This window comes from Bos mutus, chromosome 22 (genome assembly GCF_027580195.1).
Source record: "Bos mutus isolate GX-2022 chromosome 22, NWIPB_WYAK_1.1, whole genome shotgun sequence".
NCBI classification, from domain to species: domain Eukaryota; kingdom Metazoa; phylum Chordata; class Mammalia; order Artiodactyla; family Bovidae; genus Bos; species Bos mutus.
Genome location: NC_091638.1, coordinates 16901170 through 17040378, shown reverse-complemented (window position 1 = coordinate 17040378; position 139209 = coordinate 16901170). Strand labels below are relative to the sequence as shown.

Here is a 139209-nt window from a genome sequence, read left to right as displayed (position 1 = left end):
GCCAAGAGACAAGGCCACCAAATCCCCCTTCTCCCCAGGACCTGAGTTCTCCTTTGACTTGCTGCCTGAGACAAGGACTATTCAAGTGACCATTCCTCCAGGCCCAGAGGTCAGTGTGCGTCTTTGCCACCAGTGGGCACTGGAGTGTGAGGACCTGAGCCATCCCTTCGATGCCCAGGTATGCAGTGCCATCTGCCCATAAAGCCAAATCATACAGGGCCGGAACCAAAGGACCTACCTATTGTACAGATGAGGAAACTGAGGCCCAGAGAGGAATGGTAATTGTCCAAGACTTCTTACAAGTCTGAAGTGCCTATCATGAAGACTTTGAACTAGAGAGAGAAGGCAGGGGGCCGTGTCTCTTGGCAGGAGAGGAAGGGAAGAGGGGGTAGAGATCTGGGACAACCATGAATGCCTAGCAAGGTGAGGAATATGGCACTTAACCTCAGTGCAGTGACCCTCAGTGAGATTCAGGTTGCCTTTTCAGTTCCACCAAGAAGTTGTTTTCCCTGAGAAAGTAATAAATTGGTTACATCTGTCTTGATACCCTTCGATCTCTCTCTCTTTTGTCACTGCTCCTCAGAGAATGAGATGTCCCCTGTTCTCCCAGCCTGTGGCCTGACATCCCACCTCAACCTCCAGTTGTCATGGATACTCTTGTATACAGTTGGAGCCATTTGCAGGGACTGATGCTGTACCCAAGTCCCTCAGATCTCCACATTTAAAATGATGATGATGCCTCCCGACATCATCGTGATGCTAGCATTTAATGCATTGAGTTGGTGCTTCTAGCACCTAGCACCCTCCCCAGCATACAGTAGGGGCTCAATAAATGTATATTCCTTTCCCCAACTCCTCCCTCCCCCTATTCCATGTATTGAGACACTTAGAGCAGATGGCCAGACTACAGGACAGAGACCCCCCCTGAGAAGGAATTTGTCAGTGAAAGAAATAAGCCTCAGATAAGAGGAAAAGCAGGATGTATGGTGGGTAAGTTCCAGCTTCTTCCTGCCCTTGTCCAGGGTGCCTCTGCTCTTTCTCAGCCCCCTCTTCATCTCTCCCTTTGCTGAACTGTCCACAGAAAATTGTGCCTGGGAGCCACACTGTAGACCTGCCTTATGAATTCCTTCTGCCCTGTCTGTGCATCGAGGTAAGCAGAGGGAAAGGTGTGGATGGTCCATGCTCCACTCCTAGGCCACCCAGACAGCACAGTTGGTCAAGTGTATCTCCACTAAGTCCGGTTTTAAAAGGGCTGGTGTTAATGAGATGCTGGGGGAGACTGGTGCCAGCCTAACAATGAGCCTCACACTGGGTCAGGGGTGGAGGTGTCCTGCTGATCATGGGATATTCCTGGGGGTGATTCCAACCTCAGCCCCACCCAAACCCAGCTTGCTTTTGTTGAGACCCAGCCTCAGCCTACCCACAGAGCAGAATAGACAGCTGCCTTCACTGGGTGTCCTGAGCCATTAGGGTGAGGGCTCATGGCCACTGCAAGGTTGCATATGGCTCCAGAAGTGCCATTCCCACTAGCCCTACATGGCAGTCCTCCTCCTCTGCCTGTAGGGCTGAGGGGGCCTAGCATTAAGACTTCTTTTAAGGGACTTCCCTGGTGATCCAGTGGCTAAGACTTCACACTGTCAATGCAGGGGGGCCAGAGTTTGATCCATTGTCAGAGAACTAGATCCCACATGCTGCAACTGAAGATCTCACGTGCTGTAACTAAGACCCAGCACAGCCAAATAAATAAATATATTTTTGAAAAAAGGCTCCTCTGGGCTAGACAGAAAAGTCTGGGGGCCTTGTTACTGGGAAGGAGATGAAAGGGAAGGTACAGGCAGAGACATGTAATGAGCGCCTGCCAGAGGTACAACCACTGGATGTTGAGAGGAGAGGCCTGGAAGGGCACTTGGCAGCTTGGGAATTGCTGAGAATGGACACCTGGGAAGGCAGAAGTTGAGGAACATGGACCTCATGATTTGCCTCTTTCTGGGGCTAGGTTCTCCTCTCCCAGAGAAGAGGACTCAACCCCTCCCTCACTGATCTCGCTCCTATAGTCCGGAGTTCCTCCCCAAGCGCCTCCACCCTGGCCTGCACCCCACACGGCTGCCCCTCCTTGGTGCCCAGCCAGCTCAGGCAACTTGTGTCCAGGCAAAGTCAAGCCAAAATGAGTTTCAAGTCTGAGTGATGTCGGGAAAGCCAGTCCTCTGACCTCCATCCCTGTTCCCTTCTCCCACAGGCATCCTACCTGCAAGAGGACACCGTGAGGCGCAAAAAATGTCCCTTCCAGGGCCAGCCTGAAGCCTGTGAGTGCTGCTCATGTGACTCCTGTGCACGCACACCTTCTCTCTGTCTCTCTCCCACACACACGTACATACACACAAACGCACGCACATGCACACCCTCTACACTGGTATGGGAGGAAGTCCGCAGAAAGCATGAGGCACTTTCTCTGGAATTAGTGCAGAGGCAAGTCATGGACTACCGTGTCTGCTAAATCAGACTGTTGAACATTGTCCTAGGCACTATGGGAGGTTCAGAAATATCCACCCCAGGAGTCAGTGTACTAAGAGGGTGGATCAGAAGACTTGGGCTCATATCCCAGCTCTGCTACTCATTCTTCTCTGAGCCTCATCTGTGAAATAATGATACTTGCCCTGCTTCACTTTCCAACTCCTTATGAGACTGGAATTCAATATTATATGTGAAAGTGGTTGGTGACATCTATGCATATTGTTGAGCCCAAATTGCAGAGACAGGATGCTCAAACATGACAGATGAGTAGCACCAAGCAGCCTATGGTCCACAGCAGGATTGTAACTAAGGAATAGGCTATAGGGCATGACCTGTGGGGACAGAGAAGCCCATGATGGTTGTCTCAGGGGAGGGAGAAGCCCATGGTGGTTGAATAGAAAAGGTCTCCTAAAGGAAGTGACACCTGAGTTGGGCTCAGAAAAAGGGCAGGATTTAGAAAAAAGAGAACGGAGGATAAAGCATTCCTAATTCTGAGAGGAATGTAAGAAAAGATATGAAGATTTTGAGTTTGGGGAGCAGCAAGGAGTTGGCCAGAAGGGAGGCGCAAGAAGGAGAGGAGATAGCTAAATATAAAAGGTAGTAGGAGGGGCTGGAAGCGGCATGCTCCTTTATCACATAGGCAGACCATGGCTGTACCAAGCTCCTTCAGAAATATCATCTTCTGATGCCCTGGGGATCAGGATCAGTTTCAGGCCTCCTGGGCCTCACTCTCTGCCCCTGCTGCCTGCCCAGATGGCTCAGACTTCTGGGAGTCAATGAACTTCACTGACCACAGCCAGCACAATCAGATGGTCATGGCCGTGACACTCCGCTGCCCACTGAAGCTGGAGGCCTCCCTGTGCCAGAGGCGGGGCTGGCCGACCCTCTGCGAAGACCTCCCCAATGCCATGGCTCGAGAGTCAGAGGGGGTGAGTCAGGCCTTCCTAGGGCCTGGGCGAGCAGGGCTAGGGCCTGGGGCCCTGCTCTCAACTCTCTTCTCCCCCCACAGTGGTATGTCGTAGAGAAAGTGGACTTGCATCCCCAGCTCTGCTTCAAGGTACCAGTATGTACCTTGAAGTACAGGGGCTGGGAAGGGTGTGCATGGTGCCTGGAGCTTGCTGATTTGCCATTCTTGGATTTCTCAGTTTTCTTTTGGAAACAGCAGCCACGTTGAATGCCCCCACCGGACATTCGGTGAGCCAATAAGTGATCTTGGCTGGGACCCCTCTCTCACCATTTCACCCTCACACAACTGTGGTGAAGCCAAACTCTATCCCTGCCCTAGACTTCTCTGTCAACTGCAGCCCAGCTCCTATAACCTCCCACAAAAACATCATCTCTCACCTGACGCTCTCCCCCGTCCCCCCCTCCACAGCAGCTCCATCCTGGAATGTGAGCATGGATACCCAGGCCCAGCAGGTGGTCCTTCACTTCTCTTCAAGGACGCATGTCACCTTCAGTGCTGCCTGGAACCACCCAGGCTTGGGGCAGGACAGCGTGGTGCCCCCCGTGTACAGCGTCAGCCAGGTATGGCCTAGCCAGGGTTTGGCTCCCACTGGGACCTATTGATTAGAGCACATCAGGGAGAGGCAAGCAAATATCTGACTTACAGCATCTGCTGATTTAATGACTTGATAAGCCTGTATTCAGCTGCCTCTTCTGCCAGTCAGTGGAGTCTTCGATGGAGCAATTTCTAGGCCTTTCCATTTCTGAACCAACAAGGATAAACAGGCAAGAGGCTGGCCCTCTCACTCCCAGCTGCTCTCTGACCCACTCCAACTGCCACCACATTTTGTACTGATGCCCTCTCCTGAACCAGCTGTCCTCCACACACCCCTGCCTGCCTCCACAAGGCATCGGGCAGGAGTTCTCTGTCTCTGGGAGACAGAACCCCAGGAAGCTGAAGTGCTCTTTGCAGAATACTGTGAACCACTGACAGATTCAACTCTGTCATGTGAACTAAAAACAGCTAACTAGCAGACTCTCTTCTGTGTATCTGACATAAAAACCACCATCAAATATATCCGCAAAACCACAGCACCAAGCTGACTAAGCATGGCTCGCTCTTTTCAGTTCTTTCTTATTCACATGCAGCTTGTTTATTTGTTTTATAGTCTTTGAGGGCTCCCAAGCAGACAGATGGTAGTAAATGCTATAGATTTAAGACAAAATCATGTGGGATGACCTAAAATAGGGAGCTATATCCAAGGACTCCTTTATTGCTGTGAGCTGGGAACATCATTGAGTTTAACCATGGTTTGAGAGCCACAGTATCATACCCGCTCACAGCTGGCTGGAGAATGGGGGCTGAGGAAGGGCTGGGGCAGGGGGTGGAGGGTGTTTCCAAAGAATGGAGATTGATCCACCCTAACCAATGCCCAGAACACAGGGTGAAGCCACATCCTGCCTGTAGACGGAGGGCCGTCAGTTCAGCGTGCATTTATTCAGTGCCCGCTCTGTTCCCACTCTGTAATAGGCCCTGGGAGATATAAGAAAATCATGTAACACAGCCTCTGCCCATAAGAAGCCTATTGTGTAATAAATAAGCACTACTACCAAATGAATACACACTGCACTGTGTACTGTAAACGGCATCCACCTGCATATTCCCATCTGAGGCTTTCAGTAACCCAGTGAAATAAGGATTATTATCCATTATACACAGATGAAGAAACTGAGGCTCAAGGAGGAAGGTAGTCTAACTCGATGCAAAGATCTCACTGCTAGGAACAACAAAGGGAGTGTTAAGCCTGACTTTGCTAGCTGTGGTCTCCTGACTCTACAACTTACATTCTTTCCAGTGGACAAGCTGCCCCTCCAGGTTTGCAGGGCAGAGATTAACCTCCTGGTTTGTGAGCTATTAGAGGACAGAACCAATGTCTGTGCTCACCTTGTTTCCTCAGGGCTTGGTACAGAGTCAGTACTCAGAGTATGTTTGTTGATGAGTGCCTGATTAACATGTATCTGTGCCACAGTTCAGATCTGGGAGTGATCAGCAGGATCTGGGAATGAAGCCTAGGAAGGCTTCTTGTTGGGGTGGCACTTGGCCCTAAGCCTGGTAGGATTTGAGTGGGGGTGGCGTGGAGAAGGGAAGAACACCACCTGGGCAAAGGCTCAGGGGCTGCACAGAGCCAGATTTGCCTCTGTGGAGACAGTCATTCTGCTCTTCATTCCCACAGACTCAGGGCTCAACCCCAGTGACCCTAGACCTCATCGTTCCCTTCCTGAGGCCAGGAGGCTGTGTCCTGGTAAGGAATTCTGCCCTCACTCTGCATATACACCCCTGGCATCTACGCCACAGGTGGCACATGGGGCAAATCCAGTCAGTAAAAATGTTTGATTTGGCTAGCACAGTGTTCAAAATTGGAATTAGTTGTCACCATTTAACTAGTGGGAGATGTCATATTTTTAAAAGTTGATTTCCGGCGTTTCTTGAAAACTCAGAAAGCCTGGTGCTTTGTGTCCACATTCAGACGTGGTAATTGGTGTGGGAGCTCAGTGGTGTCTGATTACTTCAGTCAGGACTTGTGCCCCTCCAGCTCCTCTTGGGTGCCCTGGTCCGCTTTGGGTTTACTTTCTGAGTTTGCCAAAGCTGGCCCAGGCGCAAACCCTGTGCTACAAGAATGCCCTCTCCACGGTCCCCCTCTCCATCCTCCCACCTCATTCAGCTTCCCCTGGGAGGAGGGTTTACCTTGGCTCACAAGGGTGGGGGCTCTGTGCCCTCAGGTGTGGAGGTCAGATGTCCAGTTTGCCTGGAAGCGCCTCTTGTGTCCAGATGGTGAGTTCTTGGGAGGGGACGGGGAGTGAGAGGGAGGCTGGGCACTGAGGAGCTGGGCTTCGCCTCACTCTGCTTGACTCAGTCTCTCACAGACGCCTGGGGCTCTTGATCCTGGCACTGCTGGCCTTCACCACTCTACTGGGAGTTGTTTTGGTTCTCACGTGCCGGCGTCCACTGTCAGGTAAGCTTACTGGGAGGTAACTTGGGGACTTTTTTGGCTGCTAGGCCAGTTGCCCTCTCCTTGCTCCCCTGCCCAGGATGCCTTCCCAAAGAGCCTCCTCCCTGCTGTGCGCACCCGTCCTGTTACCAAGGCTTTTAGCCTTAGGCCCCCTAGTGGGCAGAGATGGTTAAAGCAGGACAAAGGTCCCTCTGCCGGTAGTTCTCTGCGGCGTCTCTAGGCAAGAGGCAAGTGGGGTGGCAATGCAGCTTGCGCTGCACCTGTCGCCCTGGCCCTTGCCTCTTCCAGGGCACCTTTATCTAAATTAGCCCAAAGGTGCCCTATAGACTAAAGCTGCCTTGGGTACCCAACCCTGGCGCAGATGAGGAACAGGGAAGGTGGAGGGGGTGAAGTTCAACCCTATCAGGTAGCCCTGAGGCCTGGGAGGAGAGGGCTGGGTTTTCCTTTAGCCCCCCACACTGCTCATCTGTTGCTCCTGCCCCCAGGCCCCGAACGAGCGCCGCCGGTGCTGCTGCTGCACGTGGCTGAGTCTGAGGCCCAGCGGCGCCTGGTGGGAGCACTTGCTGAACTGTTGCGAGCCGCGCTGGGCGGCGGGCGCGACGTGATCGTGGACCTTTGGGAGGGCACACGGGTGGCACGCGTGGGCCCCCTGCCGTGGCTCTGGGCGGCTCGGGCACGTGTGGCGCGGGAGCGAGGCACCGTGGTTCTTCTGTGGAGCAGTGCCGGCCCCAGCCCCACGGGCGGCCCGGATCCTCGCGCTGCGCCCCTGCGCGCCCTGCTTCGCGCCGCCCCGCGCCCGCTGCTGCTGCTGGTTTACTTTAGTCGTCTCTGTGCCAAGGGCGACATTCCCCCGCCCCTGCGCGCCCTGCCCCGCTACCGCCTGCTGCACGACCTGCCGCGCCTGCTGCGCGCCCTGGATGCTCGGGCTTCTACTGAAGCCACCACCCGGGGCCGCTTCGTCGCCCAGCCGCGCCTGAGGGGTCGCGTGGAACTGTGCCGCAGGCTGGAACTGGAGGCCGCCAAACTTGCCGACCAAGGCTGAACAGAGCTCAGCGCAGTCAGGATGTCTGTGACTGCAGGCCTAGGGGCACTGGCTGGAACCCCCTCACTCAGCGTCCCCGCCCACTCCCCACGTTCCCCCAGTGTCCAACCTCTTCCTCCTGCTCATGCTTCCTCAGAACCCTCAGGGAAAGTCTCTTTTTACAGAGAACGCCCTTGACCTCAGTCCTGTGGTGGGTGGGGATCATCACACTTCCTCTCTCCAAAAGTTCCAGAGAATAGTGCACGTAGGCTCCAGTCCACACCGGAGAGCTTAGGGCTTGGGGAGGCAGGAGAGATGGCAGTTCTGACTGGGAGGCGCCTCCAGACGAGTGCGGGCGGAGGGGGATCGGTGGAGAGGGCAGAACACCCCTTTGGGGCTAAGGATCCGCCTTTTTCAGAAGGAGGCCCTGCCCACAGATGGAGGGAGGGAGGGCTCTGGACCCAGGGTGGTGGGGGCAGAAGTGGGACAGTGGGGACTGAGAGAAAGATGAATAAAAGAAAACATGATGGGTAAGCTAAGAAACACAAGGCGCCTCTTCAGTGTGCCCAGGGTGCTGAGCTGGGGGAAGGGCCAGCATTACCCTACCCAGGGCTGGTTATACGTCATTCTGTGGGCCCAGATCCTCTGTGTCCACATCCACATCCACGTCTGTCACGTTCTCACAAGCAGTGCCTCTGAAAAGGCAAAGAGGGATCTGGAGATCTTGATCCTCACTGTGATTCTTCAGAGAGAATAAAGGAAAACGGGTGATGTGGGTCCGTGGTCACGCAGCTAGCCTGTGGCAACAGCACAATTAGGACCCTTTCTTCCTGCCTCTGGGGTCCTGGGTTCCTCCCCTCGACCCCACACTGCAGCATAAGCCAAGCAGTGATGAGAAGTCCACTTTCTAGTGCCTTTAGAGCTCCTGTCCCACAGTGAGGCCCAAGGAGAATGTGGGAAGGGACCTGGAGTCCCAGAGTCATATGGGAAGTGAAAATGCCCCAGGATTGCCCAGAACTCTCCTCCTTAGGGACTCCCAGAGTGAGTAAGAGCTCCCTTACTCACCCATTAGGCCACCACCCTCTTCAGGGGCCCCTCCCAGCCAGGTGTCAGCAGAGAAGGAGGAGGAGGAGGGGAAGAGGAGGAGGGACTGAGCCACCACCACTCCAGTCCAGGGCTGCTGGCTCCCAAGTCTGGTGTTGGTGGGAGGGACCGGGCGGGGCGGGAACAGACGGCTGCCTGCCGGGAGCCAAAACGAAAGCACTGTGGCTGGGACTGGCCTGGAGTCTAGACTCCCGGGAGAGGCGAGCGTGAGCAGGCCAGCGCTGGGACCCCAAGGCTGAGGAGCGATTCCAGCCTCTCCTGCCCCGAGGCCCGCGGCTGAGTGGGAGCAGAGGTGTGGTGTCTGCCCCCCCTCGGGGGGGGGGCAGGACAGGGCCTCAGGCCTGGGTGCTGCCTGGCACCTGGAAGATGCCTGTGCCCTGGTTCCTTCTGTCCTTGGCTCTGGGCCGGAACCCCGTGGTCCTCTCTCTGGAGAGGGTTGTGGGGCCTCAGGACACGGCTCGCTGCTCTCCGGTGAGTCTGGGGCCCCGGGCGGGCTGAGGAAGGCTCCGGGTTCGGTCTGGGGCCGTAGAGGCCCTAGCCTGGCTCCTGTCACTGCCATCCCTGTCAGAACCGCCCTGGCTGGTCTGTCGGGTGCTGATGGGGTAAGAGAAGAATGGGGAGGGGGCAAGAGCTAGATCTGAGTTCTTCTGGGAGGGACTTGAAAAAGGGAGAAAGAGTCGGCGGCCGAGGGAATGTTAGATCTGGAAGCATAAACTCTGACTTGTCTTTACCTCTCTCCCAGGGCCTGTCCTGCCATCTTTGGGGTGAGTAGCTCTACTTTTAGAGAGGAAAGATCTTCCTGGGTTGGCAGCAGGGAAGAGGGATGGGAGCTGTTCAGCCTAGGGAGAGCGCAAAGCTCCTTGGCCCTCTGGGGGTGTCAGGTGCAACCAGACTCTGGGTCTGAGCAGCTTCAGCACCTACCCCACCCTTCACATGCAGATGGTGACGTGCTCTGCCTGCCTGGGAGCCTCGTGTCCGCCCCAGGCCCCGTGCTGGTGCCCACACGCTTGCAGACAGAGCTGGTGCTGAGGTGCCACGAGGAGACTGACTGTGACCTCTGTGTGCGCGTGGCCATCCACTTGGCCGTGCAGGGTGAGCCTATCATCCTGTGACTGGGCATTGGGTGCACGTGAGTGTGTCTGATGTGGACACAAGGACAGGGTGGGAGGAGACTGTCAGGTAGCCCGGGGCATCCTCAGATTCTCCTGGAGACACTGGCCAGTGCACACCGCCCAAGTCAGCCTGGTCTCACTGCCCACCCCCAGGCCCCAGGCCTGGCCTCTGCTTCCAAGCACCGAGCTTCCTGGAAGGAAGCTAAACCCAGAGCTGAGGCTGGACCTGTGCCTTGCTCTTGGGCCCTTCCAGGGTACTGGGAAGATCCTGAAGATGAAGAGAAGTTTAGAAGAGCAGCTGACCCAGAGCTTGAGGAGCCTAGGAACGGTGAGAAGAAGCTGGTCGACCCAGCTGTCCCTGCCCAGAGCCTTGCCCTCCCTCCTGGACCTGACCGCCTCCCCGCCCTGTTGTTCACAGCCTCTCTCCAGGCCCACATCGTGCTCTCCTTCCAGGCCTACCCTACTGCCCACTGTGTCCTGCTGGAGGTGCAAGTGCCTGCTGCCCTCGTGCAGCCTGGTCAGTCTGTGGTATGCAAAATAATAATAACGCTAACCACTTCCTAAAGCTGAAATTCATGAAGTACTTTCATGTACATTATCTCTTTAAGTCCTAATCTCAGCAGGGCTGTGGGCAAGTCATTTCAGTCCTTTATGCTTCAGTTTGCTTGTCTGTAAAGTGGGAATAAGAGTAGCCCCACCTCGGGAATTCTCTGGCAGTCCAGTGGTTGGGACTTCCAGCTTTCACTGCTGAGGTTTGATCTCTGGTCAGGGATCTAATATCCCACAAGCCATGAGATGTGCCTCCCCCAACAAAAAAAAAAAAAAGAAGAAGAATAGTCCTATCTTATATGGCTGTTGTGAGAATTAAATGAGTTGATATATGTAAAATACCTGGTATAATGCCCAGCTCGGAAGAGCCTCAGAAAGTTTAATTTTTCTTTTGTAATCCCTTAACTGAGTGGGAGGGTGTTATCCCTTCACTGGCCCTGCTGCCACTCCTCCTGAGGGTGTGTATCTTAGAGTCCTTGAGGACATGTTCATGATGGAATTTGGGGGCATACAGTATAGTCATTGGTTGGGAATAGGGCAGAGGGTGAGTGGAGAGGGTCCATGGAGAGGATTCTGAGCCTTATACCACCAGCCTTCCGCCACCCTCTCCTCACAGGGCTCTGTAGTATTTGACTGTTTCGAGGCTGCCCTGGGGGCTGAGGTGCAAATCTGGTCCTACACTCAGCCCAGGTACCAGAAGGAACTCAATCTCACGCAGCAGCTCCCTGGTAAGTGACCCCAGAGCCTGAGGGGCCCCAAGTCTGGCCCCTTGTCTGTCTCCCCACTGGCAACTGCCCCTCTGCACTCACCCCCTTGCTTGTCCCAACTTCACTCAGTCACTCTCGCCCCCAGCCTCCCCAGGTGACATTGCTCCCCAGTGGGCACTGAAGTAGATATGGGTGATATTGAGGGGACAGGGAGTCTTCCCAGGGGTTGGTTTGCCCCCCTCCTTTCTTTGGCCCCTAACCCCACTGGAGGCTTTTCTGTGATCTCTCCCCAGACTGCAGGGGTCTGGAAGTCCAGGACAACATTCAGAGCTGCTGGGGTAGGAGCTAGGTCCAGTGAGGCTGGGAGGAGGGAGGGGCTTGTTCTGGAGTGGGAGGGGCCCTGGGAGTCAACTTCAGGCCTGGCTGCCACACCCCACAGACTCACAGAGCTCATTGATTCATTTATCACACATGATCTACAGTAGTTCCTACTCCGTGCCAGGCATTCAAAGGTGAATTCTCACTCCTTAGAACAAATATTTGTTCATACCAGAGACAGCCAGAGGCCCAAAGCATGGTCAGGATTATGGTGTAACCCCTGTCCCGCCCCAATATATCAAAATAAAAATAGCTTTAAACCATAAAATAAGGGCTAAGGATCTCAAGGTTCTGATGATGTTTTTCACATAAACTATTTGGACTTTTGTTTCATTCCTTTAAAAAAAATACTTTATTTATCATGGTGTACCATACATACAGAAAACTGTAAAGTGCACTAATTTTAATTCCAGTTCAATTAATTTTTACATATGTGTACACTTGTGTAACTACCAGCACATCAAGACAGAAACACTGTGGGCTTCTGAACTCTTATATTATTTCAACTTCATTTTCTGCTTAGTTTCTTAAACTTAAGCTTGATGCCTCTTTGGTAATTCATTTAAGACTGCTCAGCACCAGGGTTTTGATATACAGATACACATCACGGATTTCATGTCTTTATTCATTTAGTAGACCTTGATTCACTTAGTCATCAGATATTTATTGAGTAATTATTCTGCCCAAGGAATATCCCTAGGCACTGGAGATAAACCAATTAAAAAAAAAAATCCCTGCCCTCACAGAGCTAACATTCTAGCTGGGAGTCAGGGTCATAGTAGAGGTGACAGAGGACACTTCCACATATTTCACGTGGAAGTGTGAAATACACAGTAAGTTAGATGGTAATTAATACTATAGAGAAAATTCAGGGAAGAGGGATATGGAGGTTGGGAGTGGCAGTGGTCAGTCAGCATAAGACCCGAAAGAGGCGAAGGAGGAGCCATATGCGTATCTGAGGGGAGAGGGTTCCATATGGAGGGAAGCGCCAGTGCGAAGGGCCTGGGGCAGGAGCGTGCCTGGTATGTTTAAGTGTTAGTAAGGAGGACAGTGTCTGCAGCAGGTTAATTAAGGACATGAGTGCTAGGAAAGGAGATTGGAGAGGTCACAGCAGCCAGACGGGAAGTACTTGCAGGCACTGTAAGGACCCTGACTTTTACTGTGGGAGTGAGGTGGTGGGGGCGGGCATCAGAAGGTTCTGAGCAGAGGAGAATGCTTTTAGTGGTTACAGGGTACTTTCTGGCTGCAGAGGGAGAAGCAAGGAGAAGAGCCAGCTCCAGACCCCCTACTGGGGTCTACACGGGCTCCATCTTGGGATGCAGCCAAAGTTTGGTTCGTGATGGAGACACAGGCTCTGCCCTCCAGGGGCCCCCTAGTCTAAGGGGTTTGAAGGAAACTCCAAAGGGCAGTGGGTGGGTATTACCCAGGCTTGGGTGTGCGGAAGAGGTGAGGGAAGACTGTCTGTCTGCATCCCCCCGCAGCCCTGCCCTGGCTCAACGTGTCTGCAGATGGCGAGGACGTGCGCCTGGTGCTGGACGTCTCTGAGGAGCAGCGCTTCGGCCTCTCTCTGTACTGGAACCAGGTCCAGGGCCCTATAAAACCCTGGTGGCACAGTAACCTGGTGAGGCCTCCCCCTCCCCAAGTCCATTCTCACCATAGGCTGATGCCCATGCTAAAGTTGCAAGTGCCTTATCACAGGGGACCCTTGAAAAGGACACAGCCACCCACAGTCAAAGCAAGGATCATCGGTGGGGGAACAGCTACCCGCCTGGTGTCCTTAACTTTGGCCTGCAGCCTTTCTCCTACTCATCTTCTCCAGCTTCTCCCCTTCTACTTGTCCCACAGACTGGACCACAGACCATTACCTTGAACCACACGGACCTGGTCCCCTGCCTCTGTATTCAGGTAGGAGCAGAGTCCGGCCGGGGGCCCGGGGAAGGGGATCAGGGAATTGGTGAGAGGGTTGGTCCTCACCTGCCTGGTGGAATCTATGGCTCCTAGGGGCTGGCCCCCTTGACCTTTTCTGTCCTGTGTCTTCTCCTTGTGCATGCCCTGAACACTCTTCCTGCTCTTTGAAGGCTTCTGCCACTCCTCTAGTTCCCTCTCTGGGCTTCCCTGGAGAGTAGAGCCTGTGTTGTGAACTCAGACTCATTTGAATCCTGATTCTTGCCATTTCCTAGCTCTGTGACCTTGAGCAATTCACTTCACCTCTCTGAGCTTGTTTCCTATAAGTAAAATGAGAATAACAGTACCAGCCTAAGAGGGCTATTACAAGGAAGTGTGCCACTTCCAGCTTATATATGCTATAATAATACATTCTCCCTCTGATTGTACATTTAATTGGTCATCAGGTCCCATGTTTTACTTCTGACATTAACGTCTCTCATTCTCACTACCTAAAATGCCCTCACTTCTTTTTCATATACCCTAATCCTTCCAGTTCAAATGTTACTTCTTTCCCAAAGCTTTTGTTCAAACTCCAGGCCTCTCCTATCTCCTCCAAATCTTCTTGCATTTCTGTCTTTTCTGTTCATTATTTATTATTTCTTTTGTTATTTGAGCACCTGTCTCTTCTTGCACAAGACAAATCCTCAATAAATGGAGTGCTTGATTTATTAATTTGTATACATGTTTTATTCTTACTACAACTGCGAATCTGTGATTTCCCTGAAGGCAAGGAAATAATAACTATTCACATTTAGTAAGTTCCCTGGAGCTTTGCATAATGCTTGGCATCTAGTGGGTGCTAATCAAGTTTGTTAAGTTAATGAATGAATGAATGCGTGAAACTCTACTGCTTAGCACAGTGTTAGGACATGTAACAGACATTCATGAAATGTTTGCTGTCACATAAATGTTCTCATTGCCAAGCACAATGCCTACTACAAGTAGCTCTTAAAGGTTTGCTGAAGAAATTATTCTATTTCTCCTGTGCTTAGAACAAGGCTAAGCCAAGAATGGGTGCACTTAAAAGGTCTATTGGAAGAATAAATGGAGAATAGATGGATGTGTCCTTCACACTTAGCACAGTGCCTGGCAAGTAGTGTGTTCTCACAAAGTGATTGTGGATTTAATTGTCGAATGTCCCTATGCCTACCATAGTGCTAAGACACATGGTAGGTACTCATTAAAAATTTGTTGAGTGAAGATGTTGCCAGATGTTGGCATGGGGATTGCTGAAAGAATAAATGTGTGCAATTCTAGGACTTTGCAGAGAACAGGAAGACCATATGTTTGTAAAATACGTCCTCCCTCTATATTCAGTATCCTAGAGGGATTAGTTCCAGGACTTCTGTGGATACCGAAGTCTGTGATCCTCAAGTCCTTTATATGATATAAAATGGTGCAGTAGTTACATATAATTCACTCACATACTCCCATATACCTTAAATCATTTCCAGATTGTTTATAATACCTAATACAACCTAAATGTTATGTAAACAGTTTCCTGTAGACAAATTCAAGTTTTGCTTTTTGCAACTTTCTGGAATTTTCTCCCCAAATATTTCTGATCTGAGGATGAGGGACAGTGGATAAAGAGGGCCAAGGAGGGCTGACTGTTTGGGGCTGAATGAATGCACCCCCAGGGCTTTAAGCAGAGGGTTGGCTGGGTTGAACTGACCTGTGGAGCTCTCTTTCCTTTCTAGGTGTGGCCCCTGGAGCCCGACTCTGTCAGGACCAGCATCTGCCCCTTTAGGGAGGGTGAGTGAACAGGTCCTGCCAGGGCGGGAGCAGTGCGGGAGGGACCTGCTGGTGAGCAGTGCAGTGACCTGTCCTGTGCCTGCAGACCCCCGCGCACACCGAAACCTCTGGCGAGCTGCCCGATTGCAGCTGCTTCCCCCGCTGGGCTGGCGGCTAGACGCGCCATGCTCGCTGCCCGCCGAGGCCACTCTGTGCTGGCAGCCACTGGATGGGGGCCCCTGCCTGTCGCTGGTCCCGCCGCTGCCCCGAGAAAATGTTACTGTGAATGTAAGTGAAGTGGCAGGAGGTTCCTGGGGTTGGGGAAGGAAGGGGAGCCCAGGAGCCCACTTTCATGACCTCATGCATTACCCTCTTTCCACAGAAGGTTCTTGAGTTCCCCTTGCTGAAAGGCCACCCCAACGTCTGTGTCCAGGCAAGAAGGGGGCGCCAGAGAGCTGAGCTGGGGAAAGGACCTGCACGGACCCCCAGTCTTCTGGATCCACTTTATCCTTGGGTCCCTGGAGCAAAGTGGTTACCAACTTCCTCTTTAGGAGTTCCACTATTTACTTTAGCAGTGCATGGCATGCGAGCCTGGGCACTTCACCTGTCTGAATGTCAGTCTCCTCATGTATTTAATGGGGATGATAATAGTAACTACTTCACAGATGAAGATTAAATAAGTGCTTCACCTTGGTGACTGGCACAAACTAAATGTTCAGCAAACCTTAGCTGCTTTGATACTTGTTATAATTATCCCATTTCCCTACCTGGAGAAATGGGTTGCTTTACAACTTCAAAGGGTGGTTATAAAAATATTAATTCAAGATTTATTGAGCACCTACTATATGCCAAGCACTGTTTTAGGCTCTTGGGATAGCTGTGTCAGTGAATAAAACCAATAAATATTCCCACCTTTAGAGAGCTTATGTTCTAATGGAAAAAGACAGACAATAGACATAATGAGTAAATTACATAGTCTGTTAAAATTGTGTATAATTGCTATAGAAAAAGATGGGGAAGGATAAAGGAGGGTTGTAGTTGCAATTTCAAGAGGGGCAGTCAGATGAAGCTTCTTTGAAAAGGTGGTTAGATGAGAAGGGAGTATATAAAGTGCTATCAGAAATGAAAAGAGTAGGGACTTCCCTGGCAGTCCAGTGGTTCAGACTTTGCCTTCCAGTGGAGGGGGTGCAAGTTTGATCCCTGGTTGGGGAGCTAAGATTCCACATGCCTTCCAGCTGAAAAGCCAAAACATAAAACAGAAGCAATACGGTAACATTCAATAAAGACTTTTAAAATAGTCCACATCAAAAACAAACTTTATTTTTTTAAAGAAATGAAAAGAGCTAAGTTAGGCTGGGCTTCCCAGGTGGCTCAGTGGTAAAGAATCTGCCCACCAATGCAGGAGACATAGGTTTGATCTCTGGGTTAGGAACATCCCCTGGAGAAGGAAATAAACTCACTCCACTATTTTTGCCTGGGAAATCCTGTGGACAGAGGAGCCTGGTGGGCTACAGTCTATGGGATCACAAAAAGTTCAGACACAGTTTAGAGATTAAACAGGGAAGCAATTTAGGGCTGTCAGACCCTTTAGCACAGATAACCTCACGAGGCTGAGGCTGAGAAAGATGGAGTGATTCCTCATTAACCAGCCTTGAAGCTAGATCTGCCTAAGTTCAGGTCCAGAGTCCAGACCACCTCCTCCCCCAACCTGACAGGCCTCCCCCTTGTTGCTCCTTCCTTCTCTTCTGATTTTTCTGGCCTCAGCTTCTTTGTTCCTCATGTCTCTAACTCTGGCCTCTTTTGAGCAGGTGAGCACCTGGGAGAAGCTACAGCTGCAAGAGTGCTTGTGGGCTGGTGAGTGGAACCTCAGGGGAGGTTGGGGCAAGGCCACTGCAATGGGGTGAGCCCAGGAAGTGCCAGCCCCTGGGTGAAGGTCAGACATGGAGCAGGGTTGGGTTGGGTCTAACTCAGAGTGGGCTCTCACCCTTTCCAGACTCCCTGGGGCCTCGCAAGGATGACATGCTGCTGGTGGAGACACGAGGCCCCCAGGACAATGGTTCCCTCTGTGCCTTGGAACCCAGTGGCTGCACCCCACTGCTCAGCAGGGCATCCACGGTGAGGGATGGCGGGCCCTCCTCCCTGTCCCTTTCCAGCTCCATCTCACACCTGACCTCAAATTTTCACTCTCTTCACATTCCCCTCCTTCAAGCCAAGCCCTGTGCTGGTCTCTGGAAATGTGGGGGTGACTTAGACTTGGACCTTGTTCTCAATGGCCTCTCAGAAGTCTCCCAGCCTCCCTCCCCAACTATTCCACCCACCTGTAGCCTGGTGGGTCGCCTAGGTGTGGTGCCTCTAGGTGACAGCCCCCACTCCTTGGCTTGGCAGAGGGCAGCTCGCCTTGGAGAGCAGTTACTACAAGACGTGCAGTCGGGCCAGTGTCTACAGGTAAGTAGGTGGCAGGAGGGCCCTTCCCAATGCCAAAAGGCAAGGGGCTTCAAACCCTATCTTAAACTTTTTCTACCTCTTACTGTGTCTAGCAGGAAAGAGTGAGAACCCTTCTGGGGCAGGGTCCTCCTCACTGTCCTCTAGCACCCATCCATCCATGTGCTTATTTTCTGTCCAGCCCAGGGGAACCTAAGGGTTGAGCCACTGTCCCCAAGTTGCTCACTGCTGGGTAAGAAACCAGCAAACAGATAACCACTGGATTAAGACAGTCGATAACCAATGTGTTAAGCTTTGGGTTCCAGGGGACATTCAAGTAAGGGTCTCTTCCTGTGGGCCAGTTCTGGCACCAGAAGGAAGGCACAGTCCAGAAAACAGGCACAGCATGGGCAAAGCAGAGCAGCTTGTGGCAACCTGCTGTGTGTAGAGGGAAATATGCATGGTCAAGGCTGCAAATTTGGGACTGGAACTTGGTGAGTGTGGAACACCAAGCTGGGGCCCTGGATTTGCTTTTGTTTGTATCTTACAGCTCTGGGACAATGACCTGGGAGCACTCTGGGCCTGCCCCATGGACAAGTGTGAGTATTACAAGAACTGCCCTTAGGGAGCTGGAATCTTGACAGGGACCATTCCCAGGGAAGCACACACAATGAATGGCCTTGTCCTTCCCTGGCTAAGATCAACCAGAGGGTAATTCCTTCATTAATTCACAAACTAATCTGGTGATCCCAGTATCACCAGAGACAAAATCCTTGTCCTCATGCCAGTGTCCAAAGCCCTGAATGCTTACAGAGGGGAGCTGATCTAGGTCAGGCGAGTTCAGGGGAAAGGTTGGAAGTGAACTCTGAAGGCTGAGCTAGATGAAGGGGGTGGGTAAAGATGCATTTTTGTGAAGACCCTGGGTGATTTTTTGAGGAACTCCAAGGTGGCCACTGTGATTGTGTTTTGAGAGGTAGACCTCTGTCATGAGATGAGGACATGAGGGCCATTGTAGGGCCTTGGGAACCAATGTAACCAATTTGGATTTTATATTAAGAATAGCAGGAACTTTTTGAAAGGCTATAATCAAATTTGCATTTAAAAAGATCTTGGGCCGCCCTGTGGTAATGAAAGTGAAAGTGAAAGTCAGTCAGTTGTATCCAACTCTTTGGGACCCCATGGACTATATAGTCTATGGAATTCTGCAGCCAGAATACTGGAGTGGGTAGCCTTTCCCTTCTCCAGGGGATCTTCCCAACCCAGGATCAAACCCAGGTCTTCGCACTGCAGGTGAATTCTTTACCAGCTGAACCACAAGGGAAGCCCAAGACGACTGGAGTGGGTAGCCCATCCCTTCTCCAGTGGATCTTCCTGACCCAGGAATCGAACTGGGGTCTCCTGCATTGCAGGTGGATTCTTTACCAACTGAGCTATGTGGTAGAGTTAGAGGCAAAAAAGAAAGAGGTCAGAGACACCAGATAGAAGGCTGCTGCAGTCATCCAAGAGAGTGAGGTCAAGAGTCTAGCAACCCTAGCCTTGGAGTGGGGGCAATAATCTTAGCAGACATCTTAGCACTTACTATGTTCCCTCAGCATTATGTTCAGTGCTTTATGTGGATCAATACATACAGTCCTCACAAGAATCCTATGAAGTAGATACCACTGTTACCTCAGTTTTACAGAGGTGAAAACTGAGGCAGAAGGTGAAGTCACTTACCAAGGTCACCCATGTAGATTGATCTGTGTTCATACCCTGTACTCTGACCCTATGAGCTCTGACTTTGGGCAACTCTCTTCATTTCTCTGAGCCTCAGTTTTTCTCCTTCGTGAAGTGGGGGTCTCTTAACAAGCCCATCTTCTCCCTTAATTCTCCTAGACATCCACCAGCGCTGGGCCCTGGTCTGGCTGGCCTGCTTACTCTTGGCCGCTGTGCTTTTCCTTCTCCTTCTTCTCAAAATGAGCCGTGTGAAAGGTGAGCGCTTCCCAGCTCCCCATTCCCCAGGGGCAGGACTGGAAGTTGGCCAGGAGAAAGCGGGGACCGGGCTGACCGGCTGCCTCCGCTCCTCTCCCCTCGCAGGGTGGCTGAGGCTCTTGAAGGAGAACATCCGCGCGGGGGGTGAGTGTGAGCAAGAGCGGGGCGGGGGGCCGCCCCCAGCGGCCCTCGGGCCAGCTCACGTCTCCCTCCCGCTCTGTTCTCTCCCGCAGCGGCCGCCCGGAGCCGCGCGGCTCTGCTCCTCTACTCCGCCGACGACGCGAGCTTCGAGCGCCTGGTGGGCGCCCTGGCCTCGGCGCTGTGCCAGCTACCGCTGCGCGTGGCCGTGGACCTGTGGAGCCGTCGCGATCTGAGCGCGCAGGGAGCGCTGGCCTGGTTCCACGCGCAGCGGCGCCAGACCCTGCAGGAGGGCGGCGTGGTGGTCCTGCTCTTCTCGCCCGGGGCCGTGGCGCTGTGCCGCGAGTGGCTGCAGGATGCCACTTCGGCGCCCAGGGCGCACGACCCGCACGATGCCTTTGCCGCCTCGCTCAGCTGCGTGCTGCCGGACTTCTTGCAGGGCCGCGCGCCCGGCCGCTACATCGGGGCCTACTTTGACAAACTACTGCCCGCGGACGCCGTGCCCGCCCTGTTCCGCAGCGTGCCAGTCTTCTCTTTGCCCTCACAGCTGCCCGACTTTCTGGGGACTTTGCAGGGATCCGCCGCCCCCCGCCCTCGGCGGCTCGCGGAGAGAGCGGAGCAAGTGTCCCGGGCCCTGCAGCCCGCCCTGGATAGCTGTTTCCGGCCCCCGGGGGCCCCGGGGACAGGACGCGGGATGGGGCCTGAGGCAGGAGACAGAACTTGAATAAAGTCAGACCCTATTTTTCTACCCGTGTCTCCAGTGTGTCTCCTCAGCTACTGTCTTCCGAACTACCGCCAGTATCCGGTATCCCCGCGCCCCTTTAACTCCCGGACAGGTGCAGTCCGGAGACGTCTCTGGTTGGCTGGCATGGGGTGACGCAATGGCACATGGCCCACTGCCATTGGCTGTGGCGTGGGTTCCTCCCCTCCCGGCTGCGGAGTCGGCGGCGGGTGCACGTTTTACGCAGCCGCGGCGTTGGGAAGACAGCTGCTGGCGACCGCGGGCTGGGTGGGTTGTCCCTTCCTCCTCCGCGGCCTATGTGGATCTGGATCCTTCCTTGCCCGCTAGTGGGCCATGCCTTTGCCGTCTGAAGGCCCTGGACCTGACCTCTTCATATCCGGATCCGGGCTCCTCCCCCCGCCCCCACACGGGGGTTCCGGACTCCTCCCCCCAAGACCGTCCATCCGGAATCTTCTCCCGCAGTATTAGGAATCTAACCAGTTCTCCATAATCCCGCTGATTCAGCCTTTTAGAACCGTATTCCGACACTAAAACGATGGGCTGACTCCTACCTCCTTGCCGAGGATCCTGGCCATCTACCCCAGCAGCGACGAGGATAACTTATTACCATCCTGGAATTTTAGAATAGCTTCCTTTCCCTGTCTCCCCTCCCTCGGACTTAACCCAGTCTAGCCTTGTTTTCTTATACCACAGATCTGGGCCCCCAGACCCGCAGCACCACAAATCCCACCCTTTTCTTTCCCACTTGGCTTCCCTAGTGAACCCTCCCCATATCCTCTGTCTACAGGTCCCCAGCCTGGGAAAAGATGGCCCCAAGATCCTCAAGGGGCATAGCCCCAGCTATGCTCTGTGGTTTGAGCCTCTTCCTTGGCTTCCCAGGCCTGGTCTGGGTCCAAATTTCTGTGCCTCCCCAATCTTCTCCCCACACTGAGCCCCATCCGTGTCACACCTGCCGGGGACTGGTTGACAGCTTCAACAAGGTGGGTGCATCAGCAGTATAAGAGGGAGGGGCCAGCTACTGTAACACAGTGGTTGAGAGTTGGGAGCTCTGGGATACAAGCCTGTATGAACTCATGTCCCAGCTTGGTTACTTGCTATTTGAATAGACTTGGGCAGGTTGCCTCTCTGCCTCAGTTTCTTGGTTTGTGAAATACAAGTGCTAGGATGTGCCAGGCAATATTAATAATTTTCTCCATTTCCAGGGCCTGGAGAGAACCATCCGGGACAACTTTGGAGGTGGAAACACTGCTTGGGAGGAAGAGAAGTTGTCCAAATACAAAGACAGGTAAGAAAGAGGCTGGAGGGGTGAGTTTGTATACCTAACATTCCCAGTCTCTGCTATGCTGGTAGAGGCCTAGAGACACGTGGAGAGGACTTACTCAACCAATGTTGCTGAATATAGGATAGCACTAAACAAGCCAATCAGAATCCCTCCTTCAGGGAGCTTACATTCTAGTAGAGGAGACAGTGAATAGATAAGTTGTTATTGTCTAATCACTAAGTCACGTCTGACCCTTTTGCAAGCCCGTGGACAGTAGCCCGCCAGGCTCCTCTGCCCATGGGATTTCCCAGGCAAGAATACTGGAGCTGGTTGCCATTTCTTCTCCACGGGATCTTTCCGACTCAGGGATCAAATCCACATCTCCTGTATTAACAAGCAGATTCTTTACCACTGAGCCACCAGGGAAGCCCAAATAAATTAATAATGTCATATCAGGTGAAGAATGGTAAAGCAGGATGGACTGCAGATTGGTGGGAGACATGGCATTCAGCGTATGACATTTGAACAGAGACCTGAGGTGCAGAAGCAGACTGTGCAACAGTTCAGGAAAGGGTTTGGACGGAGCGGGACTGAGCTTGATGTATTTCAGAAGTGGTTGGATTTGGAGTAAACTGAAGGGAGAGTGGCAGAAGATGAAGGCACAGGGCCCGGAAAGTCACAAAAAGACATTTAGATTTTGTTCTGAGTATATCAGGAAGTCATTGGAAGTTTTGAAGCTGGGAAGTATAACTGTTTTATTTGTACCTACAAAAGGTCTCTCACATGGACACAGGAAAACCAGTTGGGAGGCTAGGTCATAGACTAGGCATGTTGGCAGTGGTGGATGTGGTGAGAAAGGGTCAGAGTCTGGGTTTATTTTGCAGATAGGATAGAACGTGATGATGGAATCATCATGAAGCGTGAGAGGTTTGGGGCCTGCGCAACTGGGTGAATAGTGGGACTTTTCTGAGATGAGATAAATGGGTCTAGGGGAGGCATGGAATCAGGTGTTCTCATTGAACATGTTGGGCTGAAACATCCATTAAATAGTCAAATAGAGTTAGATGTAGGAGTCAGGAGTTCAGGGGAGAAATAGGGCTGGAAACATGAATTTGATAGTCATCAACATATAGTCAGTGTATAAAGCCAGGGAACAAGATGAGATTATGTTGAGAGGAGAGGCTGAGTCCTAGACCCTTTAGCTTTTCAGAGTCCAATTGCGAAGAGGAATTGCCATGCTTGAAATTAGACCATGTTGTCAGTTGGGATCCTTTGTACCTTCGGGAAGGTCACTTCACCTTTGATCCTCTATTTCCTTATCTGTAAATTGGGAGTATTAATGTCAATCCAATTTTATATGATTGTGGTAAAGATTAAACTGTGATTAAACCACTAGAAAGAAAAGTTTTGGTACTCTGTAACATTGGTCATTTTCCTTTCCCTCAGTGGGCCTCATTTTCCTCATTTGGGAATGAAGGGATTGACCAAGGTAACCCTAAGGGCAATTCTAGCTCTATAATGGTTCCTGTTTTGTGGTTTTATTTTAAATCACCACCTCCCATATGCCAGGCACTGTGCAAGACCCTTTAAGCATAATATAATACATTTTTTGTATTGCATATATATTAAAATTTTTTTTATTGTTGTAAAATGGAATAACACAAAATTTACCATTAGATATACCAATGTATATTAAATATATATTTAGTATGTTCAGTGTTTTGCAACTATTACCATCATCTAGTTCCCAAACAATTTCATCCCCCAGAAGAGAAACTCCATCTCCATGGAGCATCATTCTCTCTTCCCCCAGCTGCTGGAAACCACTAATCTGCTATCTGTCTCCGAGGATTTGCTGATTCTGTTGGAATCATACAATATGGCCTTTTATGTCTGGCTTCTTGCACTCAGCATAATGTTTTCAGGGTTCATCCACTTTGTAGCAAGTATCAGTACTTTATTACTTTTTAAGGCTTAGTTATGTTCTGTTGCATTAATAGACCACATTTGTTTATCCATTTATCAGTTGATGGACATTTGGGTTGTTTCTACCTTTTGGCTACTGTGTATAGTATTGCTGTGAACCTTTGTGTACAAGTTTTTGTTTGAACACCTGTTTTGCATTCTTTTGGCGAAGTATCCAGGAGTGGAATTACTGAGTCATATGGTGATTCCATGTTTAACTTATGGAGAAACTGCCGAATGGTTTCCACAGTGGCTGCACCATTTTTCATTCCCACCTGCTATGTAGGAGGGTTCCAGTTTCTCCACATCCTTGCCAACACTTGTTATATGATATGTTTTTAACTACATCTACCGAGCAAGGCTATTATATTCTGTTGTGCAGATGCAGGGACTGAGCTGTCTTCCAGCAAACCTACAGGGGAGCCATTGTCCCCATTTTACAGATAAGAAAACACGTTCAGGAGAGGTTAAATGACCTGCCCAAGGTCACACCACTAGATTGGAACCCAGATCTGTCTGACTCCCAAAACTAGCACCCCTTGGCCTGTGGCCTTTGACATTGTCTGGCACCAGGTGGGGGAAGGGATTATAAGAGGGTAGTAGGTGGGCTGGAGTGTGTTCCTACCACCCGTCCCTGTCCTGTCAGTGAGACCCGCCTGGTAGAGGTGCTTGAGGGCGTGTGCAGCAAGTCGGATTTCGAGTGCCACCGCCTGCTGGAGCTGAGTGAGGAGCTGGTGGAGAGCTGGTGGTTTCACAAGTGAGTGAGAGGGGCCTTCCTGGGCGGGGCTCAGGCCAGGCCCGGCTGGTAATGCAGGGGGTGGCGAGCTAGCGGCTATGTCCTCCTTTGGCTCCTTCCTCCAAACCCAGGTGTGCCAAGGACTTCTGGGGAACCCAGGCTCCCACTCTGAGCTGCAGTCTGCAACTCTGCCAGTCAAGAAGAGGGCGGCCTTATGGGTCCTGTGCCCACAATGGCTGTATCACAGATGCTGTGGGAGGTTGGGGGAGGGGGGGTGGGCGGCGCCTCTGACTCTGTCTCAGCCCCCGCACTGTCCCCCTCCTCAGGCAGCAGGAAGCCCCTGACCTCTTCCAGTGGCTCTGCTCAGATTCCCTGAAGCTCTGCTGCCCCTCAGGCACCTTCGGGCCCTCCTGCCTTCGTGAGTTTTTCCAGGTCTTCTTGGGGGCTGGAAGGGAACTGCTGGGGCCAGGGGTCCAGTTGTGGCCCTGCCCCTGGCTGGCTCTGTGAGCTTGGGCTCCTCAGATTACTTCTCTGGACCTTGGTTCTCACCTACCTCACAGAGCTGGTTGGTGAGATGAGCAAATCAATGGGGAATGACTCTGAAAAGAGATACGGGACTAGACTGAGTCAGATGGGACCATGGTTTCTATCATGTATTTGAGAAATCTGCCCCCCCGTCCCCAGCCCCACCTTTCCCATGCCTGGACTAAGGGACTAAGGTATGACCTTCTTAGGGACAGGCAGGTGTTGCCTTGAAGCCCCTGCTGTCACCAGTTTTTTTTCCACGAAGTCTTGAGACAGGAGCTGAACTCACTCCCAGCCCCTTTTGAAAAATCTCTCTTGCAGTTGCACATATAAAGAGTTAGCAACAAAGATGGTCAATTCAGTCTTCCTAAAAGAAAAGATTTGTAAATAACCTAACCATTCCACAATGGAATGGTTAGATAAATTTCATAAAGTTTTATGACAGAATATTATGGCATTGTTAAAATGGTTTCTTCTCCAAAAATGTTTACTGACATGGGAGAAAATACTGTCTACATACAAAGTTGTTTTTATGACCCCACCTGGTTCGGTGTCTGCCCACAGCCTGTCCTGGGGGTGCGGAGCGGCCCTGCGGTGGCTATGGCCATTGTGAAGGGGAAGGGACTCGAGGGGGCAGCGGGCACTGTGACTGCCAAGCTGGCTACGGGGGTGAGGCCTGTGGCCAGTGCGGCCTCGGCTACTTTGAAGCGGAGCGCAACGCCAGCCATCTGGTATGTTCGGGTAGGTAGCCCAGAGGCGCGGGGCCGGGCAGGGGTGTGTGGGATACCTGCCTGCCCACCCTCATACTAACTCCGTTCCGCCCAGCTTGCTTTGGCCCCTGTGCACGCTGCTCAGGACCTGAGGAATCACATTGTCTACAGTGCAAGAAGGGCTGGGCCCTGCATCACCTTAAGTGTGTAGGTGAGTGGCATCCTGTCTGGGAGGGCAGGCAAGGTCTCGGGCTTGGTGACCGACCGACATACATATCTCTAGGCTCGACCAGTGCAGTCTGCATCTTCATAGAGAAATACCAACCTGCAAAAGCGGGAAAGTAACCAGGCACTTTCAGTACAGACCGATTGTTGTATAGCGGGAAATGTGTCTCATCCAGTTTGGTGGTGGGGAGTCAGGAAAGGCCTCTTGGAGGAGGTGTCACTTGGGTCTGGTCTTGAAGATTGGAGAAGGGTTAGCCAGGGGAATGAGGATAAACTTGGGGTCAGGAAACCTGTGTTCGAGACTTAGTTTGGTCCCTGTCTAGTCATTTAGATAGACGAGGGTAAAGGCTAAGCCGCTGTAACAGAAAGATCCCCAAAGACTGTGGCTTAGTGAATATAGAGGTTTATTTTCATGTCATATCAGTGTTGAAGCCGGTGATCCAGGCTAGCAGAAAAGCTCTGCTTATCACGGTCATTAGGACCTGGATTCCTTCTGTCATACTGTGCAGTCATGGGCATCTCTTTGTTTCACCATCTGGCACTGAGGAGGTGAGGTAGAGAAGAAGGGGCACAGAGGATCTAAGTCCATTGTTTTAAGCGAAAAGTGCAGCACGTCACTTTTGTCTGCATCCCGTTGGCCAAAACTCAGTCCCAAGGCCACAGTTAGCTGCAAAGTTGAAAACCAGTAGTCTCCAGTTGGCCAGGCGGAGTCCAGCTGCACCCCTGTATCTGTGGCGGCGGACAGCCTGCTGTCTCAGCCACACTCTTTGAGCCTGGGCAAGTCCTTTCCCAACAACCATGGCCTCAGCTTCCCTGTGAGTGAAATGGGGATTGAAGTCCCCACCCTGCCGGCCTCTTCGCAGACATTGATGAATGCGGCACGGAGCGAGCCAGCTGTGGAGCTGACCAGTTTTGTGTGAACACGGAGGGCTCCTACGAGTGCCGGGGTGAGTGTCTGCTCCTGTCTTCTGGGGACAGCTATGGGGAGGGTTGGGGGAGCTGCTCCACGCCTTTCCCCACAAACTGCCACCTTGCCAGGTGCCCCAACCCCTCCACCCTAGGTCCCTTCTGGAGCAGGGCTCCCCCAGGCCTACGGGCAGCTCTCCCTCATCTCTCTCCCTGCTCCAGACTGTGCCAAGGCCTGCCTGGGCTGCATGGGGGCGGGACCCGGCCGCTGTAAGAAGTGTAGCCCTGGCTACCAGCAGGTGGGCTCCAAGTGTCTCGGTGAGTGTCCTGCCACCCAGGAACGCCTCGCCCACCACGAATTGACAGGGGCTGGACTGTGGACGGGGTGTGGGAAGGAAGGGCGGAATGTTGTCTGAGCCAGGGCAGAGGGGTGTCAGGATGTGAGTGAGATGGGACCCTGGCGGTCAGGGCTCTGAGCCCTCCTTGCCCTCCCTCAAGATGTGGACGAGTGTGAGACGGCGGTGTGTCCGGGGGAGAACCAACAATGTGAGAACACCGAGGGCAGTTACCGCTGCATCTGTGCTGATGGCTACAAACAGATGGAGGGCATCTGTGTGAAGGAGCAGATCCCAGGTGAGCCCCAGGAACCTGGGGAGGGGAGTTCCCCAATACAGGGGGAGGGCCAGCAAGCCCCTTGTCTGGGCAGCTGCAGACCTTCCCTTCCCCACCCCTTACGAGGCTGCCCTGGCACAAGAACCCCACCTCCCAGGCTGGCTTTCGGTGGCCTCACCCTTCCCAGGGTAGAAAGGAAATCTGACTTGGTGTCAAATCATTCTGCCTTTCCAAGCCTCTTTCCCCATCTGTCCTTGCCCTGCTGCTGAGGGCTGTTGTAGGCTGTGGGTGTGATGAGACGAAGGACAATCACAATGATGGTGATAGTGACCACTTCCATGGTTTCAAACTGCATGTCACATGCTGTTCCAGGCATGTTGTACATATTGACTGATTTCACCCCTAAAATAGGATGTGATGGATCTTATTCTCATCTCCACTCTGCATAGTGGAAACAGGGACACAGATGAAACAGCTCGCCCAGGGCCCCATGGTAAGCAGGTGGCAGAGCTGGATGTCAAATCCAGGTGCTCTGACTCTGGAGCCGGGCTTGTACACATGCTCTGACATGACAGTCTCATGGCCTTGGGCAAACCTCTCGGCACCCCAGTTTTCCATTTAGTGAAACATGGATAATAACTGCCCATCTGGGAGTTGTTCTCAGCGGTGAATGACGCTGTGTGCTGGTGTGCCCAGCGGGCATGTTTGTGGCAGCGATGATCAGGTGTGTAGGAGGCTCCAGAAAGAGAAAATGGTGACAGATAGGCGCTTCTCTTGCTCAGAGTCAGCGGGCTTCTTCTCGGAGATGACGGAGGACGAGCTGGTGGTGCTGCAGCAGATGTTCTTCGGTGTCATCATCTGCGCACTGGCCACACTGGCCGCCAAGGGTGACTTGGTCTTTACCGCCATCTTCATTGGAGCTGTGGCAGCCATGACTGGCTATTGGTTGTCAGAGCGCAGTGACCGTGTGCTGGAGGGCTTCATCAAGGGCAGATAATCGCTGCCACACCTGCATCATCTCCTCCCGCCCAGGCTGCCCCTGAGGTCGGGACTCTCCCATCTGGACACTTGAGGCACTTGCTTTATTTTTGAGAGTGGGGTAAGCACCCACTCCGCACTTTATAGAGCAGCCCAGACACCAGGCCCCTGGAGTGAAAAAGTAGCCCCAAGGGTAGGTGCCTTGAGATCTTGACTTTGGGGCACTGGGCCAGCTTCACAATGTGTGAATTTTTTTTAAACAGTGTCTGCTCGTTGTGGCTGCTGGTGAGCTTTGGCCCTTGCCCAGGGTGAGGCTGGGGGAAGGTGTCCCTGCAGGGGTAGGCCCTTCACAGCCCCCTCCTGCCAGCTGCATGCTGCCAGTTCCTGTTCTGTACTCACCCCCTGCCCCTCAGCCACTGATTTATTTATTCATCTCAGGAAATAAAGAAAGGTCTTAGAAAATGGAGAATCTTGTCTTCCTACCTGTTCCCACCTGCTGTGGGTTGGCTTAAGCTACTGAGAGCCCTCCACCCTTGGGGAAGTTTCCTAAAGCCCTGGGAAACTGAGGGCTCTCTTGATGGGAGGAGTAGAGGGAATGCAAAGGAGAGCCTTGGCCCTGAAATATGTTAAGAGAAGGGGGATGGCGGAACCAAGCTTAGGAATGGAACTTTCTTAGTTCAGTACTGCCTATCATTTGCCAAAGGACCCTGACAAATGACTCTTCTCTAAAAAATGACTCTAATATAAAATGGGCATAATAATGCTTCCCATCCAGGCTTAATGTGAGAATTAAGGTGATATAAAGAGCTGAAAAGTGTACAGCAGATAGATAGTCCATGAAACATTGGTAGCCATTATTTTTAAAGCCTCCAAGAGGACTTCCCTGGTGGTTGAGTGGTTAAGAATCTGCCTGCCAGTGCAGGGGACACGGGCTCGATCCCTGGTCCAGGAAGATTCCATGTGCCAACGGGCAACTAAGCCCATTCGCCACAACTACGGAAGCCCTCATGACCTTGGGCCCATGCTCCACAACCAAAGTAGCCCTCCCTGGCCACTGGCCAAGACTAGAGAAAACCCACACACAGCAAGGAAGACCCGGTGCAGACCAAAAAAACCAGCCTCGGAGGGTTGAGTGCCCTTTGGAATTCCTCCCTTCCACAGTACACACAGGACTTGGAATCACTAGGTGGGTGGGTGAAGGGGGCCATCTCCTCTAAACAGGATCCTGGCAAGGGCAGAAGGAGGCATGAGCCAAGTCCTAAGGGTTTATTTCTTTGGCACAAAGAGGACAGTCTGGACAAGCAAGACTCATCTCCACCCTGGGGAATCTGGAGGGGATGTTTCGGGCACCTGCATCCTGTTCCCCATTCTCAAATCCGTGCATGTCCACCCTGTATTCCGTATAAGTCTCGGCCTTTGTGCAAAATACCCGCTGAAAAAAATAGAGATATTTTAAAAAACAAAAATCCTGGGCTGGGGGTGGGTTCATGTCTGGCTGTCTCCGGAGGTTGCATTCAGTTGGAGGCCCAGGAATACTCCTGGAATGTCTTTCAAATGCTCAAAGTCCCAGAAGGTCTGCGCTCGGGGCCCTGGTCCTGAGTTTCTGGACCCCTCAGAGCTCGATGGTGTCACTGGAGGCGCTGCGCGAGTCTCCAGTCTTGCAGCGAGGCTGGACCCCATTCTGGGGCTCCCCAGACCATGCGGGAGCCGGGGCAGGAGCTGGTGTAGACAGTAGCTGCACTGTGCTGGGCAGCTCATCCAGGGGCAGACTGTCCACCGACGACAGCCCGTGGCGCCACGGGTTCCAGCTAATCTTGAGCGAGCCCCGGGAGAAGCTGTCCACGGAGCTGCCGGAAGCCGCCGCGTCAGCTTCTTCCACCACGTGTGGCGGGACCGGGCCGCGCACGCGCACATCGCTGAGCGACCGGCAGCGGCCTCGGAGGAGCGAAGAGCCCAAGCCGTCGAGCTCGGCGTCGGGGTGGCTCCCCCGGCGCGACCGCAGCGCGCCCCCGGGCGGCGGGGAGGCCAGGCAGCGGAGGCCGCAGCGTCGGAAGACGCTGTCTTGGACCAAGTGCTCTCGGAAGAGCGCGGCATCGATGCTGCGGCTCAGGTTGATGGGTGATGGCGGCCGCAGGTCCAGCTCGCTTATTGACGGCGCCGGCCCCACGCTGCTGCGGGACAGTCCGGGGCCACCCTGGGGACCGCGGCTCAGCGACGTAGCCGAACCCCAGGCGCCGGAGCTGGGCGTGGCTGGAGGCCCACCCTCCGCTGGATTGCGGATAAGGCTCTTGCTGATGTCTAGGGTACCCGCGCTGACGCCACTGGGCCCCGCATAGCAGTTGTTGGGCCGCTCCGGCACCTCGCTCTTGCTAGAGGGCGTTGGGCACGCCAGGCGCAGCAGCTTAGCCCAGCAAGCGTGCTCTGTGGGCGGCCTGGGCCGCGCGGCGGCCAGAGCGGCCAGCGCCAGGGTGAGTGCCCATGTCAGCTCCAGCAGGCGCAGCCAGAAGTGCACGCCCCACCAAGCCCACGAGAAGCGGCCCACCCGGCCCGGGCCCGGGTACAGCCAGAGCGCCGCCGCCAGCTGCAAGCCGCTGGCCAGCAGCCCCAGCGCGCCGGCCACGGCCAGCAGCCTAGGGCCCGGGCTGGCATCCCAGCCTCTCGGCCCGTCCAACAGGCGGCGACGGCACAGACAGAGAGTGCCCAGAGCCACGGCTGCGCCCCAGGCGCACGATAAGCCCTGGGCCAGAAGGTTGAGCGCAGGCCTCACCGACAGCAGGTCTGTGGTGAGCAGCCCCAAGCCGTGCGTCAACGCCAGTGCTCCCAGGAGGAGTGGGTTCTGCAGCTGCTGTGGCAGCCCCGCGCCCAGGCCCAGCAAGGTCAGGGCTGCCAACGCGGTGAGTAGCAAGGGGAAGGGCAGGTTGTAGAGCACGAGGCCGGCGCGTAAACCCAGCCGTGCCTGCGAGCCATACGGGTCGGTGAGCATGTAGGCGGATCGCAGCCCCCCCGCTACCAGCACCAGCACCGCCGCTACCAGTGCCAGCCGGGGCCCAGCAGGGGCGGCTGCCAGCGAGGCCAGTGCCAACAACGCGGGCAATAGGAAGAGCACCCCCACCCCGTAAACGTGCAGCTCCCAGGAAAAGCTCAGCACCCGTCGCAGGGGACCCCAGCGCAGAGGGGGTGCCGTGGCGTTGGTAGGGGGGCTGGAGGCAGGGACTGATGCCATGGAGCTGGCTGAGGGCTCCGGAGGGGGTGGCTGGCCCAGGGCGCGCTGCGTGGTGACCCGAATGAGGCCCCGGCGAGACGTCGAGGGGGCCTGGACAGGGGGTGCTGGGGGATGGCTTTGGGGGCGCCCGGGCCACTCCTCGGCTTCATCTGCAATAATAACAATATTAAAATAGCCCTTTGAAAAGTGCTTTTGATTTCCCATCATGCTCCAGTGTGGTGAACAAGTTATATAACTTTGCCAAGCACATCTGTAAAATGGGGATGGTAACAGCAACCCCCTCCTTGGGTTGCGGTGAGGATTAAACGTTTAGCATAGTCCCCAACACCCACTAAGGGTTAAATGGATGTGTCCTGCCATTTTTATTGAGATATCAGCAGTTCTCGTTAGGGGCTGCATATTAGAATCACCTGGAGATCAACTCAATCAGAATTCCTCTTGCTGGAGCCTGTGCTTTGGAATTTTTTCAAAGCTCCTCCAGTGAATTGTGGGAGTTGGAGAATCTCTTGCACTAAATAAACCCATGTTAATTTAAGACTTTTCTAGTCCCCAGAGTGCAAATGACTTCTCCCAGAGTACCCAGTGAGTAGTAGTTTATTATCCTAAGTTGTTTGAAGTTGTTGGTCAGTTCCTTTAAGGAGGCATTCATCCCCATTCATTCCCCACCCCTCCCCTATATGCTTCACACAGGTTCTTTTATTCCAGAGTACCCGCTCTCGCCAACCCCCCAGCCATGCCCTCACCTGGCTTCAGGGATCCCACAGGGCTCTCTGTTCGGTTTGCAGTTGGGCCAAGGTCCAAGGGGCCAGGGATGAGGGACTTGGGGGTACCTGGGGCCTCCACTGCACCTCTCACCCGCTGAGGGGAGATGGGATCTGCTCCATTCATTGCTGCCAACTCTGAAATAAAAAAAGCAGTCATGGCTTTGCCTGACCCTCTAGCGTTCCCCCAAATCTAATCTTCCAGGAGAGAGGCATATCACCCTCATTTGCCAGAATGAGGTAAATGGGACCCAGAGGGAGCAGAGGTCACACAGAAACGGGGACATCCAGCTGCCCTGGAACACTGCCCCTCCCAGCCCTGATCAGCACCCTCACTTTGATACCCACCTGGCTTGGGCTGCCCATCAGAAGTCTCTGAGGCTGGGAGATCTGACGGCTGGGGTCCTGGTGAGCCCCTGACATCAGGGAGGTGAGCCTCTTTGGGGGAGGGACTTGAAAAACTGACTTCCCAGGCCTCCCCAGCTCCAGCCGTCTTGGGCAGCTCCACGGGCTGCTCCTCAGCAGGAGGAAGGCTTCTGGCCAGTGCCAGGTCTGGTTGGGACTCAGGCTCCTGAGAGGATGCCCCCTCAGCTGGTGACACTGAGCCAGTATCAGGGGCTGCTGGACCCTGCTGGGTGGAGAGGGGGCCTTGAGCTGCCTCCTGGAAGTCCTCCTCACCCCCACCCTGTTCTTCCATCCCCGGCCTCGCCACAATACCCGGGTGGGGCACAAGAGTTGGGGAAGGACCCTTGTGGTCCCCGGGAAATGTCTCCGAGACCCTGGTCTTGCCTTTGGCCAACAGACCCTCATCACTAGGCGGCAGCTGTCCCACTCGGCCTCCAGGTCCCCCCGATGTGGGAGGAACAGTGGCTAGCCCGAGGTGGAGTCTGGGAGTCGTGGGGAAGAAAGGAAGGTGGGGTGCCCCCACTGGATAGGGGACTGGTGCTTCTTGCTCCATAGGCTCCTGTGAGTCAGGAGGTCCTGTCCAGCCCTGAGAAATTGGCCCTCGAGCCATCTGGAGGTCGTCGGTCACCGGGAGTCCTCCTTTCTGAGCCCCGTGGGCCGCTTTAGGTCCATGCAGGGCTGGGCCAAGGGCGTCTTCAGGCCTCTCTGGCATCTCCTCAGCAGGGACCTGGGGGACACTGGCATTCCAGGGGCTCTCGTCTCGGGGGTTCTCCCAGAAGAAGTCGAAGGCCTGACGCTCCGTGTCAAGAGGGCCCTTGCCTTGGGCTCCAGGGGCCAAGTGTGGTTCTGAGTCCTCAAGGGGTCTGGGAAGGCCCCGGCCCAGGGCAGGGCTGGCCCCCAGGGACAGCAGGGGCAACAGCAGCAGGAGGCCATGCACACAGCCCCAGGGGCTGGGGGCCATGCTCCACGCTGATGCCTGGGCCTCGAGCCCTCCGCTTCCCGTCCTCACCGGATGAGCCTGAAAGAAGGAGAGGGGGATGGCGCATGAGGGGGGTCTCCGATGGCTACCCCCTGGGGGCTGGTGGGAAAGAAAGAAGCAGCTTCCTCTCTACCCGTTCCTTCCTGTTCAGCCTCTGCATGCTACCCAGAGTCCTTTTAACACTACCTCTCTGGTCATGCCACTTGCCATAATTCAGAACCTTCAGTGGTTCCGCATCACCCTCAGGAGAGAATATAAGGTCCTCTCCTGGCCTCCCAAGGCCACACCAGGCTGCTCACCTATCCCTCAGCACCCACAGAACTGCCTGACACTCCACGCCTTCGATACTGCTCTTCCCTCAGGCTGGAATGCCGTCTCCCTTCTCCTTGCTGAAATCCTTTATATATAAATATATTTTAAATCCTATTCTTGAAGGCCCAGCTCAAAAATTACAGAAGTGGAGAGGGAGAGGAATATGCCCCTGCCTTTGAAGAGGGACCTGGGTTTGAATCCCAGCTTCACTAGTTTCTGGGTGACTGACTTTTCCCCTCCGCATCATGGTTTTCCCATCCGTAAAACGGGTATAATAATAGTACCCAACTCCAAGGGCCTCTTATAAGACATAACAAAACACGTGATGGGCCAGGCCCATAAATGGAGCTGAATAAGCATTAGAGCCCTCTGGCTTTTCCTTTTGCCCAGAAAGCTTTCTTTCTCACCAACCCTCTAACCTTGTCAACAAATAATTGGAGCACGTACTGTGTGCCAAGCCTGGGGGATAAAGCAGTGAACAAGACTGGCAAGATCTCTGCCCTCATGGAGCTGGTGTTCTGGGTAAAAGACAGACAATGACTACTTTTAAATAAGATGGGCTATGGAGAACATAATACAGGGGTAAGAAACAGAAGAATGGGGGACGACTTTACACAGGCGTGCAAGAAAGGCCACTCAGGTGACATTTGAGCTAAATACAGAATGGGAAGAAGGAGTCATCCATTAGATGATATCCAGGAAAAGCATTTGCTGGAGGAAACAAAGTGCAAAGGCCCTTCGGCAGGCAGAAGGAGCACAGCAGACGCAGGAGAAAGGAGCAGAGGGAGATGAAATCAGGGAGGCAGGGCTTTCTCAAAAGCCACAAAAAGGCACCTGGATTTTTTTCTCAGTGTCCCACCCAGGAAGCCAAGGGAGATGACAAGCATAGAAGTTACAAGGGAGATCTGAGAAGTGTTTTAAAAGGGGGAGAGAGGCCGTTGCAGAAATCCAGGTAGGCTTTGACGGTGGCTTGTTTCAGCTTGAGTATTTCTTTCCCTGACACCTTCTCCACCCCTTCCGTCACACCGGTCACACAGCATAGTAATCTCCTGTCTCCCCCACCCGCCTGGGGCTTCTCAAGGGCTCTGTCTTTTATTTCTTGTCTCCAGTCACTGCATATGCCTCAACCAAGTATATTCCCTTACAGTTCCCCTTCCTGAGAGTCCCTAATGTAGGCGGGAGGCAGGAAGGGACCCCACAGCCAGCAGAGGGGGACAGCGGCTGTGAGAGCCAGTGCCTGGGTGAGTTTAAGGGCAGAGACCCTGTTCGATTTCTCTCTGGGGACCAGTTGTGCTCAAAGCTCCCAGGTTCCTAATCCTTGGTGGCTCGCAGACACCTTGAGAAGCTGAAGAAAATGCCAGGTGGCCTCCCCGGGGAAATGTCCAAGTTCACCAAAGCTTGTGGGTAATTTTAGGGGGAATCAAAGACTCCTTAAACCCATCCCCCAAACTGAGTTTAGGCTCCGCCTCGTTAGTTCATTTCTCAAACCTGGCCCAGGCTAGGTGCTGGGGACCCGAAGAGAAGGCTCAGTTCCAGTGTCCAGAGTGGGGTTGACCTGAGGTGGAAGAACTGGAAGGCCACGGACACAGGCGCTGGTGAATAACAGTTCTCCTTTGTCAAGCTCGTCCCCACTTAGGTTCCTGTGCTAAGCTTAGCTGAATGTCCTCGATTTCATCCACCTCTCCCGACACAAGCAGGTGTGGGTATATCCATTTCATAGGGGAAAAAAGCAAGGTTCAGAGAGGCTGAGCAACTCAGCCAAGGTCACACAGGCTGCCAATGGCTATAGTAGGGGCTGTGAAACCCGCACTGACTCAGTTTACACAGGGGGTCCGAGAAGATTTGCAGAGGAGGAGGCAGTAGAGTTGGGCCTTCAAGGATAAACATATGCCATCTGCTCACCACCCCCGATCCAAGAGATGTAGTCATCTCCGGATGAGCAGGGGGCTGCCCAGCCTTGGGTTCCAGCTGCTGAAGAGATTTTTTTTTAGTGGGGAGGGTGTTCTCCCTACCTCAGGGACTGGGGAGAGGCCGTCCTGGGGGGAGGGTGCGGGCCGCCGCAGGGCAGCCTCAGGAGCCGGTCCATCTCGGGTTACCTCTCCTTTTTCTCCATCTCCTCTCCTCTGGCTCCGCGCCTTCCCGCAGTGTCCTGGGTGGGGGTAGGCGCTAGTGCAGACCCTGCCGCTCGCACCTGAGAGCGGGGCTGCAGGCCATGCTCCCTGCCGGGGCCCCTCCACTGCCCCCTCCCTAGTCCACTCCTCACCTGGGCGCCAAGCTGGCAGCCCCCGCGTTCACCTTGCGCGCGTCCCTGAAGCTGCTCTCCACGCCGCATCCTCCGAGATGCTCAGACTTGGCTAACAGAGCCCGGCGCTGCCGATCGGGGAGCCCGCCCACAGGAGTGCCGTCCCAGCTTAACCCTTTCCCCTTAAGGGTGGATTCTTCTCCCAGTCCTAACCTCCCCTCTCTGAGAGAGTCTCAGGGCTAAGAAGGGAAGCGAGGTCACCTCGGAGGGATGTGAAAATCACTTCCGCAGCATCCCTGAAAACGGGGCAGTCTCTTTTTGCATACCTCCTGTGATGGGGAGCTCACTCCCTTTGTAGTCTAGATCGATATCCTTATAATACATACATACTTACTAGGGACCTCCTACAGGTAAATCCTACCTATGGCGTGATGTATATCCTTCAGCTTTTTGAAGGCACAGCCACATACACATTTTAAATAGAAATGAGATCATACTGTACATATTGTTCTGTAACTCGCCTTCTCCTTCACTTCCCAATATATCCTGGCATATTCAGCATGTACATTTCTACAGAGCCATCTCATTTCTTGTATTCAGCATGGAGAACTGCAGCATATGATCAGCCTGCCATTTTTACTTAGCCAGTTTGGGAAGTCGGACGTGTAGGTTGTTCCCAGCTATTTGTTAGCAAGAATATCAAGGCACCGGCACTCCCGTGCAGACATCTTTGTGCACATGCACTGGTGTGCCTATCAGATAATCTCTACCCGAGGCATGGGTAGGTCAGTGTCTCTGCGCATTTTCAGGTTGGTCTGTCAGAATGCTCCAGGCCCCTCTTTGGACAGTTCCTGATGTATTCAATGGCCACCATAAGGCTCAGTACATTAAGGAAAATCCATAGAAGGAATACATGTGGTCATTAAATATGATGTGGGATCTTTAATGGCATGGAGACATGTCGAGAGTAGACTTGTTTATTTATTTAAAGCACAGTCATTCGAGTTATAATATATGCTGAAATTGTCCCAATTCAAGCAACATAGAAACGTTCAAAGAATACAGGAACTGTCTTATCTTTGGTCTCTCCAGCTCTGCTCCCCGCCCCCCCCGAGATGTACCCATTGTTAACATCATACTTTTCTTTGCATCATATAAAAATATATATGTGCATGCATTTCTACAAAAATGGGATCATACTATGCGTATTGTTCCATAAGCTTGTTTTGTTTTAAGCAGATACATGTTGGAAACATTTTGAAGGCAACACATACTAGCTCGGCCCTTTCTTTTCATTAGCTGTACAGTTTTGCATGCTGTGGATGTTCTGTTAATTTGTCAGACAGCCCCAGTATTCCCCTACTGATGAGTAATCAGGTGATTAACAGCTTTTTTTTTCCCCTAGAAGCAATACTGCAATAAGCATCCTTACATACTAATATATATATTATTATATGCTGATACTCTCATTTCTCAGATAATTATTTGTATGATCCCATTTTTGTTAATATCCATCAATCAGTCCACCACCTATCCTATCCCTAAATATTAGAAGGTAAATAGTGATTGATGTTGTGTGTATGTGCTCCGTCATGTCCAACTCTTTGCAACCCCATAGACTGAGGCCCGCCAGGCTCCTCTGTCCGTGGGATTTCCCAGACAAGAACACTGGAGTGGGTTGCCATTTCTTTCTCCAGAGGATCTTCCCAACCCAGGAATTGAACCTGTATCTCCTGCATTGGCAGGCAGATTCTTTATCACTGTGCCAACTGGGTTACTAGGACACGACTGAGCGACTGAGCACTCATGCAGATAGTGGTTGATATAATTTTTATCTAATTTTGCTTTTCTGTTTACCAATGTTTTATACAACCATGTATTTCTTTTGTAATCAGAGGTAAGAATGATAATATCATTTTAAAAAGAAAGAAAGAAAATCCTTCCTAGGGTTGAGCTGAAGTATCTGCCAGTGTTTTCCTATCTTTAGCTCTCACAGAAAACCAACACTCAGCCCTTAGATGTGTCTGACATGCTGTAGTGTGAAGAGTGGTCAGTCTCTGCTGCTGCTGCTGCTGCTAAGTCGAGTCAGTCATGTCCGACTCTGTGCGACCCCATAGACGGCAGCCCACTAGGCTCCTCTGTCCCTGGGATTCTCCAGGCAAGAACACTGGAGTGGGGTGCCATTGCCTTCTCCGGTCAGTCTCTAGTAGCTGGTAAATGGCGGAGCCTGAATCTAGCTTTTCTGACTCTGGGGGAGAGTTCAGGCTTCTCCCATTTTACCATATCATCTGACCAGCTTTACTATTTTTTCTTGTGGGAACCCCTTCAGGATTGTAAAGTCATCTGTTATTTCTCTAGGATTTTCTTCTTCCAGGCCAAACCCTTCCAGTTCTCTAGCCTTCCCTTGAAAGACAAGGTTCTGAGATCTCACCATGGTGACATCTCTCCTCTGTTTGCTTCTTACCAGGTCAACAATATTCTCTTTAAAGAATGACTCTTGGAACTGAGAGAATAAAACTGAATGTTCACCTCCCCTTTCCTAGAGTCTACTCCTCTATTAATATGACCCCACCAATTAATATGCTGAAGTAATGTTTCTGGCAGCCACATCACTTTATTCTCAATATTGACCAGGTCTTCCCCACATCACTGTGTGCAGCTGGTTTCTTTTTTTCTTCTCTTGGACATATCCCATGGCATGTGGGATCTTAGCTGTCCACCCAGGGATGGAACCTGTGCCCCCTGCAGTAGAAGTGCACAGTCTTAACCACTGGACCACCAGGGAAATCCCTGCAGTTAATGTTTTGATCCTCACTAGAGGATTCCACATTTGTTTGTTGCTCATCTTATCTTGTTAGATCTAACCAGTTGTTCTGATTTTGTGGGAAATTATCTAGATCCTGATTCTATGTATAACAGCTAGTGGGCATTTTTTGGCTTTGTCCAAGATCTCTCTTCTGACAGTATGCTCATGTCCTTTGAGGGGCCTCTGTCTTTTCCCCTGGGGGCAGTCTTGGTGGGAAGGCAGTTCTAGGGGCCTATTACGGAAGCTGTGGGATCCAGGCCCCTCCTTTCAGTGCCTTATGGGAAAACTCACTGATGAGTCTCCTTTGGAAATGTCAAGATTCCCTCAGCCGGTTCAGGGCTGGCTTGATTCCTTTCCTCAGTTTCCTCCAAGGAGGGTATGGTTTGTGTGCTTGGACCCCAATTCATGCCTTTGCAGAGTCTCACTGGCTTGGCGGCGCCCAAATCCCCAGTTCCCTCAGAATCATCAGGCTGCTGCTCCCCGGCTGCCTCTCTGGAGCCCCAATCCCATTGTGTTTCCAAACCGTGGATTGGTAGGGGCTTTGAGATTGCAGACAAAAGCAAGGAGATTATGATCCCTTTGGCCAGAACCCACGATGAAAGCTGATCCAAAGGAAAGAGGAGACTGGCTAGGGGTGGAGGTGAATGTTAAGTGGGGAGCATGGGGTGCCATTCTGGCCCTAAAAGCTCCTGACCTCATCCTGGAGAGGCTGGGACAGCAAGGATGGGTGGGGGATGATTCCAAGCATAGCATACGGCGTATGGTCAGTAGCTGTTTATCAAGCTCTTAGTCTGCCAGGAGCTGTGCTACACATCTTACATGCATTATTCTTTCTAAGTCCCGACAACACCCTATATACTATTTGTTTTTCCAGTTAGGTTTTGTAAAAAATATGTGTTTATTTCTGGCTGTGCTGGGCCTCTGCTGCTGCACAGTCTTATTCTAGTTGCAGTGAGTGGGGGCGACTCTCGAGCTGTGACGCACAGGCTTCACAGTGCGGTGCCTTCTTTTGTTGCAGAGTGCAGGCTCCAGGGTGCATGAGCTTCAGCAGTTGCAGCACGTGGGCTCAGTAGTTGTGGCACAGGCTCTGTTGCCTCGCAGCACGTGGAATCTTCCCACATCAGGGATCAAACCTGTGTCCCTTGCATTGGCAGGTAAATTCTTAAGCCTGGACCACTAGGGAAGTCCCCATAACCCTGTATTATTATTTTTTTATTTTTAATTGGAGGACAATTTGCTTTATAATATTGTGTTGGTTTCTGCCATATCAACATGGATCAGTCATAGGCTTACAGATGTCCCCTCTCTTGAACCTGCCTCCCATCCCATCCCACCCCTCTAGGTTGTCACGGAGCACCGGTTTGAGCTCCCTGAGTCATACAGCGAGTTCCCACTGGTGATCTATTTTATATATGGTAATGTATGTGTTTCCATGCTACCCTCTCAATTTGTCCCAGCTTCCCATTCCCCCACTGTGCGCACAAGTCTGTTCTCTGCCAAATTATGCTTTCCATTTTACAGCCAACAGGCTCAGGCTCAGGGAGGTTATGTAACTTGTCCAAGGTCACACAGCAAGTAAAAAGCCAAACCATAAGAGCCAGTGATCTTAAGAGTGATGACACTATCCTGCCCCTCTAGAAGAATCGCAGAGAGAGGAGAGATGAAAACCACAGGCTTTCCCAGTGGCACTTACTGTGCTAGGAGTTTGAATCTGAAAATAGGCCTCCAGCGCTCGCTTCGGCAGCACATATACTAAAATTAAAAACAGGCCTCTGATGGGATCTCCAATGAAAGGAGAGCCAACCACCAGCTTTGGGAATTTTTGAGAGCTCCTAATCCAGAGTACCTTGGAAGCTCCCAAGGAAGGGGAGAGAGAATGAAAAGGCAAAGGTGAGTGACAGCCAGGATGAAATCTCCTGCTTGGACAGGACACTTGGCTGGCCTTTCTGTTCTGGCGAGTCACTATGGTGGGAAAGAGCAGAGAAACAAAAGGCAGCTTGGGAGTGGGGCTCGGGGAGACGGTGCTGTCTGGCAGACCTTGTCTGTTCTCAGCCACTGTCTTAGCTGTGAGGGCAGGAACAGTCACACTCCCACATTGAGCCTCAAGGGTTCCTGGAATCTTAATTCATTCTTTCTCAGATTTTAGCCTCCACGGATACCAGCTAAATGAACCCTAATTTTTTTTAATATATATTTTTTATTAGTAAGTCTGATGAACCAGTACACACTGTAAAAATCAACTGTCCTTTATTTTATTCCCTCTCACTCCCAATTCTTTTCAACTCTTTCTGGTAGTTCTGATTATTTCTTTTGTTTTTATATGTATTTTCTAATTGTCAGACTTATATTGCTAATTTTTTTTTTCAGCTTTAGGTTTTACCTCTTGACTACTACAAAGGAACGTGAAGATTTAGCTCTTATATTGCCTTCCACATTTTCCTGTGCCACTTTTGTTTATATCATCAATCTGCATTTACAATAGTCCAACCACGAAACAAATTATCCAAGCTGAATCAGGAGTGTGCTATGATTATAATTCCTTTGCTAGATGTTCTGCTTTTCCTGGGGTAAGTGTGGCTTGGGTTTTTATTTACTTAATTGTCTATGCATCTGTCACTGATTCCCCATAATCTTTCCTTGAAGAGAAAAACAATCTGAAGATTTGGTCTCCCATCCCAGGTGAGAATACTTTCAAAAAGGCTTACAGACTTCGATAACAAATACGTAGTGTCTTCAACAAACTAACAGCTTGGAAAAAGCAGGGGGAAGGGAAAATGTTATAAGAGACTTGAGTCATAGCAGTCAAATGCCACGTGCGGGGCCCTTGTTGGGATCCTCATCCAGACAAAGCAAGGACACGAAGGTGCTGGAAGATAACTGGGTAATTTGAACATTGATTGGGCCTTAGCATGGACTAAACAATAAACCTGTTTGGACTCGGTGAATAAGGGTATTATGGGTTATGTTTTATCATTTCCTCATCTGTTACAGCTACTTACTATTTATATGTGAGATGGTATAGTATCTGACATTTACTGTTGAAACACTCCAGGAAAAAAACAAATGGGCTTGGACGATACATGAAAGATTGACAAAATATTGATTATTATTATCAGTGAAGGGAGATGGGTATGTCCTTATACTATGCTCTCCACTCTTGTGTATGGTTGAAATTTTTCATAGTAAAAAGTTTAAAACAAAAAAATTCACAAAGAAATGGAAGAAAGGAAAAGATTGCACAGGGCTGGCTGTGCAATTGGTGAGCTGGTTGTAGAAATAAAACCTTTTACGTATTGAGCACTAGCCCGTTTTGTGTCTAGTACGTGTTTTGGGTCTAGTACACGGATATAGAACTCGGGTTTCTGAAGCCTGCTGACCTTCCCAGGCTCCTCCAGAGCCTGGGAGATGGGGATGGTGGGACCAGGGTGAGCACAGGGTCAGGAGGAGGGCTGCTAGGGCTGCTGTTAAAGCACAGGAGAGGCTCAGGGACATGCTGGCATGCCCGACACCCCTCTGCACCCAGCGTTCACAGATGTCTCTTCCATGCCCTCCTCATACATCCTGGATAGTATCCAAGAGCCCCTCGTAGCCGTGACCTTGAGAGATCTTGATGTCAACAGCCAGGGGCTTACCCTCACTTAATGGGATGTAATTCACCTATTTAAGGTGTTCTATTCAGTGGATTTTATTATAGTCACGGGGTTGTGTAACTATCACAAGTACAACATTTTATCATTATCTTTTATTACTGAAGTACGGTTGACGTACAATGTGGTATTAGTTTCAGGTGTGAAGCACAGTGATTCAGTTATATACACGATTACACATTTGGTTGATGGCTATTTGGGTTGTTTCCACTTCGTGGCGGTTATGAATAATGCTACTGTGTTTGTGTACAAGTTTTTGTGTGGACATATATGTACTCATTTCTCTTGGGCTATCGTCTAGGAGTGGAATTGCTAGATCATATGGAAACTTTGAGCTTTAGAGGAACTGCCAGACTGTTTTCCATAGTGGCTGCAGATCTGGGCTGGGAAAGGAATGGATGGGATAGAAGCGGAGAGTAACGGGGTGGTGAGTGGGGAGACTGAGGCCCAGAGAAAGAAAATGCCTTACATACAGCCACACTGAGGCAGAGCAGGAAAAGTGGGGCTAATCATCTTGACGGCCTCAACTCCACCCCAGCAGCAAATCCCTTCCTACCAGTCCCTCCCAAAGGTTCTTGAAGTAACATCAGGATGAAGTGCGTGTCTGAGGAGTGACTTAGAAGCTCTCTGCCATCTGGCCTTGCCTCTGCCTCATCGCATCATGTCTTTTTTGTGTATTTATTTGGCTGCACTGGGTCCTACTTGCAGCACATGGGATCTTTAGTTGAGGCGTGTACTGTGGCATGTGGGATCTAGTTCCCTGACCAGGGATTGAAACTGGGCCCCCCTGCATTGGGAGCACAGAGTCTTAGCCACTGGACCACCAGGGAATTCCCAGGAGTGCTTTTCACTGCACTTACGGAGCTGGTGTCTCCGTGAGAAGACAAAATGCCTGAGAATAGAAAAAAGCAGACTTGAGAAAGCAACCAAGTCTGGATGGTATCATTTGAGGCCCCGGCTCCAGCTACACTGGAGTAACTGACCACTGGGCATTTTAGTTTTTGAACCAATTTACATTAAGAAAAAAAAGAAAACTGCTTAACCCAGATTGAGTTCTGTCAGTTGCCACTGCAGTATTCCTCACACAGTAATCCCCCATGCCTCCCACATGTAGCCATGCCCACCAGGCTCCTCAGACCACACAGGGGAACCACACTGGCTTTTGCCTCTAAGCACAGGTTTACCTGCTGTCCTCCAATCCAAGTCATCATTATTTTTATGAGTTGCGTTTTGCCACTGACTGTCCATCTTTAGTCTTCCATGCAAGGTGCCTTTCATACCACCATTATCAGCAAGTGGACATTCCAGGTTGCCCTAAATGGTTTTGGGTGCTAAGACCAGGTTGATGGTAAAGCTGGAATGCTCACCTAGCAATCTGATCCAAATTAAACTCCAAGCAGACATAATAAGCAGTGTTCCCTGAACTTGTGTGCTGGTCCTGAAAAGACCTTGCCAAGACAAACTTGGCTTTTCCCTTTGACTTGCTGGTGCCAAGGACATACACATTTACCACCGTGATGGGTGAGAAGAGTCTCACACATTTTACCCACCCAGCTTCACTACAGGGAAAAGGACAGACTGTGTGGGTCAAGAGGCAGACCGAGGACACACAAAGAGGGTCCTACACTCAGTCCCCGCACTGTCTCCATTCCTGCCTGATTCGGGCCTTTCTGTATATCCCTTGCCACTCCCCACTTCGTCAGGAAGCAGTGAATTGTAGACATTTTCATCTGCGGGCCTTGGCTGGTTCTCTTCCCTCTGCTTGGGATGCTTTTCTACACTGCAGAACTCTTTCAAGACTCAGATCAAAGGTTAGCTCCCCTGGGAATCTTTGGTCCTTTAATATTTTAACAACTCTTTTAAATATTAGCATTTCTTAACCTTGGGTCAGTGTGTCACTATGAATAGGCTTTAAAGGGTCTATCTGTGCTCCTGGGGTCACCCTAGAGGTCTGTGCCCATGTCTGTTACTCTGGAGGCCAGGTCAGAGCATCCATCAGATTCTCAAAGAGGTACTGTGACCTAACGAATGATTAAGAACCACCAATTTCTCATGTGTCTCTCTTATGAGTTCCTGAGGACAGAAGTCCCATCTTTTCCATTTTAGACTCTCCAGCACTGGTCCACAATACATACTCATAACTGTTGGCAGAAGGCTGTGAGTGACCCACAGAGGTAATGTTTTTACAGGCAAAGACAAGAAAACAGAATAATTTGTAGAGTCGAGTTGTTTGTTCTTGATTACAACATTCAACGTGTAGATTACATTCACCTCTTGGTACCGAAAAGGCCCTCTGCCACCTTCCTGGGACAGTTAATCCAGAGAGAACTATTCCTGGGCAACCCCCTTACCTCTGTGTCCGCCAGCAATCACCCTCTCTCCCTTCTTACAACCATATGTAAGGTCTCTCTCATCCAGAATAACTTGGACATGGGGTCTTTTGTTCAGTGGAGTAGCCATGTATAGTACAGCTCTACTGATCTGACAATGGATTTAATATATTATGAATTCCAGATCAAGACCTCACATTATTTAACTGCTGAAGTCTTTGAGGATACCAAAGGCATTTGAGAATCTGGCAGTGTTGCAGGGTCACCAATTTTTACTTGATAGTATTAAAACAGAGAGAAGGTTTGCTAAGTCTGTCCTGGCCCTGGGTTATTTACTCTGAAAAAGAGCTTGAGTAAGGTTTTGACACATTTGCTTTTCATGTCATTTGCAGGCGCAAGATGAACAACACAGAGAGTTTCATTTTGTCTATCCATTGGTCTTAAATTTTCAACAATGAAAATGTATTATTTGTGAAAGGGAAGTTTACTAACAAAAAATTAAAGGTGAAATGCCAGGTGGATGGATTCCAAGAAAACAGGAGTTTACTGAGGTTTAAATGTCAGAATGACTGCACATAATAATTAGGTTTAATTAACGATGCTTTTTCCATAGACTGAATTTTCGCTGTTTTTTAATATTATCACTAACTTGAGTGTCCCCCCTTTCTCTTACTTTTATTACTAGAGTCACAAGAAGGAACATTTAAAATATTTAAAAAATAGCTGTTTCTGGGCAAGTCACCCAGCATACACTCCTCATGTTTCCTCTGGGTTCAAACATGAAGGGGAGCCTGCCTCAGACAAGAACAATCCTTGCTGCACCCCCGCCAGCTCATGCACCCCCTTTTCATTCCAAGAGGCTCCAGCTCAAATGAAAGTTATAAGGTTAAGCGCGACTCCGAGTTCCAGACACAGCTAGCCCCTGCTTGGTCTTCAAAAAATAGAGGTCTGTAATTCCTTTTTGAACATGCCTTCGAAATGGAGGTCTTTGGCCATGAGCTCCTCTTCGACATCATCCAGCGCCCATTGGTGATCCGTCAGTTCCAGAGCTTCCCACTCTGTCTGCAAAGGAAGAGAAACATGGGGGCAGGGAGGGAAGGGCTATTAAAGGAGCAGTGCTGATGTGCTCAGGCCTCGAGCGGGATAGAGCTCTGCACATGTGACCCTCACTCAGTCCTATGAGGGAGGTGCTGCAGTGCCCTCACCCACCCCCACCCCTAAGTTACAGACAGGAGACTAGGCTAAGAAAGAAACAATCTGTTCCGGTCCCTGGAGCTGGCAACTAACTACACTTCTCAAGTATTCTATTAATGTTGACTACTTTTGCCTTTAATTAGTAGGTCTTTAAAAAAATGCTCTACGAAACTTAATGTGCAATATAAATGTTAGCTCACAGGTATGGGTTTTAAAAAATAATAATTTGCACAATCCATCCCTTCAATGTGTGCAATTCAGTGGCTTTTAGTATTTTCATAAAGATGTGCAAGCATCATACTATGTAGTTCCAGAACACTTCTGTCATGGCAAACACACTCTACATCAAACAGCAGACACTCCCATTATCCCCTCCCCCAAGCCCTGGCAACGACTACTTCATTTTCTGAATCTTGTCATCTTTTCTGGATGCAGTATGTGGCCTTTTGTCACTGGTTTCTTTCATTTAACATTAAAAAAAAAAATTATTTTGTTGAAGTATACTTGATCTACAATGTTGTCTTGGTTTCTGCCATAATGCAAAGTGATTCGGTTATACATATACATTTAGTTTTTTTTCATCCTTTTCCATTAAGATTTATAACAGGGTATTGGTTATAGTTCCTTTCTCTTAGTATGTTTTTACGGTCCCTCTCTGTTGTGGCATGATTCAGCTCTTCATTCTTTTTTTTTTTTCTTCATTCTTTTTTATGGCTAATGTTCCACTGCATACATTCCATTGTCTAGACATTGCATTATCTGTTCATCAGATGATGGACATTTGGATTGTTTCTAGTTTTGACTATTATCAGTAGTTTTCTGAACATTCTTGTACTCAGTTTTTGTGGGAAAATATGTTTTCAGTTCTCTTGGGTGTTTAGCTGAGAGTAGAATTTCTGGGTCATATGGTAAGTGTGTTTAAGTTTTTGAGGAAAGACTAAGAACCGCGTTGCAAAGCAGCTGGACAATCACCAGCACGTACGAGGGTTCCAATGTCTCTACATCCTTGTCAACACTCGTTATTGTCCATCTTTTTTATTATAACCATATGAGTGAGTGTGAAGTGGTATCTCACTGAAGTTTTGATTTGCAAAACCCGCGATGACTAATGATGTTGGGCATCTTTTCATGTGCTTAGCTTATTGGGTATTTGTGTGTCTTCTTTGAAGAAATGAATATTAATATCCTTTGCCAACTTTTTACTGGATCATGTTTGTATTGTTGAGTTCTAAGAGTTCTTTATTCTGAATCCTGGACCCTTACCAGATATATGATTTTCAGACACTTTCTCCAATTCTATGGGTTGGCTTTTCACTTTGTTAATGGTGTCTTTTGAAGCACAGAAGTTTTCATTTTGACAAAGTTCCACTTATCTATTTTTCCTTTTGTTGCTTATACTTTTGATGTCATATCTAAGAAATCATTGCCTAATCTAAGGTCACAAATATTTACACCTATGTTTTCTTTTATGAGCTTTCTAGTTTTAGCTCTTGTATTTAGGTCTTTGACCCATTTAAAAACTTTTATTCAAAACATTTTTTATTGTGGTAAATATTAATATACATATGACACAAAATTTGGCATTTTTAACCACTGTTAAGTATACAATTTAGTGGCAGTTTTTAGGTTCACAATGTTGTGCAACCATCACCACTAACTTTTTCTAAATTTTTCATGCCCTGAAACAGAAACTCTGTACACAATAAACAGCAAAACTATTCTTTCCCTCAATGAACTGTTTTGGCACCTTTCTCAAAAATCATTTGATCTACATGTATGAGCTTCTATTTCTGAACTCTCAATTCTTTAAAAACAAAACAAAACTTTTTTTTATTTATTGGCTGCACTGAACAGCATATGGGATCTTAGTTCCCTGGTCACAGATCAAACCTGTGCCTCCTCCACTGGAAGCACACAGAGTCTTAACCACTGGACCGTCAGGGAAGTCCCTGCTGAATGCAATATCAGTTCTGTTCCACTGATCTGCATGTCTGTCCACACAGTCTTGATTACTATAGCTCAGAAGTAGGTTTTCAAATCAGGAAGTCTTGAGTCTTCCAACTCTGTTCTTATCCAACATTGTTTCGCCTGTTCTGAAGCCCTTTCACTTCCGTATTATCTTCTGGATCAGACTGCTAATTCGCACAAGAAAAGCTGGTGGGATTTTGAGTCTGTAGATCAACAGATGCCATCTTGATAACAGTAAGTCAAGACAATATGTACATGGATATATTTGCATTTATTTAGGGCTTCTTTAGTTTCTTTCAGCAATATTTTACAGTTTTCATGGTACAAATCTTGCTGTTTTGTTAAATTTATTCTTATCCTTTTCGATACTATTATAAATGGAATGATTTTCTTAATTTCTATTTTTCAGATTCTTTATTACCAGTGTGTAGAACTGTGACTGATTCCTGTAAACCCTGCTGAATGTATTACATGTAATAGCTTTTTTGTGGATTCCTTTTAGGATATTCTATATAAAAGACCACATTACTTGCAAACAAAGACAATTTTACTTCTAAAACTTTTTTTTTTTTTTAAATTTTGGCTGCACTGTGTCTTCACTGCGATCCATGGCCTCTCTAGTTGCAGCACGTGAGCTTGGCTGCCCTGTGGTATGTGGGATCCTAGTTCCCAAACCAGGGATTGAACCCAAGTCCCCTGCATTGGAAGGCAGATCCTTAACCACTGGACTGCCAGGGAAGTCCCTACTTCTTCCTTTCTAATCTAGATGCTTTTTCTTTCTTTTTCTCGCCTAACTGCCCTGGCTAGAACATCTAGAATAATGTTGAATAGAAGTGGTCATAGTGGACATCTTTTGTCTTGTTCTTACCCTTAGGGGCAAAGCTTCCAGAATAAGTATGCTAACTGTGGGTCCTTCATAAGTATCTTTCATCAAGATGAGCAAATTCCTCTCTATTTCTAGTTTTCATCATGAAAAATTTGTGAGATTTTGCTGTGTAAAATTATATTGGATTTTACAAATTCAAGAATCATTGTATGAAAGGCTCAAATAATTTAGATTTTATGGGGGGGCAAGCCACATGGCCTATGGGATCTTAGTTCCTCCACCGGGGATTGAACCTGGGTCCTCGGCAGTTAGAAGAGTGTGGAGTCCTAACCACTCGACTGCCAAGTATCCCAATTTGGATTTTACTGAATGAAATTTATATCAGGTCCAAAAAAGTTCAAAATATTCCAAATGTCTACCTCGTATCTCTGATTGGGGTGTTTTTATAACTTCATTTGCACTGTGGATTAAATTGGGTGAGCATTTAAAAACCACCAAAAGTACCAAGAATCTCTACCTTACTTATCAGATGATTCTGTCTCTGGAATAAGAGACATGTAAATGAAAATACATCTTTGCTAAACTTAAGATGATGGAACCATATATATAGCACACTCACTTAAGGGAATTCATCTTTAAAAGTAACTCTGGTAACACTTTTGAGCCTCAGTGAAGCTGGGAAGAGAAGTGAGTGTACCTTAAAAGCTTTGTTGGTGTCTGCGGGCATGGCCATGGCTGCGCCAGTCATCTGCTCCTGCATCATCCGTGATTGGTCAGCAGCTGCAGCATAAGACACACCCCAGTGAGTGCCAGGGCACAGCAGGCACCCAGGACCCTCAGGGAAGAATGGTTCTCACACAGCACTTACAGATGCTTGGCAGTGGGTTAGAGGACCATGGGACAGTTCACTGACTGGCCTTGTCACACACTTTGTGAAAGTCACTTTACTTCTTGCAAAAAATGGACGTGATAACAGCAGGAGAGAGAAGATTAACTAAAGGAAGCTCTATCCTTTATTTCAAATTTAAATAACACGAGCAATAGCTATGAGTTACTGAGCAACACCAACATGCCAGGTACTTCACTAAGTGCTCCATGTATCTACCTTATCTACTCCTCACAGCAAACCCAGAAGTCAGTTATTAAGGTCCCTATTTTACAGGTAGGCAAACAGAGCACTGGTGTGGTTAAGTAACTTGCCCAGGGTCCCAGCTATTTAAGTAAGAGAGCCAGGACTGGTACTGGTCTCTAGTCAATGGGCGAACTGATCAAACCAGCCTTCTCTCAGCTTCAGGCTTACATTGCTGGTGCTGGATCCCTCATAGGAGGGTATCAGACTCTGCATAACTAAATACTGTCCCTGTGATTAATGAGATCTTCAGTCTGACCTTGCGATGTTTAAGACTCTTTCAGAGTACCTCAGAAACTTAGGAATAAGTTTAGGGAATGAAGCACCATATTTCACTCTGTTCAATACAACTACATAATCACTCTGGCCCTGGTATGAATGACTCAGCTATTGAAGTAATTGCCTCTTACCATTATCTTGGCCCAAAATCAGAGAGTAGATGCTCCGAAGCCCAAAGACGTTGAGGAAATACCAGGATGCAGAACTCACCCTAGGAAGCAAAAGTGAAACAATGTAGGTAGCTATTTCAGAATACACTAGTTCACACACTTCTCCCACCCGAAGTTGTTCAGAGTATGTAAAGGAATCTCCTGGTGTCAGCCAATAGTCATCCAGAGCACAACCAAAGAAGAAATACATGTTATGAAGGCCATGTTACAAATATTAATAGTTATAGCTCTCTGCAGGCGAACAGCTGAGCCTTGTGGACAGACTTGGGTCAAACCTCGATTCTTCCACTCACTTCAGAGGGTTGCCATGAGGGTAAAATGAGTTAATATATGGAGGTTAACGGCTCCTTCTTTGGCATTCAGTAGCAGGAACTGAACTCACACCTGGTGGGCTTCATTTTATCAGGGTATACACATTTTGTTTAATTATCCTGCCTACATAGTGGGTTTTCAAACCATTTATTATTTGTAATCATGACAACACACACTTGTTATTGATGTATGTATATAATACACGCAAATAATACTGAAGTACGTAAGATAAATTGAAAGAGGCCGCCTGTCCTGAATCCCATTCTCTAAAGAAACCACAAGTGTTAACAGGCTTCATATTGAAGACTGTAGTGACTGGAAAAGCCATTTCAAGTTTTGAACTATATCCCAAAGCTCTCCTTAGGTTAGGTTTCCCACCTTGCCCCAGTGAAGTTAATATGCTTGCATATAATAAAAAACTAAAACGAGTGTCAGAAATGATACAGAGAGAAAGGACCCACGCTTCATTCCAATACTTGGGTCACACTTATCTGTACATAATCTTTCAGATTGGTAAGCTAGTTCATATGTGGTTCCAGGCTCCTTTGTCCACACGAGCATGTCAGAAACATACTTGTCCAGGTGCTGAGAAAAGATAAAATAGCTTTTCTCCACCCCATGAAGTTTGTGTTTGGCCCACAGGAGACTGGAAGGCCAAAGCTGAACAGTCATGCTACTTGTAGGAAGTATAGCTTTTCTCCTCTGGGGGAAGTGTGCACGGCCAAGACTCTCCCAGCGCCGGGTCTATCGTGTCCCTCCCAAACAAGCACAGACTGCTCCAATGGGGAGTCAGTCAAGATCAGTCAGGCAATGACCCCCAACGCCCATTCTCCTCCTCCTACTGTCTGGCTGTTTTATTTTATTCTAGTCTACTCCATTTTATTTTGGCTACGCTGGTCTTTGTTGTGGTGTGCAGGCTTCTCGAGTTATGGTGGGCTGGCCTAGTTGCCCTGCCGCAGGCGGGATCCTAGTTCCCTGACAAGGGACTGAACTCGTGACCCCTGCATCGGAAGGGGGACTCTTAACCACTGGACCACTACGGAAGTCCCTGTCTGGTTTCCATTAGATGCTAGTTTCTGGGAAGCCAGACAAAATAGTCTTGGAGAGACCACATGAAGAAGCACTACTGTGTTCCCAAGGCTGCAGCACTGTCCTAAGAGCTCTTCATATTTGGGGTTTTATTACTCTGATATAAAAAAGAGAACAGTAAATAAGACACAAGTGCTGGATTTGGACAGACTTGTGGTCAAATCTCAATGGCTCCACTTCATAGGGTTGCTACGAGAATAAAATAATATATGGAATGTATTTAGCACAGTGACTGATACCAGTGAAAAGAATTAATGTTGTTTTTGGAAGTAATGTATTTTGAAACAAATAATACCAACATCCACTTCCATAAGCTCCAGGGCTTTATTGTTAAAAAGTCTGCTTTGGCCAGAGTTCCTGCCTTTAACTTTTTTTGGGGTGGACACATCTACTTTTTTGAGCTCCTAAGACCCAAGATACTAGGGGAAAGAGCTTGATACATTCTCTCCTTTTGCAAGAAAACTCATGTAAAAGTTATCAAAATCTGTGGCATTCTGAGTGGAGTTTCAATGAGAAAAACTCCAAAAACCTATTCCAGTGAAGCAGGCAAACTGGAAATCCTGTTGTTTAACAGATCGCTGTTTTAGATTTTGGTTGGTGTTTTTACTCAATAGAAGAAAGTCCTTACCAGGAGGCATCTAATGTTAGTAGTTCAATTCCTTGCTGTAGCATAGGCTTAAAACGGAGGGTCAGTGGAAACGGGACCTTGGCTGCAGAAAAGAAAGAGAAAGTTCAGAATCACACCCAGCTTCCTCTGTAGAACGGTTTAGTAAGTGTGATACACATATTTCCCTGAGGAGGTGGGAACTCTGTACCATACAGTGCTTAGAAACTTATTTCCACAAACAGCCGTATGCCACTTCTGAAGGATTAACACTCAAAAGTCACTCTATTCTAGTTCTTTGAACAACACCAGCTTCTCTAGTGCTTAAGAAGTAAGGGCTCAAACTGAGCTGTGCCCCAAAATCTGGAAAAGAAACCAGCACTAGTCTGTTAAACCCAAAGTGGAATATATACACACAAAGAACTATATTACTGAGACACCAAGTTCATTTAAATCAAAGCGGCTCACGAACAAATCGACAACTGACCCCAACACCTCAAAAATGAAGTCAAGACAGAAACAGGCTTCCCGTCCTCCTACTCACTGGGACACAAAACTAGTTTTGGATACAAATTAGTAAGCCACTCGTTCAAGTCCCTTAGTGAAAAAGCTCCATGTCATGAATGTATGAACGCTTTGGGATAAGAGCCATGAAATTAGAGCATAATCAATTTTTTGTTCAAGAACTGTTAACAGTTTCCACTCGAGAACACAGGACCCGGGACAGTAGTATGTCAGCAGCACCTGGATTTCTGAGTAAGGTCATGGGAAAGGATCACAGATGAAGTAAACCTGAAGTCTTCTGAGTCTGTAACTTACTTGTGACAAAGCCTGAAAACGTCATGTTGATCCATCCACCAATAAGAATCATAGGCAGGACATTGGTGACATTGCCTTTCATCATATCTGTGAGCATGGTGGGATCTAAGACAGAAAAACAAGCAACCAATAGCTGTTACCACAGTTGGTAGGGATTTATTCCTTGCTTTCTGTAACTTTTTACTTTACTTGACAAAATTAATACAAGTAATACAAGTTCATTGTAAAAAATTCAAACGACATAGAAACATAGGATGTGGACAGCTCCTCTGCCTACTGTCTAAACACTTTTAACCGTTGTCTATTCTTCTATCTTTACATGTCAATACAAACATACATATATACTTATACATGTATATACACAATGGTTTCTTTCTGTATATATATACATGAAGGGATACTATGCTTACCATTCTGCTTCTTAATTTAAAAACTTAACATACTGTGATATATTATGTTTCCATATTGGTGTAACATGGCTCATTATTTTTAATGTCTGCATAGGCGTCCACTGTGGTCACACTCATCACTTCTGGTTAGATCTATAGATTGTTTATTGGCAAAAAGAAAAATGTTGTGAACAACTTCCTTGTACATAAATCTGCAAATTTGTGTAAGTGCTTCTGTGAGAGAAACTCTTAGAAGAATTTCTGGGCCAAGGGATTTGACCATTTAAAACTGACTTTCAACAACAGTAAGAGGACTTCATTTTCCATGACCCTGACAGTAGCAGTTTTGGTCAAGCTTTTCAATCTTTTCGAATTTAATGGGTTAAGAAGGACACCGTGTTTTAATTTGCATTCCACTGATTTTAGTGATGTCAAGTATCTTTCCATATATTTTATTGGTCTTTTGTTTCTTGTAGGTTTGCTAAAAGACTTATTATTGAAATCAATTCCAGTACCTTCTGTCTGGGTTTATGATACTGGTTATCTAACCTAAAGAAATAGGTACTGAAAGAAATGGATAAGTAAAACCAAATACTACGTTATTTTTGTTTTACTATAAAGATGCTGTGTTCTTCACATGACTGGGATCAGAGGAAGTAAGAACTCTGTTAGAGGAAAAACTGTAGGGGGAGAGCAAGCAATCATGTCTGACAAAGAAATGAATCACCGAGGGAAGCATTTAGGCAGAATCTGGGAGTCATCTGCCAGCAGCAGGATTGCACTGGGTGGGACCTGGGACTGGAATGCTTTCCAGCTGTGCCCCTCAGAGCCCTGGGTCCTGAGGAACAGCAAAGGGGAGACACCTGGGGACAGGGGCCCTATTCCCCGTCCCCTTAGCCGAGAGGTCTTGCTTTTAATTCCACTTTATACAGTGGAGTTCCCAAGGTATAAGATTTATTTGAAAAAGAGAATCCCCCCTTTTGTAGATCCCTGTATCCGATGATCCCTAAGTTCCCTCAGATTACTGTCTTATACTATTTAAATTTCAAATAAAAGGACATCCTCCCTGCTCATCCCACCATCATGTTAAAAATCTTCCTTAAAGATGAGAGAGGGGAATATACATACCAGTCACAGGAGAAGGCGGCACAACCTTCCTTTTAGTTTTTTTGAAAAATCCATCCTCTGGGTTGTTGAAGTAATATTTTCGTGTCAGGAAAGACTAGTAGAAAAAAGAACTTTTTAAGTCTTAAAACTGTGACATAGAACATTGTCAAATTATTCCCCCGAGGTTTAGTCAGAAGGCCCTTGGAATATGCTATTACACTCAGAGCTGGCAGCCTACTTGGCAGCCGTCCTGACACTTTAGCTGAGTCACATTTGAAAACAATTTCTCAAGAAGAGCAAGGTCACAATGACAGCAAACACTACTAGGCCACAGCTTAATTACTGACTTGCCTGCCTTCAGCTTTCCCCGAAGAGTCCCCTTATAAAACATTCAGCTATCTACTGTCCTCAACAGTGAATCGTGGAGCTTGTAATAAAAGATAAATGAGTACCTGTTTGGGAATGTATTTTCCATTTTCCCTGAGGACTCTGCTTCGAATTAGGACTTGACTGAAGGGAAAAAAAACAAAACAAAAAAACAAAACCAAGACAATGAGATTTTTAAAAGTGAAACTCTAGAAGAAAATGAGAGAATAAAGTAGAAAACCTATTTAAACACAAGAGAAGGCCTATTTGGCAATAGCTCTGTGTGGAAACTTTTCAAAATACAAGTCTCCTTAAAACCAACAGGACATACTTAACCCAACACTCAGCTTTCCACAAGAAGTTTTCAGGAGTGACTCTTTCCAAACAAAGATTTCTGAGGAAGGCACATTTGGGACATGACGCTTTTTCTTACTTTATAATGAGCTAAGAAGGAACTTTTCTCTGCGTAAAAAGAGTAGCAGTTGGATGCTACTCAAAAGACCTGGGGGCAGAAGGGAGGAAGGGCAAGGATAAAAGAAGGAAGTTTAAAAACAAAGCAAAACCAAAGAAATGATTACAGGGCTTGACAGGGTTGTTACCTGACAGACAAATACAAATTCTACTCAGGGTGCAGATGTTGGTAAGCTCTCAGTAGATACTTACTGAATTCATAAATGAAATTATCTGGTGATATTTGAACATAGTTGATTCTTACAGATAACAAAGTGTACCAAGCGGGCAGTGTTAGAACAAACATCAAACAGAAGAGATCAAAACGCTAATTTTTCTAGGTTGTTTTAATGAGGGGAGGAAAAAACCTCCTTAATGGAAATCCTTCTTAAAAAGTGAGACAAAACAAAATGCTATAGACACAAGCCTGAAGAGTTGAGAGGTGATATGTTCCATTCCCTGGGAGCTAGACTAAAGCTATTCATAATGTGGCCTATGTCGCAATGCTGGTCTGTGGTGAGGTAAGAACAGACACTGAGACTAAAGGTTTAGAAACTTTTATAGCAATCTGACATTGTCCAAACATCCAAATATGTGATCAAAAATTTTTTATCAAAGCACCAGCCTGTGACAGACTGAACATTCAAAAACCCAAACCGGTCCTTTACCCCAGACAGTTTAAGTAGCACTGGGTCTAGAATAATGAGTAAAAATTTAAGCTCTGGAGTTGGACAGATGGGTTCAAATATTGGCTCTGCCACTTGTTAACTATGTGATTCTGGGTGAGTGCCTTAAATTTCCTACACCTCCATTCATATTGTACACAATAACAGGCTTATTCTCGTTGAACGAATACTTCTCGAGCTTCTGGGTGCCATGTTAGGTGACATGAACAACAGCGATCAAAAAGCAAGAATCTATCTTGGACTTCCCTGGAAGTCTGGTGGTTAAGAATCTGCTCTTCTACTGCAGGAGGCATGGGCTGGATCCCTACTCAGGGATCCTGCATGCTGCGGCCAAAAAAAAAAAAAAAAAAAAGGCAAATATCTCAAGGAGGTTAAAGTCTAGTAGGGAAGAAAAACAATAATCAAATAACCACAGGAATAAATGTCAAATCCATCTGTTACATACCAGGAAAGAGAGATGGATAATCTGAGTGTGTTAACAGGGGGATGTGACTGAGTCTAAGTCAAGGTCTTGGAGAAAGCTTTCCTGAGGGGCTATGATTAAGCTGAAATCTTAAAGACGGGTAGAGACAACCTTGGCAAAGAGCTGGAGCATGGGCAAAAGCCCTGAGGCAGGAGTAAGCACTGTTGTCTCTGAGGACCAGGAAAACGCCATATGGGTGGAAGAAAGAGGACTACAGAAACATGGTGAGACAAGGCTTGAGAGCTTGGCAAGAGCTGGACTATGTAAGAGAGTCTCAGTGCTATTTTTTAAAAAAATTGTGGTAAAAAATATTAACATAAAATTTACCATCTTAACCACATTTAAGCACACAGTTCAGTAGTGTTAAGCATATTCACACTGTTGTGAAACAGATCTCCGGAACTTTTTCATCCTGCAAACCTGAACTCTATTCCTATTGCACAATAACTTCCCTATTCCCCATCTCCCAGCCCCTAGTAACCGCCATTCTACTTGGTGTTCCTGTGAATTTGACTATTTTAGATACTTCATATAAGTAGAATCATACAGATATTACCTTTTTGTATCTGGTCTCTTTTGTTTAGCCTCATGTTCTTAAGGTTCATCTGTGTTGTAACCATGTGACATGATTCCTTTCTTTTTAAGGGTTCCACTGTATTGTAATCTTTATCTTAAAAGCAAAAGGTTGGGGAAAAGGAAACCCTTGTTGGTGGGACTGTAAATTGGTACAAATTTATGAAAAACAATATGGAGGTGCTTCAGAAAAATAAAAATAGAATCACATTATATATACATATATATAATATATATATATATGTAACCCTGTGTTCATTGGAGTATTAGTCACAATAGCCCATATATAGAAACAACCCCGAGGACTTCCCTGGTGGTCCAGCGGTTAAGAATCTGCCTGCCAATGCAGGGGACATGGGTTCGATCCCTGGTCCAGGAAGATTCCACATGCCATGGGGAACTAAGCCTTTGCACCACAACTACCGAAACCCATGAGCTCTAGAGCCTAAGTGCTGCAATTCCTGAAGCCTGAATGCTCTGGAGCCTGTGCCCTGCAACAAGAGAAGCCACAGCAAGAAGCCCATGCATCACAACTAAATAGCAGCCCTTACTCTCTGCACACAGAGAAAGTCTGCACACAGCAAAGAACACCCAGCACAACCCCAAATAAACAATAATTTTAAAAAGTCCTGAAAGGATAAAGACAACATGATATATGGGTGGACACACACACCGGAATATTAATTCAGCCACGAAAAAGAAGGAAATCCATTCACTTGCAACGACATGGACAAACCATGAATACACTATACAATGAGGCAGACCCAAAAGGACTGTGTGATTCCACTTACTGAAGTACCTAAAGTAGAATGGTGCATCTCAGGAACTGGGAGAGACGGAAATGAGTTCAATAGGCTCAGAGTTTCTGCTGGGGTCAGGAAAATACTGTGGAAGTGTACAGTGGTGGCAGGTGCACAACAAGGTGGATGTACCTCACGGCACTGAACTGTATAGTTACAAACAGTCCAAGTGGGGCTTCCCTGGCGTCTCAGTGGTAAAGAGCCTGCTGCCGACGCAGGAGACATGGGTTCAGTCTGGTTAGGGAAGATCCCACATGCTGCAGAGCAACTCAACCTGTGTGCCATGACTACTGGCCCACTTAGAGCCCGTCTTCCGCAACGAGAGAGGCTAACGCAATGAGAGGCCTGCGGACCGCCAGCAGAGAGTAGCTCCTGTTCTCTGCAACTAGAGAAAAGCCTGTGCAATAATGAAGACCCAGCACAGCCCAAATAAATAAAATTAAACTTTAAAAAAAGAAAAAAAGAAAGTGGAAAGTTTTATATGTATTTTACCACAGTTTTTTAAAGAGCAAAAAGCAAATACTAAAGGATTTTAAGCTAATTCTTCACATATGTCATTTAAGGTGATTACCACTGTACTTAGCATACCCTGAGCACTAAAATAATAGTATTTCCTATCTTCCCTTTACATGTTTTATCACTTGGACTAAAACTCCCTGAGAGTAGGGTCTTGTCATATTTTGTACCCCCTAGCATACAGCACAGTGCAGGGCACATGGTAAGTCGTCAAAAAAACCTTGTTCACTATAGAGAATTCAGGACTTCCACAGGCTTAACAGAAATTCAGATAGATCTCTATTTATACTGCTGAGCAATTTTGCAGATGTGGGGTTGAGAATCATGTGAGGCATTTAAACCCTGAAATAAGGCCAACTTAAATTATCCTATAAATTTTAAATACTCAGTTTCTCTTAAGGTCTGCAAATTCTACAAGAATTTTTGAATTTTGCATTTTTTTCCCACTAGTATCTAAAAATAAGTCCCTGCTCAACTAAGCACAACAACACAACAACTGGCAATAAAGCTAAAGTTTATCTTCTGCCGTCGTAATTTGCAAGTGAAAAACATTTTCTTAAAATAAAACTCTAGTTTTCCAAGTCAGTATTTTTCAAACTGGAGTTTCACATTCTTAAAGATCTATTTGTTTTTACTTTCCGAAAAGTCACTATTCTACAAGCTTGAGAGTCACTTTTTACATACGTTCTATTCCCAAATATGGTCTAATGTTTTTTCATTTATATATTTCTCCATTTTGGTTTAACACATTTTAGAAAAATTTTAGTAACCTCTGAGGCAGCAAAACCTTAATTATGAAACCAAATGTCCCATTTGTGATCATTCAGGGTTATGGAAACTTATACCGTATCTAGAGGAATGTTTTACAGACATCATCTAAAATTTAGTTCCCACTCCTGCTCTATGAGGCATGTCCTGTTATCATCCCCATTTCGCAGATGAACAAGTGAAACACAGGGGTAACTCAGCCAAGGAAACTCAGCTAGTGGGGGCCTGATTAAGCCGGGCAAACTGACATAACCCCTGTGCTTTCTTGCCCAAGGTCACGAGAGTGAGATTGCCGGAGAGGGGAGAGCGCTGACCTGTCGGAGACTTGTTCCTGGGTGAGCTTCTTGTCGCTCTGCAGCAGGATGGACACGTAGTGGCGGATCATGCCCACGAAGAAGGTGATGATAACGATGGGCAGGACCACCCAGAGACGGATGTTGGAGTCAAGCAACAGCTCCGGCCCCGCCATCTTCACAGAGTGGGCTCCCGGCCGAGTGTAACCGGGTTTCTTTTCGTCGGGGCACCGGGTCCTAGTTGAGGCCGCCTCTGGGCCTTCTCACCGTCCTCAGCCAGGCGAGACCCGGACCCTACGGCGGCGTTGTCCCTTGAGTCCTGCCCCAAGCCGGGCGGCCGGGCCGCCCACTTCCGGCGCGGACGTTTTACGTCATGGCGAGGGCGCGCTGCAGTGGCGTCAGTGTGGCGTCCGTGTGGCGTCCTACCGGCGGGAAAGTCGAAGAGGCGGGCCGGCGACGCCTTCTCCGCCGGTGACTGGAGCAGCGGTCGTCGTCTCTCGAGGCCTCGTGAACTTACGGCCTGGTTTCTCGGTCCCAACAGAGCCTGGCCTTTCCCTCTGAGCCTCCGTGCCCTCAACCTCAGCTTCTTCAGCTATCTAGTCGCGGGATAATACCTCCAGGTACCTTCCTGCGTCGTTAAAAAGACGAAATGAGGAGAGACTTGACCCCCATCCCCGCCCCCCGCCCCTCCCCGGAGGACCTAGTCCACACAGCCCTCCGGGTTTCCCCGGGTTTGAGGCTGCTGGACTGGTTAGCAGGTGTTAAGGGCGTGTTCCCTGAAGTCCAGAGGCCATGACTTGCCTTAGTTTTTCCTTCTGTAGAATGGTTGAGAATGCTTATAAATGTAAACGAGGCAAAGTATATAAAAAAAATGCTTAGCATGACGCTTGGTAAGTAGTAAATGGTAAGTATTGTTGGAAGCCACTATTATGGGTAGTAGTTAAGAAGCAGGTACATCCTGGAGCCGGATTGCTAAATTGGAATCTCAGCTCTGCCACTGAATCTGAGAATAATGGGGGGTGGGTGGGTGGGTGCGTGTGCGTGTGCGTGTGTGTAGGCGCTCTTGTGCGCCCGTACACTCAGTGCGTCAGTCATGCCCCAGTCTGCAACTGCGTAGACTGTGGGCCGCCGGGCTCCTCTGTTCATGGAATTTTCCAGGCAGAAATACTGGAGTGGATTGCCATTTCCTACTGCAGGGGATCTTCCCGATCCAGGGATTGAACTCAGGTGTCTTTAGAGTAATGGTACCTACCTCAAAAAGTTTTGTGAGAAATTAAGGAAGTATTAGATATAAAAGACTTAGTAGTTTTTGTTAGATATTAATATTTACCTTCCTGCCAGCTATTCTCATTTAGCGAATATTCTCAGAAATTTTTTTCTTTAATGCTAGGTACCATGCTGGGCCCTAGGGATACCTGAGATAAACAACACTGGATTCCTGCTCTCAAGGAGCCCCTCAGTCTAGTGTGTTCTAAGGTTTCTTACATATACTCTGGAGCAGGAAAGCTGGAGGAGTAATCTCCTTTGGGGATAGGAGTCCAGTTTTCAAGGAAGAAGACATTTGATTGAGACTTTAAGGAGATGGAGTAATTTCCAGGCAGATAACAGCATTTCAGTTGGAGCAGGAATCATTTTTGGTTCACAAATGTAACCCCAACACCTAGCCCAGTCCTCAACACTGGAGTTTTGGATTAATGAGTTAAAGGAATAGTAGATTGGGGCTAAATGGTGAAGGATCTTCAATGTCAGAGAACTATGGGTTTTATTCTTCAGCAAGAGAAAAGTGATCTGGCTAAAGAGGCAACTAGGTAAACAAGTCGTGAAAGTAAGCAAGTATTGACCAGAAAGAGGAGTTGAAATTTTCTCAAGATCTGGCTTTAGATAGCATTTTGTGAAGTCTTTGGTTTTGGATAGAGCATTAATTGTTTTCTTTGAGCTAATATTTTTAACTTCTCAGAATTTATCTAGCTTCTACAGAGTAACTTATGTTCTCTGATTTGTTCTGCAAAGTAATTTAACTGAAGAAGACTGGTCAGAATGATTTCCAAAAGAAAACTATCAGTGTCAGAGAATAAAGAGAGCCTGACAGAAGATGCCTCTGGTAAGTGTCTAATCATTTGTTGCTTTATTTTTTGTAGCAAATGTGTGAGGCACTAAAAGGGATATAAAGTTCCTCCTTTCAAGTGTTGGGAGTCATCAAGTCTTAATAGATAGGACACACACAGTCCAGTGTCAAGAGATTTGGAATTTCTACCTCTAATTGCATGTATGACTTTGGGCACGCCTATAGTCTGTGAGCTTCAGTCTCCACATAAGTGGAATCTACAGACGTAAGAACTTAATCTATCGTACGTCCTTCAGGTGCTGGGACACAAAGATAACTACATAGTCCGTGCTTAGTCGTCAGTCGTGTCCAACTGTTTGCAGCCCCATGGACTGCAACCCACCAGGCTCCTCTGTCCTTGGGGATTCTCCAGGCAAGAATACTGGAATGAGTTGTTATGCCCTCCAGGGGGTCTTCCCAACTCAAGGATTGAACCCAGGTCTCCCGCATTGCAGGCGGATTCTGTACCAACTGAGCCACCAGGAAAGCCCCAAACAGTTGTTGTGTTAGTCACTCAGTTGTGTCCGATTCATCGGGACCCTCATGGACTGTAGCCCACCAGGCTCCTCTGTCTATGGAGTTCTCCAGGCAAGAATACTGGAGTGTGTAGCCATTCCGTTCTCCAGGGGATCTTCCTGACCCAGGGATTAAACCTGGGTCTCCTGTGTTGCAGGCAGCTTCTTTACCATCTGAGCCACCAGGGAAGCCCCTAACCCTTTAAAAATCTTATGGTCATCTTTCCTCCCTTAAAAAAATTTATGATCTCAATAAATGCTGTGATGGTGATACAGAAAGGAATAGCATCATATCAAAGCAAACACGCCAGAGGCAAAGAAAGAGGACAGACTCTGTCTATAATGAGAATGCAACTGACAGAAGCCCTGAGTATTCCTATGAGAAGTGGTTGACAGTCTTTTGTTTATTATATTCATCTACTCTATTAAGGCAATTCTAACATTGCTTCATTAAGGGAGAAGAGTAGATAATCGTACTGAACCTCAGGTACCTTTTTGTTTATGTTTGCTTATTTTTTTTAATTACTTCTCATGGATTGAAAGCCTTGGGGTGAAATCAGTCTGGACTTTGTACTCAAAGATAAGACGTAGGCGAATCTGTCACATTCTTCCACTTCTGCATCCTTCTCATTGGTTCTCAAGCTTCGGTGGGAGTAAGGATTATTACCTGCACAATATGAATTATTAAAAATTTAGATTCCCAGGCTCTAGCCTTGAAATTTTGATTTTGTACGTCTGGGATGTGACCTAAGAATATGCTTCCAATAAGCTTCTCAGTGATTCTAATGCAGTGGTTTGTAGAGTACATGAGAGACCCTGGCTGCTTTAGAATTTGGGTGGAAACCATTTCTATGGTTATTCTTGTTAGAGGTGGCATATTTTGAATTCTTCAAAAGAAAACATAATAGGTGAAAATAATTCTGTTTGTTAATTGTTTTGTTTGTCTGCAAGCCATTATTGCTGACCCTTGTTAGAGATAAAATTTCACTGCAGCATCAGTTCCAGTATAGTCTCTCAGGAACCCATCAACTATCCTAGGTATTGTTCTAGGGTTTACATTTTAAGCTTTGCTCTACTCTTTGTCGAATTCTTGAAATTTTTTTCAATTTTCAGAAGCCAGGAAGCAACCACTTTCCAAAAAGACAAAGAAATCTCATGTTCACAATGAAGTTGAAGAAAATGACAATGTCTTTGTAAAGTTTCTTAAGGCATCAGGAATTACTCTTAAAACCGGAGAGAGTCAGAACCAACTAGGTAATGTTTAATGAAAATCTTTTATCTGGGTATAGTGAAAGGGCTCAGAACTGAATAATGGATTTTCTAGAGAGGGAGTGAAGATTAGAAATGGGAGCACCATCTGTCTGGAGACAAGGATGAAACTGAAATTACATTTTAGTTAATGAATGTTAAGTAAAGTATGTCTAATTTTTTTTTTTTTTTTTAAGAATGTTATATATAGTATTACTTTGTTTTCTTGTGAAAAAATAAATACCCAGAGAGTATTAATCTGGGTCAGAATTAATTTCAGAGGAAAATTTATAAATAAAGCCATATAAGGCCCTACTTTAGGAGCATAGATTATCCCATTCAGTTAAGGGTATGGCATCTTTTTAAAATACTTAGTAGCTATCCTTTACTAATGCTAATTCTGTTCTGCTGTGAGTTTATTAGGTTGGGAATACCTTTATTGGTTTCATCAGACAGGAACCTAGGTCTTAGGAAAGGGAGACAATAGTCAGGAGTGTTCAAGACACTGGGGACCAACTCGTCTTCTTTTCTTATAGCTGTGGATCAAATCGTTTTCCAAAAGAAACTCTTTCAGACTCTGAGGAAACATCCTTCTTATCCCACAGTATGTATTTTCTCCCTAGTGCTTTTTTTTTTTTTGCCAGCAGTACTCTTCAGTTGGGAATTTAAAGTCACTGGCATAAAGTTGAATGTGCTAGAATGATTTTATTTAACCCACAGCAAATGTTAAACTAAAATTTTTACTCTTGTTTTCTTTGAATGTTACCAAGATAATAGAAGAGTTCGTTAGTGGCCTGGAGTCTTACATTGAGGACCAGGACAGTTTCAGGAACTGCCTTTTGTCTTGTGAACGTGTGCAGGATGAGGAAACCAGGTGTGGAGATGAGTCGTCGAGTCTTGCTGAAATTTTACACCGGTTGGATTGGGGGGTGTGGGGAGGTTGGATAGAATGCAGGTTTTTTTTGAATTTGGTTTTGATTTATAGCTCTCTTTTTCTCAGAGTTTTAGCCTAACCTTTAAATTATTAAGTTCAGGATACTAAGAATCCAGAATGTTTTTTAAAATGTATCTCACCTCTGTTGGTGAAAATTTCAACTCTTTACCTCTCTGTGACTTAAGAACTGTCTTCTCATGTGCTGTACTTCTTCTCCAACAGGATAGTTTCTCCTAAAAAATTACGTATTTAACCAATTTTATGGACAAAGGATAATAAAAACCGTAACACAAAACAGAAAACAAATTTCTCTCTTTTTTTTTAACAGCACGGGCACATCTTACTGTAAGAGCCTCATTAAATTGCTTCTGGGGATTGACATATTACAGGTGAGGCTGTGCCACTTTTTGTGTGAACATCTCATGGATGTGATTTGTGGTGTATGCCCAAGTATAAATGGCTGGAGCACGGGGTAGAGCAGGGGTAATAGAAGCATTTGAGTTTGTAGCAGTTTCCCACAGCCCTGTTGCTGAGATGAATCTGGAGAGCAATATCTGTGGTTTGGACTGAGCTGATTTGCCTATTATAACCTGAAGTCTCGTTTGTCCAGTCAGCCTCTGCTTCCTGTTTTGTAAAGCTTCATGCTATGTGGTCTGTATACCATGTATGTCTCTGCTATATTCACATCTGCATCATCTCCCATTTAGCTTTGTATTTGCTTATTAACTAGATTTTGCCATTTTCCTTCTCTCTGCCTCTCTATTTAGTAGACAGTCTGTCCCACTGTTAATCTTAGCATTCTCTTTTCCTTTTCATTGGAAATCTTGAATATCACTTAGTTTACTTAAATCTATAGGAACTCTCTTGTTCCCCTGAAGAGAAATCTTTCTTGCAAACTATTTGATAATCTGTTAAAATTTGCATGTCATGGGTTAACAGTTCTCATTATAATTAATCATACTATTGATTATCTGATTATTTTAGTGTTGCCTTGATAGTCATTTTGCAATTTTTCAGAGGGTGGGTTATTGACAGATTTTTGTATTCCAGCAGGTTCTGTTCAAAATATAGGCAGCATTCATGTGGACATTCTTAAAAATGAGCATTTCAATTATAGCAGGTTTTTGCCTCCAAGAATCTTGATGGAGAGAATTACCGCTGGTTGTACATTTCTTTTGTACATTTCGAGACCATCTCCTAACTCCCTATGTCTTCTTTTTTAGCCTGCCATTATCAAAGTCTTATTTGAAAAGTTGCCAGAATTTCTTTTTGAAAAGTAAGTGAAGTTATACATCCTGGTGTACTTATGTTTCTCTGAAAAGATTGCTCTGAAACATCATTGGTACCTCTGAAGATCATATTTATCATGACTCCAGATTTTTAAGTAACTACTCAAGTTTAACTGTGGTGACTCTTTTGAAATTTTAGTAGCGTGTCTTATGTATTCCTAGAAGAATGCACGATAAACTGGTGGTAGTGATTGTTTCCAAGGAGGGGAGCCAGTTGGCTGGAGTCAGATATTGTCTGAATGCTGTTCTTTACCTTTTCAGTTTTATACTGTACGTGTGCTGCCATTTTTTAGAAATGTACTTTAATGGTTGAGATTCCAGGCTTTCACTATCAGGGGCCCAGGTTTTATCCCTGTGTGGGGACTAATATCCTGCAAGCCATATGACATGGCCAAAAAAGAAAAACAAACACAGTTTGTTTGTTTGTTTTATTAAAAAAAAAAAAGTTAGGAAAAAAGAGCAGCCTAATAGAAAAGTAGATAAAGATCATGAATAGATAATTCACAGAGAAGAAATATAAGAGCATTAAATGTTTTTTTAATGCACAAGTTCATTAATAATCAAAGATGACAATTTCAAATAATATTTTTTACTCTCAAAGGATCTCCCTTGTTGAGTGTAATTAACAAGCCAGTTCATACATCACTGGTAAACATATATAAAGCATTGTAATCACTCTGAAGATCAGGAGGTTGTGTGTATCATAACCTTAGATTTTGCTTTATGTTCAGCTGTACATCCTAATTTATCCTAAGGTAATAGCTCTGAATGAAAACAGTAATGAATATTATTGCTGTTTAAAATAAAAATTGTAAACATTTTTAAGTATAAGGGATTGGTTAAGTAAATTAGTATAGGGATATCATGTGGATATTAAAAATTGTAAAAAGGGTTATATAATACCATTTAATTAAAAAAATTCAGGTTGCAAGTCATATTTACAATTCACTCAATATTTTGTTAACAAAAATTCATACATATACATTTACATAGACATATGTATGTCAGTGATGGACATCTCTGGATGAGAGGATTTGGGTCATTTTAATTTTCTCCTTTTTAAAATGTGCCTTTTCAGTGTCTTATATGTAATAATAGTAAACTTGAAGGTTTATCTTTAAAAATTCATGCTTTGCCTAAATGGATTGCACTAGATGATTTGTGTCCTGGCTAGTCTTTTTTAGTAGTTAAACTTGACTATTATAAACAAAAATTGAAAGTGTTGTCAAGAAGAGGAGCTGGAGGTAATCCGAAACTTAGACATAGGAGGCTGGGAAGAAGGCAAAGACTGTCATCTTACGGGAAATAGTACTGAGTCAACTTTTTTTCATCCATATATGGATGGTTTTTAATACTTTCACAGACATAATCTCATCTGACCTAGGTTTCTATACCAGTAAAAAATATTCTGCTGTTTCAGTACTTATCACATCTAGGTAATTAGTTTTTACTTTTTAAAAATAATTTCTCTTACCCAATTTATTAATAATCTTTATTTTAAAAATTGTTCATGTATTTTAACAGATACTCTCCAGACCTTTCTTCCCCTCTCAACCCTCCCCAGATATAGTCATTAACAGTTCAGTGCATCTTCTTCCAGACATCTTTCTCAACATATATGCATATGTCCTATGTTTTTTTGGTATCATCTGTGTGTCTAGCACAGCGTGCAACCCGTGGTTAATGTTTCATTTCAGTTCAGTCACTCAGTCGTGTCCTACTCTTTGCGATCCCATGAATTGCAGCACGCCAGGCCTCCCTGTCCATCACCAACTCCCAGAGTTCACTCAAACTCATGTTCATCGAGTCGGTGATGCCATCCAGCCATCTCATCCTCTGTCATCCACTTCTTCTCCTGCCCCCAATCCCTCCCAGCATCAGTCTTTTCCAGTGAGTCAACTCTTCGCATGAGGTGGTCACAGTGCTGGAGTTCCAGCTTTAGCATCATTCCTTCCAAAGAAATCCCAGGGCTAATCTCCTTCAGAATGGACTGGTTGGATCTCCTTGCAGTCCAAGGGACTCTGAAGAGTCTTCCCCAGCACCACAGTTCAAAAGCATCAATTCTTCGGTGCTCAGCTTTCTTAACAGTCCAACTCTCATATCCATACATGACCACTGCAAAAACCATAGCCTTCACTGGATGGACCTTTTTGGCAAAGTAATGTCTCTGCTTTTTAATATGCTATCTAGTTTGGTCATAACTTTCCTTCCAAGGAGTAAGCGTCTTTTAATTTCATGGCTGCAGTCACCATCTGCAGTGATTTTGGAGCCCCCAAAAATAAAGTCTGGCACTGTTTCCCCATCTATTTCCCATGAAGTGATATGACCAGATGCCATGATCTTCATTTTCTGAATGTTGAACTTTAAGCCAATGTTAATTGAATGACTGAGATGTTATATGCAGTATTAATGTTTGCTGCTGTGTAGGTCAGACAGGCTATGTTCCTGATTTTTCATCCACTCTAACATTTCAGAGTGAACAGTGATGGAATCAGCATGCCTCGACTCATCATCAATCAGCTAAAGTGGCTGGACCAAGTTGTGGATAGTAAGGTAGGCTTGGGTACTTTTTTGGTCTCTTGTCTTTAGAGAGTGTTTTCTGCACTTAACACCAAACCTTTGGAATTTGCAGGGTTTTTTGCCTTTCTAGACAGGAAATTCATATTCTTCTATCCATTAGCTTTTTTAGCTTTCGTAGTTTGAAAGTCATGGTTATTTCATCCTTTAAATGTCTTCAAAAAACAGAAGTATATCTCACTGTGATGGAAGTGAAGAGTCTTGTCCGACTCTTTGCAACCCCATGGATAGTCCATGGAATTCTCCAGGCCAGAATACTAGAGTGGGTAGCCTTTACTTTCTCCAAGGCATCTTCCCAACCGAGGGATCGAACCCAGGTCTCCTGCATTGCAGGCAGGTTCTTTACCAGCTTAGCCACTAGGGAAGCCCATAACTGTGATGACTGGATGTGATTTATTAAATTAATTATTTGTAAGGAATTCACGAATTTCTCAAAATACAGAGATTATTATGTTTTATTTCTCAAAAAAAGTGAGGTCTGAAACCATCCTACTTCACTGCAGATGTGTTGATTTAATTATATATTGAGGAAAATTTCTTTGGGAGTTTTGTTATTAAGTACCTTGGTAAAGATGAATCTGTTTTGAGCCTTTTGCTTATTCTTTAGAGTTCTTAAAATCATTCTACTAAGTTTTGTCACATTCAAAGGCTAAATCTTTATTTGAAAGAACATAAGTTTTGGAGTCTCATCTGGGCTGGAATTTTGGGTCTGGCACTTCTTAATTGTGTATCCTTGAGCAACAGATCCCTACCTTTTAAAAAAGGAAATAGAGATGTAAATATTAAGTGAAATAAAGATATTAGATAATATGCCATCCGGCCTACTTTTTTTTTTTAATATAGATACCATCTCATTTATGAAAAATCTCTAGGTGATTTACTTCTGATTTTAGATTTTGAGCTTGGATGTATGTGTAGTTGTCATATTGTACACAAAATAATTCCAGCTCTATATTTTGGGAGTAGAAAGTCTTTCTCTATTCTGGATACTGTGTTACAGTTCTTATAATAGTGTCCTCCACTGCAGGATCTTACCACCAAGATCATGCAGCTGATCAGTGTTGCTCCGCTGTGCCTACAACATGACTTTGTCATCAGCCTACCTGAGATCCTAGGGGATTCCCAGCATGCTGATGTGGGGAAAGAGCTCAGGTGGGTAAGCACCTTGTTGCCAGCTTGAGCAAGCCTTCACTCTGGGAGCCTATTGCCGCAGTATAAAAAGAGTAATAATACTGTGTTTCTGTATAAAAGAGAATGATACTTGTCTTACTGGGATATTGAATGTGGCTTGTTTTTCTAATAATATATATTTAAGTAGGTGTATGTATCTGTTGTGAATATGAAGTCTGGCTTAGGATTAGGTATATAAATTTGATCTATGGAGACGTAAACTTTCCTTTAGTAGCATTTTTTTTGTTTTGTTAGCATTTCCTGTACCCACGGGTGTCCTCAATCATGACTGCACATCCAGATGGTTTGTGGAACCTATTAAACATCAACGTTCTGTGGTCCCTAAATGATTAATTCTAATGCACATTGTTGTGTCAGATCCATTGCTTTCTGACATTTATGTGAAAAATTCTAATTGATAGAGCAGTAACGAAGAAGGGGTAATGCAACTGTGTATTTATCCTAGAAGTAATTAAAAACTTCAATTTGTAATACCTCCTTTTCTGTAGTTATCTGTAAAACTATCTCCGAAAAGGTCTAGAGATTTCTTGCCTTTGTACTTTTGGGCAGACTGCTCCTTCTGTGTATAGCCCTATACCCCTCCCTTTGCCTGCCTGTCCTTTTGTATAACTTTCTCTTAGAATCCATTGCTGTCCTTCTCTACTCTATGCTACTGTAGCACCCTGCACATATAGGTATCATATTTATCCCACTTCATTGTAATTGTGGCTTTTCTTTTTCCTTTTCTGAGGAAGGATATGGACCAAATCTCAACAGTGGTTTCCTCTGAGTAGAGGGTATGATGAGATAGGGTTTCTTGTTGTTTGAATTTTTCAAAATGTGCATGTATTTTTTTTACTCAAGAGAATTTTAATGAAACATACTACAAATAGAATTTAATGGGAGCTAAGTATATCCTTTCTTCCCATCCTTGGATGATTTTCCCAAGTCATTACTTGCTCAATTCTGTTAAAAGTTGGATAATTTCTTTTCCACTGTTCCCAGCGACCTTCTAACAGAGAATACTCTGCTCACCGTCCCGATCCTGGATGTCCTTTCTAGCCTCCAACTTGAGTCAAAGCTCCTGACTAAGGTATGGAGGACTTTGCTCTCCAGAAACAGAACTAGTCTTCTCACCTCCCAGAACCGATATCAGTCATTCATTGCCCTGGACCAATTGTATATAATGAAAATTTCATTTTGAAACAGTGCTGAAAGACACCTATTCTTTTTTTTTTTTTTTTTGGTGAATTTTATGTGCTACGCTGTGATAGATGAACTGTTTGTTTTTAAGCCGTAAATTTTAGTGGAAGTTGTCTGTGTTGCCTGCATATTTACAAACTGTTCACATAGGAATAACAAATTTTTATGGCTTTCTGTAACCAGTGGAAAATTCAGACTCCAAAATGTAAGATAATAACTTTCATATTAATCGCCTCTCTGTTTTTGAAGAAGCCGTAGCATTAACAGTTGAGAGCTGGTAATTTGGAAAAAAGTAAAATGTGTTTTTCTTCTGAAAGTGCAAGTGAGAAGCTGAGAGAAATAATTTTTCTAATTTTACCTAATGAGTCATTACTAGATTGTGATATTAACATGGAAATATGTAAGATTTTGTGTTTTTTGTGTTTAGGTCCGCCAGTTAGTGATGGGTAAGCTGTCATCTGTCAGTTTGGACGACTTACCTGTGATCATCAAATTCATTCTTCATTCCGTAACCCCCACAGATGCACTTGAGGTACTCTGCTGTTTCCTAACAAACACTAGGGTATTAGATCCTGGACAGTACAGAGAATAGTTGTGGTGCTCTTGTGAAACTCAGCAGTGAAAAGAAGCCTAACCTAGAGGAAAATATATCAAGATAAATTGTTTAAAAGGTTCTGATTCCTCTTCTCTGTCCTGAAACTAACTGATAATGCTAATTAGTCCAGATAGTATTCAAGGGAGAGAATGGATCTACTAGTCAGACTTATTGTTCTGTTTTAGCCGCTATAGGTTATATTTGCTATTTCAGTGTAATGCCTCAAGGAATTCTGGACTTTTAAGGAGCATGACGTACTGTAGTTGCATTAGTTATTTTCATCAACTGTCTCTTTCAAACTGCATTGTTTAATAATTCATTTAATAATTCTTCCTCAGTCTTTGAGGAGAATGTTATGATTCTTCTGTTGGAAAAATAGATTGTACCTAGCTGCTGTGAATGATCAGAACACACAGCTAACACATTTATTTGCTGTAGGTAATTTCTGAGCTTCGAGAGAAGTTGGATCTGCAGCACTGTATTTTGCCTTCACAGTTCCAGGTTTCTCTAAGCAGGTTGAGAAATAAAGGACAAACAAGGTATAAACTCATGGACAGTTACCACCCTTTTTCTCACATGAGCAAGGAAAGTTTTTTGACATTTATTGTGGAGCCAGGACAGAAGATCTTAATATTTACAACTACAAATTATGTAGTAATATCATAATAATATATTACTATTATTTTTCAAATAATATTTATATGTATAAGTATGTATATGTACATGAGTGAGTGTGTGAGTGTGTGTGTGTGTGTGTGTGTGTATTCCCTTTGCTATTCACATCAATCTCTGATAGACTGCAATAAATTTTTATTAGCTATTTTACACATGAAATTGTGAATAGTTTTAAGGCACATGCCTAGTAAGCAGGAATCTAGATCTTACAGGTCCTTCTCTGGTAAGAAGGATTTCCTTTCCCTCTGCTACTTGTAGTTTTTCAGGAAATCAAGAAAATAGCAGTCAAGACTGTGTTACTCTTCTCTTCGATGTAATAAAGTCAGCTATTAGATATGAGAAAATCATTTCAGAAGCCTGGATTAAGGTGAGTGAGATCTTTGAACATTGAGGAAGAAGTGGCTGGCAATCAGTCATGGATATATAAGTAAAGGTAGTTGAAATAAAAGTCTTGAAAGTCAATCAAGTAGAAATAATAGATGATGGTTTGCCAGATGAGCAGATTGGTTCAAACGTGTTCTTATGTGTTGTAATATTTTTGTGACCCTTGTTTTTCCAGGCAATTGAAAGGACCCCCTCGGAGGCTGAACACAAGGTAATGTTCCTCTTCTATGAATGTTAAATATTATAGATGTAAAATTAGTGATATTGCCTGGCTTTCCTCCCTGCTGTTTGACCTGGGATCTTCCAGTCATCCTTTTGCAGCTGCTCTGCTGCTGCTGCTGCTAAGTCACTTTAGTCGTGTCCGACTCTGTGCGACCCCATAGACGGCAGCCCACCAGGCTCCCCCGTCCCTGGGATTCTCCAGGCAAGAACACTGGAGTGGGTTGCCATTTCCTTCTCCAATGCATAAAAGTGAAAAGTGAAAGTGAAGTCGTTCAGTCGTGTCTGACTCCTAGCGACCCCATGGATTGCAGCCCACCAGGCTCCTCCATCCATGGGATAGGAAGATAATCTGAAAGGATGGCTTGCCAGATGGTCTTTATTCTGGCAATACAATGAAATAAAATATCCACAAGGGGAAGTAGTAATATTCCAAACAGTCACAGTGAACTGCAGTCAAAGAAGCTCCCATGAGGAGATGAGCACTGGAGTCACCTGGGTCATGAGTCAGGTGTTTAGGTCCCTCTGTCTGATTGCCCTTCCTCCAGTTTCACATGGAATTGTCAAGATAGTAGCATTTCATGTTTTACTTTCTTTTACCTGATGAGTGAATCAAACAGTCCATCTGTTATCAGGGTCATGATACTGAGTCTGTCTTAACTCTGGAAATGCTTTCTTCAGTCAGGAAGCCAGAAGATTGAGTTCCTTATGTGCTGATTGGTTCCGTTTAAGGATATTCTTTAGTTGAAATCTCTTGTTTTGGGGGGTTTTGTTAGTTGAATTATTCAGTTGTTGGATGACTATTTTGAAAGCTGTTGTGATATTGAATAAAATAATGAAAAACTCATTTTTTTTGTGGTGGCAGGATAGGAGGGTGATCAGAATATCCAAGACAACTATTGTTGCATAACCCTTGGCTTCCTGCATAGCTATTTTTACTGATTTCTATTCATTGTATAAATATAATTTTGTGTTCTGACTTTTTTCTCTTCACATTGTGTCATAAATGTTTTATGTGCTTCTGCATTGTCTATTTTCATTTTTAATAGCTGTATTTTCTGCTATAATCTATCCTAATGTTGGTGTCTGAGTTGGGCCATCAGTGAAAGGATGTCCCAAGTAATTTGTTGTTTTTTGTTTTTATTAATTAGAGCATCTAACAATATATGTTAATGTTAATTGAGATAAAGTTGATAAATTGATAATATTATATTAGACGTACAATGCAAGGATTTGTTATTTGTATAAGTCATTTGCAAAATGATCACTGCAATAGTGGTTAATTTCCATCACCGTACACTGCTAGTACAAGTTTTTTTATTTGTGGTAAGAACTTGCAAGATCTACTCTCTTAGCAGCTTTCAGATGTGTGATACAGTATCAGTAACTATATTCACCATGCTGTACGTTACATCCCTGTGACTTAATTATTTTATAACTGAAATTTGTACTTTTACTCATTTTACCAATTCCTTCCCATCACCTCTGGCAACCACCAATTTATTCTCTGTTATCTGTAAATTCATTTTTATTTTTTAGATTCCACATATAATTGAGATCATACAGTATTTGTCTTTCTCTGTCTGATGTATTTCAGAATGATACCCTCAGGGATCATCCATGTTGTTGTAGATAGCAAGATTTCATTCTTTTTTGTAGCTGAATAATAGTCTCTCTCTGTGTGTGTCACATTTTCTTTATCCATTCCATCAGTGGACTCTTGAATTGTTTCCATGTCTCAGTTATTGTAAATAATGCTCTAATGAACGTGGAGGTACAGATATCTTTGCAAATTAGTGTTTGTTTTCTTCGAATGCATAATCAGAAGTGGGATTGCTGGATCTATAGTAGTTCTATTTTTATTTTTTTGAGGCCCCTCCACACTGTTCTCCATAGTGGTTGTATCAATTTACATTCCCACCAACAGTGCACAAGGGTTCCCTTTGCTGTCCCTCCTTTATTATTTTTGTCTTACATTTGTTATTCTTTGTCCTTTTGATTATAGCCATTTTAACAGATGTGAAGTGATACTTCATTGTGGTTTTGATTTGCCTTTCCCTGATGATTAGTGATGTTTTACATCTTTTCATGTTGGCTGGCTGGCTCTATGTCTTTGGAAGAATGACTGTTCAGATTCTCTGACCATCTTTTAATTGGATTGTATTTTTGCTGTTGAGTTGTGCAAGTTCCAAGTAGTTTGTTCTTTTCTTTTTTGTCCTGCTTGGCTTTTTAAACTCTCTCCTCTTTTTTTTTTTTAAATTAAACATAGGTAATACAAACTAATTGGGGAGGGAGAAACATCACAAGTATCTAAATATCTGTAAAATAAAGTTTACCTCCAATCTCTGTGCCACTCTTCTGGATTATCGTTCTTCCAGATTTTTTTTTTTTTTTAATTTTATTTTATTTTTAAACTTTACAATATTGTATTGTTTTGCCAAATATCGAAATGAATCCGCCACAGGTATACATGTGTTCCCCATCCTGAACCCTCCTCCCTCCCCATACCATCCCTCTGGGTCATCCCAGTGCATTCACATCCAAGTTGTATATGTGTGCAAGCACAAGCATGCTCACTCTTATATTTATGCATATTTGTACTTGTATATTGTTTTTATACAAATGGAATCTTACTGTGATTATTGCAGATTGCTTTTCTTTTGCTTCACAATATATTGTGAATGTCCTTGTCAAAAAATATAGTGTATCTCATTTTTAATGGCCACATAATATGTTGAAAATGACCATTATAATTTATATAACCATGTTCAGATTGACATTTTCAGTCTCTAACTTTTCACAAAGTAATTTTCCTAATAATAATGAAAATATATACTGAATTTGGCAAGTGATTTTTTTTCTTTAATAAATGTGAAGCTATTCAAAGTTGTTTCTGTAATAATACTACTTTTACTTGTATTCCAATATTTTAAAAATAATTTTTTTTATTTATTTATTTTTGGCTGTACTGGCTTTTCATTGCTCCACATGCTTTGCTCTAGTTGCAGCGAGTGGAGACTACTCTCTAGTTGCCCTGCTCAAGCTTCTTATTGCAGTGGTTTCTCTTGTTGCAGAGCATGGACTCTTCGGCTTTTGGGGTTCAGTAGTCATGGCTCTGGGACCCTAAAGCACGGGCTAAGTAGTTGTGGCACATGGGTTTAGTTGCTCTGTGGCATATGAGATCTTCCCTCATCAGGAATTGAACCTGTGTCTTTTGCATTGGCGGGCAGATTCTTCACTACTAAGCCACCAGGGAAGCCCTTCAATATTTTCTTAAAGGATACCAGTGGTTAATAGTTGTGACACTTCATTTCTCTGAAAAATCTTCTAGGTTTTATGAAACTGGGGATTATGTTGAGCAAATGAGTAGTGTTTGTCTTAATGGAAAAAGTTGAGAGCTGCTGTTTTGTTGTAGTAAATGTACTGATTTAGTAAACTGTTTTCCTGTTGGTGCATATTTACTGACAACAGATTTTTGACCTGGCAATGCTTCTCATCATCTATAGCACCAACACTCAGACAAAGAAGTACATTGAGAGGGTGCTAAGAAATAAGATTCGATCAGGCTGCTTTGAAGAAGATCTGCTACAGGGTACATTCTATATTCATTACTTGGTAAGTGTCAGAGAAATCGGGCAGCATTAGTCTGAAAGTTACAGAGGTTGTTTTAACCTTTCCTACCCTGTGTGGAAATCATGACACCGCCACCTTTGCTGGGTAATAATGTTTTACAGGGAGCTTAGTATATTTCAGAACATAGTGGAATTATTACCACCTTGATTGTGACATTATAAATATTAATAAAATCAAACTAAGATTGGTTTTCATCTTTTTAGCAAAAACACAAAACTGGTTCAACAATTCCTTGAACACTAGACTCAAGCCCTGTATTCTTCTTTTATAGGAAATATTGTAATTCACGTCTTCTATAATTTCATTTTGACCTAAAATGTTGAACTTCACATCTCCCTTAGAAATTATCATATTAGTTTCAACCCATTGTTCAAGTCCATTGAGACTTTTGAATCTTAATTTTATATATTAATCATTTTAATTGTCTAGCTCTCTGTGATCTGTAACTTTTGACAAACTTGCCTTCTGTATCCTGTTATAAGTAGTTTCTAAAAACCCTTGAGTATAACATTATCAGAGGAATGCTAGTAGAGACATAATTTTATATCTTTTGAATTATTACTATTTTAGCCATTCAGCGTATGACCCTTAGGTGATCATTCTTGTTGAAGTATAAACCATTTGATATGGAATTTTATAATCTAGAAATGGTATTTTCCAGGTGAATATTCAGGATATTAACAGTGTACACCTTCTTAGAAAACTGGGTGAACCAGAGGTTTGGGGCTTAGGAATTAATGAGAATATGTAGTTGAGTCTTAAGACTTTATTATTTAGGAATTGATTTAAAGATAGTATTATTTTATCTTACAGTCTTTTCTGTGCTTATTTGTGCTCTGATATGTGTTTTGGTCTATAATTTTGCAGAGGGCAGAAACCATATATAATTTTTTATTGCATCTTCCTCAGTAAAGCATTATACCCATTTAAAGAAACAATAACTGGTTATTTATTCTGATTCCATTCATGTCCACCTACTGCCTTCTTGTTAGGACATAATCAGTTCTCTTGATGTACTTTAAAAGAAATCAGTTTAATTAGATTGAACCTTATAGACTGATTTAAAATCATAACCAGGGAAGAATAGCCCCACTGTATCCCCAGGAAGGCAATAAGATTAAGTGAGGAAATTTGAATTTAGAAGTTTGGGTTCTTGTCCCAAGCTGGGCAGATTACAAGCTATTAGGCTTGTGATTTAACTTCTTTGAAGTTAAAGGTCAATTCTTATCCATATATTGAATTTCACTGATTCTAAGAGAAGCTCAGAATGAAGGATTATTCTGAGTAAAACAAAGGTTAAAATTCCTTAAAATAAGAATTAGGGAGAACTCTGACATCTTAAAAGGGTTAGCAATAGCAGCTCTAGGTGCTGTGATAACGAAGTCTCTCCCACAGCTTCATTTTTCTCTACTCCTCTCTCCTCAAGGTTCTTAAGGATATTTGTCCATCCATTTTGTCGCTGGCTCAGAGTTTGTTGAACTCCCTAGACCAGAGCATAATTTTGTTTGGCAGTCTTCTATACAGATATTCATTTATGTTTTTTGACACTTACTGCCAGCAGGTATGTTGAAATATTTATCTTGGGAGGGAGGGAACAGGGAAAAAGAAAAAAATGCCATCCCAAATGACTTGCATGTGATTCAATATTTGTTTCTTTTTGGTTGAAAGGCATTGAAGAAGGAAGAACTCTGAACTGGGAGTTGGGAAAACTTAGTTCTAGTCCTAGTCTCTAAATGAAGGGATTGGACTTGAGGATCTAACTCCATGTTTTGATCTTTTTTTTTTTTTTTTTTAATGTTTTGATCTTTAAATTCTCTCAGTCTTGCTCCAGTCTGCTTGAAACAAACATTTGCCCTGGGGTTATCATGTAGTTTTCACAGTACAGGAATGGCAGTTTTAAACTTACCTGCTAATAATCTACTGCCATTGATCCTGAAATTGTTCTCAAATGCAGATTTATTTGAGATCTCAAATAAATCTCATAAATAGTTTCTCAAATGCAGTAGCTATCTCATGCCAGATGTCTATTACTCCGCTTTAAAAGTGTATTTATCACAAGCACTATCATGACATCCTGAAAAAGGTGTCATGAGAAACAAACGAGAGAGAAATGCCTGAGGGCCTAACCCTCTTTCCATGAATACCAGACACCACATTTATTAGCACACTTCTAGAGAGGGAAGGCTGTACTTGTGGAAAGTGATTAGAACAAAGTGTCTTGTTTTGTATTGGTCATTTATGTTATACCTTTATTAACAACAGTAAAGCACATTTGAAAGGGCAACTTTTAAAAATGAAAAATGAAATTTCTTTGGTGGTCCAGTGGCTAAGACTTTGCACTTCTAATGCCAGGGGAGTGGGTTTGATCCCTGGTCAAGAAACTAAGATCCCATGGTGTGGCCAAAAAAAGAATTTTAAAATGAATAATATAAAATTTTTAAAATTCAAAGCAGGAAAAAAAACACATTTAAAGCAGAGTAATAGACATTTGGCATGAGATAGCTACTGCATTTGAGAATCTATTTATGAGATTTATTTGAGATCTCAAATAAATCTGCATTTAAGATTGATCTGCATTTGAGATCTATTTATGCTAGATACCGAGCACTATAATTTGGTGTGAAACAGCAGTATAAAGGAAGGGAAGAGTGACATCTAAGATATTTGTGGAGAACCATCTTAATGTCTTAGAGACACCATCATGACCCACGTTTACTTGAAAAAATAAGTCTAACTTTAAAAAAAACCTTTAAAACCTTTAGCTTCTTGAGTGCCACCTTTTCAGTAAATTTTAATAGATTAAGTACAACTACAATTTAATGGGTAATATTTGACACTTATGAGAAAAAAAAAAGATAATACCAGGAAACAAAATCTAGAGGGCTTAGATAGTGCTCACTAGTAAAATATGGGGAGTAAATCAAGACTGGATGGTAGTGTAGTTAGAGACATAATTCTAAACCTCTTGAATCTAATGGTGATGAAACCAGTTTATAGAAGTAGGTGATGGAATGAGGTCGGTTGGGATTTTAACCAGGTTGAGATTGGAATGGCCTCGGGCACAAACCTCTTTTTGATGACTGTACTGTATTTTAGCTTCACACAGTCGTGTTGACTTTTCTCTGCATAGGAAGTGATCGGTGCCCTAGTGACCCATGTCTGCAGTGGAAATGAAGTCGAAGTTGATGCTGCATTGGATGTCCTCCTCGAGTTGGTAGTTGTAAGCCCATCTGCTATGAGGCTGAATGCTGTCTTTGTGAAGGTATCTAGTCCTACCATTGACATATATTCAATCATTTTTCTTTCTTACATATATCTGAGAGACACCTGATAACTTGTTAGCAATTTATTTTTTATGCTAGATACCGAGCATTATAATTTGTAGAAGTGGAGGGGATGAAGGTGGGGTGATGGGGAAAATAATAGAAAAAATAACTCATCTGTCTATATATTTATTAATTCAGCAAATACTTCTTTATACCTAATGATGCGCCAGGCTCTATTCTGGGTGCTGAGGATATAAACGGTAGTCGTTGCCTTTGATGATAGAAAGTAAGATGTATAAGTACGTCGTCACTATATATACAACGTGACAAATTCTCTAATAAAGTGCTATAGATACACCAGTGCAGAAATAATTAATTTGGCCTGGGAAACTGGAGAAATCTTCAAACAAGAGATAATATTAGAGTGATTCTTGAAAGGTAGAAGAGATTTGTCAAGAAAGAATAAAGGAAGTATATCTAGGCTGCCACTGCTGCTAAGTCGTGTCTGACTCTGTGCAACCCCATAGACGGCAGCCCACCAGGCTCCCCCGTCCCTGGGATTCTCCAGGCAAGAACACTGGAGTAGGTTGCCATTTCCTTCTCCAGTGCGTGAAAGTGAAAAGTGAAAGTGAAGTTGCTCAGTCGTGTCCAACTCTTAGCGACCCCATGGACTGCAGCCTACCAGGCTCCTCCGTCCATGGGATTTTCCAGGCAAGAGTACTGGAGTGGGGTGCCATTGCCTTCTCCAATATCTAGGCAGAGAATAGTTTGAACAGAAGCAAACTGGCACTTATGTCCATGGTGTGCTTGAGAGATGACAAGTAAGATCAGCATGATTGGTAGATAGGGTAAGGTGGGAGGCGAAGACCAGATTATGAAGGATCTTAAATACCGAGCCAAAGAGTTGCAACTTTATTTTATAGACAAGAGGGAGTTGGTAAAGGGTTTTAATGGGGTTTGACATAAGTCCTTCCATATCTGTAAAGAAAGAATAAATAATTCATGGAATACAAGCTGAGAAGTAAGGTCAGAGACATAACTTTTGGCAGAATATTGTTTTCACTAAGAAAAAGGGAAGCGTGGAGAAAAAGTATAGGGAGAACTAGGAGCTATGTTAGGATGACTAAGTAGAATATCAACCCTTTGTGCTCTGAGGCATAGTTTTAGAGAACTTGAGCTTTTGTGAAACATGCCTGGCTGGCTGTGTGTGTGCCTTTTATGAGAATTTTAATTTTTTTATTTAAAGGAAAAAGAAAAGTTAGTTGCTAATCTCATCGTTGACTTTTTTTTCTCCCAGGGCATTCTGGATTATCTGGATAATATGTCCCCTCAGCAAATACGAAAACTCTTTTGTGTTCTCAGCACACTGGCATTTAGCAAAGAGCATGAAGCCAGTAGTCACATCCAGGTAAGTAACTGTGTGTTGAGAAAGAATCTTTTAAACCTCTTCAGTTGAAATTTGTGGAACAAAATCCCCACAGCCTGTGTAGTAGTATAACTAAAGTACATAGCCATAATCCTACTATTTGTTTATTCTTTCCTGGTACAAACATATGCCTACTGTATGCCAAGCACCGAGACAGTAGATGTATATTAGACCTGCCCTTTAGGAGCTCAGTCTGTTAGTATGGAAATGAGCCTATAATCTGCACATTATGAAACTAAGAAAAGCCATTCAGGTACTGTACCAGGGGCCATGGAAAAACAGGGAATACTCTTGTTCCATAAGGAACATCTCCATCTAACGTGAACTCCGTCTGGGGCTTCTCTCCTTTGTGAACACCATTCACTGAAAAAGCCAAAGCCAAGCAAAATGTCTAAAGTAAGATTGGGTTGGAATCAACTCATAGCTCTTTTGCATCTTCAGTGCCACCTTGTGGCAGTAAGCCATACTGGTCTTTGGACAACTTTTTTTTTTTTTTTCCACTAAGTTTAAAGAATTGGCAAGGTAGTATACACCATGGTACAGAATTCAAAAGATATGGAAAGGTAGTGAAGAATGTACCCTCCCTCTCAGTCCTCGAGGCTGAGATTCTCTAAAGGCAATCACTATTACTAGCTTATAGCTTTCTGAGATGTGCTGAGCATAGACAAATTTGTATTTACCCATATAACTTTTCCACACCATATCCTCTTGTTTTGTGTCTTGCTTGTTTGATCTAGCAGTATAGTTTGAAGATTTCATCATATCAGGAATAATCGAGCTACATCATTATGTTTTACTTGTGGTAAAACATACATAAGATAAATTTTACTGTTTTAACCAGTTTTAATTATACAGTTCAGTGGCATTGAGTACATTCACAGTGTTGTGCAACCATCACCATTATCTGTCTCCAGAACTTTTTCATCATCTCAAATAGAAATTCTATCCCCATTAAGCAATAACGCCCCATTTCCCTTTCTCTATACCCTGGTAACCTCTTACCTACTTTCTGTGAATTTGTGTGATCATTTAAATAGTTATACACATTATACACATTTAAATAGTTACACACATTAAATGTGTGATCATTCAAATAGTTATACAGTATTTGTCCTTTTGTGTCTGGCTTATTTCACTTAGCATAATGTGTTCACAGTTCCTCTGTGTTGTAGGATATATTGGAACTTTATTGCATTTTATGGCTGAATATTCCATTGTATATATAGACTGTAACTAGTTTATCCAATGATGGATATTGGATTTTCCCCACCTTTTGTTATTTTGAAGAATGCTGCTATGAACACTGATGTACAAGTATTTCTTTTGAGTCCCTGTTTTCAGTTGGGTATATACTTGGTATATACCTAGGAGTGAGATTTCTGAATCATATGAAGATTCTATGTTTAACATTTTGAGGAGCCACAAAACTGTTTTCCACAGTGGCTATACCATTTTGCATTCTAATGGGCAATAGAGGGTTCCAGTTTTTCTACATCCTTATCAACACTTGTTTGATAAGTGTGTGTGTAAAGTGGTATCTCATTGTGGTTTTGATTTCTATTTTCCAGATGACTAATGATGTTGAACATCTTACTGTATGCTTATTGGTTCTTGTATATCTTCTTTAGAAAAAATCTATTCAAGTCCTTTTGCTCACTTTTTAAATGGGTTATTTTTTGTTGTTGACATGTAGGAATTCTTTATATATTCTGGATATTAGTCCCTTATCAGATAAATGATTTGGAAATATCTTCTCTCTTTCTGAGATTATCTTTTCAGTCTTGATAGTGTCCTTGGGTGCAGTTTTGATGAAGTCCACTCAGTCTTTTTTTCTTTTGTTGCTGGTGCTTTTGGTGTCATGCTTATTTTTTTTAAAAATCGCAAAATTTGAAGTCATGAAAAATTTTCCCCAAGTTTTCTTGTCAGAATTTTATAGTTTTAGCTCTTAAATTTAAATCATTGATTCACTTTGAGTTAATTTTTATATATGGTATAAGGTAAGGGCTCTACTTCGTTTTTGTGTGTGTGGGTATCCAGTTTTCTCTAGCACCTTTTGTTGAAGAGTTTGTCTTTTTCTATTGAGTGGGCTTGGCACCTTTGTGGAAAATCAGTTGACCATATTTGTGAGGGTTTATTTCTAGGATCTATTCTATCTATTGGTCTGAATATGCTTATGCTGGAAGCACGTTTTGATTACTATAGCTTTGTAATTTTGAAATTGGAAAGTGTGAGCCCTCCAAACTTGTTCTTTTTCAAAATTATTTTGACTGTTTGGGGTCCCTTGGAACTCCATATGAATTTTAGTATGGGTTTTTCTATTTTTGTAAAAAATGTTGTTAGAGGTACTTGCCTGGTGGACCACTGAGTAGGACTCTGAGCTCCCAATGCAGGGGGCCCAGGTTTGATCCCTGGTTGGGGAACCAAATACCACATGCTGCAACTAAGAAGCCCTAATGCCTCAGTGAAGATTCCACAAGCCACAACTAAGACCCAGTGCAGCCTAAAAAAAGAAATGTTTTTAAAATACTGTTAGAATTTTTAAAATGATTACATTGAATGAGTATATCATCATCTTAACAGTGTTCAGTCTTTAGTTCCATGAACATGGAATACCTTTCCTTTTATTTAGGTCTTTAATTTATTTCAGTAATGTTTTGCAGTTTTTACAATGTGCAAGTCTTTTACCTCCTTTGTTAAATTTATTCCTAAGCACTTTTTTTTCTGTTTGATTACTACTGCCTGAGCAGCCAACGACATGATAATTCACATTATCCATATCAAGCAACTATCCCAGCAGTAACAGTAATAGCTATTATTATTGATTGTCTACCATGTGACAGATGCTGTTCTTGGAATTTTTTGTAATTTGGTCTCTGATCCTCACAAAACCTTTCCCTTTCTATAGATGAAAAAAATTGAGACTCAAAAAGATTGAGTGACTCATCAAAGACCACACAGTTAATAAATGATAGAAACCTTGCTGTTCTGGTTGTTTGGTTCTAATATTTGACTGTCTTGCTGTACCATTCCAACATCTTCACCATTATTTCCTTGCAGGATGACATGCACCTGGTGATACGAAAACAGCTGTCTAGCACCGTATTCAAGTACAAGCTTATTGGTATTATTGGTGCTGTCACCATGGCTGGCGTCATGGCAGCAGATAGGTATGTATGGAAATTCTGATTTCTGTGGCTCATGGTCAGTTAATCCAGTTGCTGTCTTACAAAATAAAGTGTTATATTGTTTAGACATCATTATAACAGAAGAACTAAAACCATAATAAGAGAAGTTACTTTTCATGTTCTTTTAAATCTTGACTGTATATGTTACCTATAATTTTTGCAGAATTGTGATCATAGTCATTACATTCTCATTGTTTAAAACTAGGGAATGCTAAGAAATTAAGTTTTAGAAAATGTTTGCACAAAAGGGGGAACCCTGATCCTCCTGGGATGCTTTTTTTCTGCATCTGCTCCAATCTTAAGCATTAGACAATACAGGTTTCTCCATTACTGTGTTTTTCGTGTCTGGAACACCTCATTTGATATAAAGTCTTCTTTTTAAAAAAAATTTATTTATTTATTTTAATTGTGATATAAATAAAGTCTTCTTGTGGATTTTCCCTCCTGTACTAGTTCTTTGATTCCACAATTGTAACATCTCATAGAAGCTTGGGGCTTGATAAGTTGTTACTGTTGTGAAGTCATGAAATTTAGTTCATGCTTCTTGGAATTGATTTGTCATGAATTCCTTGGAGCTCAAGAAACATCCTTAGAGTTAGCATTAGTAATCTGTAGAGGCTGCATAGTATACTGGTTAAAAGTTCATTCTCTGGAGCCATTTGCTTGCCTGGGGTCAAATACTGGCTCCATTGTTCTTAGCTGAATGATCTTGGATAAGTCACTTTACCGTTCTGTTTCTGTTCAAATGTGTGAGGTAAAGATATTAATAGTATTTACTTCATAGAGTTATTGAGAGCATTAAATAGAACAATGCCAAATACTTGCTCTTATGATTTTTACTAGTTTAGTTAGTGTACACTTAAAAAAAATCTAAGGTAGCCATCATTGCGCTAATCCACCTTTTGTAAGGCCTTAATAAATACTTGGCTGTGCTTTCATTCGATTTCATCTCCACCCTGATCTTAGGGAAGGCAATTTTTAAAAATTTATTGCTGGTTGTTGTAAAATATTACAGATGTGAATCTAAAATAACTTGTTTTTAGAAGTAGATCTTCCAATTTGACCCCAGGGAGTGGAGAGCTGAGCAGTGAACAGTGCACCCAGGTGAGTTCTTGTCTTGGGGTTGGATATGTTTATGAGTAACTGAGAAATTGCTTCTGGTCACTGTTGGCTGAGTGCCAAAGAATTGATGCTTCCGAATTGTGGTGTTGGAGAAGACTCTTTGAGAGTCCCTTGGACTACAAGGAGAGCATACCAGTTAATCCTAAAGGAAGTCAGTCCTGAATATTTATTGAAAGGACTGATGCTGAAGCTAAAGCTTCAGTACTTTGGCCACCTTATGCAAAGAGCCGACTCATTGGAAAAGACCTCGATGCTGAGAAAAATTGAAGGCAGGAGGAGAAGAGGACGACAGAGGACAAGATGATTGGATGGCATCGCCAACTCGATGGACATGGGTTTGAGCAAGCTCTAGGAAATGGTGAAGGACGGGAAAGCCTGGCGTGCTGTGGCCCATGGGGTTGCAAAGAGCTGGACACGACTAAGCAACTGAACAACTGTCACCTTACAAAGAGTGCTTCTTTTTTCAAAATATGTTTTCCTGAACTCATAGTTTTTGTAATTTGTACTACTCTTTTGGCCTTTAAAATCCTTTGGCTTGGGTTGTATTTTAACTCTGTGTCTGATCTCCTTATTAAATTGTAAATTCCTAGAGAGCAAAATAGGTGGGCCATGTTTGAAGAGTAACAGGTTGACTAGAGTGTAGGGACAAGTAAGTGTATAATTGGAGAGCTGGAGATAGAGCTAGTTTGGAGATAGAAAACAGAGTGCTCTGAATGTGAATCAAGACATTTTAATTTTTACACAGAGGTAGTCTTTAAGGGTTTTAGCATAGAAATGGCATAATCCAAGCTTTGCTTTAGAAAAATTAATCTGGTTCATGTGTCTGGATTGAAAAAGAGGTAAAATTGAAAAGAAAGGATTGGTCAGGAGGCTTAGGAGAAACCTCAGGTGAGAGGTGGTGATGAGAGCTTTGCCAATGCAATTGGAAAGGGAAAAACTTATTGTTGAATGGAGTGAATAGTTTTTAACTAGGAAGCATCAGCAACTCAAGGACTGGACCATTCTTTCTCTTCGACTGTTTCAGGTGACCTCCTTGCTACAGTTGGTTCATTCCTGCAGTGAGCAATCTCCTCAGGCCTCTGGACTTTATTATGATGAATTTGCCAACCTGATCCATGGAAGGAGGCTAGCTCCAGAAGCCCTGGTGAGGCCAAGTATCTTTTCTTAAAACAGTGAAGCTCAAGGGCTGCTTTACTATACATTCTTCAAATCCTTCCCTCTGTTGTATTGCAAAAATAGATGTGCCTGTGAACTCTCCCATATTCTAATTGGGAAGGCTGTTCTGACTCACTCTGTCCCAGGCCTTTCTTCTGAGGCCTCCTTCACATACTAAGAGTGAGAATCATGATCATTTGGTTAATGATATTGTTAAAAGCCACCATCTATTCTGTGCCAGGCACTGTATTAAGCATTTTTCATGTATTATGTCTATTCCACATCAGAATAATGCAGTATGTATTACTTGTATTTTCTTTTCAGAAATGAGGAAACAGGCTTCAGAAAGGATAATAGTTTATTTAGGGCTTTATAGGATGTACACCCTGGGCTACACAGACCTTTTTGTTTGTTTGCTTCCTGAAGGAATGGCTTGGGCAGACCATCTTTAATGATTTCCAAGATGCGTTTGTGGTGGATGCCTGTGATGTTCCAGAAGGGTAAGTGCTATTTACCCACTGACATGGTTATATTGGTAAAGAAATTTTGTTAGTTATGTTGATAGCTGGTACCAATCTCAGAATGTCTTTGACTTCATCCAAGTCTATCCTACTCCTCCAGCTTCCCTCCTCCCAACCCCAACACCCCAGCAGTCCCAGCTCCAGGACTGCTAGAAGATTCCCCACTTGTTCTTTCTCACTTCTCATAATAGAGAAGACTGGTTTGTCCTAGTGGTTTTTCCCATACAGTTGCCATACCCTGATGCTGGGACCTCACATTCTGGGTTCTCTTTGCAGTGATTATCCATTTCCTGTGAAAGCACTCTACGGACTAGAAGACTACGATAGTTGTGATGGGATTGTCATCAACCTCCTGCCACTGTTGTTCTCTCAGGACTTTGTGAAAGATGGGAGTACACGGACTTCGCAGGAATCAGACCAAAAGTCAGTATACTTTTTCTTCTCTAAAACCGCTGTTGGTATGTTGAATCTTCACAAAGAATGACACAGTTCTTGTTCACAAGGAATGCTACAGTTCTTGTAATCTGTTGGCAACTTGATTGAAAAACATTTCTCCCAAGACAGGTGGTATTTGGATGCATTACCAAGAATGGATCAGACTCCTTGTTTTCTCCCAGATCCTGGGATTGGGATTTGCAATGGCTCATGACAGCTAACAGATACTTTGTGAGGCTGCTTTTGTTTCTGTTTCTTTTCCCCACCTGGGAATGTGTTTGTGTACCTATGCCAGTCATGTGCCTTCCTTCTGTGTTACCCGTACTTTATCTTAATGCGTGGATATTTCACACTTAGCTGTGTCTTCTTCCCATTCAGTTCATTATTTATTTGCTGAGCATCCACTATGTTCTTTGTCATGTTTTTAAAAGTAGACATTTATTTTGGGCAAAACTTGTTAATTACAAGATCGGGGTCTCTATAAACATGGACTAATATGTCTATAAACTGTGACCTAGAAATGGATTTTCCTTCCCAGATTGGTTTCTCCATTATGCCTGGCTCCCTATTTCCGGTTACTGAGACTTTGTGTGGACAGACAACATAATGGAAACTTGGACGAGATTGATGGTTTATTAGGTATAGAATGAAGTTATCACGTTCTTTCTTCTTTGTAACCTTTTTTTGGTAAACTTAGGGAAGTGGTACATTGGTACTTGTGGGGGGACGGGAGGGGATTTTCTAACTTTACAGAGACTTTTAAGTTACATTTGTTGATGCTGCATGGTATGAGGGTATTTTTGAGACTAACTGAAACTTGACCTTAAAATATCCATTAAAGGGGGAAATAAGTAGAAGGAGACCTAGCTCTGGGGGCAGCATCCAGGTTCTGTTGACTTCAACTAAAAGAGATTAGAAATGTTTGTTCTTCTCTTTCAGATTGTCCTATATTCCTCACTGACCTGGAGCCTGGAGAGAGGCTCCAGTCCATGTCTGTTAAAGAACGTTCGTTCCTGTGTTCACTCATATTTCTTACTCTCAACTGGTTCCGAGAGGTGAGCAGAGTTATTGGGATGTTTCACCTACTGTCTGTAATGTCTCTAGAAAGGAAACTATTTTCTTGGTTCCCATGAGACTCCTTAAAAATTGTCCACCAACCTCTAACCCCTGTGTGTCTCTTTGGCGATTGTGTCCCACCCTTCCCTAGTTACATGCACCTCTTGATGTAGCCAAATCAAAATGCTTAGAATTCACTTAATGTTGCCCATGCTTTACTGCTTCTAAGCCTTTTCACACTATTCTGCTTCCTGCATGGTATAACTTCACCTTCTCCACTGTGAAAATACTGTTCCTCCTTACAGGTATGCGCTTAATATTTCGATTTAGTGAGATCAAATGAAGATAGTTTTCACCATCTTTTAGAATATATTTGTACTTAATGAAATGCACAATAATAATGAAATACTTTGAAAATGACAGTAACATCTTATATCTATATCACATTTCCTTTCTCATGCATATTGTTTCTAAGAATATTTATTCACTTTAATGATCTCTTCTTATCCCGACAACTGTATTATAGTACAGGCAGGGTAGGTATTACTATCCTTGCTTTATTCATATGAAATTGCAGTTACAGAGAGTTCAAAGTCATTAAAATTTATCAAACACATGTGCCAAATGCTGGGCTAGTTTCTTTATTCACACTTAATCCACACAACTGCATTCCCATTTTATAGTTAAAGAGATAGAAGCACAGAAAGGTTCAAGACTTGGCCAAGGTCACACAACTGGTAAGTAGCAGACCTTGGACTTGTTTCACCAAAGGTTGTACTCTCTAGCTGCAGAGAGTTACTTCTGTTAGGTTAAGTAACAGGTTCTGCCTTGTTACTTAACTAGGAATAAGTAGAACTGGTATTAAAAGTTAGGTCCTCCTGTATTGGCCCAGGGTGTTTTTTCTCTGCAGCACCTTGCTGAGAAGACTTTGATATTGCTCACTCGGCTCACGGATCCTTTCACTGAATGGCTCTTTTAGCCTTTGCTGAATAATGCAAATGAGGTTAAAATCTGAACAGTTCACAGATATGATTTGTACTTCTACAGGTTGTAAATGCCTTCTGTCGGCAAAAGTTGCCCGAGATGAAGGGGAAGGTGCTCACCCGATTAAAGCACATTGTAGAACTGCAGCAACTCCTGGAAAAGCACTTGGCAGGTGAGGGAAGGGTCCCGGCTGGGAACCCTGCTGGGCAATAGTGAGGAGATAAGAGGACAGCCTTTAAGCCAGACTCGATGATAGCTGCCCCTAATTCATGTGGGACAAGAAAATGTTTGCTCAACAGAAATTTTTAAAAATGAATACAGCCATTTTCCTCCCATTGTTTTCTCCAGGAGACCTTGGTGTTTGAGAAAAGACAAGATATAAAACATTGGTTGGGCTTTTGTAAATTACTTTGGTTCTTCAGATGTCAAACTTCCAGTGCCCTTTACCTTCCTGAACATCATCATGAGTACAGCTGAGAGGCCTCTTGATACCCTCTGACCATTAAGAAAACTTGTTTTACAATTCTAGCTTGATTTTCTGGGGAAAACAGAGCCTCCCTCAGGCTCTCATCTAAATAATTGTGTGTAAAACAACTATGTGACCAAATATTGCTACTATCTTTAGATTTTAAATGTAAGTTTATTTTTAGTTCTTAGCTGTTTGGATACTTTATATCTTTATTTAGAATGATTTTATGTTAGTTGACCATAATCAATTAATGCAGTATTTCTATAAGTTATCTTTGGCCATTTTACTGTGCCAAAATGGTTAGCGTCACATGACCTGCAAGCATCTGATAGATAGTCAGCCGTGCTTGGTAGTTCTGGAAGCTAGATTTTAGCTACTTGGGTGATGATCATTCAAGTTTAACAGTGGTATATGGTTGGTATACATTGAGCTTCCTGCTCTCTGTTTCAGTCACCCCAGACTATGTTCCTCCCCTTGCAAACTTTGACTTGGAAACTCTAGAAGAAACACCTCATACCAGTACTGCCGTTTCAGCAAAAATCAGAATGAAAGGAAAGACAGGTATTTTCTTTTCCTCTTATTCCGTGTCCTCCTATGTGTTGTGTTGAATTGACTTAGAGGTTATGTGTGTCAAGGCATCAGTAATGGGAGAGGTTATATAACTGAACCCATTCTTTAGCATGGTTATCAATGAACCGTAACTTAGGGTTATAAAATTAACTTCTTCATCTCTAGGTAGTCTTTAGCAGGTTGTTTCTTGAAGGCAGTGATATTTCGCAAACAAGATTACTGATTATTTCAGTTACTTTTCTCCTCTTGAAACATAAGGAGGAAAGAAACGAAAAGCAGATGGCGGCAAAACATCCTCCCCTGATGTGCTTTCAAAGGACGATAATTCAGAATGTGACCCTACACTAGCTGAGAGGAGCCAACAGGAAAAGGTATTGGAATGATGAATCTCCATGAAGATGTGTAACAACCCAGTGAAATTAGCAAGGGCTAGCATTATCCTATGCATTTCACAGAGAGAAAAGTTATGGAAAGGAGAGGTGAACAAACTCTGATAGGCCTTGGAGTGACCCTGTCAGTAGCAGAGGTTGGGTGAGACTCGAAATATTTATCACTACCACACACTGGTTCTTCTCATTATTTTCTTGATCATATTACTCCCTTTTTTGCACCCCAGGAGTACTTTGAATTATCTTGTAGCAATTATCAAATTCTGTCTTTGGATGTATTCTAAGTATACTTCTTTTAGCTTTTTTTCCTCATCTGATCCCAGATTATTTCCTTCTCAGTGAATTGAGATAACACAAAATGCTTAGCATAGTTTCTTAATACAGATACTTAACAATTTCCTATAATAGTACCACTCACAGAGTTGGTTTGTGAAATTGCTTAAACCACATGGATCCCAGTTATTTCTGTTCTTTAGCTATTGTTTGTGAGTATTTGTTATGTATAACTCCTCTAATCTTCCCAAGATCAAGTTTAGTATTGATACCTATATATAATAGATGAGAAAACTTAAGACCCAGAGAGAGTAGGTGACTTGTTCAAAGTTATACAGTTAATAAGTGCTTGAGCAAGGGTTTGAAGCCAGATTTTTTGGTCCATAAGCTCACAGTTTTCTGGTCCACACCATAGTGCCTTGATTTGCCTAGTAGTTCATCCCTAAGTGGAAACCAATCAAGAGTCTCAGTGTGCAACCTATATCCCAGTGTTACATTGGGTACTCTGTCTCAGGAATATTTTGAGACCTTGGAAAAAGAAAGTTGATAAAAGAATGTAATGAAGTGTAACTTTTTGTATAAAGTAAATGCTTAACTGCACTTTGAAACCTTCATTTAAAATTAGATTAATAAAGAAACCTTGTTCTGTTGGTTACTCGTACTTCTTAGGAATTCAGAGGGAAAGAAGAAAAGACATCAGTGTCATTACAGAATTACCACGCTTTTTTCCGAGAAATGGACATTGAGGTCTTCTCTATTCTGCGTTGTGGGCTTGTGACCAAGTTCATCTTAGATACTGAAATGCACACCGAAGTAAGTGACAGAACTGAGATCCCAGAACTTAGTCTCTTTTTAGGAAGTTCCGCAGCTCTCTTCCTTTTTCACAAAAAACACCATGACACTGGGAGAAGTAGGACTCTGGCTTCCAAAGCCTTTATATGTGAAAAAGTAGATAAATAATTATCCTCATCATCTTGATGTTTATAAATCTAAGTTTTGGTTGTTTTTTTTTCTTAATAGTACATTAGACATTACAGAAGATCATGCTAATGGTGTGATCCTTACTTTAGGTTGCTAATAACCAGCTGTTTGGATTACTTTATAAAGCAGCACTATTTTGGTTTATAGTTACTCAGTGTTCTTTTCACTTTTTCATGATATTTGTTCAGTGTCCATGATATACTTGTTGAGTCAGTTTTTTGCCACTCACCTAGACATTGGCAATTCAGTAGTACATCCAACATGATGCTCGCCTTCAAATAGCTCATAATCTAATAAAGGAAGTAGACAACCAGTAGTACATGCTATGTGGATGATCTGAACCAAGTACCAGTGAAACTCTGAGGAAAGAATGGTATTTATAATGAACTTGAAAGTGGAGGACATTTACACAGAGAAGGTACTTTCTGATACAGGATTTCACCAGAAGGTAGAGGTTTTCCAGGTTAAAAAAATTAAAAAAAACAATGGTGTGGATTTTTGCCATAGATTTTTACAATGTGTATTTTTATAAGAATGTTTTGTTTTTTCAGTATTTCTATATCAGCCTGTACTTGGAGATTCTCCATAAATGTACGGTTAAGTGAAAAATTTGAAGTGAGACTGCATTGGATCCATTCTATTTCTGGTAGTGCAACGCACTTATAACGATTCTGCCAGTCTTATCTTAATAGTAGTGAAACGTTTCAGGGAGAGAAAATGCAAAAGAATTATTTAATGAATAGAGAAAAGCAAAAATTTCTTGAATTAGTCTCTTTTTTTTTTTTTTTAATCCCAAGGTATTTAGGAAAGGCATCACTGGTCCATAGCTGGAAGGATATACAAGAGGCATTTATTTCTAGAGAAAAAGTGTGTCTTCTAAAACTATACTGCCTCATTACTATTTAATAATTTTAAATTTTGTTTTACTTAGGAAATGCATGACTTTGATTTGTTGACAGAGCACAACAGTCATTTATGTGAAGTGGGGGAAATTTCCCCCTTTCTTTTGGTAATGATCATATTCTTTACACATTGTAGACAGTAAAAACATGGACTGTATCCCCAAAAGATGGCTAGAGCATGTTGGGAATTATTCTTTCCTTCTTCCTTATAACAGGCTGCAGAAGTTGTGCAACTTCAGCCCCCTGAACTGCTTTTCTTGCTGGAAGATCTCACCCAGAAGCTGGACAACATGCTAACACCTGTGGCCAGGAGAGTCCCCTTCCTCAAGGTTAATACAGACAGGAGCACAGGGCCTGTCCTGTGGATTTGGAAACAAAGAGGTCTTAGTAGTGAATAAGTTGTCAGTTTCTCTGATAGTTTTTGGGTAGCGTGGTGGTAGGCCTGTTGCCAGCCCACAGTCACCTTGCTTTAGAAAGGAACTCTAAAACCGAGAAAACAAAAAGCCACCCAAAACAGAAGATGTATTTTCAAATGCCCTGAGAATTCCTGAATCCTGTTCTTTGCTTGGGTTTTGGTTTTAATACCCTCCCAAACAGCCTTTGTCCAAGGCTCAGCATGGTAGTTGGCTGTCTAGAACAGTCCACAAGCTCAAGTGTGTATCTAATGGACAATGCATGTAGCATCTGGGGAAGCAAATAGATGATAGGAACAGCAAAATGAGAGAGTTTTAGGTGTGAATGTTTAATATATCCAGTTACTTGATTCTTCTTGAATTTAATATTTGGTCTACATTCTTATTAGACTAAATGATTTCTATTTTTGTGTGAGCTTTATCTCATTACTAATTTGGGGTTTGTACTTCTCAAACACTGTGCTGTGCTTAATTGCTCAATTGTGTCTGACTTTGAGACCTTATGGCCTGTAGCCTGCCAGGCTCCTCTGTCCATGGGGATTCTTCAGGCAAGAATACTAGAGTGGGTTGCCATGCCCTCCTCCAGGGGATCCTGTCTCAAACACTGTGTACTCTATAAAAGCCAATCTCTTGGTTATTTGAAGATTGAGTTGAGTTTCCTCTGTCAAAATATATCCCTAGTTTCTTCTTTTCGCTCTACCTGCTGATACAAGGTTTGATTAAACCCCATAACAGACTCTTAGTTTCAAAGAAGTTATCCAACAGTTTCTTTCCTAGTAACTCTGAATTTATTATAGAGCAAAGGAAACCGGAATATTGGATTCTCACATCTCCACCAGAGATCTGCCTCAGAAATCGCGTTTAGGGTTGTTCAACTGCTGAACCCCATGTGTAACCATCTGGAGAACATTCACAACTATTTTCAGGTCAGAAGCCTATCTTATCATTATAGAGATTTAGAAATTGCTAAATGAACAAGAGATTTCATTTTTGGCTGAAAAATCTTGAAGGAAAATGATGGCAATTGCTAAAGCAACAGTCTTAAAAGCACCTTTCCCTTGTAGTGCTTAACTGCTGAGAATCATGGTGTAGTTGATGGACCTGGAATTAAAGGTCAAGAGTACCACACAATGTCTTCCTGCTATCTGAGGCTACTGCAGATTTTTCATGGGCTTTTTGCTTGGTGAGTATGTGGCAAGTACAGTAGGTAGAGATAATCAAGAATGTCCTTGCTTCTGCCTGACAGTCACCAAGGCACTGAGGTGTAGAAAAGAAGAAAAGGACTCCAAAAGGTTATGTCAATATGACACTTACTTTTTCTGAAGTGTTTTTGTCTCTGCATCATTTAATTTGGTTTGGCACACTTTATCTGTTACTAACTCATTTGAAAATCAGATGACTTGCTCTTTTCTAACCTGTAACAAATCTAGCCATCTGATTCTTGGCTAGTTCGCTGTGGCACCCTTTCCCTAATAGCCCAGGGTGAGTGCTGTAAGAAGTTGTTACTCATCAAGTTGTAGATAAATTCCAGATTGTGTGGTAAAGAGCTGCAGGCAATGTAAGCCAGGGTGTCTAGGGATGCCTTCATGAAATTGTGGGACTTGATGGGGCCCTTGGAGGGTAGATGGCTTTGGGGAGTAAAGGAAGAAACTGTAAGGCACGGCATGGACAAGAGTAGAAATGAGGGAGGTGTGTCCCTTACATGCTTCTGTTCCTCAGGGCTGGGTCTTGGCCTCTCTGTTCTCATACAGGTTTCCTGGGCAGTCTCAACCAAGGTTAAATTTGGGCTAAAATTTAACTTCTGAGCTACAGGCATTTAACTCCCACCTGCCTACTCAGCTCCTCCTTATACCGGTGTCACTGACAGCTCAGATTCATCACATCCAAAGCGTGTTTCATCCTCCCCACCACTCCTTCAGCTTTCCCTGGCGAGACAGATGGCACCACCAGTTGCCTGAGCTAGAAGCTAGGAGTTTTTCTTTGTCCCTTTCCTTCTCTCTACCCTTTCTCTGTTCCGCATCTGATCACAAAATCCTATTGAGTTTATCTTCTAGATTACATCTAAATGGCTACCTGACCTCTCTTTCTCCACTGCTTCCAGACTCCTGTTATCTCTCACCAGACCTAGAACAGCTTTACAGTTGGTCTCTCTCTGCCTCCACTTTTCCTCTTTTGGTCCCTCCTTCATACAGCAATTAAAGTGATCTTCCCAACATAAATCTGATCATATCTTATCCCACCTTTGTTCTGATTGCCGTTATATTTCTCTTGAATTCAATCTCTTCTACTTAGCTTCTAAGGACTTATTATCTGACTCCTGCTGTTCTACTCACTGTGGTGCACTCTGCCCTCCAGTTACACTGAAATAATTTCAGCACCCTATGTAGCATTTACCTAGAAGGCTGCACATACTCATCCTTCTGCCAGGATCTTCACCTTCCTTGACCCCCCGTCTCTTTTAACTCATCCTTGAGATCTGGATTTAAACTTCAGTTCCTCAGGACCATCTTCCCTGACCCCTAGACTGGGTAAATCTTTCTGCCTCTCTTATCCCCACTTCTTTTCTAATACTCTTAGGATAAAACTTCTCACATTTTATTATAATTATTTGTTCATCTGTCTTCCCTGCTGGACTGTGAGCTCTATGAAGGCCTAGACTAGCCATTATCATATTCTCAGTACTTAAAAACAGTGCCAGACAAAGGATTTGAACAGATGCTTAATCAAGGAGATATGTGAGCGGCAAGTAAACATATGCAAAGATGTGCAGCAGTGTTAGTTATTAAGAAAATACAAATTAAAATTACAGCACGGATGCAGTAAAAAGACTTATCTTGCCAAGTGCTGGTGAGGATATAGAGTAATTGGAGCTCTCACATGCTGCTGTTGTGACTGTAAAATGGTATACTCGCTTTTGAAAACCGTTTGGCAGTTCATCAGAAAGTTAGATATATACCCACCATACCACCCAACCATTTTACTGCTAGTAAAAGTAGTAATTTATCCAAGAGAAATGAAAGCATATGTCTGCACAGAGTTTTCTATATGAATATTTATTGGAGCTTCATTTGTAATATCCTCAAATTGGAAACAATTAAAATGTCATAAAATGGTGAATGGATAACAAATTGTAGTGTCTCTATGTGGTAGAATACTAAATGCAACAACATGGATGAAAAAAGAATTATACTGAATAAAAACCAAGACTGTAAGAGTGTGTAGTACTTGATTCTAGTTATATTAAGTTTTAGAAAAAGTGTATAATCTTGTAGTGACAGAAAACTGTTCAGTGGTTGCCTCTCATTGGGTGGGAGGATGGAAGGAGGGCTGGATTACAAAAGAATACGAGGAAACTGTTAGGAATAGATATGTTTATTATTTTCATTGGGGTGATGGTTTCTTGGATTTGTGTATAAGTCACGAATCAAATTCACCATTTTAAATGCATTCAGTTTAGTGTATGTCCATTACACTTTAAAAAAGCTATTCAGGAAAAAAAAAATACAACGTTATAGGCCCTCAGAATTAATTTGTGGAAGGGAAGAGAGGCTACCACTGGTGATGCGGAAATGTTTCTAGAGGAGTGAAAGTTCTAGGGGGTCAGGTTGTGCTGGGCCTTGAAGGTCAGGCAAAAGAAGGGTCATGCTGGCCTAAATGGATTGGAAAGGCAGCCAAAGAGACCAATGAAAAGATGTTGGCGTGATCCATGCATGGGATGATGATAAGGGCCTGGCCTAGAGTGATGGTCTTGGCTTGGAAAGGAAGAGATAGTAGGAAAGACAATCAGAAGACAGAACTGTCAAGATTTGACTTAATCTGGTATGGATTAGACACTGATTTAAGCAGTTTCACAAAATTATTCCTATTTTTTTGTTGTTGTTGTTTGTTTTGAGAAGATTGACAGTTATCTCTAAAATGTATACAATAAAGGAGAGTTTTTTTTTCCCTTGGAAATAAACCTAGGAGGAGGACTGTTATAGATCCTTAAGAAAAGACTGTTTAGGGTACCCTTCAGCTTCTAGTCTGGTATTCAGAGCTGTGACTAGATTTAGCGCTTGAGTACCTTCAGTACTTGAGTTCTTGTTCTTCTGTTGATTTATTGATGGTACAGAATAGTGGCCAGGATCCTTAAATGCTGTCCACATAATCTTCCTGAAACTGAGCTCAGCTACCTTTCCTTGACTTTCCTTTAGGAGTGGATTCTGTCAACTTCAAAATAATAATTTACTATACTCAGCCCTTGGGATCCTTACTAGCCGACTGAAGCCAGGAGAGCGTGACCAATCCGTGGAGGAGCTGCTCAGGTGGGCTGGACCGCATGTCCCTGAGAGTTATCTAAAGAAATTCCTAGGAATAAAACAGGCAAGATTTCTTGGAGATAACTTGGTGTTTTCAGTGCCTTTTCCTCATTTATGTGAGCTTTCTTATCTGTGTATTCAGATATATCCTGAAACTTTAGAAACTGTTGAATAAATCAAACTAAATCCTCATGTATCCTTCATCCTGTAAAGTTTGTATTTTCAGGTAACAATGATGAAAGTGCTAGCCAGCTGTAGTCAACTCTTGATTATCTAGGTACCTACTCTGTCTCCTAATTGGGTTGGATAATTAGGTAGCAGTCAGTTATCACTTCCCTCATCTTGAAAAAGGAGAAGGCAGTGGCACCCCACTACAGTACTCTTGCCTGGAAAATCCCATGGATGGAGAAGTCTGGTGGGCTGTAGTCCATGGGGTCGCTAAGAGTCGGACACGACTGAGCGACTTCACACTCACTTTTTCACTTTCATGCATTGGAGAAGGAAATGGCAACCCACTCCAGTGTTCTTGCCTGGAGAATCCCAGGGATGGGGGAGCCTGGTGGGCTGCTGTCTATGGGGTCGCACAGAATCGGACATGACTGAAGTGATTTAGCAGCAGCAGCAGCGTCTTGAAAGAAGAGGAGCCTAGACTGAGAGCACAGGAGATGAGAAAGAGCTCTAAGGAGCATGGCTTCAGCCTCTGCCCCAGCTTCACCCAGAGCAGTTTGGTCTTTCCCCTACCTCCCCTGAGAGCCTAGGCCATCACTGAGTCCGCAGTCTGCCTTTAGCACCTCATTTTATTTTCGATACAGTTCTTTTAAATTTGTTTGACTTACTTTCCACCAGTCAATCAGTAGTTGACTCTGGTTTTATTTTAACTATGATTTTAGATTAATTGTGTTTCTTCATCTGCTATTACTTCAGAACACGAAAAGCTAACTACATATGATACATTTATCAAGTTCTGCTTTATCGTTTCCTTTTACCTTGTCCCTTGTCCTTGCACCTTCCTTTTACCTTAACCCATAATTTAAACATTATACTCAGTGTGTTGCCTCTTGCCTTAAAGAGCAAATAATTTACCCGAGGTTGCACATATCAGCATGGCCTAGGCTAGCACTTGGTTATCTTGGCATACATGACTCTCTTCAATGCCAGCATCCCATACACTGGGTCAGGCCTCTACACCCTGGCTTTCTCCATACAAAGTTACATTTCTCCATAAGATCTTGAAAGAAGGTTCTACTAAAGCACCTGCAAATGAGGAGGATTCTGCTTAGACAATCAGGCATTTCAGTGGACTTCTATAACTCATGGATTTAGACACATCTGTAATACTTGTGATGGTGGTTTTTTTTTTTTTTTTTTTTTATCTCTTTACAGGCAGAGCTTCCATTACTTGCAGAATTTCCATGCCAGCATTCCCAGTTTCCAGTGTGCTGTTTATCTCCTTAGACTTTTGATGGTCATTTTGGAGAAATCTACAGCTCCTGCTGAGAACAAAAGACAAATTGGTGATGGATCCTCTTTTTTTCCTTCATGAATAGACTAGTAAACTTGGGGCTTCCTAGAACTTTGTAAATTTTACAAGCAAATCTCTCCATCACTGTGGATATGCTCTCTTTCTATACCAACAAGGACATAGTCCCAGTAGGAGCTATGTCTGAGCTCTGCTGACATGGCTTAAACTGAGTGTGGTTAGTTTACTTGGCTGGATTTGCTGTTTAACTTTTGTTTATTCATATCCTTCCCTTTTTTTTGTTGTTGTTATTAAGTATCTGAGACATTTGACAGAAAAACATAAGCCATTAAGTTAATAAAATGGGACAGAAAGGAGAAATCAGGATTAAGTGTAAAGAAAAGTCTGGTCCCATCCCTGATCTTTTTCTTTAACTATCTTTTGACATCGCTCTTAGAATGCATCTCACTGATAAATCTTAATTGGCAGCACACACAGAAAGCAAGAAAAAATGCAAAACCTTTATTCCTGTTCCTTAAAGGGGGAGGGTTTTACATGAACCTTGGAGGCCCATACTGTTTATTGTTTACTGGCCTGCCAAGGAGTACCTGAGATGACTTCCCACTGCCCAGCAGCACTCCTTACTCTGTGTGTCTGTATGGTTCATGTTTGTGTCAAGACAGGATAAAAGGGTGGGGCATGTTAGGTCTTAGAGAAATGGGTTTATTTCTGGTAGAAGGACTAATAGAGCAGGAACTCATGAAAGCTTCCCCCCTGCCCCCAAAATTGTCTGTTAGTATAGGAACTTCATAGTAAATATAAAAGAATAACGTTTTTGATCAATTATCATCCCCCAAAGACTGCAAAACAAGAATTAAGTTCATTTTCCGTGAATCAAATTTGTGTTGTTTCACCAACAGCTTCCCTGGCCAAACAGTTCCTCTGTCGAGTGTGGCCTAGTGGAGAGAAAGAGCGGAGCAGCATTCCTAATGACCAGCTCCAGGCTTTGCTTGGGTAAGAGGCTCAGCTTCTGTCCACAAGCCAAATAGCCTTCCATTTGCCCCTGTTTGGATCCCTTGTTTGGTAAAAAACTGAGAAATTTATCTTGGTTGATGATAATTTGGAAGCAGTGAAATAGGTGTAAAATTAATGTAATTTAGAATATGTGGATTTTCAGATCCTCTAGTTCTGTTTTATGCTGTCAATTCTTTAGTAAATCAAATCATAGAGGAAGTGGAGGAGTCTGCTGTTGTATCCTGCCTTGTTAACCCATGAGTCAGATATTTATTATTGCCTACCATATCTAAGACACAGCCATCACTTCATGGTGTCTAACTGTATTTCTAATGGAGACATCATTTCCTTTACTCCTGAAAAGTAATTGGAATCTTTATGTTATTAAAAATAAATGTTGGGAATTCCTTGGTGAGCCACTGGTTAGTGCTCAGCTAACTTCTGTGGCCCTGGGTTCAGTTCCTGGCCGGGGAACGGAGATTCTGCAAGTCGTGTGGCGTAGCAAAAAATAGATTAATAAAATAATTGCTAATAGTTGGTTTAAAGCTTAGTACCTGGATATGTCTCAAGAAAGAAATCTTGATTTAGAAATTCTGTAATGTGTGTTCATACTCCTGTGGCTATCAATACAGCATCTACCTGGAGCACACAGACAGTGTACTGAAGGCCATAGAGGAGATTGCTGGTGTTGGTGTCCCAGAGCTGATCAACTCTCCAAAAGAAGCCTCTTCTTCCACATTCCCTACACTGACCTGGTAAGGCAGCACTCTCCTCTAGTCCTTTCCGTAAGTTAGAATCATACTAATGTATGTAGGTTCCAAATAACTACCTTACTCTTTATCTAGTTCTGATACAGAAGGTATGTGCAGTCATTTGTTCAACACATAGAATGTCTGCTGTGAATTCCCTTCAAGCTTCAAGCAGTCCTCACCCCGCCCATATGAAAGGATATTATTGAGGAATGACTTTTCAGTAGTTACAGTTTTTAGAGACATTGGATATTTAATCACCAAACTTTTTTCAGTGCTTTCACCCTTTATATGTGAAATTATTTTTCCAATATTTTAACCACCTTTAGAAGGATACAGTGGTTATTGTGTCTAACCATATATGTGTCACTTAATGGGTTTTGTGTCTCATAGTATCAGTGGTTATCTGATATTCATATGGTCTTTATAGTTTATAATGCACTCTTATATTCCTTATTTCATTTGATCCTTTAGATGAATCTGTGAGATAGATATCATTTCCCCTGTTTTACTGATGAGGAAAATGAGCTTTAGAGAGGGAGCTTGCTTGGAACTAGAAACTTAAAGTTGAATCTTCTGACCACTACTTTCCTGCTCTTTCTCTGCCACCACACTCTCCCTTCATGAAATTAATCCCATGGTTTCACAGGCCGTCTTCTTGGCTCATTTCTAAATCCTTCCTGCTCTCACATCCTCCTAGAGTAGACCCTAGTGAAAGCATGTTTCCAGAGGTGGGGAGGGAAATCACTTTGGGTTCCCTGGTTTCATCCCAGGACTTTCTTTGTGATGAGTGCATCATTGTGTGAGTGTCATACTTTTTCTTGTAGGACCACATTCGTCATTTTCTTCCGAGTAATGATGGCTGAACTAGAGAAGACAGTGAAAGGTCTTCAGGCTGGAACAGCAGCAGATTCACAGCAGGTGAGTCAAATTGTCCCACCTCAGGAAGCAGACTCTGGATTATTCGGAAGATTCTGGTTGTTCTCCTTGGGTCTAGAATTTTCTCCTAAGCTATTTCCTTTAACTTACTGAGATCCAGAACTTTTTTCGAAGAGTTCTTGATGTCCTTTCTTCTAGTTGGAAGTGAGAATTAAGCTGTTTTCCCTGCTACTTCCTAAGGATAACCTTGGACTCCATAGACCTAGTCTGGAAAAAATATCTTTGGTTGCAGCCTCATGTACCCAGCTGCAACTTGTGAGCTGGCATAAGGTTAACAAGCCTGTTTCAGATGCTGTGGTCCTAGGCCTTGGCAACCTGCTAACCAGAGCAGAGCTAGCCTTCTAGGAGCAAGAGCTTGCTTAGGGAATCAGAGAAACTACAGGGATATGTTGCAGAAGCTTTTTCCTACTTGTAAGTTATTGAAGAGGAGTTGTCTTCTTAGAAAGTCTCAATAAGGTACCCTAGTGATACCATGTATGCAGGCCTCCGAACCATCTACTGGGTTCACTGGTTGCCACATCTGTTTAGGAGGATACTTGGTTTAAAATCTCTGTAGAGCTCTGTAGTTCAAGAATCATATGTTAGTGGGAACATGGTAAAAGAAGTATTTGGCTGCAATTCAAAGATGGCTGTATATTTGGCTACCCCCAGATTCATGAAGAGAAGCTCCTCTACTGGAACATGGCTGTTCGAGACTTCAGTATCCTCATCAACCTGATAAAGGTGAGTATGGAGAGGCTCCCTGTTCCATCTCACTGGCTAACTGCAGAAACTGCCAAGGGGCCTGACTTCCAAAATGGACCCTCTCAGCTCCTCCCCACCCTTTGTTGGGCACCTGTTTCCCCATCTTGTCCCTGTGCCCTGCCCATCCTGGATAACACCATCCCTGCTTCCTGTGCAGTGTCTTTCCCTTCTCTGCCTTCCTCCTTCCAGTCTGTGCCATACTGTTCACTATTTAATGACTCCTTCCACCCGTCATTCTCCCATACTCTCTCACCACACCATAAATCTGAGCACATTCCCCATGGTCTCCATCTTCCAACTTGAATGCCTTCTTTATCCCTCATGTACACTCTGCTCTCCTCCACTCCATGATTTTGCCCAGACTGTTCCCCAAGCTTAGAATGTTTTTCTTTCCTTTCTGCCTCTTTCTTCAGGCTTCCCATCAAGGTTTGGGATCTCTGCAATGCCATCTTAACATTCCCTGTTGGAATCAATTCCTTGTTCCTCTATGCTCCCCTCTTCTTTTCTTGAACTTCAGTTACAGTGATTACTTTATTCTTTGTGATTGATTTGTTGACATGTTGATGTGCCTCCTTCATTTTAGACGTCTGTACAACACTCAGAGCTGTGCTTTGCATGGTGGGGAAGAGGCTGGGGTGCTCAGAGGAGCAGATCTCAGCTCTGGTTTCTTGTCCTTCATCTTTCCAGGTGTTTGATAGTCGTCCTGTTCTGTTTGCGTGTTTGAAGGTGAGCAATAGACTGGGCCCTCTTTAGTGTTAATTCTTCCTTTGGATCAGCTGAGTGGAATTGCTTAATACCTTTCCCACAAGCCAGTCTCCAGAATCTCTGCTGATAGGTAGTCTATAAAAGACCATGGATATGTTTTCCTATATTAGTTGGATAACCAGAGAAACCAATTTTCCTATGAGTTTGAAAACTTAGTCTTAGAACTAGGATGATTGGCTTAAGGAGCAGTAGTCACTCCCTGCCATTCCTTCCCAGTCAACAGGAAGGAAGGAGGAGTGGGTGAGTCCTCTTTTTAAAGCCCGTGGGTGGCCTCATCGATGTGGGAGCTGGCCTTCTGGTATCCTCCAGGGGAATATCCTGGATTAGCCCTAGATTTGGTGATAAACACATTGGGTTAAGAGCTAAGGAAGGCAGTAGGGAGAATGCTTCTCCCCTTTCCCAGCAGTTCCTTCCAGGAGATGGTGCCCCATACTGTTGTCTCCTGGCTTCTCTCTTCCTCTTTTTTTTTTTTTTTTTTTTTTCTCTCTCTCTCTTCCTCTTTACTCACACCCCGCACTGATGCCAGTGTGAGGGATGGTTGAGAAGGGGGAGTCCTTTTCCTGGGTGAATTGGGCAGTTGGTCATGTGCTTCCTCAGCTCTACCCAGTTTATTCCTTTTGAGAGTAAGTTGCCCTCTGGGAGCAGGGGCTCCCCTCAGTTCCTCTGTGCTCTCATTCTCAAGCTGAGCAATACCCCGCACATTGACTGTGTGTGAGGCAGGTAAGGATGCTTAACTCAGGGCGAAACAGGCCTGTTTAGCCTTTGCATTAAGCTGTATTCTCTGAATTAACCTTTTGAACCCTTTCCGATTTATTTTTTACATATAAAAGAAAATAAACACTCTGGTCTGAGAAATGCTATGTTGCCTCAGGCAGGGGCATTTCCCACGAAAGACCTCAGCGAGAGGTCCTCACCAGCTTCTCTCTTCTCTTCCTCAGTATGGGCGTCTCTTTGTGGAAGCATTTCTGAAGCAGTGTATGCCGCTCCTAGATTTCAGTTTTAGAAAACACCGGGTAAGAACTGAGAGCAGAGAGCACAGGCATGCTCTGTGTAGTGGTTCAGAAAGTATGTCCACAGCGGCTCCTGGGCAGCCATGGGGACAGCTCCCTCACCCCGGCTCTGGACACAGACTGACGCAGGCACCTCTGGTCACCAGCTGTCCCAGAGACGCCCATGGAGGACTGACGATTCCCTAGTGGACCCACCTTCCGACTTCTGCTCCAGAGCCGAGGATGGTTTCTTTTAGCCTGGTTTTATTATGCTACTGCCGTCCCAGGACCTCACATATTAGTGTGTCATTTGTTCCTGTGTACTTTTCTGGGTCTGGTCTCAGGAATTATAAAAAAAGGAAAGAAAACTCATTTGTGTCATAAACTGCACTGTAAGCCCAGAGTCCTAACCACTAGACCACCAGGCAAGTCCAGGAGATGATTTCTTGCATATATTTACCAAGTTGAACTTTGCAGAACACTCTCACAATATTTGGTTGGTCCCTCATAGCGCAGAAAGAGAGGGGAGGACAGCCAGTGAGCACTCCTCCTTCTGTTTGAGGGCCAAATCCATATAAACTTGAAAAATTATGAATCACTGTGTTGTACACCTGAAGTTTAAATCAACACTACGTCAGTTTGAAAAAGAGATGATTGTCCATCTATGGCAGAACCTGAGGCTTGATGTCTTTGGTACTCTTGGTTGCAAGGATATCTTGCACGTAACGTGAAATGAGAATGTTTCATACGGCATTTGTGCGTGTTGTTGGTTGTAGGAAGATGTTCTGAGCTTACTGGAAACCTTCCAGTTGAGCACGAGACTGCTTCATCACCTGTGTGGGCATTCCAAGGTAAGAGGGAAAGCAGGTCACAATTGTTGGTTTAATCTGTGGTTGCTCTTTGGAGACCCAGGGGCTCCAGTGCCTTCTTCCTTTTTTACCCTTCTTAAGTCTTTATTTCTGAGACTATGTCTGTCCAAAGGCAGTTTATCAGAGTGGTCAAAGCCTCAGTTGCTGGCTGAGATTGGGTAATCATCTCTAGGGAAATTTCTGCATCTGAAATTTGACTCAAACTCCATAGCCCTGTTTCTTCTGGGGCCTCTTCTTTGGTGAGAGAATGTTGGTGGGTGTGTAACCACGTACCATACTCTGGGCAGAAGGAATATTATGGAAGTGATGACTCTGCTGGGGATGAGAAGGAGTTCTAAAAGCAGCTGTTTTTAGAGCTTTTCTGCTGTATTATTTCCTAGTCAAGGAACACATCTGTCTCTTAGAATATTTTAGCATTCAAGGACTTTTCCACTTAAAGTGTACAGTTGAGTCCTTGTCACTTTTTGTCTGAAGGGGCACAGAACCGTGGAATTGTGAAGTCACTGGCAAGCCCTTGATTCTTCCACCCAGTGCCTGTCATTCACTTCCTCCCCTGCTTATAAATTTTTAAGGTGCTGAACAGTGGAATTTTAAGGACTCCCTCCACTACAAAGGGGTACTTTCTATTGATTAATGTCAGTATAATATGTGTTCAAGAATATTTTAGGTAAATTCATTGGTAATTGATCAATGAGAGATTATGATGAGGAACTGAGAGGTATTGGTGATATGTCTTCTAGGCTGCTTTAGCTTAAAGGACAACTACCATTCTCTTCAGAGTACTCTCAGTTCAGCTCAGTTCAGTCGCTCAGTCGTGTCCGACTCTTTGCGACTCCTTGGACTGCAGCACGCCAGGCTTCCCTGTCCATCACCAGCTCCCGGAGTTTACTCAAACTCATGTCCACTGAGTTGGTGATGCCATCCAGCCATCTCATCCTCGTCATCCCCTTCTCCTCCCACCTTCAGTCTTTCCCGGCATCAGCGTCTTTTCAAATGAGTCAGGTCTTCACATGAGATGGCCAAAGTATTGGAGTTTCAGCCTCAACATCAGTCCTTCCAATGAACATTGAGGACTGATTTCCTTTAGGATGGACTGGTTGGATCTCCTTGCAGTCCAAGGGACTCTCAAGAGTCTTCTCCAACACCACAGTTCAAAAGCATCAATTCTTTGGTGCTCAGCTTTCTTTACAGTCCATCTCTCACATTCATACATGACTACTGGAAAAACCATAGTCTTGACTAGATGAACCTTTGTTGGCAAAGTAATGTCTTTGCTTTTTAATATGCTGTTTGCTGCTGCTGCTAAGTCACTTCAGTCGTGTCCGACTCTTTGTGACCCCATAGACAGCAGCGACCAGGCTCCCCCGTCCCTGGGATTCTCCAGGCAAGAACACTGGAGTGGGTTGCTATTTCCTTCTCCAGTGCATGAAAGTGAAAAGTGAAAGTGAAGTTGCTCAGTCAGCGACCCCCTGGACTGCAGCCTTCCAGGCTCCTGCATCTATGGGATTTTCTAGGCAAGAGTACTGGAGTGGGGTGCCATTGCCCTCTCCGAATATGCTGTTTAGGTTGGTCATAACTTTCCTTCCAAGGAGTAAGCGTCTTCTAATTTCATGGCTGCAGTCACCATCTGCAGTGATTATGGAGCCCCAAAATAAAGTCTTCCACTGTTTCTCCATCTGTTTGCTTTGAAGTGATGGGACCGGATGCCATGATCTTTGTTTTCTGAATGTTGAGCTTTAAGCCAACTTTTTCACTCTCCTCTTTCACTTTCATCAAGAGGCTCTTTAGTTCTTCACTGTCTGCCATAAGGGTGATGTCATCTGCATATCTGAGGTTATTGATATTTCTCCCAGCAGTCTTGATTCCAGCTTGTGCTTCATCCATCGTAGCATTTCTCGTGATGTACTCTGCATATAAGTTAAATAAGCACGGTGACAGTATACAGCCTTGACATACTCCTTTTCCTATTTGGAACCAATCTGTTGTTCCATGTCTAGTTTTAACTGTTGCTTCCTGACTTGCATACAGATTTCTCAAGAGGCAGGTCAGGTGGTCTGGTATTCCCATCTCTTTCAGAATTTCCCACATTGTGTTGTGATCCACACAGTCAAAGTCGTTGGCATAGTCAATAAAGCAGAAATAGATGTTTTTCTAGAACTCTTGCTTTTTCCATGATCCAGCGGATGTTGGCAATTTGATCTCTGGTTCCTCTGCCTTTTCTAAAACCAGTTTGAACATCTGGAAGTTCATGGTTCATGTATTGCTGAAGCCTGGCTTGGAGAATTTTCAGAGTACTCTACCAGACTACTATTTGGGGAATGTGTCTCTGGTCTATACTGGCAGGGCTTATGCTCTTGTTGAGTATTCAGGGTGTTAGGAGTTCGAAAGTTTCTGTATAGGAAACGTGAAAGCACGATGATAAATGCAGATGAATTGGTTGCATTTGTTTCCATTCAGATTCACCAGGACACAAAACTCACCAAACATGTGCCTTTGCTCAAAAAGACCCTGGAACTGTTAGTTTGCCGAGTGAAAGCCATGCTTATCCTCAACAATTGCAGAGAGGCTTTCTGGCTGGGCAATCTTAAAAATCGGGACTTGCAGGTAAGCCTGGGACCCTACCAATGATAATCTCCTTCTCTTCTATTCTTTGTGAGAGCATTGGAAAGTATCTAAGGAAGGTGACCTAAGCTCCACTCTCTCAATACTCAAAACTACTTTTCTCTTAAGTGACTGTTTAGCTCTTAAAGTTACTTTGTTCTTGGGCCCTGGTTGCAGGTTGCACCCCTCAGCAACAGCAGCAGCAGAGGCACCAAAACATACCATTGATGTATTAATAAAAAAGGCCTCAGACAGAGAAGCAGATCAGGAAAACCTTTTTCTACAACTATGGAGAAACTTTTTTTTGTTGTTTAGTTTTTTTTTTTTTTCCCTCTAAAAGCAGTCTGTTCTATTCTGAAATTATTCTCTGTGCTGATTTTTTTTTTTTTTTTCTGACTGATTTTAACAAGTTAGCATTTCTTACTTCTTTCAATTGTCTGACTGATGGGCTGAAATCTTGTGTTGTTTATACTGTTTCTTTGGTGTAAGACCATTTTTCAAATACAGCCCAAGCCCCTATCATTCATGTTTATAATATCTGAGTCTCATAATTCATACATGAAAATAATAAATCCCCATAGTGTTAGCTTCCTTTCTTTACATCAGTGTTATTAGGTAGATACTCTTGTTATTATGAGAATTGAAGCTCAGAGAGGTTAAGTAACTTGCCATTCAGCAATATGAGTGCAGAAAAGGTTTGAGTCCTAACAGTCCTCATCCAGATTTGGTATTCCTAAACCACTTTAGTATACTATCTTTCAGCTTCTAAATGGCCATTTGTAATTGGTGTGGGTTTTCTTTTTTTTTTTTAGATTCAATTTAAAAAAATTATCTATTTTTGTTGTTGGGTGTGCTGTGTCTTCATTGCTGCTTGAGGGCTTTCTCTCATTGCAGCAAACGGGCTACTCTAGTTGTACAGGCTGCTGACTGCAGTGGCTCCTTATTGCGGAGCTTGGGCTCCAGGGCTCTTGGGCTTCAGTAATTGCTGCATGTGGGCTCAATAGTTGTGGTGCATGGTGCTTGAGGCATATAGGATATCCCCAGACCAGGGATTAAACCAGTGTCCCTTGCGTTGGCAGGCAGAATTTTAGCCACTGGACCACCAGGGAAGCCCTGTATATAGTTGATGTGTTGATGTTCATGTTCACATACTTTAAGGTATTTGAGAAAGTTTAGAATCATATTGAGCATTACCTGAAAGAGTCACCAATACAATCTGGCCATGTAAAACTAGTATTATACTAGAATACAAAGATGAATCTTTTGTAAAACTGCATTTGTGTGAGAGCCAGAAGCATCTCAGAAGCCTTGGGTTGATTATCACTTCTCTAGCTGCTGGATCATAGGTTGGTGTCTGTGTTTGATCATATTTGAATGACTTTCTTTTCCTTGCCTATAAACTTAAGCCTTTCTCTCCTTGAGACCCATGTGTGATCATTATAACCCACCATTTGTCTTGGCCCATTCACATTCAGGGTGAAGAGATTATATCCCAGAATTCCCAGGAGAGCACTGCAAATGAGAGTGAGGGTGACACATCATTCCAAGGAGCAGAGGTACGTGCAGGACTTCTCCCGCCCAAGTTTATAATTACTTCCTTCTGTGGCCATCTCTATTCCCTCTAAAAAAGGCTTCTGCACTTAGGTGAATTCTGTGAGGGCCAGAAAACACACACACACACACACACACTCTCTCTCTCTCTATTATAATCACTGTTGAGTATCTCAGGTGAATTCTGTGAGGGCCAGAAAACACACACACACACACACACACACACACACTATTATAATCACTGTTGAGTATCTCAGGTGAATTCTGTGAGGGCCAGAAAAACACACACACACACACACACACACACACACACTATTATAATCACTGTTGAGTATCTCAGGTGAATTCTGTGAGGGCCAGAAAAAACACACACACACACACACACACACTATTATAATCACTGTTGAGTATCTCAGGTGAATTCTGTGAGGGCCAGAAAACACACACACACACACACACTACTATAATCACTGTTGAGTATCTCAGGTTGTGCCGTATGTTATAGTTGAAAATTCCCTTCCATTATAGCCTCTTGTTTTCCCTGAATTCGTATCTGAAACCATTTTAGAGGGGAGATAGGAATAGGTCAAAGTGTTTTGTGAGTGTTGAGAAGAATGAGTTAAACCATTTAAACATGTTGTTTGAATATGCAAAATAGAAATGTAAAAGCCAAAGCACAGAATCAAAAGCTGTCACCACTGAGGACTACAATAATAGTGGTAGTCTTCATGCTCTTCTGGGCTACTCCTGATGCTGTTGAGATTTTAAAGCAAAGAAAAATATATTTATAAAAGTTTCTTACAATTTGGACAGGTTATAGATATCGAGAATCTCAGATTTAAGAATCTGGATATAATTTGTAATGCCATTTGAGGCTGTGAAAAGATCACTTAGTATGAAAAATTATTTTATTACATGGTTCTCTGTTTTATTTGTATCGAATGCCTCCACCTTGTTCTCATAAAAAAGTTTGAGGCAGACAATATTCTATTTGATGCTTTGTCCTAAGCAAACCTCTCAGATTAGATTTTGCAGATCAGAGAGAATCTTATGCTGGATTCCTGTTGTATTTTGAATTTAACCAACATTTCATTCTATACTGAATGCCCATTTTATTCCTGTGTCATATACATGCTGTAGTGCTGTGAGCTTATTTAAAAATCACACATGGTTGGGTTGCCAAATGGCCTAAGTCAGTATCAAAATGGCTCCCTCTATCATCTTCAAGGCTACCATCTTCAAGAATACCAAATCTGGCTTCAAGGCTTTAAGGCCATGATAGGAGAATGGAGCAGCCTCTGATTCTTTTCTCAAAAGAATGGTTTAAACCTATCATTGGTTTTAACAGTGAAACAGTGCAGTTGTACATGCTGTGGGAGCAGTGTTGCAAGTCATGAGGTTGCTCAGATGACCCCAAATAATTATCATTTGCCTCTTAGGGTGGCGAAGAAGATAAAGCAAGTGATGGAGAAAAGGAGCGAGAGAGTGATGAAGATGAGAGTGATGACGACTGAGTAGGCTACAGAAAGGTGCTCCTTCCCATCCTTGCCAGCCACTCACCACAGTGTTCAGGGTCACAGATGCTGCCGGTCTGCCTAACTGGAAGCATCCTATTTTGTCCTTAAAAAGGGGGTTCTATTGAATCAACTCAATTGTGGGTTTCACGGATTGTCTACTAACGTTAAAGACGGTGGCTTAACGTCTACTATATTAAAGACGAAGGTAGCATTGCTTACCCATTTGAGTGAACACGGCAGAACAGTCATGATTCTAGGCTTTGGGAGCTGGTTTTGAAACTCTGGATTTATTCTACAATTTAAGCTTGTACCAGTTTTCAAATAAAGTCTAAGTTCTACCTCAGCGATCTTTTGGAATTTCCTTCGTAGGTGGGACTGAATTGGAGTTTGTGCAGAGAAATAATGGAGAATTAAAATGATCTGTTCCCTGTTAAAAGGACTGTCTTATTTGACATGAAAACACAGTTGTGATCTTTTTGGAAGAGTGGCAGATTTCTTGTAGTGCTCAAAGAAAGTCAAACGTTTGGCTGCATTTTAAATTTTTTGGTGGTTATGTAGACATATAAGACAAAGGTGAAAAGGGCAGCATCCAACTCATGTTAACTTTGCATAAATTTTATTTCCACATTATTCTGAGTTACACCTATAATCTAGTTACAAGAATACTACAAAATGGCTTGTAGTTGATTAAAAATAAAACATTAAGCATACACTTCAGCTAAAATGGGGAACTCTTCATGTCTTCTGCTCTTATTTCAGTGCCAGACTGTTAATATTTAATATTTGTTAATATTTCTACCTACTTTCATACTCTCCAGTAATGTTAGGGTGTGGGTGGTTAGGTTTTTATGTTGTTTTTTGGTGGGGAGGTTAATCATTGACCTATATACACATTTTTGACCCCTTTATCCTCATGTACATAGGAATCCATAATCTCCTTCCTTGACATTCTTTGTTTCTCCACCTCATTGTGGTTTTAGTGTTGAAATGAGGTCACAGTAGGCTCATTGGTGTATATGGTTTAATGGTTCTTTATCACATGGTACATGTCAGTGCTAGTTTGACTCTCTTTCAAATGGTTGTTCAGCTTTACAGTGGAAATGTTCTCCTCCCTTGCTCTGTCACTGGCCCATTTTTGGAGGGAAAGGGAGGAGAGGGGCTCCTGAATTGTCACTGCCTGACTGGAAAGCAAAATAGCTGGGACAAGCAGTTTCCTTTACAGGGACAGCTCTACATAAGCTTCAGGCACATAGCGAAAGACATGGTGTGAGGAACAGGAATCAGATGGGACCCTTTACTTGGAATGTTGCAAGGCAAAGGTACACTTCTTGTATGTTGCATACAGCAAGAGGATGGAGCGTAACATCTGTTTGCACATGGTCACTGTCATCTGAATCTGAGGTTCCTTAAGTCCAGTGGGCCACTGGTGCTCCCGGCTAATGATTTTGCAAAAGGCTGACTTGTCTGAAACTCTGAAGGTCCCAGTCCACTTTGGTGGCTGAGCTGTGATGACCCTGCCAAAGACAGAATCCACTCCACTGAGGCGGACAGGCTGAGGCTTCCTGACCAGCCCTTTCTTGTTGTTCATGGTTCGGAGCTCTGATGTGTGACAGGGCAACTTGGGACTCACCCCAGGCTCCAGGAAAGGGCTGTCTAGGACTAGAGTGACCTCTTGAAAGCACAGCTGCACTTCAAGGTCAGAAGGGGTATGTGGGAAGCAGGGGGAAGCCCTAAAGGGGTGCTTGGAAGAAGGGGTAGGTGTTGTATGCCGCAGCCATTGGAAGCTCTCATCCAGTGGGGTCCATGGTGACCAGAGCTGGTATCCTGCCATTGACAGTCCTAGAGGAGAGGAATCAGAACATGGAATTTCCCTAGCATGCTTTTGGCGAGGGTAGGGCTGTTCAAATTCACATCTCTGTCTCAGTATTAACTTTACCTTACTCTGTAGTTCTCATGAACACAGATTCCAGTACTTTGTTAGGATACAAGTAGTTCTATAAAGGGCAGTAGAGGATAGTGACAAGTATTGAATCTGGTAACTGCTGTGTGTACTTTATTAAACCTAATCACAAGCCTCTGAAGGTAGGTTTTTATCCGTGGTACAAATGAAGAAATGGATTTGTCCAAAAGAGTAGCCCTGTTTGGTATTAGGATCTGTGCTGTGTTGATAACTGCTAAAGACAGAATCTGTGCCTCTCAGGTGGCAGAGGCTGCTGGCACTCCATGGTGAGACATTTGTGGATGGGTGCTCAGAAAGGCCTGTCTCACCAGGTATTTGTGACTAAATCACATGTACTTTATACCGTTGGTTCTCAAAGTATGATTCTGGGACTGGCGCCTTAAGCATCCTGTGGAAACATGGAAGAAATGCAGATTCTTGGGTCCCCTGCATTCTGCACTTAAAGAAACCCTCCAAGGGAGTCTGATGCACCTTACAGTTTGAGAACTTACGCTTTTTCTTTAAGGAACTTCAGCTTTTCTATTCTTAATTATGGACAGTCAGAACCTCTTTTGACACGTGACCAGCTCTCTCAGCGCCCTGAGGTACTTATACACCACCTCAGAGGAATTACACAAGGCAGGAGGGGAAAAAGTTCCCAAGACCAGTCCTTTTTTAGTTTTTAAAGATTTTTCTGGTTCTCCTATGTATGTGTTTTTTGGGCTTCCCTGGTAACTCAGCTGGTAAAGAATCTGCCTGTAATGCAGGAGACCCTGGTTCAATTCCTGGGTCGGGAAGATCTGCTGGAGAATGAATGGGCTACCCATTCCAGTATTCTTGGGCTTCCCTGGTGGCTTAGCTGGTAAATGATCCATCTGCAATGAAGGATACCTGGGTTTGAAGCCTTGGTTGGGAAGATCCACTGGAGAGGGGAATGGCTACCCACTCCAGTGTTCTGGCCAGGAGTAGAGTCACAAAGAGTCGGACATGACTAAGTGACTTTCACTTCACTGGGTATGTTTTGTTTTTGTTTTTTTATCTGTGAAAGACCCACTGGTTGAGATTTTTTCCTTTCTTCTTTGAAGATAAAGGAAAAGGCGTGGAGGATATGTCGCTAACTCAAAATTTACCCAAGTAGAATTTAGACTTTCCATCTTTCTACTTTAAAATTGTCAGTATATAAAGGATTTCACTGAATTCAAGAGAGATGTAACATTTATTCAGCACCTACCTACTATGATAAGGGGCACGGCAGACCCTTTTCTTTCTAGTCAAGTGTATTTCTCTGTATCTTCACTATTCTTCCACAAAGGTAGCAGCAAATGGGATCCCATCCCACCCAGTAATGGCCCAGGAGGAGTTTGACAACCTCACCATAGTTTGTGAGACAGTGAAGTTTTGTTTTGAAAAGAGAATTGTTGGTGACATTTGAAACAGAAGACCTGCCCCTGACAGTGGTTAGTAGAAAGAAGATTTGTTGATTTCCTCCAGCTGGGAATGTTTCTCCTGAGGTATGCAAGCTCTTGTGCATACTGTGTTCAAATATCTGGACTGCCTTAGGATGAGAAAGTGACAACCAAGGGATAGTTACCGGTTTGAAACAGCCTGTGAAAGGCTTCTGGTACTTGATATTCTGGCCCTAAGAGCACACATCCAGGATCAGGGCTGCTCTGGTACCCCATCAAGACAAGGTCGGGGTGGAGAGTGTTAACTCTGAATGTATGATACAGAAAAAAAAAAAAAAAAATCCAGGAGCCCTTCTTCCTTGTCTCTTGAGAGGAAATAGGGCCAGAGGGAAAAGACTTTATCGAATGTCCAGCCGAAATACTCAGCAGAACCAACATGGGGTGAAAGAGAGCGTCTGACCCCAGGTCCCTTCCACCACTTTTACATAAGGATCAAATAAAGCTAGTTCACCGCTCGATCCTACCAGCCACGAGTCTCCATCATCCACTTCAGGAGGATTTGAACCTAGTCAGTCTGTTCAAGCTGCTCTAAGAGCTCCCAGGTAGGGAACACCTGCTTCTAGCCCCAAAGGTTTTCCCTTCATACCCTTCCTCCCATGTCAAGAAACCCAGTCCCTTCATTTCCGCACCTGGGAACGGGGAAGACAGCGTCAAAGTGCAGCTGAGGTCCTTATGAACTGTGATCCCGAGGGGCTGGAGCTGCCCTGAGAGGTACAGGCTCCCCCTCCCTACCCCGGGGCAGGGGCCAGACGGATCTGGCCGAGGCGGAGGTGGTGGTGGGAGCCCGGGCCCGGTCCCACCATCCGGGCCGTGGTCTCACCTGCTGAACTCCGCGGGCCTCACGCTCCAGAGTGGCGGCTGCTGTTCCCTGGCCGCATCTTCACCGGGTGCTTGGCAACAACCTTTGTGACCCAGGACCGTGGCGGCGGGGTGGGAGGGGTTGCGGGGGAGCGGGGAGAGCCCGAACCGCGGAAGGGGCGCGGTGAGGGGGCGGGGATCGAAGCGCCCCGTTCGCTCGGAGCCCCCATCTCACTGGAACACCCGGTCCGGGATTCAGCCTTCAGGAGTGCTGAACCGAATTCTCTTTCCCTCCGCCTCTTCCCCACCTCGCCACAGCGATGTGCCTTTGATCTATCTGGTCAAAGAGGACTACGGAGCCCATTTCAAAGACTGGCCGGGAACCTGCCTGCATAAATGTCAGGGGAGGGGGAGCTGTGGTTAGTATTAAAAGGTTAGCGCTACCCTTTAAACCCTGCTCTGAGTTACCCAGAGTTCTGAAGGCTTTTGTGGCTGCATTGAATAACCCCAGTGCAAGGACCCAGACAGGTGCTCCCCTGTCAAGATGGAGAAAGATAACTCTCTCCTTGACTTCCTAACCAAAAACTCTGCTTTCTGTTAAACTTCAAAAAGGAAGATTCTCATTCTCAGAAAGCTGAAAAACTGACACTTTCACCTTAGTAAAAGAGTGATTTGGCTACTTTTAAACTTCATTGCCAACAATTACTCTTTAAGGCCGGGGGAAGGGAGGTCTACCCAGTTGACTCCTATATCCACAGTGCCTGACTATCACAATGCCTGGCAGGGTGCAGTATTTGTAGGAAGAATTAACTAATGGCCCACCTGCGCTTCCCTTACCCAGAAAACCGCCCGTGCACTTTGTGAACCCATGGAACACAGCGCAAACAGCTGTCAGGTTTGTGTGACTCTAGGTGAAGCTGAAGGGGAGAGACTGGGCATCTCTGGGTTGGGGTCAGGCTGAGATCCTGGTTTGGAAGACCAAATAGTCTTGAGGGACTTGTCAAGAATTGTCAGATGCCCACTGTGTGTATGTGTGGCCTTGTGGAAGGAGAGATAAGTGGAGAGAGTTGGAGAAGGTTGGTGGCAGAGAGGGGAAAGGGACAGAGAATGATGAATCTTGGAAGAGACTAAAATGATTTTAACTTACCACTTTTTACCCCAGTAATTTTATTATTTTCCTCTTGAATAATTTTGCATAGTTGCAATTTTTTAACAGTGTATTTTGTTTTCCGTTTCAATTTATCATCTGTGTTGTGCTGCCATAGTATTTTTCCTGATTAGCATTTAAATGACTGCATAATACTGCTCTGAGTGGCTATACCAATAGCCATTCCCCAACTGCTGAGATTTTTAAAAAACAGATTATCTCAAAGAACACCTCTGCGCTGAAAGTGTTTTTTTTCCAATAATTTTGTTAAATAATTCAAAAACTTTGAAAATGTGTACAGCTCTTGCTTTCAATTTTACAAATTTCCTTCTGAAGAGACTGTCAGTTTACAGTGTGATCAGCTAATTGCGACGTTTACCGATTTCCCCTCAGCCTCTTCAAAACTGAAAAAAATAACGTTTTGTTCACTTGATAATTGCAAAGTGGCACATCATGTTCTGTTGTTTAAAAGGTATTCTACAAATGATTTGTATTTAGTGTGGTTTAATTGGCTATGCCCAGCTTGGTTTGGACACAGCTCGCAAGCTTACTTTGAAGCACTTGAGAGAAGGTGTGAATGTGGACCCATGCGCCGCCCCCCGCCCAACGACCATAACCGCCAGAGACGGAGGCGGGTATTTGAGGGGGATCTTTGCATCTGCGCACCCTATTTTCCTCGTCGGCTTGGGGCGGGTCTGTTCAGGGGCGTGGGAGCAAAGCGAAGACGCCACCGAGTACTTGACAGTGCGCAGGCGCGCCACAAGGCCCTGGGATTCGTGGGTACCCAGGCAAGGGTGTGGGAGAGCGGCGCAGGCGCCCTGGCGGCCTGGAGGGTCGAGGCGCCTGCGCAGTCGCGCTTCCTCGGGCAGCAGCCATGGCGGGACAAGAGGATCCGGTGCAGCGGGAGATTCACCAGGACTGGGCGAACCGGGAGTACATTGAGGTCATCACCAGCAGCATCAAGAAAATCGCAGACTTTCTCAACTCATTCGGTCAGCGGGCGAGCAGGGGGAGGCTGGGAAGAGGGAAGCCCGCTGAGCGAGGGCGCTGAGAAGCTTTGAAGGGGAGTCTTGAGTGCCCTAGGCTCCTGCTGATTTTCGCTTCCTCATTCAGGCCGCACCTTCCCCCTCTCGCCCTGACCCCGGGCTCCACTGGACAGTCCCTGGGGCGGAGGGGAGGGGGGGTGCGGTTATCCTGCCCCAGACTGAGCTCATCGGCAGCTTTGCCTTTACCCCGGATCCATTATCGAGTCTTTCCTTTTCCCGGACACGTCCTGGCAACCCTATCCTTCGTCTGCGCCTTTTCTTCTCTTCAGTCGCCTCCCTTCCTCCTCTGTGCTTCGTTTCCAGTTCCCACTTGGCTCTCAGATGCAGCATGATCTTGTCACTGCCCTGTAAAGACTCTAGAGGTTTCCCATCTCCTTTCTGGTCGAGCCTTCTAGTCGCCCCTCCGGCCCCTCCTGTTAGTCCCTTCTTGTCCTGTGCTGAGCGGGAGCAGATGAGGGCAAAGTAAGGTCCACATCTTGTCACGCCATGGACATCTCTGCGTTGCTAGTATGAAACCGACAGTGGGTGTTCTGCTTCTAGCAAAATCTTTCCTAGGCATTAGCCTACTCGTGACAGTCTTAAATTCTTTCCGCTTTGTCGCACACCCTTCTGGACAGCAAGCCGGTAGCAGAGACCCCTACTTCCAGTTCTTCGAGTGTTTCTTTGACAGAACTGAGCACTTGGTAGACTTTCTATGTCATCACAAGGAGTGGGAATGACATTTTTCCAACTGGTGTGCTTCTGGTCCATTCTTTCAGCAGTGTTAAATGGTTAAGATTAAGGAGGGGTCAATGATGTATAAGAAAAGATTTCAAAAGGAATTATTTTCTAGCTGGAGAACCTGACACATCCTAAGGAGTCTAAGGACAGAGCAAAAGTTTGATCAGAAGGCATCTGCAAGAGAGACTAAGTCTTGAGTACAAGGCTGTCTCTTAGGCTAGGTGGGGGAAAAAGCATCATTTTCCTGCCGTTAAAGAATTTCTGTCTTGCAGATGAAATAATGACAGCTTCAGAACAAAGCAGAATATTGTTTATGTTTTAATATATTTACATACAAGGTGTCTTGGGGTGGTGGATTTCCTCACTCAGGTAATGGGAGTGATGTTAGTATTAATGAGAGACAAGAATAGAATAAATTTTATATCAGTGACACAAATTCACACGTATAACTTCCTGTAGTGGTTGTAATAGGAAATGGTAGTCAAGAAATCATAGAGCTCATGTATCCTGAAATTATTTTTTAAAGTTCTATGCAAACTCTTCCAGTATTAGTTCTCCTGATTGTCTCTTCTGCTTCCCTAGAGAGATGAACTATTACGAGGGTTCTTTAGGGCACTTTATACTCATAACTTTTCCTCAGAGGAAGGACCAGATAAAATATTCCATGCACAGGGAGGGATAGATGACAGAATGGCATCTTTGAAACTTTGGCTTAGACTGAGGAGGCAGTGGAACGTGGTTGGACAAATAACTGACAGAATTTTTACTTTTTAAAAGATATTTATTTATTTGGCTGTGCTGCTCGACGTTTGTTCAGCCAACTGGGATCTTTGGTTGTGGCATGTGGGGTCTAGTTCCCTGACCAGGGATTGAACCTGGGCTCCTTGCATTGGGAGTATAGAGTGTTAGCCATCAGACCACCAGGGAAGTCCTGAGAGCCTTTACTTTTAAAACCAGAAGTAAAAGGCTTCATTTATATGGTAGGCGTTAATATCTGATACGTAGACAGAATATCCTAACAGAATATTAAGAAAGTCAATTCAGTAAATCAAGCATCTAAAATAAGTTGAACTGGGGCAGTTTTTCATAATTAAAAGTGACCTAGTGTCTCAATTCCCCCAGTTTGTATCTAGATAACGTAATAACTTCATTTCTGAGCATTTAATCATATTAATCTACCTGCAATGCAGGAGACCCCGGTTTGATTCCTAAGTCGGAAAGATCCCCTGGAGAAGGGATAGGCTGCCCACTCCAGTATTTTTGGGCTTCACTGGTGGCTCAGTTGGTAAAGATCCACCTGCAATGCGGGAGACCCCAGCCTGATTCCTGGGGTTGGGAAGATCCTCTGGAGAAGGGAATGGCTACACCCACTCCAGTGTTCTTGTCTGGAGAATTCCATGGACAGAGGAGCCTGGCAAGCTACATACAGTCCATGGGGTTGCAAAGAGTCGGACACGACTGAGTGACTTTCTCTTTCAATCATATTAATAAACATATAATAAACATGCATTCATCTCTGACATAAAACTTTTTGGCATGTTACTGTAGTTTTAGTTGGTGAGTCTTGGAATTAACCAAAAATTGAAGCATTTGAGCTTAGAATTTGTGGAGGAGAAATGTCTCTTTTCTTGCTATATAAGCAGGGAAATATATGCTGCTGTGAGATTTTATCAAATACATGTGAGTTACATTTTATCAGATAGAAAACAAAGGCTTTTCTCTCGCTCTCTTTCTTTTTTTTTTTAGTTTCCAGCAAGTCCTAGACTAAGGAAATAGACACACAGGATTCCAGTCTTTCAGGAGCTGGAAGAAATGGCTTCCCTTAGCTTCGGCCATTATTTTCCTCTAAGGTGGGGGTAATGGCCTAACATTAGCCATTACTAGGTGATTTTTGAAGATTTTAGAAAGTGGATTTAGGCCTTTTAAAGAAAAGAACAGTTAATTACAAGTAGAAATAATTAGGAAGCACAATTAAAGGGTAAAGCAATTTGACTTAGCAGTTAGATATACCTGAGGCAAGGTCCCAAAGATTGACGGTATCACGATATAAGAGTTTAGACAAAGACCAACAGGCTGAGAAACTGGATAAATCATAAAGATAGATGAGTACATTGTCTTGGCATTGGATGACTCAGGGTGAATGAATGTGGGATGTATTTTCCCATTCTAAGCCATTTGCATGACTCCTCCATTCTGATGTGTGGCTGCGGGGCTTGTATCATGTGTGTGATGTGATTTGGTGGCGCAGAGGTTTAGCAGGTGTTTCCTCTAAGAGGGCATCTACAGCTATTTGAAAATGGCAGCAAACCTACAGTTCTTACCCTGACCATAATAGGCTTGTAGGCCATGTGCTTTGGAGAGGGAATTGTTTTTGCAGGATACCTAATGACTCTGAACAGCTTTACCCTGTGATTCTGGCTGGTGAGAGTAGGGTTTTGGTCCATTTGTGGTTTTCTCTTTGAGCATGGGAGGACCACTGGGACCTAAGGACACACGCATCATGATGTACCACAAGCATCCTAACACTAGGCCTGTTCTGTACTTTGAATGGATGAAGTTTCTAAAAATAGATTGTTACAAATGATAGCTTTTTATTTTTATACCTTTTTATCCTGACTCTGAAGCGAACACATGCAGAGACATGTAACCAAAAAAACAGAGTGTGTAGCTATTTTTAAATCTCCATTTTCTTAATAGTTAGCCAACAAATATTACTTGCCTGTTGTGACTCCAGCTGTGTGTCAGATGCTGTGAGAAAGGAATAAATAAGAATAAATGGACAGAACCACTTCTAAAAGGTTTAGAATTTTGTTGGAGAAATAAAGTCTTCCCTTGTGGCTCAGGTCTCCTGCCTGCAATGCGGGAGACCTAGGTTCGAGCCCTGGGTTGGGGAGATCCCCTGGAGAAGGAAATGGCAACCCACTCCAGTATTCTTGCCTGGAGAATCCAGTGGACAGAGGAGCTTGGTAGGCTACAGTCAGTAGGGTTGCAAAGAATCAGACATGACTGAGCAACTTTGGAGAAATAAGATCTTATGAGAAAGACAGTGTTGATTTTTGTAGGCTAAAGTTATGTGCAGTAAGAGTTCAGAGAAGTTGTTTGATAACTGGCATTTGTTAGCAGTGGTCATGTATGCACACCGTTAAACACCCTGATGAGGACACATGGCATTTTCAGTTAAAGTCTGATGATAATGTACATATAAATGCATTGTGGTTTCAAATTTGTCCAGCTGCCAGGTTCTTTCCCAGTATTTTGTTTGAACCAGTATTATTTAATGGAATCTGAAATATGACCGAAGTTTCTAGAGTTTAACATGTTACATTTTCAGCAGTGCTTATCTGTGCAGGCCAGTAACACAGTGTTGTTCTTGGATTCTGACTCATCACCAGATTGACAGAGCTGGAACAGAACAGCCACCCAGGAAGGAACCCTCCCTCTCACCACCCCACCCCTTCATTGTGGCCATGACTTTTTTTTATGGGAAATGACAGGTTGTCGGTGATAACATGCGTGCTCATTCTGAATAGCCTTTGAGCTTCTAAAAACCAGGCTGAAAAGAGATTAGGTCCTATTGGGCCTGGGAATTCGAAGCAGCAGCACTTGCAGGTTAAACACACATACACACACACACACACACACCACCCCCCTGCCAAGAACATGTATTTGTATGGCTGAGTCCCTTTACTGTTCACGTGAAACTATCACAACATTGTTAATTGGCTTACCCCAATAAAGACTGGTTTTGGTGTTTAAAAAAAAACAAATCCAATATTTAAAGGAAGAAGGAACAGTGTCCAGGATAGGCAAATCCTTACAGAAGAGGGAGGATTATGTCCACTTGGCAAAGACCTCTCAGAGGTCCACTTTGAATGGACTTGAAGGAGAATGCTGAGGCAGGCAGGATGAGTTAAGATTTGGACTTGATGGGATGAAAGTCGAGGCAAGAATCAGGGTGTGGGAGATTTCTTAAATTGGGTGCTGAAGTACTTTTGCATAACATCTAGGGAAAAGTTGAAAGGGAGGATTGTGAGCTAAGTGTTTAATCACTGGGTGGGAGACTGTCTTGGAGAGCAGATATTTAGAACTTCAGAAGTGGGGATTATTGAGTGATGCCTGAACATCAGTGTTGGAGGAGGGTGGGAATAATTAGCGTGCCTGGAATGTGGAGAACAGTTGGAGGAAGAGTGGTCAAGTGATTTCTGTTGAGAAGTTTTGTAGGGAAAAGGTATCTTAGAGCAAGTCTAGGTTTCCTTTTGGGCGAGGTGATAAAAGAGACTGGAAAAATTAGAGGAAGAAAAGGAACCTTTTGCAGATGGAAGGCAGGCCCCACAGGGTTTTTGATGCTCTCCAGGTTTTCTCGTGTTCCAAAAGGCCTGTGCAGGGACTGTTGGGTCATCAAGTGCCCCAAGAGCAGCAGCGTGGCAGGGCCTCTACGAGCTCAGCAGCACCACACCTTCTGTCCTTCTAGGGTCTGCTGCTTCCTTGACCTCTACTGTTCTTCCCTATTAAGATTATTTTCTTCCTCTTATCATTTCCCCTCTCTTGGAAACTCTTGGTTTGCCCATTAATTATCAAGTGGCCATCTGTACAGCCTTGGTGTATCAGTTTTTTTTTTAATTTTCTATGGCTGCCATAACAGATTACCACAAATGTAGTCACACAAACCACATACATTTATTATCTTAAGTCATGTACATCTGAAGTCCAGCAGTGGTTTGCTGAGGTGAAATCAGTGTCAGCCCAGAGCCTCCCTCCTCAGCTGGAGGTTCTAGGAGAGGAGCTGATTCCTTGCCCATAGCTTGTGGGCAGAACTCATTCTCTTGCAGCTGTAAGAATAAGATCTGTATTTCCTTGCTGGTTGTCAACTAAGGACTATGCCCAGCTTCTAAAGATCACTTGCATCCCTTGGGTCATGGCCTCCTTCTTCCATCTTTGGAGCCTTTGATGACAGGTTGAATCCCACTCACATCCCTTGTCCTCCTTCTGCCTTTCTCGTGCCTTTCATGTCTACGTTTATGGACTTGTGATTACATGCGGTCCATCTGGGTAATCCAGAATCTCAAGGTCCTTCACCTTAGCCACATCTGCAAAGTCCTTTTGCCTGTGAGATACGTATTTGTGGGTTCTGGGGATTAAAGTCTGGACATCTTGTGGGGAGCAGTATTCTCTGCCTGTCACATTTGGTAGGAGGTTAAGCAGATCCTCCCTAAGCAGCTGTGTTCCTAAGATACTTCTCACCTTATCCTCCCACTGCCTTGCTTTGCCCACTCGCTCCCATTTGTGCCTTGCATGATACAGCATTCCTCCTCTTCATCTTAGGGGGCTGGCGTGTGTCTATGTCTGGAATGGCATTAATCCTGAACGTCTGTCTTCTTTTACTAGATATGTCTTGTCGCTCAAGACTCGCAACACTAAATGAGAAATTGACAGCTCTTGAGCGGAGAATAGAGTACATAGAAGCCAGGGTGAGTATGCCGGGCACCGGGCGTCCTCATGAGGCAGGTGTGGCTGTGTGAGAGAGAAAACACATTCTCACTTGTTGCTGCAAAAACTGGGAAGCACAAACAGGCTTAGAGAAGTTAAGTACCTTGCCTGAACTTAAACCTGCTTTCTGGGACTCCGAAGCTGTCCCCTTTTTCTACCACTCCCCAGCTACCTAAGATATAAAAATTTAATAAAATTTTAGACCCTCTATTGCTTTTGAATTTATCTAATTGTCAGTTTTCCTTTGACAGGTGACAAAAGGTGAAACCCTCACCTAGGACTGTGCCATGCTGCTGCTGGGAAGTTTGCTCTTACAGCAGCCAGCCTCTCGTGGGAAAGGCCCCAGCAGCCTTCAGCTCCTTCCTCTCTCCTTAAAGAACAACAGGGCTTATTCTTGTTTTTCTTTTTTTCAAAAGTGTGGCCTTTGGGCTCTGCCATGCACACCCAGAAGTGTGATGTGGCGTGTGGGGAGGAGTCCGGGGCCCTCTCGGAAACATTGTTAGGCATTTTACCTCTGCAGTAACATTCTGTAGAACTACATGTCAACACATTTGAGGCACTGAGAGCCAAAAACCTGGGACTCTGTCAAGGTCCTCCCCACCTCTCTCTCTGTCTCTCTCAGTCTTTCCTTATAGCTCTCATTGCCTGTGCATTGATTCTATAAATAGTCCTTGTCTTATTCCCACCTTTGGCTGGGGGTAGGAAGCAGTCCTGGCTGAGATGCCCTGGTGAGGTGGCTGCCAGAGAATGTTGTTGCTAACCCACCAGTTTCTTGTCCTTTTGGGGAGGTCAAGGCCAGGCCCCCACTTGGCTTGAAAAGGGACATTTTCAGAGTTTTCTGTCTGTCATTTGGGGTGTCTTTACCTCTCATATTTCCCTAATAAACTCCTCAACTTTATCTGACTGCTGTGATTGTGGTGGGGAGAGGAGCTAGAGACGGGGTACACCTCTTTCACAGAAATCTGATGTGTGGGATTCTTAATCTAACAAAACTTTCAGATGTAGCCGTTTGATCAAAGCCTAGGTGGCTTGCAAGCTGGAGCCCCCATATTCGGACTTTGAGCTCATTCATCCTGGGGATCCTTTGGTCATTCAGCAGACATTTACCAAGTACTTACTATGTAGGGACTTTATGCTCCAATAAAATATACAGTGTTGAATCAGGTGTGATGCTTACCGTCTATTTAAATACCAGCATCTACACAGTTTAACTGCAGTCCATGGCAGACTATGAGTTTTATTAGGTACAAGCGAAATGTCTACTTTTAGAAAGGAAATCATTTAAACAGAAGTGTCTAAACTTTTCATTCTAGCATCAAAGCCTACTGTAAACTTGTGCCAACTCACTAGGCTTAACCCCCATATAGAATTTTCATTTTAGTCACGTAGAAGTCATTTCTCCCTGTTCAGATCTTATTTGCCACTGAAGGTCTAGCTTAAGGCAAACCTCCTCCATAAAGTTGTCCTGTCTCCCTTTTCACTGAGTGCCGCACTGTTGCTTTTTCACAGTCCCTCCCATCCTGCCATGCTAACACCGCTTCAGCCCTGGGTTTGGTCTTGTTCTTTGACTTAGCGTCTGCATCTTACAGTATATATGAGCACCTTAGGCTTGTATTGTCCAGCTGGGTACTTTGCAGAAGGCAGGCAGGCAGTAAATAGCAATTGAAATGCCTTGCAGAGCTCAAGCTGCAAGCACACATCTGTGCTTAGATCCTTGTTTAGACCTTTGGAAGACCATCTGAAGTAGGACCTTCATGTAAAAAGGTGATGTTACAATGGAGGCAAAACTGCCGTCCTTCACTTTGGTAACAGCTGTTTTTGAACATTATTGAGCTCATCTGATACGCTTTTAACAATTGCTTGAGATATTTATTCATAATATCTTCCCTGTCCTTTCTGGGATAAAAAATGTATTCCTAAAGTTCAGGTTTTAGATTATCTGGTGCTCTGCAGTCAGTTTAACAGATACTTATCAAATTCCTACTATATTCAGTGACTATAATGAGACAGTAATAGAGGCAAAAATGATGGTAATCTTCCTTAGATGACATGTGAAAATGATAATTTTTTATGGTGCTATAGACATTCTTTAATGATATTGAAGTAATATTTCTAAAAGAAAAATAGTGCCCTAAATAATATGATGTTGCTAATGGTAAGCTACTGGTTGTCGGGAAAACAACTGGTATGGGAACCAGTGAGCCCAGCCTCCTCTAGTAGAGGTAACTGCTCTGTCTTACCTGATCCTTTGAGGAATCACCCCTTTTATATATTGAGCCTCAGCTCAGGGATATATAACTAGCATTATCTATAATTTATTGAGTGCTACCATATGTTAGATGTGCTAAGTGCTATGTGTACTTTATGTCTTTAATCCTCAAGCCCTAACAAGTAGGCTTTCTTCATGAAATTTTTCTTTTTTTAATTTCTTTTGATGTGGACCATTTTTTAAGTCTCTATTGAATATGTTAAAATACTGCTTCTATTTTATGTTTTGGTTTTTTGGCTGTAAGGCTTGTGGGATCTAAGCTTCCCTACCAGGGATCGAACCTGCAACCCCTGTACTAGAAGGCAAAGTCTTAACCCCTGGACCACCAGGGAAGTTCCCCCATGCACTTCTTTAGAGAGGCTAAAACTTGTGCCAAGTCATACAGAGTAAGTAAAGGTGCTAGAATATGGACCTAGACTTATCTGACTCAGATTCTACTTCTGAATGTGGTAGATCTAAAACCAGATCTAAAACTTTCTCGTTCCTAGTTCAATGCTATTAAATAATTTTTAAGCTGCTACACACCCATGTTAGTTTTACCTGCCTTTCACTGTCCTTTGGTAAAGAAGGCTTCATGGGTTTTCCTGGCTCTGTCTATCAAATGCTGTTCACATTGATGTCTGTGTTGTTTTGCTTCTTCCAGCTTCCTTTCTCTGAAGGCTTGTGTCATGTCTTTTCTGGAAGTCTTGCCTAAGGAATTTTATCAACTCTGGCACTTTCCCTGGCTATCTGTGGGTTTCCTTCTTAAAGACCATATTTGGTCAGGCTCCAGAAATTGGGATTTTATTCTCAGGTTATACACATCTTTGCACATAGGTCATTTCAGCCCATAAATAGTGTTATGCTAAACCACCATTTGGAGAAGACTCTTGAGAGTCCCTTGGACTACAAGGAGATCCAACCAGTCCATTCTGAAGGAGATCAGCCCTGGGATTTCTTTGGAAGGAATGATGCTAAAGCTGAAACTCCAGTACTTTGGCTACCTGATGCGAAGAGTTGACTCATTGGAAAAGACTCTGATGCTGGGAGGGATTGGGGGCAGGAGGAGAAGGGGACGACAGAGGATGAGATGGCTGGATGGCATCACTGACTCGATGGATATGAGTCTGGGTGAACTCTGGGAGTTGGTGATGGACAGGGAGGCCTGGCGTGCTGTGATTCATGGGGTCGTGAAGAGTCGGACACAACTGAGCGACTGAACTGAACTGAACTGATACACATCTTTGCACATAGGTCATTTGAGCCCACAAATAGTGTTATGCTAAACCACCATTCATTTTGTCCCCAATGTGTTCCTTCAACTTAACGTAGAGTTCTGATATATTTTACTCTCACTGATGATGATAAAGTTATGGTTTGCATTTTAATCCATACTAAGTCACTCAGGTTTTTAAATTTAAACATAAAATGTTTTATCCATTTATAACAAAATTAAGATGTTGATAGGATAGCTGCTTTGATTTCACCCATATGGAGACTAGGAGTTCAGAGAGGTTAAATGTTAATATTGTACCCAGCTTTGCTGAATCAAGATTGTTCTCAGTCATCTCATCATCATTAACAAAGTTGTTCTAGATAAAAGAACTATCAAAACTCAACAGCTAAGAAAAGCTAATAAAGAAATGGACAAAAGATTTGAACTGATACTTCAAAGACAAAAGGATGACAAGGTCATGAAAGATCTTCAACATTGTTAGTCATTGGGAAAATATAAATTGAAGCCTCAGCCAGATTCCACCATATGCACTCAATCAGAATGGCTAAAATTTTTCAAAATGCACAAAATCCTGATAATACTAAGTGCAGGCAAGGATGTGGAGCGACTGGAACACTCATACATTGCTGGCAGGAATGCAAAATGATATAACCCACTTGGGAAAACAGTTGAGCAATTTCTCACGAAGTTAAGCATGCACTGACTGTGTCTCAGCAGTCTTATCTGTAGATGATTCTCACCTAAGAGAAGTGAAAACTTAACGGACACACACATAAAACCTGTATGCAAATGCTTATAGCTTTATTCATGATTGCTCAGTGTCCCTTAGCTGGTGAGTGTATTGTGGAGTACCACTTGGCAATGGAAAGGAATAAACTTGATATGTTCTACAATATTGATGAATCTCAAGCACACTAAGTGAAAAGCCAGACTCAGAATTCTACCTGCTGTGTGGTCCTATTATATGACCATCTGGAAAATTATAGAGATGGAAAAAAGATGTATCAATAGTTGCCAAGACTTAAGCCTGGGAGTAAGGTTTGATTACACTCATTTTTGGGGGGTGGGAGAGGGTGGATTGTTCTGTACTTTGATTGTCCTGATGGTTACATGACTATCCATTTTATCAAAACACACCCCTATACACCAAAAAGAGTGAACTCTACCATATGGAAATTTAAAATAAATTTAGGGGGAAAAAAAGTAGCCTGGTTAGACACATCAAACTCATGGTAGTTACTGCCTCTGAAGAAGGAAGGGAAACAGGGTGGAAGTTAAAGGAATTTTGGCCTCATCATTTATGCTGTCATAACTAAAAAGTAAGTATGACAATGTACTGTTAATTTTATATGGTGAGATTATCAGTGTTTGGTTTATTACTCTATACTTTTTAATTGGTCAAAATATTGTTTAGTTGCTAAGTTGTATCCAACTTTTTTGGGACCCCATGGACTATATAGCCCAACAGGCTCCTCTGTCCATGGAATTTCCCAGGCAAAAATACTGGAATGGGTTGCCATTTCCATCTCCAGGAGATCTTCCCAACCCAGGGGTCAAACCTGTATCTTCTGCTTGGCAGGTGGATTCTTTATCACTCTGCCACCAGGGAAGCATAAACAAGGCAAAATACATATTAAAAGAAAATTTTGAAAAGGCTGATAAGTAGAAGAAGAAAAAATCACTAGTTGTTTTGAAAAACGGGTACATTTTCTCTCTACTTGTTTGGCGTAGTGTAAAATGTACTCTAAGAACAACATAGCCTGTAGCTTGGACTTAGAATACCCAAAATACATTTTCCTTTCTCTTAAATATGTAAACGTTTGCAATGATACAATGTTAGTGTTAAGGTCTGTGTTTAATAACTTGTTTTATTTCCTCTGTATTCTTTTTTGGTAAATGATAAAAGAATTTCCATTGATGGTGGTGATATAAAATTTCCTCTCAGATGTGTTCAATTGGGTATGCCTAGAAAAACTTTGAAAGGAAATACAAAAAACTGATGATATTTATTGCCTCTAGGGATTCTTTTGAGGTGGTTGGGGGAACTAGGATGAAAGGGAAATTTTCACTTTATCCTACTTTTCTGTACAAAACTCAAATCTTGTGATCCAAAATGGAAACAAAACAACTTGATTAATAAAATTAGTAAATAGCGCAGATGGTAGGGAAAATACGGCAAAAACCATGACAGTCTTAAGGCAATGAATGAAGCTAAAGAAATGCTGTGTGAAAAACCTATGGGAGGCACAAGAATCTAACGTTCAGAGGAAACCCTGGGGCAAAATGGCCTAGCGCCACCCTCCGCCTCACAGAAGGCTAGTCCCCTCAAGTTAGGTGATACATCTGCGCATGCGCACCGCCTCTAGCCTGCCATCTTCAGGGTGTAATCCATCCTCCACCGAGAGCACGCGAAAGCCGCACGTACGCCTGCCCGGGGACGCGCACGCACCCCCCGCCCCGCCCCGCGCGGCCGGCGAATCCCGCGAGGCCCGGGTAGTCTAGGCTCTCGGAGGTAATGCCCCGGAAGGCGGGGGACGCGGAAGAGGCCGAGGCCGGCGCTGAGGAGGCGAGTGCAGAGGACCCCGGCGCCGAGCGGGAGATGGAGGCCGGGCGGCTGCGGCCGGTGCTGCGCTCCGTGAACACGCGCGAGCCGTCCCAGGTCATCTTCTGCAACCGCAGCCCGCGCGTGGTGCTGCCCGTGTGGCTCAACTTCGATGGCGAGCCCCAGCCTTACCCGACGCTGCCCCCCGGCACGGGCCGCCGCATCCACAGCTACCGAGGTAGGCGGTCCGGGGTCGCCCTGTCGCGCCCGGCCGCGCCGCCCCCTTGAGCTGAGCGCAGCGAGCCGCGCTGTAGGCCTGAGAATCACGGTGACCGTGGCTCGGTCTCACCGAATCCCCGCCCCATTCGGGGGAGGCAGCTGCTGTTGTCATTTTTATTCCCATTTTACACTCGAGGAACTGAGGCCCCAAGAGAGGTTGTGACAGATTCACGTTGACGCAACTAGTAAGTGACAGTATCTTTCTAAGACTGAGTAATTTGCATTTGAATATCAACCCCACGTGTATTCCATCCCTCACGCCCATTTGTTCAGTTTGTGATTAGGAGAATCCCACATTCTCCGGTGTGTCCAGTGAGCCGGTCCGCGTCGGGTCCCTGTCTTGATGAAGTGTCTCTTCTGCCCATTAGAAGAGACAAATGCATAAATAGATAAGAACAAGCCAGTGTCATAATTGCTGCAGTAGGAACGGAGCACAGCATTGCACCTGCTCAGTGAAAGAGAAGGGGGTGTGCTTTCAGTTAGGGAAGCTTCCCAGAAAAGGAGAATTCTGGAAGATGCATGGAATCTGACCAACCCAAGACAGGAGTTGAGAGCTGTAGACAGACAGAACCGCGTGGCCTGACACCTGGAACCTGGGAGAGGGGAGAGGGTATGCAATGGGAGAGGAAGTCTGAAAAATGATTTTACCCCTAGGAAAATGGGGGCCATTGGAAATTATTAAACAGAGAAATGGTATTGCCTGATTTAATACTAAAAAGCTTCCCCAGGATGCAAGGTCATTTGGAAGGGGAAGACTACTGGTAAGAGTTAGAAAACTGTTGTAATAACCCAGGCTGGAGATGTCCAGGCCAAATGAAGTTAACGCTTACTAAAAATTCACTATCTTTCTCAGAGGATCTTGATGAATCTTTTTTCTTTGAGGGTAGCATAGTCAGTGATGCTCTTCAAACTTTTACACCAAATTTCTCCTAATACTAAATGAGGAACGGGAATTCTTTGGGCTTCCCTGTGGCTCAGAAGGTAAAGAATCAGCCTGCAATGAGGGTGACCTGGGTTCAGTCCCTGGCTTGGGGAGATCCCCTGGAGGAGGGTAGGGCAACCCACTCCAGTATTCTTACCTGGAGAATCCCCATGAACAGAGGAGCCTGGCGGGGTGCAGTCCATGGGGTGACAGAGTCAGACATGACTGAGCGACTAAGCATTCACCAGTGTTTTAGGACTCAGTGGTTTCTCTGCTGGCCCTGGTTGGATTCCTGGTGGGGGAACTAAGATCCTTGCAGGCCACATAGTATCCTAGGAAAAAAAATTTTTTTTTTTTTTTTAATGAGGAAGAATTCAATTCTTCCAGACATCCACATTTCTGCAGTCTTATATCTGGGAAATTGTGTGACTTTTGTATTCTCTAAAATTTATCTGTGCCTGATTTAATACAAACGTTAAAAAAATTACTTCCTGAATGTACTTAATGTTCCTAAATTATACACTTAAAAATGATTAAAATAACCAATTTTATGTTATGTATATTTCGCCACAATAAAAAACATTACTTCTCACTTGACATTTCTTAAATTTTGCCTCCAAATCGTCAAGTAAACATATGCCCAGGATCTCATGCTGTTTTTGTTCTGAAAGAGCCTCCTTCCTTCCTTGAACAGAATCTTAGGCCTGGGATTTTTTGTCTCCTTCCAACTGTCCCCCTCTCTTTTTTTTTTGCATAAGATATATTTATTTCTTAAATCCATTTTTTAATTTGCATGCAGTAAAATACACAGATCCTAGCATTTAATAGGTTTTGACAATACCTAGATCAAGTTATAGATTAGAATATTTCCATTATCCCAGAAAGTTCTGTCTTGCCCCTTTCTACTCTTTGGATTTTTCACATCCTTGTTTAGTTTCATCTCTTCATACAGAATGTACTCTTCTCTATCTGGCTTTTTTCTCTCAGTGTGATGTTTTTGTACCTTGTTGTTTTTGAAAAGCACAGATCTGAGGAGTTGGTGACCTCTCTCCTTTTAGTTTGCACCACTGGATGTGATTTGCAGTTCAAATACTTTGCTTTTGCACCAAGGTAGCAGAAAGGGCCTTCATTTTGGAACCTGGTATAGTTGCTCTTCTGTCTACTGTCTCCATTGCCTTTTGTGAGGATTCAATAGAATAACATTATTGGGAGGGCTTTGTATGGTATTCGAGCATAACGAGAGGCAAGTATTTCAGTCTGGGGAGATGAAGGCAATAGATATGTGACTACTTAACCTCTGCTTGTCTTAACAGGTCACCTTTGGCTCTTCCGAGATGCTGGGACATCTGATGGGCTTCTAGTTAACCAAACTGAGCTATTTGTGCCATCTCTCAATGTTGATGGGCAGCCTATTTTTGCCAACATCACACTGCCAGGTATACCGATGTTTCATCTTACTTTTTAAAAAGATAGGCTGTTGTGCTAAGTAGAGGATAGGCCCTTGAAAGAGCTCAGTCCTTAGTGACTTTTGCCTGATGCTGGGCAAGGTATCCAGCTTTTCTGTGTCTTATTCTCCACCATAAATAAAATGTAAGAAATGTACTGGTATTCTCTATGTTGAACAAAGATGTTATGGTGTCTCAGAAGCTCTTTGGGCTTGTCAGGAGTGGGCTAAATTAAAATAACTGATTGTAGAATTATGAGTGCGTTCTGTTTCCGTGGCCTTGGAGTAGAGTTATGCCCTGGAATCTCAGAAGAAAAAACATGTAGAGAGTGAGATATCATGGCTTATTTATGACTTCTGGTGTTGTATCTTTTAATGTAATTTAATGCAATCAAGCTTACTGTGCCAGTCAGTTTTTTTTTTAAAAAAAACCACCAAATTGAACATTAGCTTCATAGCTTACCACTTGTTTAAAACTCAAGTGATTTTATTAGATTGAACCCCAAGAAACTGATCTTTTGGGTTAAGAAAAAAAACCTAAATATCTGTGGCTTCATAAGGTTCACACTAGTATGTGTATATAGATTTTGTTTTAAGGCAGTGGATATACAGAAGTGAACACTGGTAAGTTAAAATGTTGGAAATTTTGCCTTGTAGGAGACCTTTAAAGAGTAAGTTCCCCAGTGAGTTAAAAATAGGATTTGAGGAAATTGGTGACAGTCAGCTGGAATCCCCAAAAGGCTATTGACAGAAGGAGGTTTCAATAAGGAAAGGTTGAGACCTGCCTCAGGATGAACAGAGTAGTCAGCAGCTGGGCTGACTTCCTAATATGTGGGACCCAGTGCAAAATTAAGATGTGGGACATTTTGTCCAAAAATCAGGAAAACTACCATTTAAAATACTAAAATATTTTCCCTTTCTTCTGTGTCTCTGTCACAACTTGTTACGGTGTCTTTTCTGTTTGCTACTTAATGCTATTTTAGTAAAAGTTAAAGTTTTTTAATTACTTAAAAAAATAGGATTTGAAGGACTTCCTTGGAGGTCCAGTGGTTAGGATTCTGGCTTCCACTGCAGAGAGCACGGGTTCGATCCCTGATCAGGGAAACTTAAGATCCCACAAGCTGTGAGGTGCGACAAAGAAAAGCAAAAACATAGAATTTGAGTTCCCCCCAGAATCCAGTTATATGCTGTTTTAGTTATCTTTTGCTGTGTGACAGCTACCTGTAACTCAACAACATTTTATTTGTTCATAATTCTGCAGGCAGGGCTGAGTTCAACTCAGGGGTTATTCTACTCTCTGGTGGTCACTGGTGTGGCTGCTTTCTGCCGGCAGGTTGGCTGAGGGCTGGGCCTCTCTCCCATGTCGTCTCAGGGCCTGGCCCTCTTTGTGTGGTCTCTCTTGCTGTATAACTCAGGGCTCCTGAGGGCGTAAAAGCGATTGTTGCCAGAGCTTCTTAAGGCTGAAGCCCAGAATCAGCACAGCGTCACTTTGCCCACATTCACTTAATTAAAGCACATGATAGGCTCAGCCCAGCCTCAAGGGAAGTCCTCCACATGGCCATGAATGCTATGAGATGTCTGTTGGAGCCATCACGTTACACTCCGCCACAACCCGCGTACTCACTTTTTTTGTCCAATGTGAGGTCCAGCTGTCGAAAATGTAACGGCCTCGGTTGGCCAAGCCTCGTGAGCGCTTAATCCCCAGGCCTGAGTTTGCTGCTGAGAGTCGCTTTTCTGCCCTTACAGTGTACACCCTGAAAGAGCGGTGCCTCCAGGTTGTGCGAAGCCTGGTCAAGCCTGAGGATTACAGGAGACTGGACATTGTGCGATCCCTCTACGAAGATCTGGAAGACCATCCCAATGTGCAGAAGGACCTGGTGCGGCTGACGCAGGAGCATATTGAAAGCCAGCGGATGGCAGGGGAGATTGAAGATGTTTAGTTCAGAGTCACACTCCTGGGTTTCAGCTTTTGATGGTCCTGACAAGTCTTGATCTAGAGCTAGGACTGGTCACCTTTTCTCAGCTTCAAGGTGTCTCATTCTTGGAGTGAAAATGCTCCATTGCTTAAAACAAAGTTAACTGACCTCACTACAAGGCATTGTGATGTTTAAGGGCAAATATCACAAAATGTAATAATTATGCCTGCCTCTTGTAGAAATATTTATCAAGGAAAAGTAGTTGCATCTTTGCTTCCTAGTGAGTCAGAAAAGTTTCTGTGTAAGGACTTTGTGGAAGTAATTACAGCGAGAATAGTAGCTTCTTGTTGAGTTGTAAGGAAGCAGTGGTGCCTGCTTTTCATTGTTGTGTTGTGGTCTGTGATGTGCCCGCCTCCCGCTCTGGGAGACAGAAATGTCCTTGGGGCAGGGGAAAATCTGTCTGCTCTTTGAGACCCTAGTGCCTCGCACATTATGAGCCTTCCATCTGGTGTTAGTTGAATGAACAAACCAGTGGGTCCTTTGGTAGAAAGTGTTTAGAGGTTTTGACCCTTTTTTTTTGAGGGGGAGTGACAGTGGGGACCTTAAAGTATATACAGTAAACAGATGTTTAAAAGGGAATCATTTTTATAGAAAGTAATCTTTTAATAATTTTCTAAATTTTGACTTTTCTTAGTCCATTGTTGTCACAGGGCTGTGTCACTTCTGTTTCTAAGCCAGGACTAGCTTTCTACAGTTCTTGTGGTGATGGCTTTTTGAAACTTGCTATCCGCACAGGAGAGAGGAGAAAATGGCCATTACCTTGTTTAATCATAGTGTTAAAGAGCTACTCCTGTACTATAAATAGGTTTTTGCCAAGTGTGCGTATTTCTGTTCCTTTTTGTAACTCCATGACTTTTCTGTTTAATTCAGCAGTTTTTCACCAGGCAGGATCTGGTGACACTTTGCACCTGGCTAGAGGAGAAGACGAAGAAGCCCTCTAAACTCTGGAATGTTACAGCTAGCACACTGTGGATTTAGAGAGTAGCCTGGAATCTTTTATAGTTTTGTACATGCCCAGATCCTTTCCTATAGGCTGGACTTAAATTCATTAATTTGAATTCAGTACTTCTATCAGGCATCCTTTTTTGGTAGCTAATCGTTAAAAAAAAAAAAAAGGATCCTCCCCAGTAGAGAAAATTTTGGAAGAAACAGAAAAATAAAAGGAAGAAAAGATCCAGGTAGATACATTGCTTAAATACAACCACTAACTTAACATTTTGAACAGCCTTTTTTTGGCTTGGTTTTACATAGTTGAGATCATACTGAATATACAGTTTTATATTCTACTTTCTCATTTAACTTTATAACTTAAAATATTTTTCCATGGTATTATAAGCTCTTCATACTCATGAGTGCAGCCTTCCTTTTATAAATAATGTGGGACTATTTCTTGCCATCCTTATTAAATCCTTCTGCTAACTTTTGAGTGCATTTCCTGTGCTCTGATATCAGAGTGGAGTGAATGAATCAAATGCCTTACAGTTTTTCCACCTAATCATATTCTCCTCTTTCAACATTCAACAAATAAGGGGCTTTTGTTTTTTAATCTGTTGTGTTATTCATTCAGTGACACACCTCTAATTTTTTTTCTAATTTTTGTTGTTGAATTGTTGGGTAGAGAAGAAAATATGCTGGTATAGAAGGCAGCCATACGATTAAAAAAGTAGGATAGTATGAGAGATTTAAGGAAGTCTCTCGGTGCTGGATTAGTTCAATGTTGGTTTTATTGTTTTTTTAACCTGCCGTTGTGTCAGAATGTTCCTGAAACTTGCAATTTGAGTACTGTTTTTGTGTTGTCCAAAGAAAATCGAAAACCTGTAGCATGTATGGGCTCATTTGAAATCTTATGAATGTATTAAATGTATTGCTCTTGAGAGACTGTGATCTTACCTGTTTTCAGTTTTTTTTTTTTAAAGCTTCCTTTGGATACAGTAAATGGTGCTGAGTAAAGGAAATGGGTAGGATGTCATTTGCCAGGTTCTTCTGTCTTGGAGAGGTGTGAAGACTGTTTAATGGCCTTGGGGAGACGAAACACAAGGAACCTGGTTCTCTGTCGCTTTTCTTCGCAACCCTGGATTTTGTTTAGAACTTTATTTTAGCTCTTCTTTTCTTGTAAAGATGAAATATCACTAAAAATTTTAAGCCCTACAGAAAAGGATGAAGAAGAAAAGCATTCACATTGGGAAGAAAGGCATTTTTTTTTTTTTTCATGAAAATAGAACCAGCCTTAACAAACACCTCCCTAAAGAAGATACACGGATAGCAACTAAGCATATGAAAGGATGCTCCAGGAACTTCCCTGGCGGTCCAGCGCTTAAGACTCCATGCATCCAATGCAAGGGGCGTGCATTTGATCCCTGGTCGGCTAACTAAGATCCCACGTGCCAAGTGGTGTGACCAAAAAAGTATTTAAAAAAAGAAAAGATGGTCCACGTAGTACGTCATCAGAGAATTGCAAATTAAACAGCAGTGAGATACTACTACACAGCTATTAGAATGCTCCCCCCACACACAAAAAAAGGCTCACATCCAGAACACTGACCACACCAAATGCTGGTGAGGATGTAGAACAACAGGAACTCTGATTCATTACTAATGGGAACGCCAAATCTTATGGCCACTGTGGAAGACAGTTTGATGGCTTCCTACGAAATTAAATGCTTATCATATATCCAGTAATTATGCTTCTTGGGTATTTACTCAAAGGAGCTGAAAATGTACGTCCAAAAACTTGCACATGGATGTTTATGGCAGTTTTGTTCATAATTGCTAACATTTGGAAACAAGCAAGGTGTCCTTCAGTAGGTGAATAGATGCATATATGATATATTCAAATAACGGAATATTGTTCAGCACTAAGATGAAGGGAGCTGTCCACCAAGAAAAGAGAGATAAAACTTAAATGCTTATTACTAAGTGAAAGAAGACAGCTTGAAAAGGTCACACACTTTATGATTCCAACTCTACAACATTCTGGAAAAGGCAGAATTGGATTAAAAAGGGATTGAGGGAACTTCCCTGGCGGTCCAGTGGTTAAAACTGCACGCTTCCAATGCAGGGGTCATGGTTTTGATCCCTGGATGGTGAACTAAGGTCCCATGTACAGTTGGCATGGCCAAAAATAAATAATTTTTTAAAAATTTATGGGGCAGAGAGGGTTGGAGGAGGTGGAGGGATGAATAAGTAGACCACAGAATTTTTTGAGGTAGTAAATTTATTCTGCATGATAGAATAGTGGATATATATTATTATACATCTGTCCGAACGCACAGAATGTGCAATGCCGAGTGAACCCTAAGGTAAACTGTAGACTTGGGGTAATAATGATGTGTCAGTGTAGGTCCATCGATTGTTAACAAATGTACCACTTTATGGGGATATTGATAATGGGAGAGACTGTGTGTGGGAGCACGAGGTATATAGGAAATCCTGTACCTTCCTCTTAATTATGCTGTGAACCTTAAAACTGCTCTAGAAAATAGTCTATTAAAAAAAAGTGGTTAATATCTCACTAGGACTTACTGTATATTGAGAAGATGAAAAGAAAGTAGGGCGCTCAGCTCACTAAGGACATGAAATAAATACCAGTGTTTTACAGTCCTGAAATAGGAACACCAGTATGACCTTTTCAGATATTTCACGTTTGGTTTCTGTATCCTGTTCTCCACCTCAGCCCCGCTCTATACTAGTCACTGGGCTGCCTGTTACCCTTCACCATTTCTCCTTTCTGTCAACTAAGCTCCCTGCCTCAACAGAACGTTTTCCTGGAGACTTCTCCCATCACCACACAATCCCAGTAATCCACAGGCAGATCACACCAGTTGACTCTTGATGTTGTACGTTCTGTGAGTTTGGACAAATTTCTAATGACATCTATCCACTTTTATAATATCAGACAGAATAGATTGACAGATATGCTTGTGATGTTAACCAAAAGTGTTGGGCAGTAGCACCGGACACTTAAATGAGAGAGAAACCTGCAAAACTTGTTTCAGAATTTGGAACATGAAACCTCAGGAAAGTACAAGTCAACATACAAATAAATAGCAATATGCTCTCTCCCTATTCAGGTAGAAAACACAAAAGATTGTTTTGCTCCAGTTGGGAAGAGTTGAGTCCCTGATAACTGGACTGGACCCACAAATGTTAACAACAGACCTAAGATTTCTGAAAGACTCAGAGGAAATCATTTTAGCAAATTATTTTATCTTCAGATAAATTGAAGAATTAATTGGGTGAAGAACAGCCTAGCAGCAGTTTGCTAGGGAGGACATGAGATGACATTCTTTACCTGAAGGAGCAGGGTCAGATACCCTGGTCCAACTTGGAAATACTAAGAACTTGTGCTTCAGTTATCCAGTGCTCAGAAACAATCAGATGGAAACTAGAGTGGAGAATTACTCTAGCGGGTTTGGATTACCCTTGTCCTGTGGCAAATGCAGAGAGTGAAGGGAATTTGGGGAAGGGTCTACTATGTCCTCAGGGCATCAGTTTTCCAAAAATTGGTTTATGGTTTTCCTTGATAGACTTTAGGACTCCCCTTCCCTTCCTGTAGATGAGAAAGCAGACACCTCTGGAACAGAGTCCAATACTGGAAATAAATGTACATTAATAGGAGATGGGCCAAATCACGTATCCTAAATAAACCATTAAAAGGGAAAAGATAGATTCTTATATATGGACATGAAAAACTGTTCATTATTAGTTGAAAAACATTTATAGAAAATTAAATGTGTTTAAAAAATTTTTATGTTAAAAAGTTAATTTTATAGAGGTCTAAAAATACATGCCGGAGAAGGCAATGGCACCCCACTCCAGTACTCTTGCCTGGAAAATCCCATGGACGGAGGAGCCTGGTAGGCTGCTGTCCATGGGGTCACGCAGAGTCGGACACGACTGAAGTGACTTAGCAGCAGCAGCAGTAAAGATACATGCAAGTATATACACCAAACTATTAATAATGGTTGTCCCTCCAGGATGAGACTATGGGAAGGTGTTAATTTCTCTGTCTCTGTCTGTCTGACATAACAGGGAAAAAAAAAAGTATATATATGT

At 44.2% G+C, this 139209-nt stretch overlaps 9 protein-coding genes across 22 annotated transcripts in view; 6 read left to right on the top strand and 3 right to left on the bottom strand.

Annotated features, from left to right (window-relative positions):
• IL17RE (interleukin 17 receptor E) overlaps nt 1-8644 on the top strand; it is an 11138-nt gene extending 2494 nt beyond the window's left edge. For 2 of the 3 annotated variants that reach the window (XM_070359644.1, XM_070359642.1), the window contains exons 6-16: nt 39-178; nt 1082-1150; nt 2237-2303; nt 3265-3440; nt 3521-3568; nt 3657-3705; nt 3887-4038; nt 5691-5759; nt 6238-6289; nt 6372-6470; nt 6953-8644. In XM_070359644.1, the coding sequence (XP_070215745.1) occupies nt 39-178; nt 1082-1150; nt 2237-2303; nt 3265-3440; nt 3521-3568; nt 3657-3705; nt 3887-4038; nt 5691-5759; nt 6238-6289; nt 6372-6470; nt 6953-7509 (1478 nt within the window). In that variant the 3' untranslated portion in view covers nt 7510-8644. The remainder of the gene's footprint in view (nt 1-38; nt 179-1081; nt 1151-2236; nt 2304-3264; nt 3441-3520; nt 3569-3656; nt 3706-3886; nt 4039-5690; nt 5760-6237; nt 6290-6371; nt 6471-6952) is intronic. The other variant, XM_070359643.1, reaches the window with a different exon arrangement.
• A 74-nt stretch (nt 8645-8718) lies between these two features.
• On the top strand, nt 8719-20323 carry IL17RC (interleukin 17 receptor C). 11 transcript variants are annotated; one of them, XM_005907091.3, is made up of 19 exons: nt 8719-9063; nt 9335-9356; nt 9532-9684; nt 9958-10032; nt 10123-10232; nt 10870-10981; nt 11254-11298; nt 12820-12959; nt 13184-13243; nt 14986-15040; nt 15126-15307; nt 15402-15452; nt 16828-16873; nt 17013-17134; nt 17405-17464; nt 17991-18039; nt 19316-19411; nt 19517-19555; nt 19645-20322. In XM_005907091.3, the coding sequence occupies exons 1-19, from the start codon at nt 8959-8961 to the stop codon at nt 20271-20273; spliced, it is 2151 nt and encodes a 716-aa protein (XP_005907153.1). In that variant the 5' UTR covers nt 8719-8958; the 3' UTR covers nt 20274-20322. The 11 variants fall into 11 exon arrangements, with proteins under 11 accessions (XP_005907153.1, XP_070216487.1, XP_014337421.1 ...); XM_070360386.1 differs by lacking the exon at nt 15402-15452 and having other exon boundaries at nt 19645-20323; XM_014481935.2 differs by lacking the exon at nt 11254-11298.
• A 90-nt stretch (nt 20324-20413) lies between these two features.
• CRELD1 (cysteine rich with EGF like domains 1) lies at nt 20414-28695 on the top strand. The gene is made up of 11 exons (XM_005907062.3): nt 20414-20558; nt 21079-21271; nt 21494-21576; nt 24164-24274; nt 24580-24671; nt 25343-25519; nt 25604-25699; nt 26577-26660; nt 26842-26937; nt 27118-27252; nt 28014-28695. The coding sequence occupies exons 1-11, from the start codon at nt 20431-20433 to the stop codon at nt 28226-28228; spliced, it is 1410 nt and encodes a 469-aa protein (XP_005907124.2). The 5' UTR covers nt 20414-20430; the 3' UTR covers nt 28229-28695.
• Nucleotides 28696-29605: 910 nt separating this feature from the next.
• PRRT3 (proline rich transmembrane protein 3) lies at nt 29606-36233 on the bottom strand. The gene is made up of 4 exons (XM_070360384.1): nt 36153-36233; nt 32542-33616; nt 32176-32331; nt 29606-31581 (listed from the first exon to the last, which is right to left on the bottom strand). The coding sequence occupies exons 1-4, from the start codon at nt 36219-36221 to the stop codon at nt 29822-29824; spliced, it is 3060 nt and encodes a 1019-aa protein (XP_070216485.1). The 5' UTR covers nt 36222-36233; the 3' UTR covers nt 29606-29821.
• A 9202-nt stretch (nt 36234-45435) lies between these two features.
• Nucleotides 45436-60044, bottom strand: EMC3 (ER membrane protein complex subunit 3). The gene is made up of 8 exons (XM_005907061.3): nt 59737-60044; nt 55253-55310; nt 54822-54915; nt 53305-53409; nt 52510-52591; nt 50442-50521; nt 49600-49682; nt 45436-45976 (listed from the first exon to the last, which is right to left on the bottom strand). Exons 1-8 carry the CDS (start codon nt 59889-59891, stop codon nt 45848-45850), a joined length of 786 nt encoding a protein of 261 aa, XP_005907123.1. The 5' UTR covers nt 59892-60044; the 3' UTR covers nt 45436-45847.
• A 104-nt stretch (nt 60045-60148) lies between these two features.
• FANCD2 (FA complementation group D2) lies at nt 60149-111502 on the top strand. 2 transcript variants are annotated; one of them, XM_070360283.1, is made up of 44 exons: nt 60149-60335; nt 61726-61816; nt 63448-63588; nt 64119-64186; nt 64353-64456; nt 64845-64905; nt 65740-65792; nt 68280-68358; nt 69410-69534; nt 70558-70645; nt 71183-71287; nt 71789-71889; nt 72284-72392; nt 72585-72620; nt 76100-76243; nt 77688-77822; nt 79392-79523; nt 80825-80935; nt 84011-84120; nt 85185-85242; nt 86285-86404; nt 86842-86915; nt 87213-87359; nt 87910-88010; nt 88311-88426; nt 89475-89583; nt 90331-90441; nt 90709-90821; nt 91782-91925; nt 93211-93324; nt 94206-94334; nt 94473-94591; nt 97602-97712; nt 99090-99220; nt 100086-100179; nt 100812-100934; nt 101756-101849; nt 102519-102590; nt 103299-103337; nt 104315-104389; nt 105142-105216; nt 107692-107838; nt 109311-109391; nt 110826-111502. In XM_070360283.1, the coding sequence occupies exons 2-44, from the start codon at nt 61753-61755 to the stop codon at nt 110898-110900; spliced, it is 4338 nt and encodes a 1445-aa protein (XP_070216384.1). In that variant the 5' UTR covers nt 60149-60335; nt 61726-61752; the 3' UTR covers nt 110901-111502. The 2 variants fall into 2 exon arrangements, with proteins under 2 accessions (XP_070216384.1, XP_070216383.1); XM_070360282.1 differs by having other exon boundaries at nt 85182-85242.
• Nucleotides 111503-111957: 455 nt separating this feature from the next.
• FANCD2OS (FANCD2 opposite strand) lies at nt 111958-112734 on the bottom strand. The gene has a single exon (XM_005907059.2). It carries the CDS (start codon nt 112732-112734, stop codon nt 112198-112200), a length of 537 nt encoding a protein of 178 aa, XP_005907121.1. The 3' UTR covers nt 111958-112197.
• Nucleotides 112735-117086: 4352 nt separating this feature from the next.
• Nucleotides 117087-124404, top strand: BRK1 (BRICK1 subunit of SCAR/WAVE actin nucleating complex). Its single transcript, XM_005907058.3, has 3 exons — nt 117087-117245; nt 123405-123487; nt 123758-124404. Exons 1-3 carry the CDS (start codon nt 117128-117130, stop codon nt 123782-123784), a joined length of 228 nt encoding a protein of 75 aa, XP_005907120.1. The 5' UTR covers nt 117087-117127; the 3' UTR covers nt 123785-124404.
• A 5006-nt stretch (nt 124405-129410) lies between these two features.
• On the top strand, nt 129411-136028 carry VHL (von Hippel-Lindau tumor suppressor). Its single transcript, XM_070360410.1, has 3 exons — nt 129411-129771; nt 132048-132170; nt 133925-136028. The coding sequence occupies exons 1-3, from the start codon at nt 129507-129509 to the stop codon at nt 134116-134118; spliced, it is 582 nt and encodes a 193-aa protein (XP_070216511.1). The 5' UTR covers nt 129411-129506; the 3' UTR covers nt 134119-136028.
• The last annotated feature ends 3181 nt before the right edge of the window (nt 136029-139209 follow it).

What these genes read in the sequence shown, in the direction of transcription:
- IL17RC (XM_005907091.3), top strand. Translation starts at nt 8,959, where the DNA reads ATGCCTGTGCCCTGGTTCCTTCTGTCCTTGGCTCTGGGCCGGAACCCC. An exon ending in GCTTGAGGAGCCTAGGAACG is followed by an intron (nt 10,033 to 10,122) that starts GTGAGAAGAAGC and finishes TGTTGTTCACAG; the next exon opens with CCTCTCTCCAGGCCCACATC. An exon ending in GGCCTGCCCCATGGACAAGT is followed by an intron (nt 18,040 to 19,315) that starts GTGAGTATTACA and finishes TAATTCTCCTAG; the next exon opens with ACATCCACCAGCGCTGGGCC.
- CRELD1 (XM_005907062.3), top strand. Translation starts at nt 20,431, where the DNA reads ATGGCACATGGCCCACTGCCATTGGCTGTGGCGTGGGTTCCTCCCCTC. An exon ending in TGGTTGACAGCTTCAACAAG is followed by an intron (nt 21,272 to 21,493) that starts GTGGGTGCATCA and finishes CTCCATTTCCAG; the next exon opens with GGCCTGGAGAGAACCATCCG. An exon ending in GCATCACCTTAAGTGTGTAG is followed by an intron (nt 25,700 to 26,576) that starts GTGAGTGGCATC and finishes GCCTCTTCGCAG; the next exon opens with ACATTGATGAATGCGGCACG.
- PRRT3 (XM_070360384.1), bottom strand. Translation starts at nt 36,221, where the DNA reads ATGCGGCGTGGAGAGCAGCTTCAGGGACGCGCGCAAGGTGAACGCGGG. An exon ending in GCTGCCAGCTTGGCGCCCAG is followed by an intron (nt 33,617 to 36,152) that starts GTGAGGAGTGGA and finishes TCCTTCTTTCAG; the next exon opens with GCTCATCCGGTGAGGACGGG. An exon ending in TGTGGGATCCCTGAAGCCAG is followed by an intron (nt 31,582 to 32,175) that starts GTGAGGGCATGG and finishes TTATTATTGCAG; the next exon opens with ATGAAGCCGAGGAGTGGCCC.
- EMC3 (XM_005907061.3), bottom strand. Translation starts at nt 59,891, where the DNA reads ATGGCGGGGCCGGAGCTGTTGCTTGACTCCAACATCCGTCTCTGGGTG. An exon ending in GCCGCCTTCTCCTGTGACTG is followed by an intron (nt 53,410 to 54,821) that starts GTATGTATATTC and finishes TTTCTGTCTTAG; the next exon opens with ATCCCACCATGCTCACAGAT. An exon ending in GATTTTGGGCCAAGATAATG is followed by an intron (nt 49,683 to 50,441) that starts GTAAGAGGCAAT and finishes CTTATGCTGCAG; the next exon opens with CTGCTGACCAATCACGGATG.
- FANCD2 (XM_070360282.1), top strand. Translation starts at nt 61,753, where the DNA reads ATGATTTCCAAAAGAAAACTATCAGTGTCAGAGAATAAAGAGAGCCTG. An exon ending in GCCTGTGATGTTCCAGAAGG is followed by an intron (nt 86,916 to 87,212) that starts GTAAGTGCTATT and finishes TTCTCTTTGCAG; the next exon opens with TGATTATCCATTTCCTGTGA. An exon ending in ACATTCACAACTATTTTCAG is followed by an intron (nt 94,335 to 94,472) that starts GTCAGAAGCCTA and finishes TTTCCCTTGTAG; the next exon opens with TGCTTAACTGCTGAGAATCA.
- FANCD2OS (XM_005907059.2), bottom strand. Translation starts at nt 112,734, where the DNA reads ATGGCAGGATACCAGCTCTGGTCACCATGGACCCCACTGGATGAGAGC.
- BRK1 (XM_005907058.3), top strand. Translation starts at nt 117,128, where the DNA reads ATGGCGGGACAAGAGGATCCGGTGCAGCGGGAGATTCACCAGGACTGG. An exon ending in AGACTTTCTCAACTCATTCG is followed by an intron (nt 117,246 to 123,404) that starts GTCAGCGGGCGA and finishes TTCTTTTACTAG; the next exon opens with ATATGTCTTGTCGCTCAAGA. An exon ending in TAGAGTACATAGAAGCCAGG is followed by an intron (nt 123,488 to 123,757) that starts GTGAGTATGCCG and finishes TTCCTTTGACAG; the next exon opens with GTGACAAAAGGTGAAACCCT.
- VHL (XM_070360410.1), top strand. Translation starts at nt 129,507, where the DNA reads ATGCCCCGGAAGGCGGGGGACGCGGAAGAGGCCGAGGCCGGCGCTGAG. An exon ending in CCGCATCCACAGCTACCGAG is followed by an intron (nt 129,772 to 132,047) that starts GTAGGCGGTCCG and finishes TTGTCTTAACAG; the next exon opens with GTCACCTTTGGCTCTTCCGA. An exon ending in TGCCAACATCACACTGCCAG is followed by an intron (nt 132,171 to 133,924) that starts GTATACCGATGT and finishes CTGCCCTTACAG; the next exon opens with TGTACACCCTGAAAGAGCGG.